At 42.0% G+C, this 110,597-nt stretch overlaps 5 protein-coding genes across 9 annotated transcripts; all 5 read left to right on the top strand.

Moving 5' to 3' along the window:
- Positions 1 to 5,770: 5,770 nt before the first annotated feature.
- On the top strand, positions 5,771 to 10,565 carry LOC145454164 (kazrin-A-like). The gene has a single exon (XM_080332184.1). The coding sequence runs from the start codon at positions 7,246 to 7,248 to the stop codon at positions 9,238 to 9,240; it is 1,995 nt and encodes a 664-aa protein (XP_080188310.1). The 5' UTR covers positions 5,771 to 7,245; the 3' UTR covers positions 9,241 to 10,565.
- Positions 10,566 to 10,710: 145 nt separating this feature from the next.
- LOC145454161 (diacylglycerol kinase delta-like) lies at positions 10,711 to 66,896 on the top strand. Of its 4 annotated transcripts, none has more exons than XM_080332179.1 (30): positions 10,711 to 12,014; positions 12,072 to 12,192; positions 40,441 to 40,491; positions 42,825 to 42,887; positions 42,965 to 43,045; positions 45,316 to 45,420; positions 48,624 to 48,756; positions 49,651 to 49,757; positions 50,899 to 51,024; positions 51,136 to 51,238; positions 52,773 to 52,929; positions 54,129 to 54,237; positions 55,535 to 55,729; positions 56,926 to 57,017; positions 58,076 to 58,268; positions 59,154 to 59,378; positions 59,446 to 59,539; positions 59,816 to 59,996; positions 60,059 to 60,141; positions 60,929 to 60,997; positions 61,226 to 61,334; positions 61,398 to 61,514; positions 62,649 to 63,001; positions 63,108 to 63,214; positions 63,873 to 64,009; positions 64,276 to 64,477; positions 64,950 to 65,069; positions 65,131 to 65,236; positions 65,579 to 65,709; positions 66,209 to 66,896. In XM_080332179.1, exons 1-30 carry the CDS (start codon positions 11,941 to 11,943, stop codon positions 66,296 to 66,298), a joined length of 3,834 nt encoding a protein of 1,277 aa, XP_080188305.1. In that variant the 5' UTR covers positions 10,711 to 11,940; the 3' UTR covers positions 66,299 to 66,896. The 4 variants fall into 4 exon arrangements, with proteins under 4 accessions (XP_080188305.1, XP_080188304.1, XP_080188306.1 ...); XM_080332178.1 differs by having other exon boundaries at positions 65,128 to 65,236; XM_080332180.1 differs by lacking the exons at positions 10,711 to 12,014; positions 12,072 to 12,192 and adding an exon at positions 37,171 to 37,663 and having other exon boundaries at positions 65,128 to 65,236.
- Positions 66,897 to 69,716: 2,820 nt separating this feature from the next.
- Positions 69,717 to 78,539, top strand: LOC145453181 (uncharacterized). Its single transcript, XM_080331159.1, has 8 exons — positions 69,717 to 70,864; positions 70,934 to 71,047; positions 71,622 to 71,738; positions 72,464 to 72,623; positions 72,825 to 72,961; positions 74,029 to 74,176; positions 74,263 to 74,432; positions 76,675 to 78,539. The coding sequence occupies exons 1-8, from the start codon at positions 70,780 to 70,782 to the stop codon at positions 78,237 to 78,239; spliced, it is 2,496 nt and encodes an 831-aa protein (XP_080187285.1). The 5' UTR covers positions 69,717 to 70,779; the 3' UTR covers positions 78,240 to 78,539.
- An 835-nt stretch (positions 78,540 to 79,374) lies between these two features.
- Positions 79,375 to 94,431, top strand: LOC145453180 (uncharacterized). Of its 2 annotated transcripts, XM_080331157.1 has the most exons (15): positions 79,375 to 79,533; positions 81,401 to 81,477; positions 81,544 to 81,674; positions 82,309 to 82,542; positions 82,606 to 82,761; positions 84,196 to 84,322; positions 88,876 to 89,035; positions 89,100 to 89,219; positions 90,084 to 90,200; positions 91,174 to 91,317; positions 91,606 to 91,765; positions 91,838 to 91,986; positions 93,214 to 93,355; positions 93,417 to 93,595; positions 93,797 to 94,431. In XM_080331157.1, the coding sequence occupies exons 1-15, from the start codon at positions 79,461 to 79,463 to the stop codon at positions 94,336 to 94,338; spliced, it is 2,511 nt and encodes an 836-aa protein (XP_080187283.1). In that variant the 5' UTR covers positions 79,375 to 79,460; the 3' UTR covers positions 94,339 to 94,431. The 2 variants fall into 2 exon arrangements, with proteins under 2 accessions (XP_080187283.1, XP_080187284.1); XM_080331158.1 differs by lacking the exons at positions 82,309 to 82,542; positions 82,606 to 82,761.
- A 1,790-nt stretch (positions 94,432 to 96,221) lies between these two features.
- On the top strand, positions 96,222 to 98,444 carry LOC145453182 (uncharacterized). Its single transcript, XM_080331160.1, has 2 exons — positions 96,222 to 97,999; positions 98,263 to 98,444. The coding sequence occupies exons 1-2, from the start codon at positions 97,804 to 97,806 to the stop codon at positions 98,385 to 98,387; spliced, it is 321 nt and encodes a 106-aa protein (XP_080187286.1). The 5' UTR covers positions 96,222 to 97,803; the 3' UTR covers positions 98,388 to 98,444.
- The last annotated feature ends 12,153 nt before the right edge of the window (positions 98,445 to 110,597 follow it).

Below are 110,597 nucleotides of genomic sequence, written 5' to 3'. Positions count from 1 at the left end.
ACAAAATGAACGTCACTTTCAAGCGCATTATTGACGAGCGACAGTTCTTTGGAACCACGTGGCTCGATGTTTCCCACAACTGCGACGGTCGAAGCCGATTTCCCGAAAATCAACTGGGAGAAAGGTCTCTACCGGGCGTCACCCACTGATTTTTATTTGGAGGGCATTCTCCAGGCCAAAGACTTTGTGACGAAAGTATTAGAAAGTTAGATCAAGATCACTGATGATGTCGATGAACATGAATACATGATAATAACATACTTTCGGTGAAGTTTTCTATGTAGTATTAGGTCTAAAAACACTTTCATTTCTTATTTTTGGAGATTCTCCAAAAATAAAATTTGAAAACATCCAAAACTAAGCTATTTTTGTTATTTTTGGAGAAATCCAAAAATAAACAGGCCTGCTCATGACTCGAGTCATCCCAACACTCTTTACTACCCGGGTTGATCAATCAACAGCATATCGTAAATCAAGATTTAAGTACTCGAGTATTTTGCCTTGACGCTAAGATATTCATTCTCATTACATAGATCCCTTGGACGGTAGACCGCGGCCTTCCGAAGGGTTCACAGGTCTCAATTTAGGAATTTACGTAGCGTTACACACTTGTTTTGTCGCTTCAGGCAGACTTATTTCAATACTTGTTGACATTTCTATCTAAAACGTTCATAAAAATCAATATTTTGGTATATGCATAAAATACCGAAAATAGCTTAATTTTGGTATTTTACAATCTTTATTTTTGGAGGTTTTCGCATTTGGTTTCCGAAATTACAAAAATAACACGGCCTGTAAATAGCCGAGGTATCACACTCTCAGTATTTGGAGACACATATTAAATCAATTTTCCTAACTTTTTTAGCGTTCGTACCGTAACCCTTAAGCTGTCATAAAATGTTTCTCGTACATCATATCCAGGATCGAAAGAGCACATTGTCGAGCAGCCCCCCCTCCACGCTGATCTTGGGTCGCCGTAGGGTTTTCAACAGAGCTTGTGCGGATTTCAACGTCAGGTCTAAATGTTTATCACCGCAAATCCCGTTGACAATGCAGTTTACTTGGTCGTGTACCGAAACGTCATAGGTCTTGGTGTGTTCTGGGGCAGAAGTTAAGCCAACGCCGAAATGCCAGAGTGTGATAGTCTGCACCAACAGGGTTCACACCCCTGGACTAAAGAACCCACACGGTCTCAAGCCATCATTCTTTCATAATTGCGATAAAGGCTAGCTAGACTCATTTCAGTAACTCATTTTTTATGTATTATTATATATCAACCCAACTATTAGTTTCAGGGAGGAGATGGCGTACCCACATTGAAAGCATCGCAGTTCTCATGAAAGGCGATCGCGCGAAGCTCGACGAATATTCGAAGAAATAATATTCTACTGTATGTTGATTTGCAAAATATTCTTGGTCATTAAACAGCGTATAATTTCACGCTGCATCTCGTACCCCTGGTGCTTCGTACCCTAAATGGGTTCATGGATCCCTGGTTAAGAACGGCTGGTTTATAAAGAACGTGTAACTAAATATATGCAATAGCAAAATTGCAATATGATCTACTTCAGTAAGGTATTGTTGCAATGAGCAAAAAGTTCTGTGAGAGCAACCAGCAGTCATTCACTGATTGTACATTTTACTGATGTTCCATGGTTACATCACAAATAAATTGACAGCAAACGAAATGATCAATGATCATAGCTTACAAGTTACGTTGTCTAACCATAGTCTTTATACAGGCTAGGGTCATGGTCATATTATAGTAGTACATTAATCGTAAGCAGGGGCGGCCAACCGTGGCCCGCAAGAAGGCTTTGAGTAGCCCGCGAGCTAATTCTCGAGATTAGTTATAATATAAAAATAATAAATCATCCATGTAATTTATTGTGAACTTGCAAGGCCAACCATAACTTTGATTAGCCTGGCCGCGCATTTTGGGGTGTTGATGACTAAAATATCAGTTGCGACCGCAGCCAGGCCAGCCACATTTTCGTAGATCTTCGTACATGACCAATTGACAATTTCGTGGCAGATATATTTGACTTGGTATTTTTGTTAGCACTTCGCGCGATTTATTGTCACTCGATCTCTTTCTTTCAGTATTGATGCCTCCTCCTGAAAATAGAAAATAAAAAAATACGCCCAATTTACAGAATTTGAGTCTGACTATATTCGCCAATCGCAATTATGAGAAAATGTGTTGTCAAACATGCAACTTCGCGACGGTACTCTCGGAAAGATTGTCGGCGATAAAACATTTGCTCAAATTGAATAGACGCATGTTCGCCGAAATCTGCGATATTGAGAAGCCCAAGCACCGAATAATCCTGTCCTTGGCAAATGAGTCCAGCGGTATACAGAGGCGACCCTTGCGGCAGGGCATGAAACGACACGAGTTTTCACGACATAATTTTGATGCGTAATAAGATCTTGTTTTCAACGTTGCCTAATCCGGTTCGCTCCTATCCATTCAATCAGTGGTGGCTTTTGGGGTGGGCGAGGTGGGCGGTCGCCCGGGGGCCCCCTGGTCGAAGGGCCCCCTCTTTGGTCCATGCGCTTTTTTCAGGGATAATAGCGAATACACATGGAAATCCGTGTACCAAACAAGAATATGATTCCGTACAGATGTGTCAATCATCATCAAATCTCTGCATTTGTTAGAAAACTCCCGTATCCCTATAATCAGCACGTCTCTGCATGCGGTAGAATAACTTAGTTTTGATGTAGTCTATCCTCGCACACAAGCAATAATAGATATGGCCGAATCCAGCATCTGGCCAAACCTTGACGCGGTGAAAGATAGCTAATTATAACATATGCGGAAAGGGGGGTCTGGGGGGCTCCGCCCCCCAGAAGTTGCGGTTAGATACTTATAGGGCCCTCCCTGGTAAGTCTCGCCCGGACCCCCCCCGTTCATAGGGCCACCACTGCATTCAAGTGTCCCGCGCAATGATTCGTAAATCTCATGTGGCCCTTTGGCAATAAACGTTGGCCACCTTTGATCTAAAGTGTACCCCCTGTTCTATATAGATTGTACGCATGTGAAGATAAAGGGATGCATTATAAGCGTTTCCATAGTTGCATTTCAAATAAATTCCCGTCAATGCATGCATGTCGGCAATTCGAGGTGATCATGTTCCGTCTGCGCTCCGGCCATTGTAGGCTTAAAGCTCATTCGTTCAAAATAGGATGTTCAGATACTCCGCTATGTCTCCATTGTAATGTCGCCGAAACCGTCGACCATTTTCTACTGAATTGTGCAAGATACGATTTTCAACGGTCCTTTCTCATTGAGTCTTGCCGTAATCATGACATCCCATTCACGACTTATAACCTATTAGTCCAGCCCGAGCTATTAACCCCTGTGGCTGAATTCGTGCTGTCATGTCGTAGAATCCTTTAAGATTTGATTCGTATATAGATTAGGTTGAAATACATTGCAAGGGTACTTATACCAGTAGGTAACTTCAGACCGTGGTGCACCAGACCCTTAAGGGAGATAAGCGCCACTACAACTTTTAACCATATTAATAATAATAATATAGATTGATCAGTAGGGCAAGTTTTTGTTACACTAAAATCGCGAGAAAGTTGCACTTAATTTTCACAAAAGTTGCATTTATAAGTTTTGTTGAATTAGTAGGGCATTAGATACTCGAAATGTTTCGTTGTTTAACCTATGAGTTCCAGCAAAGCTGTCCCATTTGTTACTTTACAATTTCACGGGCATTCTGGCGAGAACGCCAACAATTACATTAAAAGGCATTACATTAAACAATTACATTTAAAGAAAATTACGCAATACGGGAATAATTTCCCCAAAAAGGCAGAGCTATAACCTCCTTCTTTCCCTAAAACAAGTCAAATAACCCACCCCAAACGCCCAATAGGTCTGCAAACTTGACCGAAGGCGTTGCAGAATAACTCACACTTCTGACTTTAACAAAATCAATAGCCTGAAAAAGGTGACCCAGTGAAAATATAATTTTCGGTGGGCTCGCCTTTGCGTTCGTGAAATGTGAAACTATCTCAAATTTTAACTACAGAACTAATAACGCGGTCTATTTAAATATTGTTCGGGTGCGGTCGTGCTTGGCAGGAGTAGTTGAACTTCTTGCTTGCAAGCCATTGTGTCATAGATAGTGAGATGAAGCTAACCCATAATATAGATCTTTGTTATGCAAATCAAAGAGAATAGAACCATACTAGAAATAGTTTATAGCATGTTTTAAAACCACTCCTTTACATTTTGACGCAATATTTGATAAAAGTTGCAGTAAAATTTGTTATGAAAAATAGAGAAAAGTTGCGAAAACTTGCACTATAAAATCCCTTCAAACAGCTTAAAACACCATAGTACATAAATTATGAGTATCTAGGAACCTGTCGGAAGCTATAAAAAAAAGTTGTTAAAGTTGCTAAAACTTGCCCTTGATCACTGTTCACATTGCGCAGATCTCAGCCGCTCACCTTTACCAACCCTATTGTATGATTTGAATTTAACGAATTTAGTTTATGTGTTTATTTTTCTATTCAACAGAAGCAGATTTGAATTGTATCTCACGGTTTTGTAGATGGGTATTGTATTCACTGTATTACATCATAGTTATTTGTTTCAACCTCGAGAGGTTTCGTATTCGATTCCTTGGCGCGAGAGTGTTGTTATGCAGTCAAAAAGGTATTTTATTAGCAGTTTTACAAATACTTGAGTGATAAATATTTGTGTTTCAAACAGCTACCAAAATGTAGTGACTTCGAAAATTCAATTTGATTCAAATTGTGACTTGACTTGACTCGAGTCACCTTCTAAAATCGACTGACTTGACTTGACTCGAAACAATCCACAATGACTCTGGATGACTTGTGACTCGAAATTAGTGACTTGATCCCAACACTGGTGTGCACCGTTCCCAAAATGACTGGACCTCGATCTGACATATCAACCTTGCCTATCAACACATATACGTGATTCATTTTCATCACCCGCCGTTTTACGTTATCCCGAATTTTTTTTCCATCCAATGTGTACGCTTTATATTTACGTATAGCAGGTCCAGGTGAGTGTCTGATTTCAAAGACTACTCGACATCTTCCTATCTTTTCATTGTATCACAGTCTTGTGGTATTTTGAACTGATAAAATTTTAATAATTTAGTAAACCAAGTAAAATATCTAACATCAAAAAAGCAGCATTAAAGGAATTTTCCAATACTAGATTTGAGTCGAGACGACCGATTTCCAATCGTTGGGCAAGGCCGTTCACAATTCCCTTTGTGTGCCTTGGAGTCGACTTTTATCAAAATACACCAACCGAAACTCTGTCAACAAAAGGAGTTCGTGTACCACCTAAAAATAGTACATTGAACGCTCTTTCATTCACAAAATTTCATGCTGGTGACGTCATATTTTGTGATACGATTGTTGATATACAATGTTCTTTCTAATTCTCTACTAGTCGCTGACGATTACCCCTGACGAGTGTCAGCCGAAAATATTCGGGTTCATTTCAGTATGAATATACTATTAAATTGTATATTGAAGTTCTGTACCTCCAAGAAGCTCTACAGTTGTCGTAATTAAATGTTTATGGTTATTTTTTTAAAAGGATCACCGATCTGCAACATTTGTTTTGAGGTTATACCGGTCTGTGGCCCGAAAAAGGTAGAGAACCACTGAATTTTTCAATGTGTGTGTGTACCATTGCGATTTTGAGGTATGTATGATTTCATTCATCCCTGCGTCGCCACCTAAAGGATTGCTGGGATAATTGTCACTGCATTAGAGTGTGTGTTTGTGTAAAGGCAGTGATGTAGTGTTGTCGTCTTAATGGATCAGTTCAGCAGGGCTGATAATTATAACATCTGTCTAATCTATTATAGTTCTTGACAAAAGTTTAAGTTATACTTTTGAACAGGAAGAGAAGAATTGAACCGTTTGAGCTTAGGTTGGGGATATAAAAAGGTTGAGATTTCGCACTTGCGCTCAGTTAAAAACTTCATATGATTGCGATGTAATGAAAAGATACGAAGGAGTCGATACGAATGGGAATTGCCGTAAATCAAGAACCCACCTTGGCCTATCGACTATCGCCTGGCAGGTACAGCAGTCAGAGAGGCTCAAGTTCTCACCCATTGTTCGGATTCTCGATTCAATAATTTAATTTAATATTAATTTGAGAATAACATCTGCAGTGCTATGATCCGGCTGAAATCCACTCCCTGTCAAGACACAATGTGTGTAATGTGGTACAAGAGATGTTTATTAAGTCTGTGAGACAACTAAAGTCTATGTGATACCGTGGTCTCTCTCTACTCAGCACCACTTGCATGTGGTCCTCATCCTCCCTAATCTGTATCTGAAATGAGTCAACAGTGCCGGTTAGCACTACACCAGTTGTCAGTTAGCATGATCAATTAACAATTCAAATAATTCAATCTCATCAACTTTGATTTCTTATTGTCCCAGTAATCTCTGTTCTAGCACTTTTGAATGTGGACTTGGACCCAATTAATGTCTGGTGCATGAATGACCTGGATGTAGCATAGGCCTATGTGCTCTTTGAGTGTGAGAGAAGCCTAGAGTAGGAGTAATGAGTAGCCGGGTGGTTTTTGACTTTTGAGGAATTATCGGTACCGGTAGGCTAGATGGCTGAAAGAGTAGCAAACTAGAGTGCTGTGCTATGTGAATGATAGGAAATTTGGAATGATTCAATACTTTATTGAAGGTTGGTGTTCATTTGGCTGTATCTCTCGAAAGTCACACAATATGGCCAATTTTCATTTCATATCAATGCCGTATTTTTTATCACGTTTATATGACCCTGATACGTAAGGTGATTGCGGAGAGCAAAAAAAAAACAATGCCTAATATCTTGGATGATATGCAGTTACTTTGATTTCATTCGTTAGGTGCTAGAACTTTTGTGAATGTGTTGTAACCTGTTGTGCGATTTTGAATTTATCTCGTTCTAGTCACAGTCTTTTCTAACTAAGAGAAATTGAATGTTTTCATAATAATTCTAATATTTAGTCACAGTATAAAATTATTTGTTTTTCAATTCACTGCGGGTTACGATCTCTCCATGTTTGCATATCTTTTTCAAGTACAAAAGCAACTGCTAAATATTTTGTTTTGTCAAAATCTCACAGGATCTCTATCAATTAATGGTTGAGGTTTGTTTGTTTACATAAATTGGTATATCCGAAAGTTTTCTGTAATACAATGTTATCAATTTGACCAAAGATGGTCGATGACAAGCAACTAGTTTCCAACTCGAACGGAATGAGGTCGAGGCCGTCTATCAAAGAAACCAACGGGCAAGCGAGTCCTGCAAGAGATATGCCGGGTAAGAAGTTATCGGTTTTCAACTCGTGCCGGTATTGCAACGGCCGAGCCATGGAATCACGGGAGCTAAAAAGAATGATAAGCGAAAACGAAAAGCTAAAAAGCGAAAACACTCAGATGAGCAAGGAGATGGAGGCCTTGCGACAATCTGCTGTGTATAAAATCGACTTGGACGAAGCGAAAGACGCGTTACGCGAGATGAAAATCGACCTGAAGATGATACAAGACGAAAAGCTCGACGTGATCGCGCAGCTAGACGAACTGCACCAACTTCTCGACGAGAAGGAGGACGAGTTGAAATTATTCATGCGCGAATTCGAGAGAAAATTGAAGGAACACGACAAGCAAGTGGGTGTTTTGCGGAGAGAAATCGCTCAAATCAGTCAGGAGAAAGACGAAATGTCTCATAAATATGAAGCTGCTCAGGACGTGGTGACGTCGTTACGGCAAAAGACCTCTGCCAAAGACCGGCGTATTCGCGAATTGGAGAGTGAACTGGCGCATACCATGACTTATTTGACTCCTGCTCAAGTCAGCAATCGCAATCGCAGGTCTTGCAACAGTGACGAATTCTCCGCGACGAATCATCGCATCACCTTGACTCCCGTGGATGGAAATATATCGGACAACAGAGATTTGCTATCGTCGCCGACATCTGCAAAGGTTTTCTTGCCTGGCGTGTCGTATCTTTCCTCAACTGAAGACGTGACGTCGATAAAAACACCTCCACCGGATAAGATGGGTAATTCCACCAAGCTGGGGCGTAAGAAAAAACTGGTGTCTCAGCTTTCGGGATCGTTATCGCGCGCTTGGGGTCGCAGTAAAAGCCGTAAAAGCATTGATGCCAGCTGCAACAGCACTGCTACGGAGGTCGTTATTTTATCGATGAGTCGCACTTCGCTATGCGATCGCACTGAAATCGAGAAAAGAGAAATATTAGAGAGCAGCAAGGCCATCCCGATGCATAAATGGAAAGCGGACACTGTCGAAGTATGGCTGGAACTCGTAATGTGCATGTCACAGTATGTGCCTTTTTGCGTGGAAAACATAAAAAGCGGTAAAGTCCTGCTTGGAATGACGGAGGCGGAGTTGGAAGCATGCCTGGGCATTCAAAACGTGATGCATCGCAGAAAATTGATATACGCCATCGAAGAGTATCAAAACCCTGCGGTTACGATCAGCACGGTGTCTGGCGCCGGTCAGCTTGACCACTGGTGGGTGTCCGAGCAGTGGCTGACGGAAATAGGACTGCCTCAATACGCTGACGTGTTTCAGGAGAATCTGATTGACGGACGTACTCTGGATAACTTGTCAAGAAAAGACTTTGAGAGGATTTTATGTATCGAGAATAAAAAGCATCAGGACTCGCTTTTGAGAGGTATCGAACTGCTCGCCATGCTGGGCTTCGACAGGCAGAGGCTCGACGACAGGCGACAGATGTGTAATTCTTGTGATTCGGATTTATTGGTGTGGAGTAACGCGAGGCTTGTGCAATGGGCCAAGTCTGTGGACTTGAAGGAAAACGCGGCGAACTTGCGGGAGTCCGGCATTCACGGCGCGTTGCTAGTTCTGGAGACGTCTCTCGTTTCCGATGACCTCGCAGTGGCTCTCGGCATTCCGTCTTCGAAAACTATTTTGCGCCGGCACTTGGCGACTGAGTTTGACGCTCTGGTTAGACCAGCGCGGGCGTCGTTTGTGGAAGAAAACTCGATGTACAACGGTATGAGCGGGACAAAACGTCGGTCCGGGTCGTTGAGTCACTCTTTTCTACGTGCCACCGGTCAGTCTGGTCGCAAACCGAGGCGTAGCCTTCGTTCCATCAGCAGGACTTTTGGCAAACACCTGGGACGAGATTATCATATTGTCAACGGCACGGAGCACGAATCTAAGTAAGGTTACGTTGAAAATTATGTTTTACGGATTTTATCGCTTCTGTAATAACCCGATCGTTAGTGTCGACTGTACTTTCGTATGAACGTAAAAATCAATCCAGCTTCAATCGAATCCAACCCTACCTATTTTTGTTGTTTCGTTTCATATTCATGAAATAATCCAACACTGTGCACGATTAAGGTTAGTCTTTGTGGCGGTGACCTGTTCGAAACGAATACGACTACTCTTTACCAAAGGTTGAAATGTGACTGGCTGCGTTGCATTTTGCATTTATTATTTTTAGAGCTTCTAAAGATGCTGTGTTCGGTGTAGTGACCAACCTGAGTTTGGTTTTCTTTTGCTCTCGCGAATGCTGTAATATATGTTACTTTGTATGCTGCTTGCATTGAAGAACAGTAATTGAAGTATTGCATAAGTAACTCGTGTGTAAGACGCATCCTTATGGCAGACTTGGATTGAATTTGTCACCAAATCTTCGAAATCAAGTATTTTTGCTCTGTGGTTAGCAGAAAACTGAAATTCGCGGCTCCTATGTATCAGATGCTTCACTTTTAGAAGTGGAGCTTATGTGAGTGGATGCGTCTTGTAGGCGAGTAATTACTGTGCTTACGATCTGTTCGATATAATAGCCGTGCCTGTTCATATGAAATCTTTATATTATTTTATGCTATTACCTGTCAAACTTCTGGAAACCTATTCATATGCGGAGTGCCGGTATTACTCCTAAAACTATTAGAGGATTCTTTACGGACAATAATACGAATTTTATCATGACGCTGGAAGGATACTTTTGTAATTTGTTTTCGACATATATTAGTGAACCTTCTGTCCAACACAGCACATTTGTCTATGATTTATGCATGACTTGCATTGCTTAGTACACCCTTGCTATATAGTAAGTGTGACAGCACCTTCACTGCCATCAGTTATCACCGGCATGTCAATCCTTTCCAACGTTCGAGCCATACCTTGTCTAGTGCCTTGTTGCGACATGCGAAAGTAGCGAACTCACGACTTGTCGACAGATTTTTGGAGTATACATTTTTAGGAGGCGTTATATTTTGCGTTTTTGCTGCTTTCATACGAACATTTTGCCGTTTCCGAGTGCGTTTGAATCATGACGACGTTGTTTTTTCGTGTATATTTCGTTTGTGTCGTGAAATCAGAGCAAATATGTTGACACAAAACCGGCGATTCCAACTACAGTGATTGAATGACTTACAACTCTTGATCATAAGTATATTAAAATACAGTTTCCGTGGGCGTTTTTGGTATTGATGTAAACAATTTTCCATAGGCGTAATATCATTTGCGTTTTTTTTTAGCTTTTCAGATTGTAACACAAGATATGCTATATTTAGGACTAAGCGCTACGACGTAATGGCAATGGATACCGTGCGCCGAAGAAAGAAGATGATTTAATTGCCTTGCTATAAAGCGACGCGCGATATATGTAGTACGGGATTGCTCCCCTGAGAATATTTCGGCGGAACCTACGGATTAAGAGATGTTTATTATCGCGTTGAACATGGCAGGTCTATATATAGCTCGGGACCGCGTCTTTTGTTGCCGGTAGGTCGAGCACAGTGATAGTTATGTGATCAAGTTACAATTATGTTACGATCAGGTTATGCGTGATTACATGGGATTTTACTATTTCGGCCAACTTGACGGAGTTCTAAATTTCATTGACGTATTTTTTACACGACCCGATTCATGTGTGCATGCGTGTTTGAGTCGTGACTGCGTCGAGGCAGGCAGTTTTAGTGCCAGGAATAGAGATTAGATACAATTCTTCCCTAGGGGTTGGATGCATCTGCATTCTGCAACTTAATCTGGACCTGGCAAGATAGCGTTGTCAATGGTTATTGCAATCATACTAAACCCGCCATATCGCGGGGCTGAGTTGAAAGTCCCGGAACTTTCCAATGCCTTCCTAGTTCGGAAGTTTATCCCAAATTGACCCGAGCCGTTTTCGCGTTCCCGGTTTGGTTTAAATTCCGTGCCATGGCGAACTGGAAATGTTGTTTATTGCGCAAACACCTTGATGTCAGTTATGTCAAGAGAACTCGACAACTTTATTAACTCTTTAAACAATATTGATCGATGAGACGTAGTAGAGCACACGTACAAATGTCGTGTAATCGGGTTGATTCTGTTCTAATTTTAGCGCCTGCTCCGAATATTTATTTACAGTTGGCCTTATCCTTACGGTAGCGTGATCGCTATTTTTCTCAATTTCGCGGGCTCGCTTGGTCATCAGAGTGCACTTGTGAGCCACTCGGACTAGCTTCTGTGTTCCGATAATTATATCAAACCACTGGAATGATTGTCCTATGACGCATATGATGTTTATCGGCGCCTTGCATATCGCTGGGAAAGTAATGGGACACTTTTGATACTCGGCCGATACAGGTCGTCGTTGGTGCTCTTATTATCCTGTATTGATTCCGTCGGGTCATCGGAAGAGTGATGCTGCCGCCAGTACCTCGCCCGAAACTGTGATATCTTAAGAGCAACTTGGTTCATAGCGATTTTGGGGCGGTGTCAGGCTATTTCTAACTGAGTTTGCCGTAAAGATGTAGTAGCGTAGACTGGATGCGTTTCTGTGAGGTAACATACTTCGTTTATTAATTAATGTCTTTTTGGTGTTTATATCGGGAATAGTGTGTAGTTCTAAAGTATTTTTTACGCTGGATCATGGATGTAGTCAAACTTGAAAGGAAAGCGATGTTAAGGAAGAAGCAGTTGAACGACGATTCGCAGCAAACTAGGTAATTGTGTGTATTGAAAACGCCTGCGTATTTTATATATCACGACACGCGTCGCAGAATGGCGGCAAATGCTCTTCCTAACCAAGAGCTGGAGGCGGACTCTTCCGACAGCGATTTGGAAGTGGAGCAGCCCGCCGTAATGAGGAAGGTTTCGACGCACAAACAAATTAAAAGCAAGGTAGGTGCTTCTCCGTGTGCACGGTTATTTGGTTACCGCGACTGCCGAACACACTGCGGATTTGCTCTAGTGCCGACACTACTTTTTCAAATCAATTTTCCCACCACCCAGCGCGTTTGAGATTGTTTGCTTGCGATAGCAGAGTTGCATTATCGCTATTTTGTTGTGTACCTTCAGGATTTGTGGCGTCTAACGCCATTTCGTAATCTAGCACCGCATTAACTGCAGCGAACATGAATTTCGCTCTTACGCGACGCGATAATGAACGAACTTCGCAGTGTCAGTGACGTCATAAAATATTTTCGCCCACATCCGTTATTGATTGCGATCCGTCAGGCATTCTTGTTGTAAACCGATATATCGCGTCCCGCGCGTTCGGTTTGCATTATTTTTCTCACTTTAGGCTTACGGAAGTGTTTTTTAAGCGAAATTCCATCCTTTTGACGCTTCAACGAACTTGAAACTGCGTCCGCCTGGTAAAACAAATGTATGACGAATGCCTGACGGGACTCGTACGGTTATGATTTTTAAGATCACTTCTAATTTAAGCCGGGAGAAACGTAACAATTCAGTACTTCACGCTTGTAATCACAATAATTAGTTTTTCCATAATACATGAGTCAATTGCTAATTCTATTCTAGTGCTAGCGTCAACGTACCGCACCAGCGAGAATAGATAACTATGACAACGAAAAATTGTGATACATTGATAAGATTAATCTGGGCTCTAATATTTTCGTTGCTGGCGTACCGTAAGCGGCATTGTTCCGTGCGACTTGTTATATGTAGTGTGATGCCGCAAATATGTAACCATGAGATTGGACTACTGTGCAAGGGGTCGCTCGTGGACTAGTGGCTCTAAATCCGTTTCTTCTGTTAAACTTTGTTATTTAAAGACTTTGCTAGGCCACTTCCAGCCTATTCCTATAATCTTGGTGTGTTATCACGTCCGGGCGATGGATTAAATTCGAATAAATCCACACCGCACAACCCACGTCCCATGTCACCGTCTAATTGTTGCAAGACTGCGGAATTATTCATGGCTTCACATTTTTTCTCGGTTCAGCTTGACCCGTCTCGGGAGTTCGCCGGCTCGGCTTTGAGATTTTTTAAACAATTGAAATCGTGATCCGACCGACCGTGACGCAGCGCAGCACTGCGTTGTTTATACCATAAATGTACCAGTGGAAGTGGGGTGTATAATTTCCCGGTATCACGCGCTTTATCTTTGAAATTGGTTAATGTTGATCTATTGTAGCCTCGGTCTTGCGTCTGAGATGAAACTTGACCAATTTGGCTGTACTACGTCCCGTGTTATTTTCCCAGGGATTATCCGTGCCCCGATAGCGTTTATGCGAAATTTGCCCAAAGTCGCGCGTTTTAAAAACCATCACTAACCCGCCGACAGTTTGTGCAAAATATGCAAGGGTTCAAATTGAGCCTGATCTGGTGGGGATTTTTAAAATACCATCTATTTACGTTGTTAATGGCTTCCGGTGGTTTAGCTTTACTTCTACAGCTGCTATTCGTACCTGGCCGTCAATCAAATATTGTCACGACCGTGCGTGCGAGTCGCTAATTTTTTTTATGATAGCTGCGTTTCGTCTGGGCCAACCGATCAAAATAGTAACTAGTAACGTTTTGGTGATCGGCACTTTAACGTTTCTACCGTGTTGTGTTGAAGAACTGAGTGATTTCTTATGGCCTAGTTGTCCGAATAAGAGTAGTCGGTTGGCACTGGTCACGCGGTGAACATAATTTTCAATGCAATGAGACCAACGTGGCAACGTGCATTGATTCGGGTCCCGTCGGCTTTTGCGATGAAAACCGGATCCTTTTCATATCCGGCTCAGTAAAATCTTGAAATTGCGCTGTAAATGAACCCTGTAATTTCATTTCCTGGTGCGATGTAGTATTAGTACCCCAAGGCTTCAATCATATTCCGACCATGTATTTCGTAAATTCCGCTCCGGCTCCGGCCAAATAGTGCAAAGCCCGAATGATATCTGGCTCCGGGTCGAAGCTCACCAGAAATTTCGTCTCCCAGAGACAGACAGACAGACAGACAGACCGTTCTATCAATGTTGTCGTAATAGCTCATAATAATAATGAAAGAATGGGGAATAGTTGAGTCTACGACCATGAGATATCATTAAGGAAATATAAAGGTCGACTATCAATGATTGTGACCGGTGATTCGTGTCGGGTGATGAGAGCAGACATTTTCGAGAAATGAAAATACACCCCCTTTTCACTAAAGAGTTGTTTTATCAACGAAAAATATAGTATCGATACTTTCTTTCTATCGTTAAGAGCCTTGAAAAACAAAGCTGCGCAAGTGCGACATTTCCGTGAAACAGCGTAGCATTGTCACAAGCGATATGAAAATAGGCCTGTTCGTGACATACCATGACCATTGACCATGTTATTTTGCTGTGGTCTATCGTGCATTAGTTTCTTTGCGGTGTCAAAAAAGGTATTCATTTAACTAATACACAATACAGTCATTCATTCAGCTATGACGTCACCATAGGTGATATTCGAATACTCGACCCGAAAATCGGAATCGAATCACCCTGCCGGGTAATACATTTTGGCAAGCCCTAAATGCATCCCATGTCTCCCCAACCCATACTTGCGTCTGTACCAATCAAAGCGCTGTTTCTCCTTCAAATGTAAAATGATTGGTTGAGACGAAGTATACTGCCGTCAGCTGCCATCGACCAAATACTGCTTCATTTTTTCCGTTGTCACAGAGGCTGTGGTTACCGACCCGGTGATATCGGCCAGCGGCAATTGGTGTCTTTCCGTCGAAAGAGGCCGGGTGTTGATTTCCTGATTCCGCGCGTCTTAGACGGGCCTCGATGTCGTAATCGTAATCAGATCCTCGAATGATCGGCCGGCTCTTACGCTCGCATCGTTTCAAGTGTCTCTCTCAATGCCCGGCTGACAAGGAATATCTAAGCAAAGCGATTTTGTAAATAATTCAGATCCTTTAAGTCGTCGAGTAGTAACTCGATATCGTATCGTGCGCGAGCGAACGAATTCATCAGCAATCGCAGAGGTACATGATGTAATTTCGGTGTACATGGTTACTTTTGTCCACATTTTTTGCAACTTAACATTGAATATAGTGCTGACTGGGGTTCTTTCAACCATTTTTAACGCCGCTTTTTACATTTTTTGGGACTTGCGTGATCGCGTTTTGTGGATTTGTTTGAATTGCATTAATTGGACATACCGCAATAAATTTAAACTTTTTCGGTAAAAAAAATATTTGTTGTATTACATTCTAAGAATAACGAATACATATCTGTTTTTCAATATCTCAGATTTAATCTCATTAATGACTAATATGACGGATGCTGCCGCTTGTCTTCTACGATAAATTTAAATTACGGCTTCGTCTTTGATAGAGCGACGCGCGATTCATCCTTAGCATCCAACGATTGTCCACTCTTTGTCTTGATAGCCCTGGCTCACATAAATATGCAGTCACAATGAATTATAGCAGTCATGGCGCTCCTGACCAAAGTAGGATATGCTTGCGTCAACGAACTCCAAAAAATCACCAATAGTTTTCTAGTTGAGGACTTTTTTCAAATAATTTCATTTTCATTACCTCAATGAGCCCATCCTTTACAACAGGGGTTCTTATACATGGACCCCTTGTTGTCCCGCTGACAAGTTCTAAGGGTTCCATGAAATGACAGTGAAAATCTGTGCGTTCATGTTTGAAGATTAATAATTTTTTCTATATCTAATGAAATTGTCATTCCATATCAAGTAATTTCAAAGAAAAGAAAGTGCTGCAAAGTTCCTTTGTTTAAACTTTCATCACTCACGGAGATGGGATGCTAAAGCCGTAGTGCATTCTATGTAGGAAGGATTTTGCCAATGGAAGTATGAAACCAACAAATTTAAGAGAGCAATTTGAATCAGTCCATTCCACGAATTTATGTCCTACGGACGACGGAAGATCGATTTATGAAAAGTGGCACACCGAAGCATAGTTTCATCACAACGCAAAAATTTATGTCGAAGCATCCTGTAACGTTGCGTACTGCAATTCCAAGTAAAAAAATTACACCCGATCGGAGAAACCGTGATAAAATCGAAGATATCTAGAATCAATTAGTTCACTATTCCCCGAATCTAATAAAACAAATATTTTGATACTAATTCATTTTATTGAATTGCGTTATGTCCGATTAATACAGATAAAATCATTTCTCGGACTATGTCACGAACGTAGACCACGCAAACTTATCAGGGGTCTGCGCTGAAAAAAGTTTCGGAGACACTGCTTTACAGGAATCTCGCCACTGATGGATGACAGTAAACACATCTCTTGATATGGGATGATAAGTTAACTAGATTTGAAGAAAATTTGACCGAGTTTGAAATAACCGTGCTAAGATTTCCATTGGCCTTTTCATGTACCCCATGCAATGTTCCCTGTAAGCTGCGCACGTGCGCAACTTCGCAGTGCTGACGCGGTCTCTGCGCACAGAAAATCTAAGTTGCGCACAAAAAATCCGAAGTGATGACCTTTTTTTTAGTCCTTACGCACTGTTTTACAAGGGTGTGCGCAGTGAGTTGGCGAGTGTGCGCAGACTCGTCCAAAATTAGAGGGAACATTGCCTCCATGTAATCCTGCCCCAACTGCTGTGTGTACTATGAGTGTGTGCACACTGTACACTGTGTACAATGTACGGTATGGCTTCGATGTAGGGATCATATAGTTATTCTGGGTTAGTTGTCCATCCAGATTGGTCGTGGTTTAGATCCGGTTCGGATTTTAGTTTCAATTGCTTACTCAGGCCATGTCATGGTATCCGTATTTTTAATCGAGATGTAAATGAAACAATAATGCGAATGTTGCGGCGGCGTGACGTATGGCGGAAGCCCGCGAGATCAGATCAATTCGTTATAATGAAGCTAATAGTGAGTCGGTATTGTGGTTTGCAAACGTCGAGTTGTGTATTTATCTGGAAGCAGCACGATAGCGAATCGCAAGCCCGTTTCTGTAATTTGCTGGATTTATGCCCGGTTGAAACTGCAAACCAAATCCTTTTCCCTATGCAGGCGCAACTCTATAATGCCGGGTCGGGTTTTCGTCCACGAATTTCACACCTCTGTCACTACACAGGTACACACGCATTCGATCCCAAATATACATAATGTTGGATTGAATATGATATTCAGGCTTAAGATATTATTGGTGGCATTTGCGTGCTTGTTCTCTGGAAATCTTCTCGTGATTGTCATTGTATTTGTTGACATAGCTGGGTACCTTGAGAGTTGCTACTCTGTAGCGTTTAGAGATCTGGACAGCCTTCTTACTTTTAAGAGGTGCGTGTCAGTCATGGCTATTATATTATCGACATCGTAACCCGGAAAAAGTTCGCTCCCATGTCACAACTCTGGCGTGTAGTTGCGGACGTGTGGACTATAAAGATACCTGTCACAAAAACGAACAAAACAACCCATTTTGTTTGCGGAGAGGGGTGATTTTTTAAAACAATGACACGGCGTCACAGATTCATTTTGACGTAAGGGATGCAGATGATGTCACAAGTACAATTCGACAACTACTTAGGGAATAAAGGCTTCCGCCCCTCGCCACGCCACCGCTTATGGCTCCAATTTTCAAGCTCAGGAGCAAATCCATAAGTGCAGTTTGTGTGGCTTTGAGACTGCACGGTATTTCTCGCTAAGCCGGGCAATCAGGCGCGTTTTCCGTTGACAAGTGATCGATGATTAATCGGGCTCGTTTATCTTCTCCACTTCAGCGTGCGCGAGTAATGTCTGAAAACGCGATTTCCCTGTGTGGCCCACAATAATTTGTTTTCGCGCGCGACCACATTTTGCCTCTGCGCAGCGTAAACAGAAACGCGAAAATCTGCAAGTAACAGCGGTTGAACTTGACGCGGTCGAATGCGCTTGGCAATTGCGAGCGAGTGTGAAGACTTGGGCGCGGTTTGAAATGCGTGCGATTGCGTCTTGAAGCGGTGTTGTTTGTTAATCCGTTTTTAAGAATGAACAACTTTAATGGAGGAATGTCTCTCACTTGAAAAGTGAACACGCGATTAATGCTCCCTTTACTCACCCAGTTAATTACCATTATTTCAAGATTAAACGATGAAATGTATCTCACTGCAGCACCTGATTATTCCGACCCTTCCTTACCCCGATTAACCACCATTACTTCGAGCTTAAATGATTAACTATCTCTCACTTGAGCACTCGATTAGTCCAAGCTTTCCTGACCACCATTACTACAAGGTTAAATGTTCAGCGGTGGCTGCTGGAAGACAGGCATAGCTCGCGGACCCACCCGGTTTCGCTGTTGGATTATACATTATGTGTCAATGTGTCATCCTCAGAAATTACACGATTTCTCCACAATGCGCTATGACCATATCTTCTCACTGAGACAGCAGTGAATATAGATTTTAATTCTTGTTTTCACACCTCTTTTAGCCAATATACGCCATTTATTTCGGCTGGCAGCTAGCCGATTGCTGGTGGAGCGCATAAGATTCGATATTTTTTGATTCTTGTGGTAATTGGTAATTACGGCATATACGCCGCCTAATTCACTCCATTTCCAACATTGTGATATTATTAGGATTGCGTCATCTCTTGAGTCGTGATGCGCCGGTATATCTGGCGCTGAAACTCTTCCCTTCAATTTTCAGATGAAAAATATAATCGTTGAGTAAAATATCGCACCTTGTCAATGATTGCTAACTCAGTTAGTCCTAAATCTCACCAGCCAGAATCTCGTGCTGCTTGCATGGTCGATGCATTCGGCAGCGTCCCAATCGAATACACATCGGGATTTGAAATGGAAAATTAATTGTCCACGACGGGATGTTAGGTACATGCCATCTGTCGCCGGTACCGGATCGATCCGCTCGCCATTTGGCACTGGCAATATAGTTGCGTTTGTTGTGATTACACCGGCGGCCAATATTCCTGGGTGTATCCTTACTCTGCGGCGATTATGACGATAAGAGGCACTCTGAACGATAATTATCCCATCGCGGAGCGCGATACCGCGTGATTGAATATCCAGTTTCTCGGTGTGGAGAAAGTCCTGTGAGCGGAGCCTTGTGCGATGTGTGCGGCCTATCGGCTCCCGCGCGGGGCTCGCCCCGTGTAAAAAAGCGAGCGTCGTGTCAAACTGCGGTTGCGGGTTGCCGATTGATTGAAGTTTGATCATTAAGTTTCGTAGACCGTTAATGCGGCTTCTCGCATGGCTGCGGTATTCGTTAATTTTGCGGGGCTGAATGGTCGGTTTGCTCACACCGGCTATAGGCTCGTCGAATACTGGCATTCACTAGCAAAAAGACCGGCATAGCTAGCTGGTAGCTACTGGTTCGGACCGCAATGGTAGCTTGAAGTGGCGAGCTTTCAGACTCTTATTATGTTCTTCCTATTGCTAGGTCGCAATCTATCCGCCCGAATATAGATCAAATATTGAGCCCTTAAATGTGCTGTTGTTTGTACAGATGGACTGGACACTGACCATGACCAGGCATGGCGTAATCTTGTTTTGTAATCGCGATCGATTACGACGATTACACCATTTTCGAGCATTCGTAATTGGTTATTTGCCATATATATAAAAATTGATTACTTTGTAAAATACTTATAGTTTTACAAGTGCAAATGATGTAATCTGAACACGAACAGCGACAAAGTTACAACGTAAAAGCACTGTCTTGAAAATATGTTCTCTGATATTGATAATGCAGTCTCATCTCAGCCCTCATATAGTCTTCGAATATGCTGTGTGTGTACACCAGGGGTCACCAAAGTGGTGCCCGCGTGCACCAGTTAGCCCGCCAGAACCAGGTGAGTAGCCCGCGAGCCTGTTCTAAAAATAGTTCGAATAGAGCATTCACCAATATTCGTCAGTGAGCTTTTAAATATACAGATTGATTGATTTAGCTATTCTTGTTCAAAGCACACTAACATGCAACTTACAAATGACAATACATATATATATATAAACACTTGAAATGATGATATATAATATCCTCAATTAGAATTAGTAATTGACCAACATGTAGTAGAATCATGGATATCGAAGACGTAGGACACGGTCGCATATGACCGAATGCCATCCACGGTCTTCTTAAAATGGGCGTTATGGTAGCTCGAAGTCCAGAACAATGCCAAAGTAGTAAACATCATTACTATTCGGTAGCAGATAGCCGTGACTTACTGGCAGATTTTCAATATCTGCATGCCCATTACATATTCCATCTTTTGACACAGCTTGTTTCTCTTACACTCAACGCAGTTTAGTGTCATGCTTCAAACTTTTTGTAATCGTTGCTGCTGTCCGGTATAATGAAATCTGTCATGTCTGGATGCTGGACAGTTGGAGATTGAAAGTGCAAAATGACCTCCACCTCCAAGCCCACCAGGCTGCAGCAAACATTTGATGCCGTGTTGTCACAGAAAAGTACAGTGGTGTATGAGCAGCAGCTATGAAGGTTGGAAGCGTGTTTGGTCCAACTTATCGTTGTGAATCAGCCTTTTCGGACACGAACTTCATCAAAAACAAACACAGAACACGCCTCACTAATGCACATCTGGAGCACTCACTCCGAGTTGTAGTGTCAAGTTACAACCATACTACAGCGCACTCGTTGATAACATGCAATTCCAGGCTCCCCACTGACCGATATAGAAACAGATAACACGATGTCCACTCTACACTGTACTGTACATTAGCGCTCTTCAAAAATGACTTTTTTTCACAAATCGTACTGGCTACTTCATAAATATGATAGGTTACCTAATTTAAGCCTACACACAAAATTTGGTTCAATTCCAGCCAGTAACCGCTTTGCTACAGGAGAAGAAAGTTTTTATTTATTATATAAAAATAAATAACAAAAAATTTGAAAATTTTCTGTTCACCCCATGAAAGTGTTAGGTTGTCTATAGAAACGATGTTCATCAAATTTTGTTCAGTTCCAACCAGTGGAAGCGGAGTTATTGCCGTCGAAAAATTTGGATTTGAATAAAATTGTTTTTGAATAAAATTGTATTTATGGTGGTGCCCACTATTATAAATAATTAAAGAATTGGTCAACGTAAATACTATTTTATTCATGATCCAATTGGTTGGCATTGAACCAAATTTGGTGTGTAGGCTTTAATTAGGTAACCTAACAATTTCATGAAGTAGCCAGTACGATTTGAGAGCAAAAATTCATTTTTGAAGACCCCTACTGTACATTGTTTACAGTGTACAAGGCCCAAGTGCAAGGAAGCAAAATGAATGTATTCGCGATCACTTTCACGTATAATGGCAGTCCACTAACGCGACGATCTGCTGTGATCGTAATCGACTACAGTAGTAATCAGACGATGTCTGTTTGTGAGGGACAAAGTCGTAGTGACGTAGCAGTTCGTGACGTAACACTGGGTATGGGATAGTGTCGCGACTCGCGATGCGGCGTGTATGAAATAACGTCTGGACGTTTACCGGTTGAAACATGAGGTATATATTGCTACAAGGCGCTGAATGTAAATAACGACGAACATTGAGTCTTGAGTGCATTGCTAACGAGACGAGACAAATTTTTGTATTTTACTATGGTTATCCGTCTTTAGCACTTACTTATTTCACTGTTTGTGTACCGGCACGGTCATTAACCTCCGAGTATCGGGCCGCACCGCGTATGGGGAAACTCCAAGGTCGGTTGGAGGCAAATCCCTCATGTGTATGGTGTGTGCTCATCTGGTAAATGGTTTCCTACACCCTTGGATAGGCTCGGCAACTCGCCGTTAATCCTAAGATTCCTATCCTAACAATGCCGAGTTTTAAATTTATTGGAGTCAGCTGGCTACTCTCGCCTGGGGTGACCTCTGACCTGTTTCGGTCTGTTACTGCGAATTTCAGCGGAACCTCGATTACGATAGTAGAGCCGGACCGATAAGAGTCAATATCACTTTGAATGAAATATCGGTATCGGCCCGTAGATGAAACAAAATATCGGGAATTTTCGTGACGAAACCGAGTCATAGAACTATAATATGCTACTGTTGGACGGGGAAACTTTATATATGTCTTATTTTATAGCTTACCTGTGTTCGGACGCAGCTTTTCTAGTTTATTTCATGCCCTTGTCCAATGGATTGGTGCATAATCCGAGGATTATCAACGAAAAACTGAAATAACTCCGCTTCTACTGGTTGGAATTGACTCAAATTTGTTCTGCATTGTCTTTGAAGACAGCTCGACAATTTGATGGGGTTGGCAGAAAAATTTGAAAAATTTTATTTTTTAGTTTTACCGTATAAATTAAAAATTTCAATTGGATATGCGGAGTCCTACACTTGTTAGAATTGAACCAAATTTGGTGTGCAGCGTTTTTTTTATGGTAACCTGACAATTTAATCAGTGAACGGCTGGAATCCGGAAAAAAAAAGTTATTTTTGAACAGCCCTATTGCCCATGCTTAGCAATGGCTGTAAAGCCGTTCAAGGAAATGCTTTGAAGTTTTGGAAATCGGCCGTGAGCTATATACCATATCTTTTGAATATTGCCCGAATATATCGAGGTTAGTAGTGATGGTCCTAGTTATCGGTTTTTTTCAGTGACGGCTCAAAAATATATATGTAATATGGGCCGGGTTCTGTTCGATGGTGTAAATGTATTGTGTGCTGCCATTTTTCGGTCATAACTGCTGTAAAACGGAGCAAACTCATGTCAAGAATCAAAATCTTGACCTCTGGTTTGAATAAATGTGTGACTTCATTTCATAGCGATCCGCGATGTTCCTCCGGCTTGGGGGCGTAAGCAGGGCGTCCCGCTTGCTTTGAAACTTTATGACGTCACGCAGATAGGATGTGGTGTTTATTGTTCACATGAATGTGCCCGATGAATTTACATATCAAATCATATATAATCCTATTCAGTACTGCATTAGCGTTGGATTGATATCGATTTTGCGCTCTGGAAACAAGCACTAAAGATGTAATCAGTTCCTTTGGCCAGATAGAGAGAGCGCTGTAACCGAAGCGTAGTGACATGTACAAATTAACGTGTCTACTCTACCTACACCAGTGTAAGACACCATTATAAAAAAACAATCATTCGAATTTCCCTCCCGGGTAAGTCCATCAATATCCAATTATGACGATCCATATTTGAGGGAAGAAACATTTCACAAATCATGCAAATTTGAGATACATCATTTCCCATGCAGAAAGACAATTTATATATAGATGAGAATGATGAGTTGGAGTCATTGTCTTGACATTTCTACGCCCAAGTTCACAATGCCACATCTCGCCGATCCGACTTCCTTGTTACGTCACGGTCGTTTTTCCGCCTCTCCCGACAGGAAGCTGGAATAGCCGCGCGTTTATCAACCGCTCGAATTGACGCTCAAACAGACGAAACTAGTAATTTGCCGCTAATCCGCCTTTGTAAACGCGTTGCTCATTGATAGAACCCAAAGCGAAACGGCGTCTTATCGGATATAGACTGGGGAAGTCCTGACAATGTTTCATCCAGCGTCGCGGATTTGGTTCGAAGAACGCGTGCTCATGTCTAAGTAACCGACACCAACTTGTGTAGTTCCGCAATTCTTTGTGCACGCGAGAGTGTCTATTTATAGTTGTTTCGTGGACTTGTTCGTGGCTACTTCCTCGACAATGCCACTTCAGCTCCATTGAAAATATCGCAAATCCTACTTGGTTGCTTCAAGTTGAACTGATACCTTACTGACTCATGCGCGTGGACAGCTGATGCACAAAGATTGCGATGAGATTATAAATTTCCAACATGCCATCGCGTTTTTTTTTATAATACTCTTGCGACCGTAAGAATTTTACTGATGCTGGAACTTAGCCTACTATGTGTCGTACCCAAATCATTAGCCTAGATTCCGGGCATGTTTCCAGCTTGTAAAACGCAGAATAATGGAAATGGCGCAATGGTCATGAATCGTACCGCGAAATGTCTTCTTAAAATATGACTTCGTATCATTATTTCGTTCGTACCAGTATCATACCATCCAATGCATTATTTTGGTTGACCGAGCACATTGGCGACCATCGTGTACGACATGTAGTAGCCAGACTTGGACAACTAGAAAATTTTCAGCTTTTTTGAATTAGATTAGAATTAGAACTAGAGTTACACAGTTTTTTCCAAATTAGATTAGAATTAGAATTAGAGCTACGCAGTTTTTTCCAAATTAGATTAGAATTAGAATTAGAGCTACACAGCTTTTCCAAATTAGATTAGAATTAGAATTAGACCTAAACATTTTTTCAAATTAGATTAGAATTAGAATTACTAAATTCGCAAGAACTTGGAAATTGAACGAAATTGTGAATGGGAAATGAATACAGCAACAATCAGTTCATATCAAAGGACAATGCATTCCCATAACCACAAAAATGGTTACCGTCTGTACAGTGTACACTAATCTTGGCTCGTTTTTTACTATACCAGGGGTCACCGCAATCGCGGCCGGCGATCTGATTTGATATTTTGGAAAAGCGCGAAATAAAGCATTTTGAAATGCTAACATTTATTTCAGTTATAAATTATTGTTGTTGTTTCAAACTAAGCTATTCGCCTGTGCACAACAACACTGTTCCACACTAGCTCGAACGGCTTCTGCGATGGCAACAGCATTCCATCGGTGGAGAGTCAGCTGTATCACTAAGCATATTGCCCTGACGTGCCATGGCTGGCCCAGCCACTGCCAAGACAGAGACGATTAGAAAACGGTATAGGACTTCCCCACAAGATCAATCTTGCACAAGATAGTCTTTCAGCCAGTAAGATGTCTCGCTAGGATAGCCCCAACATCGAAAGCGTTGTCGGGTATCGTGTACAGCTCATATAGTTCAAAATAAAATGTCGTTTATGATCATGATATTTCTTGTTGTATTGTACTACTTTAATAAAATATTACTTCTTTTGTGGTAACCATGAGCACCGCCCATGTCAGTCAGAACGACGTTGTACTAACGTAAGTTTTAAAAGCTAGAATGTTGCTCGCAGACTACAAGCTACTATGTTAGCAAGCTGTTATTCATCACAATAACTTCTATGACTGAACTTGCACGGTCTAAGTAAGGCGATGGCGGCTTGTCGCTGGATTTCCCTACGCGAGAGGGGTATTTTTGTTAACTCGCTGCAGAATGCCTCGGATAAAGAGGCATTTTCAGGTAAACAATAAAGTAGATAAGAACTAAAATTAGAGCATAGGGTCACATCACAACTTAGATTAGAATTAGAATTAGAGCATAATAACATTTCGCAAATTAGATTAGAATTAGAATTAGAGCATGGAAACATTTCACAAATTAGATTAGAATTAGATTACTGGCATTTCGCTCTAATTTAGTGAAATTAGACAACTAGAATTATCTAGTTGTCCAAGTCTGGTAGTAGCAGAACGGAACGAATTTCCGAATGGGTATTGATGTTCTTAGTATATCAACCAAACGCATCTAGTGTCTTAATTACGTTTTATAGCATAGTAATCTTCTACAGACGTGTCCTGGCGAAACGTGATTACTTCTATATGCAGAATCCTTCGCTGGCGCGCGATTTTGCGCTGGAAACGATTAGCGGCTATTAGCAACATTTCAATGAAATAAATTGGCTTACGTCACGTCATAACGAAGTGCCGCAATGACAGACGTTACATTGCGACGCGTAAATGGATTAACGAGCTATCTGCCACAAGCGCAACGGATCTTTCATGACATTTTATGGCATTAAGTTGTTTTCTGTCTTGCATTTTACATAAAGAACGGCAAGTCACCGTGTGACGTTGACACCGTGTTTTTGCCGATTCGGCAGCATGCCTCATTACTTAAAACAATGATAGTAAATCTATGGTGGCAAATACACATTGTTTTAACGGCTTCCATAGGCCCAGCGTTTCGCCGAATTCCCATAGCGGACGCGACCGTTGGTGTTAGAATTAATAAGAATTCTGACCCAATCATAGCAAACTTCCCGAATCCTCAAGCATTGGGGTCTTCAGACAAAAATAAAATGCAAATTTGACGCCGGGGGAAGTCAATTTAAGCATCATAATTTGACTGAATGGTACAAAACTGCAATTTCCGACAAACGTCAGGAGCTGGCGCAGTAAAAATCTCCAACAGTATTTCTACGTTGCAATGCCCTGCGTATCGAAAAATCTTCTTTGACATGCGTTTTGTGTTTATTAACCAGGCTGCGCACCCTTTTTGTAAATTGATTGGCATGGTCTCCGCTTGCTTGTAAAATCGGTTGCGTGAATTCCGAGTGAGCCAGAGCATGTTTTTTCAGAGTACTTGCACATTTTACACTTTTGCTGTCGCAAATTTAGCTAGAAGTTTTGAGATTGTTTTGTATCACTTTGTGACTGAAATAACTGTGATGCGCGGGCGGAACAGTCCCGTACCGTGGCGGTAGAATGTATTTTCGAGAATTGAACTTTTAGCGGAGTCATCAATCATTCTACGTTGTCGCGACGATACGTTCGGCAATTTCGAAAATAACAACTAAATGTATGAGACACCTCTACCAAATCTCATTTTCCAAAATACCTGTACTGGAGTACTTTACAGTGTTTGCCTATACGTGTAATAGTGTCGGAATGTATTGAAAATCGTTACTCCTGTATGTCACCGGGAAGAAATCTACGTAGGACGAACTTAAACGAATATAGACATTTAAACACCATCAATAAAAACAACAGCAATGAACGTCCGTCTGACTCGCGTGGCATTACACGGCGCGCGCATGCAGTAACCGCGCATGCGCCTCACCGATTAGATCGTGCCGCGCGTCAGGTGATAAGACATCCGTCGCGCGCGGCTTACGAAATTCGTGACTTGGACGCTTCCGCGTTTCCGCCGAAACCAATCTTGCTGTATCGATTAGGGCCCATCTAGCCGCAACGGATCTTTCAATTGCTAGTGGGAATTTCCTTACGTTTGTGGATCTGCTACGTCACGACGAGGTCGATGACGCGTAATGCAATCTGAGATACGTGAGCTGATAATTTGGATGTTGCTAGTAAGTCATGCATGTGATCGGACTTTGCCCTGGAATGCCGGGAACAGACTTGTATAATCTAACAATCTTGTTACTTGACTGTCAATAAAGTACTGTTTGTTGAGTCGTTCTAGTTCTAATTCCAGTTGCCCACTGAAAAAAGTAGATACCGAACAACTTGTGATGGCAGTGTTCTGTGATGTGATGTTTTTGCAACCATTGCTGCCTCTGAGCCATCACCACTCACAGTTTCGCCCAGGAGATGGATTTTGTAGGTCGACCCCTCTCGTTAGTTTTAGTTCTAGTTGCGCGGTTTGGAAATCCAGCAGTCTGTAAGTACAAGCGTACCTTCGGCCACCGCGGACCCCACCATAATAAACACACTCATTTCGACCGTGATGGATGAAATCGTGAATTGTTCCCTGTATGTCTCGTGATTGTGTATTTGCACAAGATGCTTATACCGCACTCAGTACGCAGTATACATATTGTCATATACATACGGTATCAAGCCATTAGAAAATAATTGTGGGGCACCGGTATCAAGTGCGATTTGGCTCCCGTGTTTGCGTTGCGCAAGTTTTGTCAATACAACATCTCGGCTTACGTGATGTATCCGCCGTACGCGCCGATAGCTCCGTATCTCAAAACTCGCGTCCCGAACTCTAAGGTCACCTTGCAAGAGTGTTGCGGCGCGCGTTTTATGATTCGCTAACTGCGGCGCTATCTCTTGATAAACTGCGATATCGACGTGTTCAATCGGCCCGCAACATGGCGGCGAGAGGTTTGGTGTTGATTTATCGCGCGGCTTTCAAACACGGGGGCGATAATTTGCCAGCGCCATGCCGCGGAGTGTGTGCTTTTGGCGGGGCTTACCGACCGCCAGCTGTTTTCAGACCTCTGAGGTAGCCGGGAACGTGGTATTTTTGTGTAACGGTGTGGTTTACGTATCTAGCATCTACTTACTCAATAAGGTACTTGCCTTTAGTATGGTAAATTGTGATTCTAGGAGGTCATTTGGGCGTCCTCGGAGTACATTTTACTTTTATTGAAAAAAAAAAGTACAAATCCTCCTAAAAGGGGACACATGGTAGTCTATTTATGCTGTTTTTGGGCGGATTTTGTAGGTGAAGGGATCACCTTTGGGTCTGAGTGAGCATATTTTAGAATAGGGTAAGTCATGTCCGGTATTCACTTCGTGTCCTGTCCAAATCCTAGCCCATTTCCGATGATGACGGATATTCTTCAAAAATTCGCATGAGAATTATTGTCTATATCCGAATCCAGATTGGAAAAATCCGTATATCCAAATCTATGCCAATCTGCTACGTAGTAAGCTCAAATGTTAGTTAAGTTAGTTAGTTCCTAGTGGCACATGGCCGACATGGGTAAAATGTTACAGCGCAGTCAATGACTACTGTCCCCCCTTCAAGTTCTTTTTGTGGATTGTGCGAAAACTATACATAATCCCCGGACACGGGTGAGATCGCATGGTTTTAATATTGACTTGTGAGTAGGGCTGGGCACAATGATTCGAGTACTCGAATCTGAATCGAGTATTAATTTCAATGATTCGAGTCGAGTAGTAAAAGACGATTTTATCGAGTACTGAAATTATACGCTCCTCGCAACTGAAAGCTAGTTTACTAACGAGAAGTATAGTTTGGATATTATTTTCCACTAAGGAATCCTTGAAACCATGATCGGTCGTGTCGCGGCATACGAGACATAGTACAAAGCTACGAACGCTACTGGAAATAACACATTTCCGAAGTCATGATCATCCCACAACATTGTCAAGAAGTTCAATGAAATCGGTATGGTCGAAAAAATACCAAAGTGACGGATGTGACGGACAACAGGCATTTTATCCTTTGTGGTGGCGTAAAAGGTACATATTTGAATTTTGACATGGTACATTCTGTTGTGACGTCATAATGAGTGATACTCGAATACTCGACTCGACTCGAAGAGATAATCCGTGATTCAGAATCGAATCACTCAGGTACTCGATTTTGCCCAGCCCTACTTGTGAGCAATGAGGGCTTGCCTGCGAACATCGCAAGCAAAAATTCTCACAACACCACCTTCTGGCTAGACCCACTTCTGCTATTTCAATCGCTAGTTGTCGCAAGGGAACTGTGATTCGAAATGGTTCCCAATCATGTTTCATACTTTGGAGTTTTAGATATTCCCGATGCTTTATGCTTCGAATCGGGCATGTCGAATCAAATCGACAGTAAAAAGCACTTTGTGCGTAGGCTACATGGCAATTTGTCATCGGGCAAATGCGGCTTTGACTGACAGCTCTCCCAACAACAGCGTACTTGCGTTAGCGTACTTGTGAAGGGCGATCTCGCGCTTAAAGAACCATTGCTTCAACAACCTTCATACTTCTTTTCTCTTCCGTAAAAGCTTCAAAAATCCACAATACCAAGATTGGCGACCTTTAACCCTTGTAAAATCGGATTACACCAGTGCAATCGGTCAACTTCATCTGGCCATATCTCTTCTTGTCTACGTCCTGGAGGCTTCATTTTTGTTTGTAAGGAAAGCTAGCAATCTTCTGATTCTTATGATACCTAATTCGAAGAAATAAGGCATGACAATTTTCGAGTGCCGACGGTCTTACGCGAGGAGTTCGGCCGAAAATACGTATGGCTAAAAAAGTGGTTATCACCCAAGATTTCCAGATATTTTCCGAGTGGGAAATATAGTCAGAAATTCTGCCAGAACATCAGAAGTAGACTTGTACGGTATTCTGTGTAATTTTTCGCCGTTTCAAACATCAAACCATGTTGTGGGATGTATTCTGAGGGGGTTTGAGAATTGTGATCACGCTTCGGTGATTTTCAAGAACATAGTCATGTTAAAAGTCAAGTTTGTGACCGAATATGAGTCATAAACTGGTTTACTATGCCTGCAAATGGTTGGATACGACAGGAGGAAGTATACCACGTTGTTTCATGCCTTTAACTGAACGGCAGGGATCCGATTCGGTATTGATCTTGAACTTGACCATTACGACTACACCCACATGTAAATTTTTATGTATTTTTGATTTTTCGATATCTGGCCATGGTTGGCGGCTTGTTCGAAACCAGGCAACGGTGGCTACGCACTGATGCATCATTTTTGACTCTCTAACGCTATTCTGGGGGTCAGTCTCGAAATATGAAAGAAAGAAAGATTTTTTTTTTAAAGTTTGTTTATTTAGTCTTATAAAAAACCCTAGACATGTCTTGGGGTGTCGATAGAGGGCGGAAACGGTAGAAGGCTATACCCCGCCCGCTTTTAAATTGGAACATCTCAGATTCAAGTCTCGGCGAGGTCATGGTATGAATTTGAAAGTGATGGTCAGTTCTGCCAAAATCTTGAGATTTTGAAAGGGTTATTCCTTGGAATCGGGGTAGTCTGCTCAGTGTTCACATTAACTACGTTTTTATAAAAGTTTCAATGTGCTTACACCTTTTTATGGTTTCATTGAGCAATAGATCTAACTTCTCATAATCTCGCTCTGTGTGAAGCGCTTTGAATTTCGTTTGGATCGTCTTAAGTTCCTCTGTAAATATCGGTCAATAACAATGTCCACAATTGCGGATTCGATTCGGTCTAAGGGAGTTCTGCACCATCTAATTCGAATCAGACGTGATTCGATTTCACCCATCCCTCGATGAGACCCCAGCGTTGCACGCCAATTGAAATATCGATATCATATCCCAGGCGTGACATATGTCGATTTGATAAATTGGTCAACAGTTTAAAATACCAACCCATACGAATATCGATCGGATATTTGCAATAAAACCGTGTTGTTCGTTTGTACACACATATATGACCGTTGTAAGCGGTTCATGGACTGTGTAACCGAGTGTATTCTTTCCATTTCCGAAAGGTCTATTTTTAGAAATCGGTCGTTAAATATCCTGTTTACTGCGTCATATCTCGCTCGTCACATCCTAGATACACAACTCCAAGTTGTTTTTGACTAACGCGCTACTGGTCGATAATAGTGCCTGGTCGTTACATATACAATCTTGAAGAGATGACGACCTCGGATACGACAGGCGATTAAGCGTTTAGCGCCTTTAAGGAAATGGTAATGGGAGGGTAGCGGAGTTCAGGGCAAAGTTCAAACGAGCTGTTCGTGCGTTTGAGGAGTAACTTGGGAATCTCTCGTATCATACAACCTTTACAAACAGGCGGCATGTTTGCGTATTTCGGGCTGGACAATATCGAGTATCTGACTGAATCGTTTACAGAATTAAGCTTTGAGTCAAGTCGAGCATTCGAGTATTCCGTATGACGTCATATCGTCGCTGTGAAATCAAAGTAGCGTATGTCCATTTTAGACATAGTGAGAAATTCAACTTCATGCAAAGCTTTCATTTTCTTTCGGCCATTATTATATTGGCCATCGGTTTACTTTGAAACAATGTAACAAACAAACATATCTTGGGCGGAAAAAATATGAACATTTCACAAAAACCAGATGTTCTATCAATTTGAAAAATGGATCTCGAAATTTGAAAGGACGGACATAAGCTGCTTCGATTTCACCGCGACGATATATACCAGTGGTTCTCAACCGGGGGTCCGTGAAGCATTTTCAGGGGGTCCGCGAAGCCTCTAAGTTTGCAACATGATTGATTACTTAATTTTTTAAGCTACGAAGTTCATGAGGCAGATTGGCTTCGTAACTGCTAAACCTTCAGGACTTACATAAACGGAATGGTCGTCTGAAATGAAATATCCACGCTAGTGGTTCTTAACCGGGGGTCCGCGAGACCTCTAAATTTGCAAAATGACTTATTACCAATTTGTAACTTTTTTAAAATTAGGGAAATGACGGGACAATTTCGCTTCAAAACTACTAAGGCTTCAGGAGTCACATCAATAGAATGACACTATATGATATGAATAATCCGACCATGCAAACCAACTTTTATTACCAATAGCATAGGCCTACTTATACAAGCATATTGTAGTTTAGAGATGTTTTGTTTAGGTTTGGTGAAAATTATTTTTTCCTAAAAAGGGGTTAAATCCACATCATGTTATCCATTTTCTCCTATGTTATAGCCTACATATGTGGCAGTCCTGCTCTACAATACTGCTCCTTATATCAGTTGTATAATAATTGCGTCGTGGTTTCACTTACTTTTTTGTATCCAGCCGCTTCGGCGTTAGGACACTTGATAAAGTCTCTCCAGCAGTTGCTGAATCGTGTGTGATTAACTCAGGTATTTTACACATATAACCACTATATATTCCAGAATATCTTGAAAATGAGCTGCAGACAGAAGCGACTAGTCTGGACGTGATAACTTTATTGAAATCTATTTCTCAATTTGGGTGTCAAATAATATGTTTCGATGACACACGAAGGTGTCGTCGGAAGAGTCAGGTGGCAATGTTACATTCGCCTCCACCTTTACCATTTTGGAAATGGATTTTCGGCACTTGTTCATATCACATCGAAATGCGTGAATTTTCAAGACACGACCACATAATTTAAGAAATGCAGCTGCAGAATACACTTCGGAATAATAATATTCCAGCCAATTTGTACATATAGTATGATTTTATTGTCAGGAACGGTCATTATGTGGCTGTTTATCACAAGCCTATAGTTGATATATGCAAATGACAGATGCCGGTGGCAAGAGAATTGGGCTAAATTTGAACTAAAACTTGAGGGGGTCCGCGGGGTCCGTGACGGTCCAAAAGGGGTCCGCGAAGACAAAAAGGTTGAGAACCACTGATATATACTATATAGTAAGAAGGAAGTGCGCGGTTCAAATTTGTACCTTTCACACAATCAGAATGCAAATAATGCCAGTTAAGCGTACCAGAATCGATATTTTCATATTCGTTAACCATACGTATGACTCAAGCACTTCGTTACTATGTCACCGCACAAAATTGTTGCTTCGATGAACAGTTGATCAGAACATACTTCGTGTCGAACATGTCCGATGTTGCGCTAAGGCTAATCGAGGTTTCCGGTCTGCCGTAATGGGAAGGAATTAACCAAACGATGTGTCCCTATCAAAAATGATTCTACGTCATGTGCAGTGAGTAGGGCTGGGCATAATGATTCGAGTACTCGAATCTGAATCGAGTATTAATTGTGATGATTCGAGTCCGAGTAGTAAAAGACGATTTTTTCGAGTACTGGAATTATACGCTCCTCGCCACTGGAAGTTAATTTATCAACGAGAATTATAGTTTCGACAGTAATTTTCGCAGTTGAAGGCTTGAAACCTTGATTGGCCGTATCGTAGCATACAAAACATATAGTACAAAGCTACGAAGTTGCTGGAACTAGCAGATTTCCAAAGTCAGGATCGTCCCGCAACATTGTCACCAAGTGCAATAAAATCGGTATGGTCGAAAAAATACCAAAATATCTTTTATGTGATGGATAACAGGCATTACATTCTTCGTGGTGAAATAAAAGATACATATTTAAACCTTCACACATCACGCTCTGTTATGACGTCATAATTAGTGATACTCGATTACTCGACTCGAAGCATATTGCGTGATTCAGAATCGATTCACTCAGGTACTCGATTTTGCCCAGCCCTAGCAGTGAACCACGGTCGTTTCTCGTGTTTAATTCCCGAGGCTATAGTGACATCGGAGACACTGTCCCGGAGAAGGATTCTTGGAAAAATCTCCTCAAAAAACGTGCCAAAATTACGAATTTGGGGAAATATTACAGCGATTATTACCGCCTGGCACAATTTTGCATAGCTCCATGCTGTTTCATGTTTCGCTGCGCGTAAAATTAGCTTCGCGTTGGTTCACCTGTGGGCGGTGGCGCAGGTTGTAGGCCTACTCTACAGGCGGATTGACTTAATTGAGTTTAGCACTTTACGTGTCGTAGCCGTCGTAATCACTCGACAGTCGACACTCTATTGAAATCGATGGCTTGTCGATATGTTGCGTATTTCACATGAGTCCGTACTGTAAGCAGAGAGTCGGCTAATAATGGTGATACGTCACGATCGATTTGACTCACTCCCGCGGGGTACTGATATAGACGCGTTGCCTACAATCTATCAGCGGCCATTAAGATTTCTTGTGCTATATCCAGTGACTTGCATCGCTAACCAACATACTGCAGCACGAATGGCAATGTGTTGGGTTAAGGTATTCAATCTTCAAAGATATATTGACTTTACAAGCGTCATTGACGTCACAGCGCCTGCAATCTTTATTTTGAGGGGTCGAGAATGCCGCAGACCAGGACATGGCCTACTAAAATGGCCAGGATAAGTCGGAATTGAAAGTTAACCTGACTACTAGTCGGCAGTAGGCTGGGACGATTCGAGTACTTTAATCCGAATCCGAGTATCAATTGTCGTAGCTCAGCACCGATTTAAACATATCCCACAAAGCCACTAATATTCATGGAACCGCTCAAATAGTGATCCACACTCACAATCGTCACAACGCGCCACGAAAAAGTTTTGGTCCAGAAATACGAAAATATTTTGTATGGCGTGCAACTGGCATCATTTTTCTAATCGCCGAAAAAATATATGATTAAACCTTTTCGAGTCATAACTGTTATGGCGTCAGGATAGGCTGTACTCGACTCATAAAGTCACTCGGTTTTACCCGGGAACCCGCTAAACGGGACTTTGGTTCGGACAAGTAGACGAATCCATCTCTCGAATTCGACTCGGATTCGAACCACGTGATTCGATTTTCAAAGTATTAAATCCGCTCGCCCGCTCTTGCATCACAAACGCAACGCTCCGGCGATTTTTGATTCCCCTCACAAATCCAACAGCTCCGAAGTTATTTAATGGTCTTTTGCGATGCGGTATCAATTTTTGATAAGCCTTCTCGCATTTGCGCGGATCCCCGTAAAGATTTCCGCCCGGGTTCGAGGCGGCCTTGCGAATATACTTCGCGGAAATGAATTATGCATGCGATGTCAACAACGTGTTGTCGGATGAGCGGGGGATATTAAGAAAGCGCGGGGTGCAACGGGAGATCTCGTTCACCGCCCTGTGATTGAAGACATACACATGTGGTCAAAGTAGTTAGAGCCGCTACTCATTTACGATCGTTACTTTTAATGCAGTGTGCACTGGCACATAGCATTGCGATCCCTATCCCGGGATTAATCCCATTGATATCCCGGGATTTGTAAACAGCATCTATCAAGGCTTACGTAGCGCCATATCTCATATTTTGGTACTAAAGCGGTGTCACAAACTCGGCTGTTTGTCTAAAATAGTGGTCTCAAACACGCGGCTCGCGTCGGCATTTTGCATTTTCAAGTAGGCTATTCGACAATATTTAACTGGAGAATATGTTATTTCACATGTCATAAGTCCGCTAGCTGCGGAAATCATAACGCCACAGCTTTTACGCTGACATGGTGCATTTGTCGTCTCGCGTGGTGTCTAACTGTCAATAACTCATTATTTCGCTAAATTATGCCAAGCACAACAATATTTTTAATAAAATATTTAAAAACATGACTTTTCCGTGGCCAACGTGAACATTATGATAGTGAATCACATTTTCGCAATGTGTATGGAATGCCAGTCTGCAAGGTCCGTCAAATAAGGCCTGCTTGGAAATGCATATTATATCCCTATTTGATGCGGCGGCCCGCCGCGTCATCAGTAACTACGAAATTGGCCCGCGAGCAAATTTGAGTTTGAGACCCCTCGTGTAAACCATGATACTCTTAATGCTCTCATGTTTTTGTGTCAATATGACAAGGAATGAATGTTGTTTGTGTAGTTTGTGAGAGTATTTTACTACTTTTTAATCCCGGGATTTCAAATTTGATCCCGAAGACCCAACCCTAGTGGCACATCCTCATTTCTACTTGAAGGCCGGACTATCCATTCGTTGTCTCTCACGTTTAATGCTGGAAGTTCTTTGGGAGAGGCACTATTGAACATCCCCCCACCTAGGCTGCAGGTGCGAGTTCAACTTCACTTCGATAACTCACGGTCGCCTCATTTTGAGAACCCGCTGCGGAATTTTTCGCAACGATGAACATGTATTCAAAATGATTGTTACGTAAAGGAAAATTTGCATAAGGTGCTGTTACAAAACATGCGTTTGTTCGCGCTGGGCGGATTTAATGCGTTTGAAATTCATTGGTTAATTCCACAGTTGACCCCTGCGTATTTTCCCGTACCTATGCCGTTGTTTTGGCGGGTTCGTTCCGTTGACTCTTTTACGGAATTTTTCAAGTCATTTTCATTCGAGCGTGCTCCAATCTTTGATGTTATTCTTCGCTTCACCGATTATAACGTCATGGCGCACACACACATTATAATTACAGTAGTGTAAAGCGGTGGACGTGTGGCGCTTGGTGGCGTCATTTTCGCCACCCGTGTGACATAAAAATCGACATTGAAATTACCGGCAATATTCCTCTCGTCCCAGCTACGGCAAACAGAGATGGCGCTATTTTCGAAATTACACCGTCTCTTATGGCGTCTCCTAGTTGCCGTGACAATTTCGCTCAGGGAGGTGATTCAATTTATATATATCCAAATACTAGTTTCTTCTTTTGATGTACAAAGTTTTTCTGAAGTCTTCACCCGTTGCTGACGATTTCCTGTGACGAGTGTCAACCGAAAATATTCGAAAATGTTGATATAATCGAGTCGAATCTTAGAGTTTAAAATCTTGGGCATTTTCGTGACGTCACAACATGGTATTTTGGAGTCATAACCATAATCTGCGATTGCTTGACTGGGCTCAATGTATTTCTCATAGATTACAGGAGCCCCGGGGCAGCATTTCTAGTAGCAGTTGGTGTAAAGCTGATCAAATATATGCTCTGTGCACTAAGCTAGACACCGTAATTTTTGAATAAGACCGAATATATCAGGGCTATTGGTGAAGGTGCCAGGACGCTAGGTATTAGTTTTATCGGTATTGGCTCAAAAATCCGATATGCGTCGAGCAGTGAGCTCTACTTGATATATTCAATTGCTCCGTGGGATGTATGTCAGCGACTCAGCCTCAGAATAGGTTGTATTTCGTCTGTATTGTCTTGTGTGTAAGATCCGCAAATTTACACGGGCCGCCCGTGACTGACGTACGTCATCCGGCTTACGTCACGATCTCGGCCGAATAGGTTATGATCGTCCATTGTTCGGCGAAGGGGGCCATTGTCTCGCGCTAGCGGCGGCTGGTGGCTTTTTTGTCCCGCACAATGCCGGTTTTTCCTCCACGAATTTGCCCTTCTCGGCCGAAAACCATTCACGGTACGCGGACCGGAACATGCTCGAGTCCAGAACTAGATATTTAGCCATTTCGTCGGTTCGTAACCGATCGCTGTGAAAGTCAAGCGTGGTGTTTCTGAACGGAATATTTCGCCGGGGTGCCGGGAATAACAGTCGTCGACTTGGTATGGAGTCTGGCGAGGTATGTGGGGGTTTTGTGTTTGGACGCGGGCCGCGGTTGTTTACAGAATGATGAATGTGTGCTGGCACGCGATTGAAATTTGCGTGGAAAATATGTGACTTAAAGGTATTCGATAGTGTTTTTCTCGATCTCTTTGTTTGGACTTGGGTTTAGTGAACGCATTACTTATCGTGTGCCTAATGTTTCGTAGGCTTCAGTAACTGATCGTTTCGATCGCGCTGGTACCTGTCATTGTGGCGTCATACTGTATAGTATAGGGGTAGCATTGCTAAATCGTACCTTTTCGTGCCATTGAAAAATAATTTGCGCTACGCAATACTTGATCGCAAACTAATTTCGTATTTGACAAAGCCAGCGTTGGGTGTCAATAGCCAAATTCGAAGAGTTTTTTCGAGATCGTCGTGTGTCGTGTCCACGTGTAGGTGTTTCTGCATTATCGTTAAATGTCGTGATAGCGTAGTGGTATAATCCACAGCTGAAAAACCAATGGGTCCGACCGAGGTCGACTCCAGAATTCCTACCTAAGTGTTGGAGGTTTATATAGGATCCGCCTCGCCATCTCATCCGTGTAAGCGGTGTCTTATAAAAGCCTAGGAGTGGGCCGTACTACAAGTCGGCAACTACGGAATAAAGAAAATGAAGAAAATTGGCCTGGTGTAAATGACCAGCATAGCAGTCGATAAACACCGTGAATACCCAAAACAAACAAACATTATCGTTAGGGCTGGACTAAATCAAGTACCGCCCGTACCGGTACTGGGTAATTCGACTCCTAGTACAGTCCAGAATTCCAGTATCCTCAATTATGATGTAATAACAATAATTATGCCTTGCAAAAGTGTCAATATGTATATTTTCACAAGGAAATGCCACACGCCGTATAAGATAGACTTCCATATTTCCGAATCATGACAATTTCGCCGCGCTTTGTGATTGTTGTGCGGGTCATTCTAGGGATGGGCAACATCGAGTACCTGACTGATTCGCCTCTTAATGAAAAATAAGTATCATAATCACAATTCTCGTTGATAAATTAACCTTCAGTGGCAAGGAGTGTATAATTTCAGCACTCGAAAATATCGCCTTTTACTACTCGACTCGAATCATTAAAATTATTTCTCGAATCAGATTAGAGTATTCGAATCATTGTGATACTAATCGGATACCTGATTAGTAACACTGGTATCCGTGGCCTCCCCGCTTGGCGCTCAGCATTACCGGGATAGCATGGAGGGGTGGTGCACGACTAGGAAAGCCTTACAATGTCCAATGTCGAGCGGTCTATGCATATGCATTATGTACAGATCGTTTGTATGTATATCACGAGTCGGTATTTATGCCTCAAAACATCAAGGACAAAAATATACTACGTCCTATTCCTATTCCCGCAATGACATCACCATAACAAGGCGTAATTGGCACTGGCACTTGAACTTTGAGCAGGATTTGCAATAGTGTACGTCGATGCCGCGTTACGCGAATCCGAAAAGGATTGCTTTGTCGGTTGCGGAACGCCAAAAAAAATCTAGTGAACGCAAAAGGAAATACCCTCGCCGGCCAGTTATCGCTTGTCGCTCGCCGCTATACCACGTCCCGTGTCATTAGAGTTTGCCGCTAATCCCGGCGAGACCCTTCATTACGGTAATTCCAGGTTTATTGATTCAACTACTGCTGCAGCTGCTCTGAGAACTTGGCTTTCTCACACTGTGCGATGGCGGCGTATTATCGTAGCGGGGGAACTTGACTTGTGCTCTGCGGTGATAGTAGGCTTTTTCCTCCTGTAAATTGAGCGAAATCGCCGAATAGCGACGATGTCGACGGCCTCGAAACGCGTTGCAGGACAAAACTCTCCGCGAATAACGCGCGGGTGATAAGTAGGATGGTTCAAAATATGGATGACTTGGACGCTTCAAATATGTACCTATCGAGCGACGATAATAAAAACAATGCCATGTTTGCAGTGTGCACCGCATTTGAGATAATGGTATTGTAAGACGACCTTTGTCCTATTTTGTAACTGTGGGCCGATCACCAACTCGTAAAACTGTCGTTTACACTGACACGCGTTGCTTGGACGCGACTAATCTAGGTTGCGCAGTAGTAAAAAGTGTAAAAACTTCTCGTTGGCAATATTGCTCTCAGTGGCGTCGCATAACTTTAGCACTCAAAATATCGTATCCCACTATTCGACTGAAATCATTACAATGGATACTCAATTGAACGGCTTCTTGGAGTTGCAGAATTTCAATATGCAATTTAATTGTATCTTCACATTGAAATAAAGCCGAATATTTTCGGGTGACACTCGTCAGGGGCAATCGTCAGCAACTAGTAGAGAATTGGAAGAACATTGTATATCAGCAATACTCGAATTAACGTGCCCACTGCCCAGCCTATACTGATGACCGCCGACTTACGTAACGGTTGTAAATTACTAACCCTTCTCCATTTCCCACGGCGTAAACCGTATATCCCACCCGTTCGTCGAGTCCCAGGGGTATTTCTCGGCGCGGATTATTAGCTTGTCGAAGATGCGCCGGCCCTGGTCACGTGACGGCGCTCATAAACGCGACGCGCGGCTATAAATATGACACATTCTCGCGTCGACAATGATAGCGCCGGATGTGTCGGAGTCCGACCTCTCTCTGTTGGTGAATGAGTGTCAATTGCTTTTCCGCTCGCGTTTTAATGTGCGCCTCTGCTAGAGAGGCTGGTTCTTGCAAGCGCGGTTTGGCGTGTGAGGTGTTTTGCTAATGGAGAATCCCGCTGTTGCACAGGTCAGCGTGAAAGAAGGATATCTGCTGCTGCTTGTCTCCTCTTCGTTTCAGGTGAGTCTAATTCACGATTGTGGTGATATGTCGGTTCGATTTTTGCATGCTATCTTCCGCATGTATTGATTAGTTATTGCAATGAAAATAATGCTAGTTCCACACCGCGTAAAGATAATTTGGTACATTTTCGACCGTAGCTATTGCATTGTACTTTTCGGCAATGTCGCGGAGTCGATCGCGACTTCCAAGAAATGTAATTTATACCAGCGCGCGTAGTTTTGTACTATATGTTTTTCATTGAGGTTTCAAAACTTCCGCGTCGGGAAGAAGGCTTAGAAACTAGCATTCTCGTTGGTAGTAATGTTGCACTTTTAAATTTCAAATTTAAGTTGAAATTTTTGTACTTAAAAAATTGTATCACACCAGCCGACTCGAATCATTGTGCTCAGTCCTACTTGCTATGTTGCTATATTGACGTTGAACTTTCCGCCGGGCGAAATAGTGAGACCCCGGCTGCCGTGATTGGGTGTTGTTTAGGGTTATGATTGCGGTTGAATTGCTGCATGTTCAATTGTTGAAATTTATTTGTATTTGCCGTGTTTATCATGCTTTTACGCCACTTTTCTTGTAATGGAATTGAGCTGGAACTGAAACTGAATTGCACTGTATATACATGGTCGGAGAACGTGTATAATATGCGAAGTTTTGCTTTTACGCCTATTTTAATGCGTGGAACCGAGTTATTATGGATAGATATATACCAGGGGCGTTGCGGGTTCCATTTATGTTGGTTTGTTTGTTTTGAGATATTCATTGTGTTTGTCGACGACTATGGTCATTTACACCGGGCCAATTTTCTTCATTTTTATTCCGTAGCTGCCGACTTGTAGCACGGCCCACTTCTTGGCTTTTATAAAACACCGGTTGCACTTGCACGGATTAGATGGCGAGGAAGAGCCTAGATAAACCTCCAACACTTTTGGTTAGGAATTCCGGAGTCGACCTCGGTCGGACTAGAACCCGAAACCCGTTGGTGTCGCAGCTGTGGATTATACCACTACGCTATCTCTTCCATTTAGCGCTTTCCTGGAGTGGTACGCTAAGACAGAACCCACTCCGCACCTGGTATATGTCGCCATAAGCATGCATTTCACTCGTTTTCGCTCATTGGAATTGAGATATCAAAATTTTGTATCAGAAATCGGTGTTTTCCGGCATTTTCCGACAGAATGAATAGTCGATGGGGCTGAAGAAATGTATGTTTGTCGACGGCGCCATTGTCTAATACGGCGTTAGCTAAAACCAAACTCGGCGGTCTAATCCTTTGAATTGTGGAAGTTGTAATGCTCAATCGTTCTCTGCCACGTAAATTTTCTTACGACTGTTGAAATACGTTAATGTTAAGATTTATGCGGAGCTCGGGACACGATAACGAGCGTTTGAGAATGGATTTTTGGGTTCCCTTCTTACCTCTGTCTCCATATCTCGCGGGGAATAGAGGGTGTATTCCCATCATTAAGTGTAAAACAGCGGAATACCATGTCTACTAGAATAATTGCTGGTCTTATATCTTTTCTATGGTAATGTGCCGTAACAACCTAATGGCCGTTATGCGGTGCTGTCCGATGCTGCAGGTATTATAGTGTAGCCTGTGTCGGTATCTTTGCCGATCTACAAATATGTCCCGTTCATTCCCACACGCGTATTTCACCTGTTACCTATAAGCAGCGTTTTCAGTGTCATTAGAATGCATCAGCGGGACGCACGTCTTGATGTTTCAATAATTTTCGCTCAATATATATTTTTTAATAATCTTCCGTTTAGATGTCCGCATACATGCCAAGTCCTCTTTCAGTATAGTGTGGTAATTTCACAAGCGCTCCGTATGGCGCGAATCAGACTTGGATAACCGTTTAATTATTTAATTAGAGCGAAATGTCTAATTCGAATCTCACCTGTCAAGTTTTTCTATGCTCTAATTTTAATTCTAATTTAATTTCGTTTTTCCTGGAAATGCTACGGGAACACTGTATGTATATAGTGATTTTATTCAATTTCCAAGTTTTTGCGAATTCACTAATTCTAATTCTAATCTAATTTGGAAAACGTTGAAATTTTTTGGTGCGTAGACGCTGCAATATGCAAATAAACGCGCAAATCACCAACATCACAGCGGAATACGCGATAATAATTCAAGCCTCCGGTTCTGGCCTATATGTTTTCTGCTCTCGACGCGAATTTGAACGTGTATTTCGTACCCTAGAAAGGCTCTGGAATTTCCGTTATCTACGCTGCTATGTCGTGGGAAATGGTGTCTGTCCCCGAATATAAAATACACATGTCCATCGCGAGACCGCTATCGCCGTGTGTAAACTCCGCGTGCCTTTCAGAAATGGCGGCAACATTACTTCAAGCTGCGGCCCCGGAGACTGTTCTACGCCAAGACGAAAGACGTACGTCGGCAGTATAGGCCTGCGTTTGGCTCTTTGCGCGCCGCACTTTGATTGATCGCGGTGACGCTGTGTTTCAGGCGGACATATTCGAAGAAGTGACGCTGACAGAATGCAGCGTGGCGGAAAGAAGCACCAAGAATGTGAACTGCAGCTTTTCGGTAAGCCGAAGCGTAGATTCGGGCTTTTGGTGGATTTGGGATGTGTACAATGTACGGCTGTTGCGCTTGCGCAGAGGTCTGGTCGAGACAGCGTTTGTTGACGTAGATTCTTTTTCCTTTGCAGTCTGCAGGGTAAAGGTTAGGCTGGTGTTGATGACTGCGATGGAATCTTGCTAAAATCCGACTCAGGCTATTCTGTACGAATTTACATATAGGAAGAGGCAGTCAGTAACGAATTTCTCAATTACTACTTGATTCTTCACAGTTTTCAGTATTTTAAGCAAAACTATAGGAACACCTAATTGTTTTGCATTATTATAAATCTCTACAGCTACTTGTACTCCAGTAGAAATTTGCGACGTTATTTCGGCTTCTGCTTGAGCACTAACAATGACTACATTGATCACTTCTACGATAGCTCTTGGGTGTTTTCTATGTTGTGTCGACATTATGATTTGTATACTTCACAGAATGCAAGGGTAATAAAGATATGAGTGGATGTACTTCATATTTAAATGTCTCGATTGGGTTCTCGATAGGCAGCCAAAATTACTACTACCCTCTCGGGCGCGTAACTCGCACAAAGTCTTAGAACATCGTTACATACAGCAGAGCTATCTATTGCGCGGCCTATAGGGAGAAGACAGACGCTTCCGGTTGTTAATTGTCGATATGTGACGTCATATTTGCTGTGTAGCTGCTGCGAGAGTTGGTTGCTGCGTAATTGCGCGGCCACTGACTTGGCGTATAGTAGACAGAGGTTATATACTTCCAGGAAGTACTTCTACTTTTTAGTTACACTATTTACTCTAATGGTTATGCTTTTAAGCTACTGTAGTTCCAAATCGAACAATGTCAAGGCAAAATAATTACTCTTAGTTATAGGGCGTAAATCATAAAGATAGCTGATCCGGGAGAATGCTAATTCACGTGATTAATAACTGCTAATTGGAACGCATTTTAGGCGGAGATGATAAAGTTAGCTGGTCCGGAAGAATGCTAATCGTGTGATTATAAACTGCTAATCGCGACGCATGAAGTTGGAAAAGGTTACGTGCGATGATTACTCGGAGGTGTCCCGAGTTTTCAATTACGTGGTGTTGTCGATTGCGTCATACTGCGAAAACGCGGTTTTGGCTGTCAGTTGTCAATCTGTTGAATGAAACTGCAGGCTGCTGATAAAGATGCTGCGACTATAATACGTAGAATTATCGCTAGGGCAAGTTTTTGTTGCAGTCTAATCCGTGGAAAGTTGCACTTATTTTTCACAAAAGTTCAGTAAAAATTGCATTTATTTTTCACAAACGTTACACTTACACTACAAAGTTCCTTGAAATTATGAGGGTATGAGATACTCGAATCGTTCCGTATCCAAGGCACTGCAGCAAAACTCAATGTTGGCGACTTAAACAAAATCAAATATAGCCTGAAAAAATTGATCCAATTAAAATATAATTTTCGGCGGTCTAGGATGAATGTACGTCAAATCAAAATTCCAGAAAGTTGCATGAAAAATAAAACGGAGAAAATTTGCAAAAACTTGCGGTATAAGATTCCTTCGAACAGATTAAAACACCATACTGCATAACTTATGAGTATTTAGGAAGCTGCAAAAGCTGCAAAAACTTGCCCTAATTATCATCATCGCGAGATAGAAGTCGTGCGTAATCAGTAATGTACCGCGAAGAAACGGGTTATAGAATATTGATAGATATATCGCTCTGCAATGGTGGGTACATATAGTTCGTTGATTGTCTCATTATTTAGTGAAGCCGATACCCAGGAAACAATCGTCACGGTCATTATCGGGAATGTTTGCGCGTAGGAATGTTATACGCAGGCTACGCAGTTTTTATAGATAGCTATTACGATTTGTTAATTCATGAGATTAAAACTAACTTTATACGCTGCGATCAACCGGTTTCCGTAATCCTGGGTTGTTAAAGCCTGATACACACCATAATCGACTTTATCGACAATCCAACTTTATGATCTCCGCCCAAAGTTGAAGGTAGTTTTAAACTATGTTTTCATCCGCTTTGTTGGAAATAGCCCCCGTGTCCTGGTGGCTGAATTTATTTTCGAAAAATACATCTACCTGTAGTGTCAGTGATTCAATTGAATTAGTTTTTGCATTATTTGGAAATTGGTACTCCTTTTTTACTTGAGTACCTCTGATATTAGGTGTAAACATTAGCTTGCTTCAGAATTGGTATCGTACTTGTCGAACAACTGTTTACGAAATTTCAAATTTCGCGCGCTTTTCCCAGATCATCACTCCTTTCGAAAGTTTGATATTGTGCGCCGAGTCGCGTCGCGAGATGGACGAATGGATCAGCGCGATCAGGGCGGTGCAGTCCGGTGAATTCTACGAGGTGAGTTTGCTTGTGTACTTGGTTTTCGTGTCGCGTTGTGTTCCGCGCCGAATTTCCGATTTTTTTCCGCGCTGCACTCGTAGCGTGATAATTCGGTTCCGGATTTGACTGTCGACTCCGATTTGAAATCCTTCATCCAAACCGAATTCTCTGTCCTGTAGTGACGCGTATTTCTTTTAATGTCCCGTGAAAATGCAAGAACTGGAAGTTTATTGTCGAAAACCTAAAAAGAAGTCTGCACTATGGCGCCCCGTGTGGATCGGTTGTTTATTACTTATTATGTACTTGTTGCAATTGCGGTGTCATACGTCTCGGTCGCTATACAACGCACAAGAATAGCACTGGCCGTGAATCTGTTCAAATAAATGCTCTAAAGTTTTGGAAATGCACGCTAAGCTAGATGTCACATCTTTTGAATGTCGGTGTATTGGCTGAAAATTCCGATATCGACAGTTGCATGTGCGACGTGCGTGTAATGTGAGTAATCACGTGACTCTTCGCTTGTGCGCGCGCGTGATATGGATAATGAAAATACTCGTGGTGCAACACGGGCGGATTGGTTACGCAGGCGGTACACGCAGTCCGTGTTGTATTTTATGATGGTTTGTATACAACGTGTTGTTCTCGGAATTTCCTGAAACTTCAGCGCAGATCCACACGCTAGTTTGGAGCGTTCAGCATAAAACGAATGGCTTTTTTCTCTCGGCCTATCACGCATGTCTGTTAGTGATGTTTTCGCGTATCGCCCCGCCTTGTACTGGTAGAAATTTCAATTCTACTTTGGTATCAACCGTGAATATACTTTGACCGTGATTCATACAACTGCAACTGATAATCTACTGAATGCGCTGAATAATATCCGCAGTTTCCGACTTCGGTTAAGTCACGTGACCGTGCCGTTCATGATCAACTCGCAAAAAGAGCGGGAACTCTAGAAACATTTCGCTCCGAAATCGAACGCATTCAATCGTACGGATTTCTGCGGTGCAAACGCCTCTTCCACACTGATAAGTCAACCTTAACGGACAGGTAGTCACCGTCTGTCTGTAAGTGTGAGTTGCCTCGGACTTTAACACTCGCTCTACCTTCTGTAATGACTTTCGATAGTCATATCCGATTCACCGCCTGTTTGTTTGTGCTGCGGAATGCACTGCGCAGAGTCGTTAACGGTATTGCAAACATCGTAACGTGTTAGTGATGCAGCGTTTGTCAGTGTTTTCGTTTCTTTGAGCGCGTTCGCGCTGTTGCAAAAGTTAAGTTTCGCAGATTTCATGTCGACCAACGCGAAATGGTTCTCGCATACAGTGCGACGGGCGAGGTGCAGTCGTCCCGGATGTTAGTCCATTCTGACGTAACACTCGTCGGTGTTGTCACTTCCTCTCGCCAGATGTTGATCGTTTCGCATTGTTGGTAGCTTAGTCGAGATGTTGCGGTCCGTTATGACAGCCGGAGACAGGTCTGCATAGCGTGAATAACCGGGCTGACTGATTTATTATCCGTAACGAGCCTCTGGTTTTGTCGTAGTGTGCGCACTGTGCAGTCAGTGTGATCCGCAAAGCGTTCCGCGGATGGCGTTGTGTATCTGAATTCTGTCGAAGTAGATTGATCACCAGTATCGCGAGTACAATTCGAGGTGTTTATAATGCGTTTTCTTTCCTAGTGATGTACGGATAGGTGACATTGGTAAGATAAGTGTATCGCTGACATCGATATCTTATTAAAGTTGATGTATGACAGCTTAACCGCGAGTTGCCTACTACAGAGCAGAGTCAGAGTCACTTTAGTAGAAGTAGAAGTAAATTTCTACTTAGCACAAGTTGAAAGCAGTGATTTCCGAGTTGGTAAAACGCGAGTATTATAGGCCTAGTCTGTTAGGTAGAAGTTGGAATAGTTAAGAGTCATGTCCACGTGAGTAAGTACTACAGAGAGGCTCGTAGAGTAGACTAAGCGTAGTGTGGAGCTTAGGTTGATTTGATTATAGAGTTAATGTAGTCTTGCGATGCAAGATATTCCTTCCGATTGCGCTACCGTAAAATCCGACCAGACAAACACGCAGCCGGGATTCGTCATAATTTCAGTCAGGAAATGCATGTTACTAGAAACGAACGCTTGTCGCGGTGTTAATTCCGCCGTCAGTCGGCGCTAAGCGTGAAAAATGACCCGCTCCGGTTAACGTTATGTGCTGAGGATAACTTTGGATTTCGATGAAGTCCGCGTACATCGCGTAAGCTAGTCTCGTTCATTGACGCTAATCTGCGACGACACTTATTGATTGCACACTGTCAGTGGAAGAGTACTGCTACGGTCAGCGTATTTGCGACTCTGATGTCGGGCTTGTGATGCGGGAACGGCCACGCGTTACGCGGGTTTATCGCTTTTGTTTGCCTTGCGAAAAACGACCTGCTGCGTTTGTGCCTCGCCGAGCGACTTGCGGTTTTATAGCATTAGGAACAAATATTTAATCCATTCGAAGACTTCGTTGCTTTACAGCGTTTTGCGACTTAAATTGTCTGTGTAGTAAACGCGAGTGCAGATTCGCATGCGCTTTTCGGCGGGCTACCTTCTTGCCACGTAACGCCGAATTGTCGATTATGTTGATGGTATTTTTGGTAACGATTATGTCATCAAAGAACCTCTGGTTTATCTGGCTCCTATGTCAAAATTCGTGCCTTGTCCGTTCTGGTTGTGGCCGGGAACTCGGCGATTAATATTGATCGAAGGTGGCTCGGGTTGTTAACAGTGCGATTTAGGTGATGTGGACTCGTGAATGTTATATTTGTTGATTAGCCCTGTTCAATTAAACTGTACCTTGTGCGGATAAACCCCCGTTGGTTAATTCAAGATTATTCTATTCATATGTCAAATCAGCTTTAATGCAGCCGTCGGACTTGGTGTTGTTGCGTTGATTAAGTCGTCCGTTTTAATGAATTCCCGCCGATAATATCAATAGCCTTGTTAGAGTAGATTAGGCCTTTATGTCATGCGATCCCGTCCATTGGCTTGTATTCATGTTTTTTTAATCACGCTGCGTTAGAGAGAATGAAGATCCCAATCAATCAGGTACAGCGCGTGCTGTATGGTTGCAAATTATGGTTACCCGCGTTTTCATTGTTGCCGCTTTCTGTTCTGTTGCATTTTTCATGCTAGTTACGGCGGATATGATGCTAGTAGAGCGTTTGACGGTTTGATATCGTTCGCGACAGCCTCAACAGTTTTTTATGGAGAACTTTTCCGGCGGACACAACTGGTACACTTGCACCCATGCGAGACCCACCTACTGCAATGTCTGTAGAGAGGTGCTTTCGGGAGTTATGAACCACGGTCTGTCATGCGAAGGTATGTGATGCACTTTGTATTACGAGATCGATTCGAATATATTGCTAAAAGCCCTTATGAATGCAGAAATATATATCTTGTTGCATGGTAAATCACTATTGAGACCACAAATATGTCGGGCTGACTGCAAGTATGGAAGCCTGTATGTTGAACACCTGCATTTTTGAGATTGGGACACTTTGCCTGTAATCATTGATGAGGATCCCTAAGCTATTTGTTCCTCCGGACGTGACTGGGTGATCTGGTTATAGGTTGAGTCATGTTATCAGATTTTGTTGTTGTGGATTGCCATGCCAAACGAAATCATGCGACAGTGGATTCTAGTTTGTGTGTCATGCAGCTGGACTCATTGTTAATCTATCAGAGTTATAGGAAACACTTGCATCAGCTTCGTAAATTGTGCTGGCTAATTTCTCTTTTCGAGGCAAACAATCTTTCATAATTGTTTTATAATGTGCTGTGTCAGTGTCACAATCGCAGGTATGACGTGGGTTATTTTTGGCGATACTTTTGAAAGTTTTGTTTCGTTGTGGTGTGACAGCGAATTTCCTGTTCTGGTTTGCTATATTGCAAATTTGTCTAGGCCCAAATTTATGGTCTTGTTCTATCCCTATCTCTATTGTGAATTGACCTGAATTTGGTAAACTAACGGCCCAACTGTTTGAAATACACATGGTCATGTTTAGTAAGATATTATTATGTCGCTCATCAATGTGTGATAATTGGATGGCAGTGCTCTGGTTTTTGTAAATAGCCTCCAGTCTGTCCATGGATCCCTGGATGCTGCTGATAAATGTAAACTCTACCAGTGACTGTTTTGTAGCGCGGCGTGAACCTCGTATTTTTCATGATGTTATTACCCGCCTACAGTGTGACACAAATTACTTTGAACAGTGTGTAAGTTCAAGGCTCACAAGCGTTGTGCGGCGAAGGCCACGAAACAGTGCAAATGGGCGATACTTTCTACGGTCGGAAAGCAGATTATCGAAAATGAGGACGGGGTATGTCGACCAGTAGCGTTGCGAATTACGATGTAGAGTGTGATCGGAGATTTTGTTGATATAATTCAGTTGGATTTTCTGGCAAGTGCATATGTTGTTTGTTATTTGATGTCATATATTGTTACATGTATGCCAAAAAAACTTCAGCGCCGGTGACATAAAAGTCCAGAATAGGGTGTTTGCAAGTAATCAACTGCAAATGCAAGTGTTTGAGCGACATTGCATTCAAATAAACCGTAGATTTACATTCTAGTTGCTATTATTTGGCAAATTATATGCTTTTTGATCTATTACCCTGGACCGCTGGGAAAATGAGGTGCTGCAATATACCAATTTTAGATGAGTAGGTCCAAATTGTAGAAGGCATTGCATTTTTGTTCGTCGGATAAGATTGGTTTGGCTGAGATAGATGGACTGGTAGAAGAAAGTCATTCCATGACTGATACAGTAATTGGAGACTATGATCTGAATTTTGAAGTGATTTGTAATCTAGTACTTGTGGTACTGCTAGTCCTAATAAACCCCAGTCTGATTTTGGGTCACTATATGAATAGTAAAGCCTGACAGAATTCTATACTGGCTACAAGCGCAATACTACCCTTGCTATGCCTTGGTATTGCTATCATCATTGATGAAATTAATTATTTCCCGAGATGTGTTCTAATGGACTTATCTCTGAAATGCAAACATGCTGTCTTGTTTCAACTATGGTATTTTATGTAGCCCATCATTGAGAGTCAGTACACCATGTTACTGCATACCTCTAGGAAAATATTGCATGCTGCCAACTTTGCTTTCGTAAATACTGTGTTCTCACAATGTTCATAGGCCCTAATCCTAATCAATCATGATTTGAATATTTTGACTTCAGTAAGCCTGAGGTAGATATACTGCATTTTGTACTGCTTTGGTAGGCTTTATGCACTTCACTGATTGTGAATTATCATCCACTCATGTTGCACTGTCTGATATACGTAAACAATTGCATGACGAATACGTTTGAATTTTTACCTGTAAAATATTGAATCTGCATTTTTCAAGCAATTGTTTGCTGTGGTGTGTGAAGCAAATCCCGAAGACATCTCAATTAGAATTTACTGATTTAAAGTTATATTTTAAACATCTAGATATTGCCTTTTAGCTCTTCATTCCCCATCAGTGGATGGAGGGCAATCTCCCAGTAAGCGCCAAGTGCGTTGTATGTGACAAGACCTGCGGTAGCGTATTACGATTGCAGGATTGGCGATGCTTATGGTGCAGAGCTATGGTGAGTTTATTGCTTGTAGCTATTTCTGAGGCACAGCCGAGTTAATTTCTAGTGCTCATGTTATAGATCTGTCGCTTGATATTTTGTGGTTTTCACCTTGCAATTTTTCAGGTCCACACAAATTGCAGGTCGCATCTTCCACAAATATGCAGCCTGGGACAATGTAAGATGTCTATTTTATCTCCTACTGCACTCAACTCCATGGATTCCCACGGTAAAGACAATCCATTTCTTGTCTAGAATAACTTTGACATATAACTGGTACGGACTTGGGTTACATTAATATTGTATTTAGTGACCTAATTGTGTGGTCAGTCATTTGTAATTTTATCCTGAGCTTGAGATTTGTCTTCCTATAGGGAATGACACGTACAATACTACCTTAAATTTGCTAATTTACTCTGTCTATGGTATGGTACTGTAATCCAGGCTATTCTTATAAGCATCAGAAATAATATTTTAAGGAACATTGGTATGTCTTCTTTCATTATGTGCATGCTTAACTAATGACCCGTACTGGACTTGATGACACTTTCAAAATGCAATGTGTAATGCTTTAGGTTAGCTCAGATCAGTCGATAAGGTGGCATGGCTGTTGCTTGTCAACAAGTCTGCGAGTGTTTGTACAGTATGTGTTTACTTTACTATTTTGATATCTTCCGCCTGAGTTTTATTTTGTTGGGAAGACGTTCTAGAAGCAAGATATTGTCACAGGATTTATTTTGAAATACTGACCCGATTTCAAACATATTTCGATACATTTACGATATGCTAAAAATAGATCTGGTTACATATCTTGCATCTGGAGTTACAGATGGTATATTGATTTGACTTTTGTTGGTGTGGACAACTGTAAAAATATTCACTCTGTGTTGTTACTGTAGGGATTTCCTAGAGGGATTAACTTCCATCGTTAGTGAGGTCCTGTCTTTCAGCAAAGCCCTCCATTAAGACAGGTTGAAGGATCATTATCGATGTCAATTCTCTGTTTTGAGCTTATTACGTTAACAATGGTTTGTAAATATCATACCGCTATGGTTATGCTGCGACTTGTCCGATGTATTTGTTTGGTCTTAAAGACGCAGTGGTGAAGATAGGTTCAATACCTATATTCTGTGAAACACATAATAAACTATAGAATGGATTATCTCCAATTCATGAAAATACAACATTTTTTCACAATTACACATGCTCATTGCCCAAATCCTACTCAAATATACATGCTTACGTAGTTCAAACAAGTCATAAATGACTAACTATCTATCACTGACGTCAGAAATCTTTTAATACTCCTGTCGGATTCCACTAGAAGCTATCAAAATCTTTTTTGCCATTCTCGTAAATGCACATATGTGTAAATGTGCTGACAATCTGTCTTGCTGTGACCTTTATTGATGAAGCTTGCATTTTTATTTGGCAGATACTGATATAATAGTTGCCTTTGCCAACATTAAATCAACCAACTGATATATAACAACTGAGCTGTTGTAGTGCAAATATAATGGAACAGAATGCATATAGAGAATACATAGTCTGTTTGCAAGTGTATATTTTCTGTCAATGCTCTCAGTGTGGCTTGACCACTATTTGCACTGCGATCTTGAAGAGACAAAAATGTCTAATTATGCGCTGAAAGCCCCATCAATAGTTCACGTGTGTTGCAAATGCAATCTCATGTTTCACTATGTTATATTATTGTCACGTTATCTTAGACCGTTGTTTTATCTATATTTAATATTCTTCGTCAGGATACTGGGAGGCTACAGGCGAGCTATCCAGCCCTTTGCTGGTGTTCGTAAATTCGAAGAGCGGTGATAACCAGGGTGTTAAATTCTATAGGAGGTTCCGTCAGTATCTCAATCCCGCACAAGTATTCGATTTGATGTGCACGGGGCCGCAAGCAGGGTAAATAGTTTTAGTTTTTCCTATTTGAATTTTGTAGTATTAATATTTAATGGTCACGCTCACCCATGGAATAACCATATTTTATGCGCATTACAACAATTACCAAGATATATTGAATTATTCATTGTTCGGAAACAAGATTCTATTTTAGTCTGAGGCGTTTGAATAATTGTATGCGCTGCGTCAATAGCACTCCTAATTCGGCTGCTAGCGTGTTTATGCAACAGTGTACATTTCATTTGGTCTAAAAGGTTGCAATGTCCCGCATAGTATGTGTGATGATTTCATTTACTGCATATTTCTAGTGGTTGCGTTCTCAAGTCAATGCAAAGTTAATGATGTGGCTCACTTGATTCATTTGCCTTGGTATTAACTTGAGTTATGTATGATCATAAGGCACTGAACGTCCTTGGAGGATTGTACCAAGAGCTTATACCCTTCACTAAATATATCCTGAATTTGATGACTCAAACCAGTGCTATTAAATTCCGGTTACTAAAAATATTGAGGGCTTGTATTAATATTAATAAGAGTAATCCATGGTGCCATGATCGGAATTGATTGCACATAATGTGATGTGTTGTTGAAAATTGATTGAAAATCACTATTTGGTTGTATAATAAAAGCTCAATAATCAGGCTATTAAAGTCTGGATTTCAATACTATTGGGATTTGATGACAAAAACCATGTCTGGGAATTCATTGAAACATCACTGCCTCGGCTCTTGCTATGAAATGCTCAGTAATTACACCTTCTCTGAGTGTCTCGTTGCTTTTGTTTGTAGATCACATTCACTTGAAAATTTTTTGAGTGGTGCATTTTTATTGCAACTGTTTGCTAGGGAACAGTATTTATGATCAAATCATGTTAGGTAGCAGGCATTCTAAGGATTGATATGTGATATCTGTCATGCTAACATTGAAATTGTCACAATTAGGCCAGTGTAGCATAATTGTGGACCGTTGACAGGGACGTGTGTCCAATTTGGTGTTTCGGACTTGTACTGTAGGCTACTGGTGTAACAGCAATTGTACATAAACAATTCTACTGCGGTAGAGCGCTGTTATGAGACTGGTTTGGATTGCATGTTGCAAAAAATCTCAAATCGTCTTAAATTCATATCGAATGCCGTGGGTCTCCTGGTTTTGTTCTCAATATACAGAAAATAATATTTTTAAAGATTTTGTTCCCTTGCCAGGTTGAGAATGTTTCAAACGTTGCATTCGTTTCGTATTTTGGTCTGTGGCGGCGACGGGTCGATTGGCTGGGTCCTTTCGGAGATGGACAAAATGGATTTGCATAAAAAGGTGAGCGTTGTTGCCATAGAATTGGGGCAGAGGTGAGACGAAGCTTTTTGCAAACTGTGTCATGGTTAGGTTCTTATACCGCAATAAATTATTGCCAAAATATTTGTTGCGCGAATTTCCATGTCGATTTTATCCTCTTCCACTGGTTACTCGAGGCTTTATCTTATAATAAACTACTGACTATTGGTAGTTTTGATTTCATAAAGTGAAAAATTGCAACAAGCAACTAGTGAAAATGCCATGACAATTGGTCGATGCAGACCCTGTGTTGTATGCGGTAATGCGGGTTACAGATTGTGATATATTTTCTAAAACTGCACATATTTTTATCATCACTAGGTCATGAGCATTGATTCCCAATCCCGGCTCTCAGAGCTGCTTGCGGCTCCAAGGTAGCCTTCTTTTGGCTCTGATTGACCTCTAAATATATCACAAAAATATAACAAGACGACAGTTGTGAGTTGTTGTTTGTTTCTATGAATAGTTACATTCAATTTCTGTATATGAATGCTAATATGAGGGATAATAATTATGTCTAAAGCCGCCCAAAGCCGCTTCTGAAAACCGGGAAAGAAGAGCTCTTGCAGACTACCGTCCAAGTCCAATATTACTCAGCGTATAATCCTCCGCAAACTTGTGCATTAAGCGCCGGAATGTATAAAGAGTTATCCCATAACGACATAATAGTATGTTATAGTAATGATATGCATTTTCAGTTTATTTCAATGTATAGCAATCGCCAATCTGCGTCTATCAATGCTAAATAACAGATATGGAATCTGTAGAAGTTTATGTGCATGCTTTTGAATTATCTTGATGGTGAGATCCAGAGATAGTATAGCTACCTTTAAATTATCGTTATACGTAGCCTGCTCGAGTGTTTTCATGCGGCTCCATACGTGCTCTGAAGTTTGAAATGCGGCTCCGACATCTAAAAAGGTCGGGAACCACTGGTCATGTTACAAAATTTCTTATGCTTCTTACTAGGATAGGCCTACTATTCAGACGTTTTGTTTTCTACTTGATGCAGTAATGGCTTGTATTGAAATCTCTACTTCAACCTGTGCTTGAGTAGAAATAGCTGGTATTCCTCCCTTGGTGATGAAGATGCATCTTGCCGTTTCGAAACTTCTTCAGATTCTTTGCTCGGATACTTTTTTCCGTTTTCTACTAAAATTAGTTGTAGCCCGTGTTGACAATGTCCACGTCAAACTGTGATTGAGTAAAAAATTTCCGATATTCCTTCTATTTACGTACCGACAAACTGTTAGACTACGTAATTCGTTTCCTTTTCTAGGCCCAAGTCGGTGTTTTGCCTCTGGGCACTGGAAATGACCTAGCCCAAGTGATGGGCTGGGGCAATGTTTGTGACGACGACACGCAAGTCCCAGTCATTTTGGAGCGATATGAGCGAGCCAGCGCCAAGCTCCTCGACAGATGGAGCATAATGACCTACGAGAGAAGTATCGAGACGGATATGACGCAGCAAAAGGTGTGAGAGTGTACAGATCGAATGATTGCGTTTCTTCTTAGTCTGTTCAAATTCTCCCGTTTGGTCTCGATTAGCTAATTCCCGACTCGAAGCTTGCCTAGGAGCTAAAATATAGGACAGGAAATTTTCGAAGATTTTTGACCACTTGAATTTAAAAAAATTTCAGCGCCTATAGGCTGCTGCACACTGGCTTTGCGACACGACTAAAACAGGTAATTCCCGATTATGTCGCGCTCACGATCGCGGTAGTTACGTTCTGCTGCACACTGGGACACCGAGTCGTAACGTAAGCCTATCTGTTCTGTACCAGCTTAATGATTTCGTAACAGTATAGGTTCTTGGTGTTAATATTGAAGAACACATCAAGATACTTCCTACACATATGTGTTTTCTATGTGTACTGACAGCATTTTGCTGATGCTCCGAATTTTGATAAGGGATACACCATAATGTCACCAAGATATTCTCAAATTCGAAAACTCAGTTCCTTATTTCAGCTCAAGACGCAGATGCACGATATACAAAGAAAATAAACAAGAAAGTGTCTAATCGTTGAAACGCCCTGACATAGTCCATCAATCAGATATCATCTTTATGATATATAGGCCTACCGGTACTTTTGTAATGTGAAACATGTCAGTGGCATTGGCGGGCTAGCGGTCATGTAGGCCTACTCTGTTATTCATCTTGTATTGTGAACATATAGTAATTTAATTATCAAATATATCTTCATTTCGTTCATCCATCTTCAAGTTATCAACTTGAGGTTGAATCTTTCTTTTTCTGGGCTTGTTGGATATCATACGGCGCCCTGAGTCAATCCCAAGATAAATTACGCATATGGTACAGTGGTACACGAGAATGTTAAATTAGGAAGTTGAACGATTGAAAAAGATTGGAACAGCACCGCCGAAATAAGAGCGCGTACTTATTTTCGACTGCGACTGAGCCCGCAACTCGCGACAAAGTCGGAATTTTTCAACTTTGTCGGCGAGTTGCGCAGCCCGCTCGCCGACGCTTTGTTGCGGAGTTTGGCGACGCGGTGTGCATGGTTTTGTCACAGACAGGCGCGATTCTCTCGTTTTGTCGTGTCGCGAGGGCCAGTGTGCAGCAGCCTTATATCAGCGGTGACTACAAGTTGTCTAGTTCCGTTGATTTTATCCGTGCCCGAAGTGATGTCTGATGTGTGCTTGCAGGGTCCGATATCGGAATATGAGAACGCGGTTTCGCTTCATCTTTCGACCATACTGAATTCCAATCGAAGCGCTGAAGTGGTGAAGTCTGCGGCGTAAGTGACGTTACAATTCTTCCGACATGTTGCACTCATTAATCGAAATCACTCGCCATGTTTGCTGTGCAAGACATTGTTTTTCCTTGACAAACTCATCTGTTGTGCGCGACTGCGCGAATCCTAATTGATGTCCCGCAATGTCGTAAAACAGCTTTATGTGATGTATAAGAATTCTATATTCATGGATTCCCGTGTTTCAGCATGCCATAATGTTCATGGTTAAAATTGTTTTGGGGGGTGCATTGATGTGAATATACATCATCAGGCTACTTTTAAGTATTGCTGAGCTCTTGCAAAGTTTTTGCCTTTAAGAAGTGCAGATCATAGTCGTTCAGGCCTGTCTTGGGATGAGGTTCTTTCCCGCCCACTGTTTCCATACATCAAATACTTCACATGGATTGCGCATGATACATTCTATCATTTCTACGTAATCTTACAATACAGCACGAGGCCAGGGTCATCAAGCTGTGATTTGTGTTGTTACTAAATAGCTTCAACAATCGGTGAATATTCTGACAATCTTTCAAATACCATGAACATCCCAATTTTTCAACCACTGGACCTCTGTGCAATAAAATGTTGAGCAAAAATATGCTTTACTGAGAGAAATGAACTGCGCCTTGTGAATAACATGATTACACTGTATACAAGCATTTCTCCCTTGGGTTTATGAATAGCCTAATCACGAAGCTGTGACTAAAAGGGTAGCTAATGGAATCTAAAAAGCAGATCTCCTCCTTATCCTGTTTATTACATTTTCACCATGCTCTTGGATCTGGCAGTATTCAATATACTTGTATACAGTAACGAAGAATGTGTTTATGGTATTGCATTTACTCTCTGCCAGTTGTTTCGCTTACAATCATTGGCAGCGAATCCCTAGTTGTGTATTGCTGACATTTAATTCTCATGAGAGTAAGTCAAAATATCAGAAGTGAATACATGGCTTAATATTATCAAAATACTTGATTTTTCCTTGAGATAATACTAAATACTGCCACCATCGCATTTCCTAGATTGTTCTGTTTGAGTATAATGGTTCGATATTTCTTCAGTGTTCTCTGTCAGACGGTAAAAGACTTGACCCTGAGCGTGGGCGGTGGAGAAACCAAAAAGACGGAACGTTGCCAGACTCTGAAAGAGAAACTGAGCTCGCTTTTAGAGAGTCTGGAGTACGAATCGGAAGCCGCCGAGCAGCTTCCCGCAGAAGAAAACGCAGAGCGTTGGGAAAACACTTTTCCTACGAAAGTATGTGACATGTGGCTTGTTTTTCAAGAATTGAAATTCAGCATCTAATGTGTGGATTCAATGTTGCTCGCCGGATTTAAGGCCATCGAAGCAAAACACTTGCGCTCAAATTAAATTTGACTTATCTTGGGAATTGCTACTTCTACTTGTAATTGAGTAGAAGTTTACAATGAAATCGAGTCTTTTTAACTAATTACTCGAACACCTTTCCGACCTTGAAATTCTATTTTCAATTGAAATAATTTTGAAGTGTCTCGCAAATTGCTCATTCTATTTGTACTTTTGTAGAGATTTACAATCAAGTTTCTTTTTGAAACTATTTTCTCCAGTAGTATCCAAGGGCTGTAACCAAGTCACACGCCTCCGATTCGCGGGTCAATCTCAGTTATATATTTTTGACTCGAGTCCGAGTCCAAGTCATTGTGATGACTGCTCAGTTTCCACTTAAAGTCTTCTTAAACCCACTTTTTATAACTTTGTTTGGTGATATCGAATGGTTTGCATTGATAATATACTCACTTTTAGCAGTTTCTGGTCGCATTTTCAAGTACCAGTACCAATAGACAAAATCCCAATAGTGTGGTTACTTTACTATTCTTCTGAATTTCAATGAAATGTCGGTCTTTGCCGTCTGAGTCTCGAGTCATATGACTTGGTTCGAGCCATGCGCAATGACTCGAGTCATTTCCGTATTTTGAGAAAATGACTCGAGTCAAGTCGAGTCACCAGAAAATCATGTTTCGAGTTATTACAACCCTGCTCGTATGTCACCACTAGGTAGTAATCTATCACCAAAGTAATTTTATTGTGATTCTAAATCGCTACTTGACTACTAACGTAAACAACTTGACTGCTTCTTACGAGGATACCCGTTGCCGTTTTTAGCAGCGGGCCCGGAAAAAATCCCGTCCCAAGCCGCAGCGCAGCGTCTCGGTGCTGGAAGACGTGGACGAAAACCAGGACCGGGGCATGACCAGGACTTACGCCAGCTGCGACAATCTCCTCTCGCCCGAGGCGTCCAGCGCCATACGCGAAATCAATGACAATCTGGCGTCCGAGTTTCGGCTAGGCGCGGCCGAGAGCCCCAAGAAAAGCCGCGACAAGACTCAGGTATGCAATGCCGCCATTGTTATAATGTGTTTCCTTGTGGGTTAACCGGCCGTTTGTTGCGTTTTAGGATCGGAGCGTTTTTCAGCGTCGGAAAAATCTGTGGTTGAGGGCGGACAGTTTGAAGAAAGCGGTGCGGAAAATTATTGAAGAGACAGAGAAAGGTGAGTGTCGCGCATTTGGCTTTGTGTGTGTGCGTTAGGTTTATTATTATTTGAAGAGCTTCTTGGAGGTACAGAACATCAATATACAATTGAATAGTATATTCAATTCATATTGAGATGAACCCGGATATTTTCGGCTGACACTCGTCAGGAGTAATCGTCAGCAGCAAGTAGAGAATCGGAAAGAACATTGTATATCAACAATCGTATTACAAAATGATACTGGAATACTGGAAGATACTGGAAAACAATAACAAACCCGTTTTTGTTGCACAGTCATTGACGAGCAAAACGAACAGACCCTGCGAAACAAACTCGACACGCAATCAGACGAAGACGACGCCCCGGCCAAAGTCCCGGTGTCTTTCACCGATTCCAACGAGAGCTCGACGTTGCCCACGTCAGAGTCGGCGTCAGGCAAGTCGTCGATAAAATCCAACACATTGGACACTGTCAGGTACAGGGAAACTATCATCATGTCGCCCCCAACCGGATCTAATATTGATTTTTGTCGTGCAGCCAAAGATCGTCCGTGGACGCTGCCACCCTTTCCCCGCCAGTCGAGGAATTTCCGAAACTGTCGCCCAAGATGAAGGCCAAGGGTGAGTCGAATACCGACGTATAAATTAGGCTACATGAAACAATAACTTTGTATCGTTGATTGATTTGCGAGAAGCTTTTCTGCTGACTCTCGTCAGTAGCGAATCTCGGTGTTACCCTGCGAGTTAAATTGGAAATGTAGGAAATATTTTGTCAATCAGCAATATAAAGTTATTGCTTTGTGTAATTATGAAGTCTTAGTGTTTCATTTTCAATATTTGTATCTTGGCAATGTTTACGACAATAGCTGCTACAGTGTTAGTGATGTCATATTCATGGAAAGAGTATTCGAAACCTTAACTATAGAATTTTTTCGGGATGGATAGATATTGTGACGCAGCACCGACGTTTGCAGTAGTAGAACAACAGTCTCATCGCAATGTTGTGATTTGTTGCTTAGCAGCTTGTGTTTCATTCCAATATTCTCAATCAATTGTTTGTTTGATTGAGTGTGTCGTATTTGAGCAGTAATCTGCTGTTTTTCTTGGAAGGACCAATAAAACTATTAAGAATCAGCGAGGATGAATGATTGCATTTACTTGGCCAGTATGATTGTATTATTATGCTGACAGTTACTGATAAATCTTTGATTTTTGCTCTCACACGCTCAATTCTAGAATACCATTCTATCAGTATTTCCCTCCTTGAAGATCAAGTGTAGTCTGTGTACCACCCTTTTATTGCCAGTGTTTAAAAAGCGCTTCAATTTTTCTGGCTATCATGATGTGCGCATTTGTAACTGTTGAAATGACCGCAGGCATGGGGTGACGCAATTCGCATGCTTTTTAGGGTTGAACGCCAGCTCGAAACAAGACAACAGCCGTTGCTCTATCAGCGAGGAAAGGGGATGCTCGCACGGTAGGAACCGATGAAATGTGCTCTTATCATCGAGTCTGTGGTTTTGACAGGACACTGTCTTGCTGCAATTTCAATAGAACCATGCAGAGCATATGTGATCGGAAAGACAGCAACATACTTCTCATTATTAAATTCTTGTATTGCATACCTGTGTCGTAATTACATTTTGCGCCGATTTTGATTATTATTGAAAGTTTAAGGTCACACAATGTTATTCTCTATTGACAGTGAACCCCGATTTCACGATCCGAAAAGGTCTGATCGGTCGGGTGATACTGGCAAACACGGACGCGTTGTGTGCGGCAGCCACGCCGCTCATGAGCTTCAATAGTCCTATGTGAGTGCTGAAAAGCGATTTTGGTTGTTTCGCGTGCTGTCAAAAATCGGTATTCTGTTGCAGAGTGGACGCGCTGTTCTCGGAAAAGTGTGTGATGAACAATTATTTCGGGATTGGATTGGACGCGAAAATCGCGTTGGACTTTCACAGGAAACGGGAAGAACACCCCAAGAAATGCAGGTTTGCTTCAGAACTCGCTAAGTTACGCATGACGCAAGCCTTTCAGTTGCTCGATTAGCAGATTTTGCGTAATTGGTGATATTATGATCGATGTGTGTTCTGGTTGTGACTTTGCCATCTTATTTCCCCTGTTGTTTGATGCGAAGATCTGAGTTTATAGTCATTCTGTCATTTTCGAATATGATGCCGACTAAAGAAAAAATATCAGAATACCGACGGGGTTGCTGGTCATGGCACCGACAACTCCCAGTTTCCTGTGCTAGCAGTCTCAAATTAGTTATTCTATTCTTCTTGGTGTTATGAATGTACAAGTGAAAAGTTTTTGAAGCGTTCCGACGTTTGAGTAATGCTATTCTGGTACGCGAAACTGGGAAATGAGTGGTACGGTTCGGTGTGACGCACGTGTTTTCTTGTCGATAACTAGCGGCGTCTTCCAGCATTGCTAATCCAGAACGATCTGTTTTGCTGGAACAAAGCGAAACAATTTCAATCGTAGAACAATAATAGCAAATTTGCGCGTGACTTTCTATGCAACAAGCTAGAGGTGTCGAAGAGAGTATGTTGCTTTTCAAAATTGCTGGAGTCGACTGGCGTTATTCGCTGGAATTGTAACTTTGAAAGTTATCTCGAGCCTTGCCCGTTTGTGTTGTCACGCTCGTTGTTGGATAGGATTGTTGAAGTTTTTAGACCGTGCACTCCAACAACGATTTCTCTGCTTGTATTTAACTGTAAATTCTATATCTTACCACCGAGGGGACAGTGTAAGTGAGGAGTGTGCAACACCAAATTTACGACCCAAGAAGAAGTGCCAAATTTTTAACATAATGACTCGCCGATTGAGCTTGTAGTCTGTTACTATTGAACTAAGCACTAAACACTAAGATACGCATATGATGACTTTCCCCATGAATATTTTTTACATATTATTTTAAACATGATCAGAAATATGTGATTTACCTATGTGTAATAATAATTTCAAAGTGTCGTTTTATATTGAGCTCTAATGATGTGTTTTACATCACCCCTATCAATTCTCAACAAAATAATGGGACTGCTCTCCGCAAGAAATTTATTATATCAGCCCTCGTCAAAAAGGTCGCACAACCCTAGTCCAATCTCTTTATTTGATTACAGCCGAACAAAAAACATGGTTTGGTACGGCATGCTGGCCACCCGGGAATTTGCGCTGAAAACCTACAAGAACCTGGAGCAGAGGATACGGCTGGAATGTGACGGCCAGCACATACCGTTACCTCGACTTCAAGGCATCGTCGTGCTGAACATCCCCTCTTTCATGGGCGGCTCAAACTTTTGGGGCGGCCGGACCGGGAACAACACGTTCATGGCGCCGTCCTACAACGACAGGGTGCTGGAGGTGGTGGCGGTGTACGGCACCATGCAGCTGGGGATGGCCATGGTGGTCCCGGAAGGCGTGCTGCAGAGTCACAGGATAGCACAATGCAGATCGATCAAAATCACGATTTTAGGTGGGGTGGCAGACAAATACCTTTGATATCTGAAATACAGTGCCTGACTGTTTGTGAGATGTGAGGGTATCCCGTGCGTCGACTCACAATCTGTTGTTGATTTCAGGTGACGAGGGTGTGCCGCTTCAAGTGGATGGCGAGGCGTGGCTGCAGCCTCCCGGTGTGATCAAAATCGAACACAAGAACCGGGCGCAGATGCTGTCTAGGGACAGGGTGAGTTTGTTGCGACGGACGTGATTTCGGGTCGACCCTCTGTATTGCTATGGTTTTGTTGTGCCTGGGCTGGATAGTGATTGTGGCAGAGATGCTAATTGCATACTTTCAAGAGTGAAATTGCGATGGATACCGTTGAACAAACCTTGGTACCGCGGTAACCAAATGTCTTTCCAAGAATTGCACTCATTTGCGGCGTAGCCGCCTCCGATTTACTGGCCAAAGTATGTGACCCATTGACCAAATCTACTTGGTGAAACTTCTTAAGCGATTCATTCTCAGACCTTCGTTATCTACTCCCACTTGAAGCAGCAATCATAAGTGGTCATATCGATACATGACTAGAAGTAGAAGTAATATCATAAATTTCTACTCAAGTACTAGCAACAATTTCGAAACAAGTAATTGAGACCCAGTTTAGGCTAAAGAACTAAAACTATCAAGTAAATGTGAAAGTATAATATCATAACGGCTGACATAAGTAATCCAAATAGGCAAATCCTACTTGAGTACCTTGTAAAAGTAGAAGTACTTCGTTATTGACCGTCCCTGTTCGTAAATAACTGTAGAATACAGATCAAATTCCAGTGCTGACGCTTATTACTTTGACCGCCTCGTAGTAGTTGAGCAATGTGTCAGTTTTAAAATATATTTTCAGCACTTCGAGGAAACGTTGAAGTCGTGGGAGGACAAGCAGAGATTTCTCGACCGCCATTTGTCCATCGAATATTTGAACGAGACGGAATTGGAGGCGGTCGGCGAGTTGGCGGAAAGCGTCAACGAATTGGCGGAGAAGTGAGTGTCGTCTCGTGCGGTTGTGGGTCGCGGATGATCGCACGCCCATTTTGCTGATTGTTGTTCTCTACAGATCCACAGATATTGTTAGGTTACGTAGCGACATGCCGTACGTTTTGCTAAAAATGTGTGGAATTTCAAATTGGAATAACCGTTTCGGCTAACTCGACAATTTCTGGGAGCCTGTAGTAAAATTTTTCTTTTCGAGAGACTTAATGCTCAATTGCTGACGTACGCATTGTGTTTAAACCTCGTTTATCTCGTAGAATAAAATCGGCGACGGAAGAATCCGATTCTTACCCGGACGGACTGCTTTCGTCAGTGACGGCCGTACGTCGCATCAGCCAGAAGATGAGCCCGGCCGTGCGCGCTACGGACATGATATCGAGGAGCCATGTGTCCGACCTGGTGGGCGCCATCGCCGATTTGTCGTCGATGATGGCCAAAATGATCGATTCCAGCGCAGAGGTGGGTGTCGCAGCTCTGCTAGATCACTTGTAGCTTCATGAAACTACTGAGGCCTGGCATAATCAGAGCTGGTCGGGTACAAAAAACTTTTTTGTTTATTTTGCATACTTTCCATACTTATTCAAGTAATTCTGATTTTTTACTACCTCTATTTCACCCTTTTTTGTGACTTGCGCAGTTTGTAAAGTTGAAGTATTGTGTTTTATTTGTCGTGACTCAGAATCCTATCCATGGATATAAAGTGTGGTCGGCACTACTTCACATTTAGATATTTTATGCACAACTAGAACACTCATCTGTATTACTTTGAAATTTCTGCAATTCCACAGTACTGCCAGAAACTAGGTGCTTTCATTTCTTGTCGCACATGAAATTGTGGAATATTTCCAGCATTCTTTAGCAGGCCATGCTTTGCCTTGCCACGTGGAACCTTATCAGCGTCCCAGACACAAATAGATTCCTCGTGTTTCAGGAGCAGAGCGGCTTGTCGCGTAAGATCGAAGAGTGGCTGAACGGCTTGGAAACCGCCATGAAAAGGGTCGCCGAAATCAAGTGGCTGTCGTCCATGATGTGCCAAGCGCCGGTCGAAGAGGTATGATGCTTTTGATAGCGCCAGAGCCGACAGAATTAGAAACACTTTGATGTTATAGCAGCCGGTCAACGTCTCCACGGCTACGACGACGCACAAAACTAAATTCCGTCCATTTTCACGGAAAAACCACAAAAAGGAACAGAAAGCAATCAACATGGACTACAATGGTAAAAGTTTGAGATTATTATTGCCAGACAAAATCGGCTGCCCGTGCGATTCGATTTCGAGTCTAGTGTTCCAGTACCATATTATGACGTGATAGCGGTGTTATTGATGCGCTCCGGTACAAGTAGAAGTAGTGATCTCCGAGTAGGTGGAGTAAGTAAAAAGTAGGTGGCTAAAGGGCTCTATGCCTAGTTTTGCAGGAAAAAAATGAAAACTGGAATAGAAGCAGTGCAAAATCATAACCGCTCGAGAAAGCAGTGCGAGTACACAAAAACGTACTTGAATCTTTCCAAAAAAGTAGCGATTCGAATCTGCGGATTTTCATTTGATCGTTGCTTTCGCAGTGAACAACTGGAGTGTGAACGACGTGGGCCAGTGGTTGGAATGCGTACAGCTCGGCGAATACAAGGACATCTTCTCCACTCACGAAATTCGCGGCGAGGAACTGCTGAAGCTCGAGTCGAACGATTTGAAAGTGAGTGCCCGCAGCTTGAACTCGATGGCTGATTAGCGGCTCGTAACTGTAATGTAGGCTACCTCTTTGTCCTTGAATAATCGTCTGGGGGTGATAAACTGAGAAATCTTGCTATACATTCGTTGCTGTGCGTTTTATTCAACTCAAGACTTGTGTGTGTCAAGAGTATCAAGCATATTAACATTAGGGATCCTGAACGGACCTGTTTCGTGTGAACACAATGCCAATTTAAAGCTACATCTGACTGCATTAATGTATGTGCAATTTTTGCGAGTGTACGCACATAGCTATGTAAAGATTATGTCAGGTAGAAATTTACGACATTCTTGTTCTGAGGTATCAACGATGATCAATTTGACCTCAGTTCCCCGTTTTCCGCCGGACATGGGTATCTTCAGTGAGAATTTATGGCGTTGAGAGCACTGGCCCTAGTTTTGACTTGCCCTAAAAAGCAGTACAATTTAAGACGTTATTTCTGACTACTTGACTGCCTCCGCAGGGCATGGGCGTCTCGAAAGTGGGCCACATCAAGAGGATACAGTCCGGCGTCAAGGAGCTGCAGAAAGCCATGAATCGCTTCACGAGATAACGCTGAATTGACGGGATGGCGAAGAGATGGTGAATTGACGGAAGAGGGAGCGACAGCGCTCGCGATGCCTGGAGTAGGTCCGATCCTGCGAAATTCCAAAGTATATGCCCGCATCCGAGGGCACACATCTTGTCACTGTAGCGACAATTGCGCGACGAGATTATCAGCATTCCTTCTATCACTTCATTTGCTTGAAGGCAAGGCAGACTTACCCGTATGATCATCTCGATACCACGAGCTTGTGTTGCGGTATTGCGCAAATCTGCTGGTCCAGGAATGTTTAAAGTATTGGTTTTATGTATATAATGTAGAGAAGGATGATCTATATTGCTAATTAGTCTTGGCAATTTTACCAGTGAAGCTCAAAGTACACGCATGGGAAGCGATGGTGCTACAACGTACCGTAAGGTTGTTGGAATTGTTCGATGCGCCGCTCATGGCGAAGACCGGCACTGTGACGCATAGCTTGCAGTCTATATTTTATTGCATGAGAACGCATCTCGTTTGGATACTGTTATGATTTTCTTCATTTCTGATTATTTATTATTATCTATCGAATGTTTACTGTGTCGGAAATACATCGCGCGTCGAAAATTCAGGCGAACCCTTTACGTCGTGAGTTCGGTAGGCAAGAAAGCGAGCTATAGTCTATTCTACGTCGTTAGATACGCATAAGAAAAGCTGGCTGGAGCAAGTAGTTCACTACCGACTGCACAGCGCACAATCGAGGTGGTATGTCGTCTTTTCCACCACGTTTCTATCCATGACCTAGTACTAGTTCAGCCCTGGTTACATTACATACATGATCTCTAGCCACTGTTTCCTACGTCGTAAACAGATATACACCGAATCGAGGTTGTCTTTTGAGTTCCAAGGTCGAGACTAACTCTCTGAGAACAGCGCCTGATACACATCTTTAACTTCCGACATGGAGAATAGGACGTGTTATATTTCTGTCATTGATGGGTTTTGCGGCATCGGCACGCAATGTGTGCATAATGCATATGCAAACCATGAGAGCATATGCCACTGGACAAGGAAGGTGCAGAAATAGCCTTGTCAGGCGTTCCAAGTCTTGGCACCGCCCCTCCATGCTATCCGGAGGGGCCTCGCGCCAAACGGTGAACCCACGGATGCCAGTACTAATGATGAGGCCTTTGGTCTGACCCGGCCAGGGATTGAACAGTCGTCCAACCGATCAAGAACGCTTACGTTTCACCATTACGCTATCTTGTCAGGCAGGGTAGACGTCCGAAACATGCTCGGGGATACCAGACAGACCATAACCAATTGCGATACCGTAGCTCAGGGGCGGGCAACTTCTCCAGTCGGCGGGCCGGATATAGGAAAATTAAGTACTCGGCGGACCGGATTGCTGAATCGATAGATTATTGGCCCATTTTATCCACATATACAAGGAATAAATCGTATTTAATGAATGTTTTTTACCGACAGCATTGTCACTTCAAAGCCATTTCTCGCCGATAATGACGAAGACAATGTGGATTTGAGAATAGCATTGTCATACAGGCGCCGCCATGTGTGCTGCTCTCTGATCAATAAACGGACGGTGCAATTATAGAGTATGAGTCATACTCTATAGTGCAATAGTGGCGAGATAGCGTAGTGGTATAATCCATAGCTTCAACACCAATGGGTGTCACAATACCAAACTCCAGTAAAATTTAACATTCCAGGCTGATTTTGGGGGGTTCCAGGACCACGATCAGATTAAAATTTACATTTCCGCAATCAGTACCGCGGTAGCTTTCGATTGATACCCGTTTTATCAAATTTCGCGCTCGGTAAGCCGGTCAAAAGTTACCGTGAAATTGCCTTTGGCCAAATTGAAAATGTGACGTACACCAATTTCACTGAGCCGTGAGATTTGCTTGTGCCCACACCATATAGGACACTACGGTGCACTCCTTGATTAAGATTTCAAGGCATTCGATAAGCCCGGTAGCCCTTGTTGAACTGTGTGGCCTATAATTAATCTCGATATTGAATTTATGTGGCCCGCGTCCTCTATACGAAATTTTAAAAGTGACCCGCGATCCATTTTGAGTTGGCGACCCCTGGCATAAGCGGTGCCTTACAAAAGCTTGTAAGTGTGCCGTACAACAAGTCGGCGGTTACGGAATCAAAAATAAGAAATAGCAGTCTGGTGTGAACGACCATTGCAGTCGACAAACACCATGATTACCACTGACAACATTAGGGTTGAGTACATCGTAAATGCCGATAATGCAAGTCTTCTAGCCTCGACGAACTTGCGCGTAAGCTCCACCCTCGCACGCTGCGCATACACGTATATTAAAACATACAGTCACTGAAGTTTGACATAGCCAGCAAGTAGTGCGGAATCTCGGCTGACTGGGGGCGCGGACCACATTAACATGTAAGACGGAAAACTGTCCGCGGGGCGGACAAAATCCCTTCGCGGGCCGTATGTTGCCCACCCCTGCGGCGTAGCTCTACCCATAGAGCTACGACGGCTTGACTGTATGCGGTCTCCGCGCAAGTAGCGGCAATGACTGGGAGAATTCCAGATCGACCACCAAAGCCGTGTCGACGCCCGCCCAGCCTCCGAGCACTGGCGTACTCGGGTCGATGAACTCTCACGTGATTTAGGTGATCCAAAGTCACGGACTCTTTAGCGAATCCCACAATTCAGCGTCGCAAGCGATATGAAAGGCATTAACGTTTGGTTGATTTTCACACTTGTGATCCATAAAGTTGTGGTGCAACGTGCAAACATTCGGCGATATTTCGCAGTTATATGTATTCGCAAACGAACTTTGGAAAGTGAAAATAGGTTTGAAATAGCAGATTATTCAGTAGTCTTGATATTTTGATCAAAATTCATGAACTTGATAGCAAGATAGAAGCATGAGCTGAGCGCATAATCGTTGGCTTTAACATATTCATGCGATCAAGATACACATTCAAGACACGATGCGATGTCACGAACAGATAGAAGAATGTCGAAACCACCAATTACGGTCTCCTAATCCAACATCTACCTCGTCCTGTTCGATCTTGATCTCTCGGCTTTCTTCCTTTCTTTAGTGAAGACTCACTGAACCAGATTACCACACCAAAGTCAGTGGGATATGAGAATTAATTTTTACTGATCTTGACATACCTTGGAAGTCCACATTTGCTGAATAGAATAGACCAAATGAGGTCGCGCGGGGAGCTTTTTAGTTAGACGTTATAGGGGTGCGACCATCCAGATACACGCCTATTTGTATTGTGTTATTTGAGCACTAGGACTAGGCTACATAAAAAGTTGCTAATTCTATGAATGAGAGTGTGGCTGTGGCCTACTAAGATCACATTTTCAATTAGTGCTGTAATTTGCATACAACGGTTTAGCATCGCCGTCTCCGCTTCTCTGAATGACTTTCGGTTCACTCTTCATGAAATCTGAGTGTGCAGGTGCAGGTGTGCTTTTGTACTTTCTTGGATTTCGGCGTCGATGGCGACTAGAGCGAAACGCAACATTGCCGTCGGATCGTTAAATTGTGGTTGAACGGGGCGGTTCGACATTTGCTGTTTCGAAAGATTATATATTCACGTTGGTATTTCTTAAATCCCTGCTTTTGATCGATATGTACTGATTATTGAACGTATTTGTTTCGTTCACTCGCTATTGATGCGTTTGACATTCCTGCTTTAAACGACGTTTAAATCGTTCCTGGCGTAGCCGGGGGTGTCGTCCCAATTGTTACTGATGTGGAATCCCTGACAGCGTTCTCTTCTCCATGATACTGAACTTATCGGTATCAATCTTTCAAACGATATTAAAGCTGTAAATATAGGCTATACGCATTACACAATTACATACGTCTGTCTCCGCAATAAATGCAGGTTTGTATGCATATGGTCTGGTCATATTCCAAGGATATTTGTTGCATAATTTGACTGACGCCCTTCGTACACACATTTCGTGATTACCGGTATTACAAGAACAATCTTGAAATTCCTTATCATCCGCATAAACGATAAACCGTCATCCACAAAAACGATAAATTAACTGATTATTATTCGCCAGAGGCTAGAACTTAGTAAAGTCTATTTCAGTTCCATCCCTTATCTATAATAATTTATTTATTAACACTGAAGGCACCATATATCTCTATTCGAATGCGTTACATACATGCAGTTGCTGTTTCTAATACTGAGTTGTATAGTATTGCGTAATGTCAATATCAATCAGCAATCGTTTAGTCATTGAAACTACGACAGGGCCAGTTGGAGGTCATAATATGATTAAATTAAACTAGACGATGCTTTACCTTGGAATGAATTTACGCAATTTTGCTATCGTAACACGATGTTTACTATACCAAATACATTTTGATGCATATAAAGACTCATAACAATAGATGAATATTATATAGACGCAGGACCAGTGGTTCGTGACAGCTGGAGGATAGGCGCTTTTTCATCACCGGTCTGAAAGTGCATGCATAATGCGTCCACCAGAGATATTACTTTGTAGCATCAGTCTGGTTTACTTACCATTCACATCACAGCAGCAACAAGCGGTGCTAACTGGTAAGTGATGTCGCACATTCCAGGGTATTTTACTCAACTGATGAGCTACCCTACATTTCTCAATTACAGACTTCTTAAACGATGATTATATCATGGTACATGACAAGGTTAGAAAATTGGGAGTACAAGTAGGGTTGCAAGAAAGCGCAGATGGAGTGACCACGAATGTTTTGACCGGTCAAAGTGAGTAGGAGGTTTTCCGTGCTGATGAGCCTGTCGTCAATTAAGTTGGGCCTTGCATTCGTCTATATGTGGGTCGCGGTGCATAATTACTATGTTGGGTTACCAACAACACTACAGTTTATCACCACGCCTTCGTAATTTAATGACAACGTTCTAACCAGAGGTGGTCAAAGTAATCGGCGTTGCCACTCAAATAGGAGTAGAAGTCACGACGTCATCTCCTTGTCAATTACAAAGTAGCGGCATCGATTTCCAAGACATGTCAAAACTGCTTCAAGTGGTAGTATAAAATTAAAGGTCCGACAAGTGCTGAGGTAGATAGTTACAGAAAGTAGATTTGGTCGGGAGATGGTATACCTTCAGCATTTACACGGTAGTCACTACTTTTCAAGTTGCAAGATGTTTGGTTTTTCGAAAAGGTACTAATGACGCTACGAATTTGTGCTATCTTGAAAGTAAATACTCCGTTGCTGAACTGTTACCTCTGCATATGGCTATTCCGCATCTCTGCAAATATCACCCCTTCCCTCACTCTGAGGTTACTATTTCCTTCATTTTATGACTGCAACGAAAGTTTACGAAGACGCAGAGGCGATGTGTTTGCATCCGGCCACTGGTCAGATGGCATACCAAAGCTCAAAGACGAACTCAATAATTTATGGACTCAATAGTGTGCCATTTGAAGAAAAGGGTAAGACATAAATGACTTCAAGTTTTTCCACATCATATTGTTGCAGTTCTCGACATTGAGACTTACGTCAGGGCCTCATACTATGGGCCTACGCGAAGTACTACATGTTATATTATACGGTCCTATTGAATATTTAACTCGGAGACTTAACGTATAGGCGATGATTTGTGATGAAATTTATAATGTAATTACGTGTCGGCCTCGGCGGTGGATATCGCTTAGTTGAAAAATAACATCATTGTCGTCTAATTAATTATATAAAAAATGTAATCTAATCGTTTGTCGATTAATTCGTTACTGCACGATGCCGTATATACTCGACATCCTCGCGAAGTGGCTGCGGAGAGAATGTCGATAGCGAACATAATATGGGCACTGGGTCTAGGGGGCATATACGGTGCCAAAAAGTTTGTTGTGGTGTATACTGTTACTAGCTCACTATTTAAGAAGTAAAACCATCCGTACCAACAAATTGCTGCCTAACAAAATTCGAGGATAACGACAGAAGATATGTTCAGCGAGTCTAACGATGCTCGTTTCGAAGGGGGAACTTATAGCGAACGTATTTTACAATATCGTTGCACGCTCATCGCGGAAAACATTGAACATTACACTGTACATTCTTTTGATTTGTGGTATGGACAAGTGAAAGTTTCGGACATAATTGTTTTAACGGATAAATTTGAAACTTATACTCATCGCTTATTGAAACATGATTGTCATAGTCACGCATATGGAGATTGATCCGTGCGGGGGAAACTTATTCTGGAATACCGACACCGGTTTATATAAATGGGACATGAAAGGAAGGTCGTATCAAACGCTTCTTTCGGCTCCAACTCAACAGAGCAAAATATTCAGCATTACCTTGGATTTCAAACGCAGGTAAGAGTCCGATATGAAATTGAATTTATACTTCGTTTGTAAGCAGAATTATTTACATTCTGCGTTCGAAACGGTAATTATTATTTTATTACTGCAAATTTCGACAAGCACAAAAGCTAATTGATGGACAGCTCGGACCCATTTTGTCATAAGAGACTATAATGTTTTGTTATATCATTTGAGAATATCCTTCCGTCGCAGCCAGGTTTACTGGACGCAGACAAATGCATCTAGTTCTCAAAAGGGAGAGGTATGGCGAATGCACTCGGACGGGTCGAGCATGCAGATGGTATTAGAGACGAAAACAACACTTTATGCACTTGCGGTGGATTACGAAAGTAATAATTCTTCAGATCTACGTCATATACGCTCTCTACAGCAGGGGTGTGCAACCTAAAGCCCACATATGCAGCCCCATTTGTGCAGTCCGCTATCCAATTTAGCTGATGGACTGGTATATGTTAGCTAAGTTAGTTAACTAGAACGGAACGAAAAGATTAATAACTAAAATATGTATATATAGGTCTACTAACTTTGAACATGAACGTTTCTGAAGAAATATATTCGATGACCTGGAATCTTTTCCCATTTCGCGCGTATGAACTCCAATTATGAATTATTGTTATGTATATAGTCCGATATCCCAGCTTACTGTCTCGTCATCGTGAGATGATGGGCCGTGCTACTACTATACTAGAAAGTATGCGCAGCCAGCGGTATCAACCCGTTATCTATAACTGGCCCGCTCTCAGAAACGTTGCACATCTCTGGTCTACAGCAGGCGCGGGCACGCTTTGGTATATTCGCGGTCGCATTTCGAATACTATTGCAGCGTACGGTCGCCATCCATTGAACCACTGTAAAGGCGGCCACTGAACGCATCCAAATCATATATCAGGGAGCCTTATATCTATGTATATGACTACCGAAGATTTGGCAACCCGGACATCTCTTGTCGTCTCTCAGCTGGTTTCTTGTGAATATCTTAGCATATTTGCATATAGTATAGAACGGAAATAGGGCTGCGACCACCACGTGGCGCCGAATCAATTCACTTTGTTGATAAGAGACTCTGAACGTCGTATAAACACTGCGAACAGCCCAATATTCCATTCATAAATACTGAAGGCAATCGTGGCTAAGGCGCACATATATTCACAATACTACAGGTATCTAATTAACGGCTGAAACGTACTGCAATCAGAATCTTGCGTGTGAAATTTTCGCAAGGAATGATGAAACTCAACTGCGGTTTCGTTGTTTTTCCGTATCCCAGCTTGGCCGCCAACTAGGGTAAATTTGAATTACAGAATTTTATTTCGCGGCCGCAGGTTGAGCACTCCTGCACGACAGTGGACAGTCTATGCTGTTTGGCTTGTTGGGATTTGATCGCTTTTCTATTCAGTGTACATGTTGAACGTTATGAGCGAGACCGGTAGAATGCTGTACATGATGCCCTTGGATTTGATGGAAACTTTGACGAATCACGCTCCTCCAGTCCATCTCGATTACGAAACTAACCCGGAGTTCAAAACTGGAACAATCATATCTGAGTAAGAAGAACATAACATGCATGAACAAATTTAAATGCTCAGGTCGGAAAACTCACTACTATTTTCAATCGATCCAAATTAAACAGCATACTGTCCTATCATGGGCGCATCTATTATGTGGATCCCGAAAGTGGTAGAATTCTGCGATTCGATCTGGTGCTTGGTGTGAGCTCTACGGAGCAGTATGGGCAAGTCAGCATTTCTAGAAGAAATTCTATGAGTTTCTACAGTTCACGGCATTATGACAGGAACATTGGTAAGCACAATCGTATCATATTTAGATACCTATATTATTATAGACCGCGGTATGATATTAATTACTATAATCCAGTTGACCGGATTCGAAAGTTTAAATAGGTGTCATAAATAGACCAACTAATATTCAGCCGTTGCACGTTATTGCAATTTCATGCGTACAGCTTTTGAATAACATAATATTAAAGACGCTACCAGCAGACGTTCCACTGACTTTCTGGCACGTATAGGCTAAAATACAATGTATTTAGAATACAACTGTTAGATGTTTCCGGTTTGGTTCCGGGAAAGTGGACTGCGTGAAGCAACCAAGTGTAGGGAATTCTTTTCATTGCAGGGAAAGGTACTGCGTTTTCCCTTCACGGGTACACCGTATATACTGTCACAAGGTACCCATTAGCGTAGAAAAGATGTTCTCAACATTTCCAAGTTTGAATCGCAAAAAAATTGGAATATGATTTCTTATATGCACGTCTCAACATATGAAGTTACCTGACTTTCATCTCCATCAATAAACTACTTGGGTGGACATTTGTATCCAGTGTTGGGATCAAGTCACTACCTTCGAGTCACGAGTCATTTCGAGTCATTGCACATTTTGACTCGAGTCAAGTCAAGTCAATCGATTTTCGAAAGTGACTCGAGTCAAGTCAAGTCACTCGATTTTTGGAGTTGACTCGAGTCAAGTCGAGTCAAGTCAAGTCAAGTCACGAGTCAAGTCACAATTCAAGTCAAGTTGGCTTTTCGAAGTATGAGGCATGATTTTGTCATTTCAGTTTGCTGGCTGTCTGAAATACATATTGAGTGGTCATTGATTCTAAACCAATAAACGAATATAGAGTTATATATACACGAAAGAAGACGCTGTATCGCTCACATATACCTAGAACTGCTAAACTACGTAAGTAATTGCATAGCCTCAGTTTATAGTTACCAGCCAAAATAGAGAATAGAGAAACGAATTGATAAGATGCACTTTACAAACATTCGAGCCTGCGCCAATGGTTGATTACTATATAAACTATATTCGAATTCAATTTCAATCAACCAAGAGGTTTGGTTAAGGTAAGAACAGAAAACAGAAATATACATTTTACTATTAAATTACTTTACTATACTAGTTTACGACATCGTAAGCTATAAGCTTCGATCACTTCGTTTGCAGTTAATTTATTTGAGAAAGAACAATGAAGGCACAGTGAAACGCAAGATCGTTGATTGATTAGTCGATTTCGCGGGTTACACGAGCGTTTCGCGAGCAATACGGCCATGTGCAAGATACAATGATTTTTATCGACACCGATTACTTGATGACTTGAAATTGACTCGTGAATTTTGCTCCGAGTCATGAGTCAATCCACATTTTTGATACGCCGAGTCAAGTCAAGTCAAGTCATTTTAGTAAATTGACTCGAGTCAAGTCAAGTCATACGAAAAAGGTGACTCGAGTCTGACTCGAGTCAAGTCATGACTCGAGTCATCCCAACACTGATATCTACCTCATAGTGCGGATCATGGACCGGAGCCGGATTGGATATCCGGCCGGATTTTTACAATTTTGACCGGACCGGATCGGAGCCGGATCAGTACTTTTTCTGTTACGGCCGGAGCCGGATCACTACTTTTTTGATCCGGCCAGAATCTTTATGGATAAGCATGACTTTTATAACTATATAACTACCAACGAACCACACGTAAATCACCACCAAGCCAGTGTGAACATAAACGAGGCATATTTATCAATTCACGGAACCTCCGTACCGAGTAGGGCCGGATTTCTGGCCTGACTTTTTCATTTTTGGCCGGAACCGGATTGGAGCCGGATCAGTACTTTTCCTGATGCGGCCGGAGCCGGACCAGAGAATTTGTCGATCCGCTCCGCACTACTACCTCATAGCGATAATCACGAACTTTTACGTAATTGCAGCTTTGATAGTTGAGGCTAAATTCTCTTTGCCAATATTGAGACTATACCTTAGGTTGGGCAGAGGACACGCAGCCCACACAGTCTACAGAATGTTGTTAAGCATACTTTGTCCTCTTAGCAGCTACATTATATTGCTATTTAGATTTTAATACTGCATGACAAGATATACATACATACACACACTGTATAGTTATTGCACTAATATTATGGGAATATGAAGTGTTGAAATTAAAATGTCCTATCGAAGATAGCATAACGTAATCGATCTACTATATTTTCGATTCATCGTAAATCGTTCATACATATGTAATTGCAGTGAGCATAAGGAGATGTGGAATGCCATCCAGTCAGTTCCTCCGCCAGCAGAATCCAATCACGCCAATAGAACAGTCTACGGCTTCGGCACCACATCTTTCTCATGAGATGTCTACCAAACGTGCACCCGTGTTCGATAGCGATACCGATTCCTTCAGGGCGGAACAGGGCATGCTTTTTGGATCATTGCGTTTACAAACTACTCCGTCACCAGTCCGCGGGAATGAAATCTCCTCCGAAAGCATTTTGCCAACTTACGATAGCGATTTGACTGAAACTAATCTACCGATCCAAACCACAGCGCAGTCGATATACAACCAAGATTCAACAGACGTAAAGATCTATAACAACGATACAACCGCAAATGGCGTATCACAAACAATCGGCTACAGTTCTACCAGATCACCTGGCGAAACACCCGATCGGCGGTATGCAGTATCTTCGGAGAAGAATTCGCTCAAAGCAGAACACAATGATACTGTGGTGACAGATTCGATAAGCGTGACAACAACAGCTCGTCTGAACTCCAATGGATTACTAAATACCGCAACAACGAATCGATTTGACGAAATCTCTTCAGAAAGTATGTGGCTTGAAACGCATGTCACCGACGATACCGTAGAAGAGTCGACACAACCAGACGACATCGGCCCTGTTTCCTTAGTAACAACTGAAGCACCTAATAGATTGGATGGAATATCTTCAGAAAGCATGTGGTTTCTTGGCACGGATGTCAACGGCAATTCCGTTGAAGATTCTACACAACCAGACGACTTCGGCTCCGTTTTATTGTCAACTACTGAAGCACCTAACAGATTGGATGAAATATCTTCAGAGAGCACGTGGTACATTGGAACGGATGTCAACCACAATACCGTTGAAAACTCGACACAATCACATGACTCCATCCCTGCTTCATTTGTAACTACTGAAGCACCTAATCGATCGGAGGAAATATCTTCAGAAACCATGTGGTTGGCGACGGATGTCACCGATAATATAGTGGAAGAATCGGTAGAACTAGAGGAATTCAACCCTAATTCATTAGAAACTACTGAAGCACCCAATCGATTCGATGAAATATCTTCAGAAAGCATGTGGTTGACGACGAATGTCACCGATAATATAGTGGAGGAGTCAATAGAACTAGTGGAATTCAACCCTAGTTCATTGGAAACTACTGAAGCACCCAATCGCTTAGACGAAATATCTTCAGAAAGTATGTGGCCAGCGACGACGGTAGTCACATTTCAGACCAAGCCGCTCAATTCAGACGAGATAAACGGTAGCATATCCACAAAACAAACCTCAGATGCCAAACATATACAGTCAACAACATCAATATCCCCAGAATCCAGCAGCGGCGCTGATCTGGTGACCAAGTCGCCGGCGCACGACACCAGTAAAGCACCACAGTCCCGTGACACGTCGTCGCATAATTTGGATCTGGATCATCCGTGTTTTTTGATTCTCTCGACGTCAGGAAAAGAGAAGCGATTAATCGAGGAAGCTTTTCGAAACTGTCTCGCTGTAGCCATGTACTTCCCGTCAAAGGATCTCGAGTGACGACGATTCTCAACCTATCACTTTTGGTGGTTTGAATCGACACTACTATTGTTCAGTGTATGAGGCGTAGGCTAGCAGATGTCGAAAGCATTACCCTTATTATGGATTTTGTGTTTTGGGACAGAGCTATTGGCATAACATACTGTTCGTCGCTAGTCGAAAAAATATATATATATATTTATATATTTACACATAAACAAATACAGCGAGAGTTAATTTATCCTAATTGGAAATACTGGCCGGTGTTCAGCTTTGAATGTTATATATACCTGGTATCATTAATAAAATGCCGTGCACTTATTTTGGGATAGTGTTTTGTGTGGATACAGCTACGGTGTTTGACCAACCTATCCTAGAGTAGTGATGCTACTAGTATTGACGGTGAGCAATATACTAGACGGCGTTATCGCAACCATTGCGCGTGGTTTACCACTCGAAGTCCTGAAAATCTTGAAATTTCGATCGAAGAGATTTGCTTCCATAAACTTGACGCCATGCCTCGAGCATCGAATTGAGCGTATACTGCCGACAAACGCTATTCGCTGAGTTGATCGCTTGCAATAAAAGGCGTGTGATATTCATAGTCTATTATAGACGAATATCCGCAGCTGGATATATTCGTATTTATGCAAATCAATAAATATTTAAATTCGACTGACATGCAACGCTCTACACGTCAAAGTGTGAGGATTTACATTAACAGTTTGGTACATCGTTGGCTCTGATGCGACAAAATATATCAGAACCAACATTCCTCGTTGCGTATTGCTTTGACATATATTACTGAGAATAATTGTAAGATCATATCTCAAGGCGGAAAATTTTAGATAACGTTTGAATTATTAACTCAAAGCCTAGCGTTTCATGCAGAAATTACGTTGTCTCGTTGAATGTCCTTGCCAAATGGTTATTTATATCAATTGTCATTTGTCAGAGTTACGTAACTGGGCAATGTCTTTTGAGGTCTGAACGCAGCATGGTTTACTACAACCCTCAGCTTGAAAGCCTACGTCTTCGATGCGGACAAATGAAATTCATTTGGTCTATGTCGCAAACGCAGCGAGCGTAAGAATTGAATAGAATCGATGGCTTTTGCATACTTTCAATCTTTCATTTGCGGCGTCTACGAAAACTCTATCCCGAGGTCATATGTTGAATATTCCCAGTTCAGTGGTTGATATCATATAGTCGCTGCTGAATGCCAACAACAAGGTGCGAAGAATGAAGGAAGTATGGTGCATCGTTCTGCTGATGCTTTGTCTCGCGGAATCTTTACATGGACTTCAAATCAGCGGTAGGTTCAGGATTCATCGACCACTAAGCATAGTATTAAACAGTGTACTTGTTGCTATTACAGCTAATCTGATAGCAATGTATACATATAGAACCCTATATACGGGTAGCCTACGGGTTCATGCGAAGGATATCGCAATAGTTCAAGAATCTACCAGTCATCATGCTTCTTAGTAGAGCTGTGACAGCGATTTCTGCCTCCGAGCCAAGCTTGCCCAACATTGGGGAATGTTTTTCAGTTTTTGACGTCACCGTGATCTGCAAATGAACACGGAAAGCAGTTTTTGCTGAAAGTTTCTGCCGACGCGAACTTGATTTTTGACTATGCCGCTGTTCTGGGAACGCTTACACCTAAATAGCTAAGATGTATGGTATACTATAACATAGGGTTTAAATATTTTGGAAATCTGAAACAAAGTCACTTTTTCAAAATATTCAGACTTACTGGAGTAAAATCCGGAAAAATGCTGGTAAATTTTTCCCAACTTTGTGGTTGGCTGACTAAAAAATAGGTCAGTCCAGAGATAAACACTTTTGTTGACTTCTCCATTGGTTGACTAAAAAAAGGACAACTTTCCGGCTCAACTCCCGAAATAACCACCGGAATGTTACTAGAGTACTGATGTCCTATATCTCAGTCGAATTATAACCTATATTTAACCAAAAGAGGACAAATTCTGAAAAAAGAGGACATTTGGGCGACCTTCGAGGACACTTTTAAAAAAAGTAAAAAAAAGGACAAATCCTCTTAAAAGAGGACGTGTGGTAATCCTACTATAGCATAGCATCCAATTGATGACCGGCAAAATGGAATCGGGCCCAGTTCGTATATCAGCGCCTATTATATTTACGTCCAAATCGAATTTAATATGCTTTGTATAACCAAAAAACATCGTATTAACGGTACTGCAAAATATCTTTGTTTAATGTACATTGCCCATGCTGCACGGCACACGCTCACTTGCATGCGACATCGCTGCCAAGGGGATGTCTGAACGTGTCATTTACTTGTGCAACTTAATTGAGAGCGTCAGAGGTAGCTGTCAATCAAAACCCCAGCAATCCGATGATTCCCGTATAGCTTCCCTTCGATATGTGGATCGAGTATGAATTCTAATGATGCGAGTCAAGTTGTAATCGATGATTTTTGCGAGTACTACAACTATACTCTTCTTGCCTTTAAATTTAGCAATTAGAATGGTAGTTTCGGTACTGTGGAATACTGTAAAGATCGATTGCGCGTATCGTGGCATACGAAATATGTAGTGCAAAGCTGTGCTTGTGCACATTAGTGGAAATGACATTTCTGTGAAGTCTTAATCAACCGATATCATTGTCACAAAGTGCAATTAAATAGGTATGGTCAACAAAATGATAAATAAATAATCTTTAATGAGGTGTAGAAACCGGCATGATATTTTTAAGGTCGCAAAAAGAGGGTACATATTTGAACTTTCAAAAACAATCACCTTGACGATCACTAACTGACTCGACTCGAGTCCTAATCCCTGATTATGAAGCGAATCCCTCACTAAACTTATAATCAGGGTAATTGATATGCGTAGAGATCATTACAGGGCGAATCCAATTGAGAAGTAAAAGTGTATACTCACGTATTTAGGGCTACCAATGTGTATATCGGAATATGATTTTGAGCCAAAGCTTTGATCGTACTCAGGGCCACGATAAACATGGAATGCGTACAAATACCGATTACGGGAAAAAGACGGTCAAGTTATAACCATTACGTCGTCGTCAGATCGATGTATACGTATGTGACAGTGTGACACGTTGCTTCATAGTTTTCTGCATGCGAACTAGAATCCACCAATGAAGCAATGAATCGCACTATATTATACGTATTACAGGTCGTTTGCAAGCAGATACAGTCATTGTGAACATGTACGACGAAGTAGAAAGACGTAGTTACTTGAAGCTTATTCGGGTAACACCACTTACTGCCTAATTATCAACGTAGTAGCTTTGACCCGCAGTATAATGTTCCATTCAGCCTGGAGATGATTTTGAACAAATTCGACAAAGCTACAATATAACCGACTGGATATCGGGCGATAACGGCGCTGCGTTTTGGGGCATGACTGCAAACTATATGGCGCAAAAAGTATTTTGGAACGAGTTCGAGTACGTAAGAAGTACCTTAGCGACAGTTTTGGGCTATACAGGAGCAGGCAAAATTTCGTATGTAGAGCGACGAAGTCAAAATATCGACGTCTCCCGTGCCGGCGAACATTTTTGCGTGTTGGGTTTTATATTGGTAACTATATTTAGAGAGAGACTTTATGTAAAACACTAGGACTAGGAATATAATTCATGCACAAAAATACATGCTCACACAATAGAGTGGATCTAAGTGCAGACCACGTATATATTGACATCTCTCTCTCGAGAGAGAGAGAGAGAGAGAGAGAGAGAGAGAGAGAGAGAGCTGAATGTCCCCGGCAAGGCTGTCAAATATCCAATGCATGTTTCCCGCCATACGCGTGGGTAAAAACTTTTTGAATATCAAGGTTTTGACCGCCGAAGAATGTGTTACCGCTTGTACAGTAGCATCACTGTCCAAATGTAACCTACATGGAACGAAGTAGTCACGGGGTCTAATGTTACTCTTATTGCCCACAACTTTAGATTTTGAAGTGTGACATTATTATTTTTATCAAGCCAAAACGAATAAGATTGTTGCCGAATATTTAGTATACCCCCTTCCTCCCCAAATTTTCGCCTTGTGTGCACGAATGTATGGATTCATAACTTCCAGGCGCGAAACGCTGTACGAATATGATGCCAAATCTGGAGGTACCAAAGCTGTAGCGAAGTACGTGACTTCAGGATTAGAAAATCTCGCGTACGACGAAGTGACCAATGTGTTGTACTGGACCGACACAAGACTAAACGCCATATTCGCCATGGACAGAACATACCGATATGTCACACGCGTGAAACAGGCTGGACTCTTGAAACCGCACGCGTTGGCGATACACAGCACTAAACGGTAAACCAAACATCTATTTATATATTTAAATGATGATATAGTTCTCGGTTCATTGTGTCGCAGGAGACTGATCTTTTCGAAACACTTTTTGACTCTACAAACCCTCCACCTGTCGCAGATCGTCAAATGCGATCTTGACGGCAAACGAGAAAAGGTTGTGTTGGCTTTTCCTGAAGTTGTCGCTGTTTCTGGAATTACAGTAGACTATCAAGGGGATCGGTGAGTGTCTCTGCAGTACGCAGGAATTTCGGGTAGTTACCCTACAAGTATTGTGCACTAGGAATGTTGGTCTAATCCTGCAGCGGGGAGCCTGCAACCATAGTTTGTTTCATGGCCCGCGACACAATTTCGTCATAACATAAACATATCGCGTTTGAATCAACTTTCTCACGTAACGAATTCTACCTGGTGATTTATAATCAATTTATCGTTCAAGTATATGGCGGCAAACCAAGCAGCACATTCAAATTAACACATTCGACCGCATGCTATATTGGCGACGCCATATACAGTAGGGGTCTTCATAAATGACTTTTTTTCTCAAATTGTACTGGCTACTTGATAAAATTGTTAGGTTATCTAATTTAAGCCTACACACCAAATTTGGTTCAATTCCAGCCAGTAGCCGCATTGCTACAGGAGAACAAAGTTTCTATTTATTATATAAAAATAAATTAACAAAAATTTCAAATTTTTCTGTTCACCCCATGATAGTGTTAGGTTGTCTATAGAAACGATGCTCAGCAAATTTGGTTTAATTCCAACAAGTGGAAGCGGAGTTATTGCCGTCGATAAATTTGGATTATCAATAAAATAGTATTTACGGTGACAAATGTTGTAATTATTCATTATAGGTGCGCCCACCGAAAATACTATTTTATTCAAATCCGATGCCTAAACATCTACAGCACGACTAAAAATGGTCATCATATCATTCAGGTGGCCAGCGCAACGGTTCGTAAACCACATGTGGCCCTTTGGTCAAACGTTGGCTGTCCCTGCGCTAAAGACTAACTGATGAAAATGTTGGAAATAGAAAACAGCAACATGTTCATGTTCAATTAGAGCAGTGTTTCTTAACCTTGTTGCCAGCGCCCCCAAGAAGAGATTTGGATTTTGTCGTCTCTGCCCCATTCATCGTCCGAAATTCAAGGATTTACATTATGTCAAGTATAGCATTAATCAATTTCAACTCGAGCATGGCAGAACATCTAAACAACAGTAATATCACGTCCTACGTTCAGACCTTTATGAAAATTCATCGCGAAATTAATTGGGCCCCATCAATTAAGCTATATGGAAATCATTCAGTATTTCCAAAACAATGTTGGGCACTCCGTCACGGTAATCCACAACTGCAACACCAATGCGTTGCGGGTTCGAGTACGACCGCGGTCGACTCCAGAATTCCTACCTATGTGTTGGTGGTTTGTCTAGGCTCCTCCTCGCCAACTCATCCGTGTAAGCGGTGTCTTATAAAACCCTAGAAGTGGACCGTGCTACAAGTCGGCAGCTACGGAATAAAGATGAAGAAAATTGGTCTGAATAGAATCACCACGAATACCTTAAAACAAACAATGTTCACAACCTGGAGATATGAGCCATCGAACATTTCTACAGCTTTCATTTATTACAAAATTTGATCTCTTGCAGACTGATGTGGGTGGATCGAAGTTTGGACGATGAGGGTGTTGTCCAATCCAGCGACATGAATGGGCGGTCTCGTGAAATATTGTATTCATCAAAGTCGAGCATATTTTCCGGCATTTCACGTTATCAGGTGACGGCTACTATACCGAGACAATGCATGATTTTAACATGAGCACTGAGCAGATGCGACTCGCGATTGCGTGTACAGAAGGTGCATCACAATCCACTATTCGCGATACTTACATAAATTTCATTCATTTGATAAACTACAAGACATCCCTTGCTCAAGTTCTGCTCGGATTACATCAATATTTTCTGTCCGATTTCGTCTATATAGCGCCATCTAACGGATAATCGAGACGAACGTTCAGTCACTCAATCGTCGTTTATTCCAGCGCTAAATCGATCTCAGGTCCGTAGACCGGTGCCGGGCTTCGTTAACTTTCCGGACGGTCCACCAATATATTTCAATGCCATTATATTCCCTTGAAGTCTGGTGTTAAATTCGTTCATGTGTTCGAAGAGATCAAATTTAAAACGCCAGATCAGAAAGCCATTCGCAATTTCTGGGTTGAAGATGTTCTGTATCTTCCCATTTCATCTCCAAAACCAGCGATGGTAACAGCTAGTAGTGGGGGATTGCTGCAAACTGTGGCCTCGGGCCTTATTCTATTGTATGACTGGAAACTGCTAGCGGGCCGCTCGAAATCCCGTCGCGGATCGGTGTTCCGGCCCGCGGGCCGTATGTTGCCCGTCCCTGTATTAAGATCACGTACCGTTGTCAGACTCCTGTCATGGAATCAGGGCCGTAACAGCACTTCGTCAGCCCCCCCCCCAAAACGTTGGTCTCGGGCCCCCCATAGGGTGGTAAACCTAACTTCTGGGGGGCTTCGCCCCCAAGACCCCCTTCCGACTATACGCTGTTTGTTCATTGGTTGTCCGTTTAGCGAGTCTGTTTTACTTGCCTAATCGCGCGAAGCGCGAGAAAATTTTGTAATTCACGACTGAAATACGTCAATATGACGCTGTTTATACATGGGGTGTCCGTTTAGTGAGTCAGCTTTGCTTGCTTAATCACGCGAAGCGCGAGAAATTTCTATAATTCATGACTGAATCTGTCAATATGGTCGGTATTACTTATATATTGCTATCAATTTTTATCCTCTCTCTGCTCCCGTAATCTGATTTACCGGTAGAGCTGAGTAAAGTGTACTTGAAAAGGTAGGACCCCTCAATAATAATTGAACATCTCCGGGCATAGGCGCCGACTTACGAGGTTACGAGGTGGCGCAGCCACCTCGTGACCATATTTACGAGGTGGCGGCCACCTCGTACAAAATGCTCAAACGCCCAAGTGATTTGTGACCTAGTAATCAGGCGAATTAATGCGACCTCGTTAGAGACGTCTTCGATTTCGATACGCGCCTGTGCCATGCTTGTAGCCACGGTGGTTTCGGGGGTCGAGCTTCCCTATTTGAAACGCGAAACCCCGTCATTTTGAAATGATTATTCCAACTCTAATAACCAGTTGCAATTCAATAATTGTGTTATCAGTGTTCCGCGCGGCTGATTAGCGAGAAACGTGTTGCCAATTAGCGAGAAGAATCTGTTATGATCTCCCGTTGAGATGGTCACGAAATTAGGTCATTCATTCCCGTGCGCGTGACAATCGTCGCTAGCCTGATTTATCGCGTCTCGAACAAGCATGGTTCCGCAGGCTGGAACAATAGCATCTGCGGTAGGCCCAGTTCACACTATATCATCGCTTGCCTGCGCAAGCGCAATCACATCTGCATTGGCGGCTTCGGCCTGGTGTGCACGATATCATCGCTGGTCTACACAATACCATCGTCAATAGGCCTGGTGTGAAAGATATCATTTGTTTGTTTGTTTTGGGGTATTCATGGTGTTTGTCGACTACTATGGTCATTTACACCAGACCGATATTCTTCTTATTTTCCGTAACTGCCAACTTATAGCACGGCCCACCTCTAGGCTTTTTGTAAGACACCGCTGACGCGGATGAGGTGGCGAGGAGGAGCCTAGGTAAACCTCCAACACTTAGGTATCGAAATTCGGAAGTCGACCTCGGTCGGACTCGAACTCGTACCCATTGGTGTTGCAGCCGCAGAATACTGCGCTATCTCGCCACCCAAAGATATCATTGCTAAGCGCGCGTACTTAATTGTTCGACGCATTGATAAGCGCACGATATCATCGGTTGACCTACAAGATCGCATCTGCGATAGGCCTAATACGAAAGATATATCAATAGATCATCGCTAGCCTGACTCCATCGCTAGCCTAACTATCGCGTCTCGGGCCTAGCATGGTTTGGCTTCTATCTCTCGATGGCTTGGACACCATGCCGTTGATTGTATGCTGATTAGCGATTGTGATTAAAGAGTGACATCGCGAAACTGAAATACATCGAATGTCCGAAAACATGTGCGATGCGTGCGTAATATATTTCCGCTAATACTTAAACATAAATATCAGAATATGTGTATCAACTTGACTTATAAAAGAGGACAGGTTTGAAGCACGGGAACTCGGCGTCAATATGGCACATATTCCCTAAAAACTCGGACATTTCGACTTGCGCAAATAGTCGACGAGGCTGCGTAAGACGCGTTGATGAGCGCGTATTTAATTGCTCGACGCTTTGATAAGCGCGGGTATTTAATTGTTGACGACAGATCAGGGAGTCGCTAATTAACAGCACTTCCGGACTCGTGGACAAGCTTATCAAACGCGTATAATCGCGAACACGAGGAGATTGTATAATGTATATTCGTCATTTACGCATGTACTTAACCCTAATGAATTGACGCTATATTAGTAAATTCGCAAAACATCGAAACCCCGCCCTTTTATTTTAAAACCCCTTCCTTATTTTTCGGCTGGCTACGCGCCTGGCTTCAATACCGATATAATGAGAAAACAATTGTCGCGACGAAAGCTACTCAATATGGTGTCAGACTCAAAACCCATTCGTGGCGATACTGATTAGAATACACGCTTTCTCGTTTGTCATTATCCATATTTGAATTAGAAGGAAATTTGTGCAGCCGTCAACACGTAATTCAATTGGTATGTGTTGGCGGCTGTCGGCATGCAAATTGAATTTACGAATTGACCGATGTACTCCCGAAATGCTTTTCGAACTTAAATCGGCAAATGCACCAATGCCGCCCAAATCGCTCTTTTAATCTTCAAATAATTGCCACGATGCGAGTTGGTCAACGCGAAGCAAGCCAAGAAACCGCAAGATACAATTACTGATTGGGTACGCGCTTTCGCGTTTGTAATCATCATTATTGTCTGTTTGATATATTCGACAGTTGTCGCGTGTTACTTGGCAGGCCAGTGCGTAGACGGCGCGTTGCGCTGAATAACATTGATGCAATTCCAGATTCTCAGTGACGTAAATTCTGATTTTTGTTTGATGCAATCCGTGGGACGGACTGGCAGCGCTGGCCGCAGTTACACTTTCGAATGATCATACCGTTTTAAGATTCCATTTACTAACTCGACTGCATGGTTTGATATTAATGAGTGCAGGGCCGGTATTACACGAATGGTTTAACACTGCACGTACACCAGCGGCATGTAGTAAAGTGCGTTTTAGTGCAACGATGACGTCATCGATATTGAACAATTATGATGTCACAAGACTTCGCCACCTCGTAAAAAAATAAAAGTCGGCGCCTATGTCTCCGGGTGTATACCCGTTGGCAGGAACGAAACAACACTTCGTCAGGCCCCTAAAAAACTTGAGTCTTGGGCTCACATAGGGTGATAAACCGACCCCCCAATCACGTTGTTCGCGTTTGTCACGTAATTACAGTTGTACATTTCAGTTAGCCAGCGCCACGCGCGAAAATTTTTGATAATTGATGATAAAATCGGTCAATAAGATCGGGAATTGCATATATATTGCTATCAATTTCTTGTCCTCTCTACTCACGAAATCAGATTTACAGGTAGAGCTGAGTGAGATGTCTTTGAAACTGTAGAGCCCGTAAATAATAATTAAACATCTTCTGACGCTGCGGGATGGTATCTGTCCTATGAGGTTCAGATTACCAAGACAGGAACATTCGACGCCAGTCATTTAGGCGACTATGGACAAATAAACCTATATGTATTTCGTAGCCTATAGCCTATATAACGAAGTTTTCGGTCACCATAAGGGCAGTCCTTTTGTTCCAAGGTTTCTCGCTGCCGATCGTTCTGGCACACTTCTTGGAGTCGCGTGTTACATGGCCTAAAACTGTATATGTCTTGGTGCGTCGCGGCGCGGTAATGGCCAACGCCGATATGCCCATTTCTATAAATCTTGTGTATTTTTCACTGGAGTAAGAGTACCCAATAATCATAACATTTGGCAACTTGAAATCGCGCGCTTCGCGAAAAATTTGTGAAAATGTTGCATAAAGTTTCAAAAAATACTCTATAATTTATGCTAATTCACCAAAAATTTTGGGGCCCCCTTCGAGCTCGCCCCCCCCCAATTGGGGGGTTTGGGGTGCGGCAGTTACGGCCCTGCATGGAATACGACATATGATATCAGTAAAGATGTGAAATATTTACGCTACATACTCTCGGACCCGTCAATTATAAATAAATGCTCTGACAAATTCAGTGATAACCTGCTAACCGATATCCTTCATGTTCCAGGACGTATTCATCGTAACGGACGCTCAGAAGCGAGCGAAATCACTCTACAAGCTACATATTGACGGAAGCCAATCAAAAAAACTTACCAGCTCCGTCAACTCAGAATTGCAGCCTCGAGACGTCGCAAGTTATTATCAAGACGAAAGAAACGCCAGCTCAAGTAAGGCACGCGTTATGCTCGAACATACTTCATTTCTAATCCTTCTAATTTGCATTTCATTTAGTTCCTAACGAGTGCGTGAAAAAGAATTGTAAACACATTTGCCTGGCTTCCTCCAGAGGAAGAAGCACCTGTAGCTGTCACATTGGGTATCGTCTTGTCAAGAACAGGAGATGTGTCACAGGTAGCCATGTACTAGATTGCCGAATTTCACCCACGACACATCCACTACACTACATCATTCTGGGTTCAGTCGCGGATGAAATCGTGCAATATCATAATCACAGTAAACCAATGGTATACTGTTAAGAGTAACATAGGAAAAGAAAGCTTATATATACAATGAAATTGTCAGAGCCGTGTACTGCACACTGTACCGTTACGTACCAAATTATCACTTTGCTACCGTAACCATCAACTTTACGAGTTGACGAACTATATCGCTTCGAAGTATCAAGTTATTAACAAATATTTTCCCCATAGTTTGCCTCCTGTCTTTGATGACTTTTTAACACCTGCTAAAATATCCACTCCCATTACACAAGATCCTCGTCAAAGGGAAACATCTAAGCTACTTACCCCCACCCAATGGCAACCTAACTAAGAGATCTGTCGACTACTCGGGACCTATCATCTGGAATGCATTACCTCGACATATCCGTGAATTGCCTTACAATACATTCGAAGAAGACCTACTTAATCACCTCTTGTCGTTATACACTAACACTGTTTCCCTACCTCGCCCAGACATTGCTTCATTGATCATTTGCTACCATATTTTGATTTTTCGTTTTATTTTCCGCGTTCAACTAACATTTTTTAAAGTCAGACTGTAGAGTCAAGTGTACCTGTCAGATGCGGGTGATTAGACTAGTTGACCCCCAATCATTCCTATCAATGCCGACTACTGCGCATGCATATTTTCTGTACCACCATCATTGCCGTTTGTTGGTAGGTATTTTGGTTGGATGAAAATAAAGACACTCTCTCTCCTTCTCTCTGCACACTTCCATAGTGACCATATGACTATATATAACTTACCATACAGAACGGATGAAAGAAGACTATTTCATAGTCCTTGACAAGGGAAAAGGGCGTTTGTATCAAGTCAGCTTGTCGGATGACGGCAAGAAAAAGGTGTCAATGAAGGCCTATCCGACACAAGGTATGAATTGACCTTCCTCCAACTAACACATAGATCAGAACAGAAACCGACAAGCAGAGAGAAGGGTTGGACTTCACGCCAAATCCGCGGAAATCTGTGAACGGGTACTTATCATGTGCATTGGATAAAAGCATATGTCTACGTATAATTAACACATATGTAGACGGCGAAAAGTGGTAGCGACGGCGCAGTTGCATTTTAGCCATCAATATCGACGTTTCCAAATCGGTGGGGTCCCACATTGTCTCACATTTAACTGCAAGTGCCGAACAGCCATTTTGTGACCAATCACTCCGGATTGGTGACGTCATAGACACACGAGAACGCATTTTATTGAATAATGCCGAGTCATGCAGTGAATTTAGTCGCGAAATGGTGCTAATATTCAAGTGCAACGGTAGCAAGAGCATTTATCAGCGCATAGAAATACGCTTTCTACCAAATACGCAATTTTTTTGAATTCGATATTTGTGTACTCGTTACCAGTCCGTTCGGCGGCTATTAAGTTTAATGGAATAGAGAACGCTCCCCTGCAAACGAATCGAATTAATTTATAATCTGTGCCCCTGAGAATCACGGGTTGCATTGCAACAATATTTGACAAATCATGATGCATTTACGTAATCGAACGCAGTGCACTGCAATGCATTGAAAAGAATTAATACTAATTACGGTACTAATCTGAAAGTGCGCATCAGTAATTCGTCTGGTATGCGAACACAATGGGTCCTTGAGTGGCATTGAGCTTACTGATTACAACGGCCTTTAAGGCTGCATTATTGTATTTCCCGATTATCATTCGCAAATCATTATTGCGGTAACGATTAAAGCGCAGGGATGGATGATAATTCACAATCATACGCAATAGCACGGAAAGGCTCGTCTTTTTCATTCAGCTTGTTCACCGATGTTCTTATGTACGGTTTTGCAGAATGTTTATGCAGAATGCTTGACCGCTGTCTCTCTGTCTTAGGGACGACTCCTGCAGATATCACCGCGTTTGCAATAGATGAATTTAGCGGAGACGTTTTGTATTATGATGCGAGAAATGGTGCTTTTACGGTGTGGAACAAGATACAGGTTCCGTTCGTCGTCGACGCCGACGGCGGCAACGGAGGTAACAAAGCTTTATCTATTTGGAACCAGCATATCCACAGCATGCTGATATGCCAGCAATAAAGAGATGTGTTGACAGATCTTGAACTTCGTCACCGCCTTGACAGGTTATTATTTTAAATGGGGTAATTGAAATCCATATTGTCCTTATCATTAACTAAATCTGCCGCCAGAAGAAATTTGAATGTTAGCATTTGCAACTACAGGCACATCTGCCCACTATACTGTACGTACCATAGCATTCGGCTATGGAACTCGTTATAAACTTCATGTTTTCCGTGAACTGTAGTTGAATACATGCAAGTGGATCCTTGCAAAAAGGTACTCTATTGGAACTCCGAATCCGCAATATACAAGTGGCAAATTACCAAGGAGTCTCCCTCAGTAGTATACAAGAGAGACAGAGGGAGTATAAGAATACGCCGATTCGCACTTGAATCGAACACAAGGTAAGCGAAAATGTCGGTTTGGTCATGTTATACTTATTGTTGAAACAAAATGTCGCTTCATCGATTATCTAGAACTGTCTATTGGACGCAATACGACGAACTCCTGGACACTGGCATAGTCATGCAATTGGATTACAAAAACAACGAATTGAAAGAACTTTACCGCACTCCACAAGAGCTTCACGCAATTGCTATAGACTATGACTATACCAAAGAGCTCAGTAAGTTGCTAGAACGGGGTGATTTGTGTCTTCGAACGACTCGAACGGCTACGAACCGAACATATTACAATCTTGACATTTGCATGTTATGGAGGCGGTCTACTTTGAATAACAAGTATACGCTTCTTCCTCTGTTCACAGCCACGTAGGTTTTGAAAATATACACGTACGTAATCCAAATAATTCTCCCCAATATACTGCACTTTTCAGTGACCAATGAAATAAAAGTTCATGTTGCAGACTTCCAAACATATAGTCATTATAGTCATGCGAAATGGGTCACAGAATTCTTCACACTGCTCGCGTCGACCGTGAATAACACTAACCATATTCGCAGCAGCCGAGTAACGTCACAAACTACGGCCCGCGGGCCGAATGATGTCCGCAACACCGTTTTGTGCTGCCCCGAAACCGTCAACAGAAATATTGATGAAATGCGTACTAAAAATCTAAATATATTAAGTGTTGTACTTGGAAAAACTGATTCATGCGCGTGTTAAGTAGATTCGCCCTCGATATGCGTAGAAGTATTTTATAATTATATTATCAATTTATTGTAGAAACGCACTTGAAGGTAACATGGTTATGATGCATCAGCGCATCTATGAACAGATCGTTGCCCACAGATTGAAATCCCCATCCTGTTGCAAGAATCGGCACAAGGGACATTCATCGCTAATTTTGACAAATTGGTGACGTGGACAAGCAGCTTATGAGATCTTGTCAATATTTCTGACGCGTTTATTTAGACCGTTTTCAATATACATTTATATAATCTCCATATTTCCTCGGTCACTATATAATTGAATAAAAATATTGCGTTGTGGCTATTAATCTCTATTTACTATGGTGCGGCCCGCGAATGAATTCAGATGTTGAATGCGCCCAGCGATCCAAAAAGTTTGCCCTCCCCTGGCTCAATATCACAAGCAATGCAAATTAACTTTTCATGGTACGCCATAATCGAGAAATATCATCAGTTCCTTAGAGTGATGGACCAAAAATTCGATTGCGTCACGCTTTAAGTCCTGTCATCATTCGGTATAACCGAGATTCTGTATTAGTGATCGTTATCCAGTTCAAACATCGGGTTTTAAATGCAGTTGGCTCGCATGCCTTTCATGTCTGTGGCCAGGAATAGACTCCAGTGCGTAACATAAACCGATGTCCGATGTTACCAAATAACTAGATGGATAAAACATGAAATAAATATAACTGACATTTCAGCGAACACGTTAACCGTAGCCACAAAGTCGTCTGGTGTAATCACAACTCTCGAGTTGGAAGCCATGCCGTCGGACTCAAAAGATATCGTCAAATACAGCGAGGATTTGACGAAATACGTTGATCACATTACTTCAATACAAGAGTGAGCTTTGCAGCTAATAAAAGCGCATAGTTACAAACGATCCGCAAACCACTGTATTCAGCTTGGCCTTCGCAAAGGGACTGATGTTCATCGTGGATCGCCGTTGGCCTTCTCTGCTTCGGTTAAAATGGAAATTCGGCAAGTCAGGCCTACGTTATGTCAAGAAGTATGGCAGGGATATGTTTTTCCATCCAACAATGATATCGTATTATGGTCGTCCAAAGTCGTCATTCGACCAAGGTATTTATCGTTTCTCCATTTTAATTCTATTCGCCCGTTGTGGCAATTTTGGAATAAAACTGAAGGACGCAAATACAATACCTGCCTTCATCTTTCTAACCATCTGATACGAAAGCCGGTGAGTTACAAAGAGAAGCATTCCGTCAAACCGATTCGTCGTAAACCTAGCTGAAAGTCTACGCTATACAATTTATCTTTCAGGTAATCGAAAGTGTCGACCAACACCGTCGCAGTCTCCAACGAGCCCCGTCACAAATCCCACGCAGCCAATCAGTACTTCGACACGGCCCGGGCTAAGTGTTGGACCAATAACAACCTCAGCTGAGCCCAGCAGCACGAAAGCTGCATTGACTGAAACCAAAACTATAAGAACTGAAATAGCTTCTACGGAAACGTCTCGCTCAACCAATCCTCCGCCCACAGCACCAATTATTCCAGCTTCTGCGACAACGACGCCGCTACCAACTGCACCAACAACTACAGCAGTTCTATTCACTCCGCCAATTACGCCGCTGCCAACTGCACCAACAACGACAGCAGTTCTATTCACTCCGCCAATTACGCCGCTGCCAACTGCACCCAGAACTGTCGCCCGACTGACAACGCCACGTACTACCAAAATCACACAACCTATTACGTCACAAAACGCGCCCATTGACCCCTGCCAGCTAATCTTCCAGATTCCCGGTACTATTGAAGAGAAGCAGAACGCTTTTCGACTGTGCAAATTGTTTGCTCGGTAGAGTAACTAACCGGGTGATGATTAAACTTAGCCTTGAGCGCTGATACATTCGGGTGATCTATTACCATGTAAATAAATGGGTGGTGCTAGTGAATGAGGATGAGGATATATACAGAAGTGAAATTCCAATACATGCGGACGGTGGGTTGGTCGCGATCTCATCCATTTCGGATTTTAATGAGGATGTGGATTCATACGTTGCGATTTAGCGATTACAATTATTACTTTCGAATCCGATTATTCTGTCGACCACTGACCAGAACTGAGATCTCCACGATTCCAGAAGAAACGTGACCCCATAGCAACTATGTAGAACTCAATCAAATTATTTTATCCGTCCAGTTATCACCTGAAGTTGAGGAATTTGTAATACATATCATGTATTAAGTCAATCTAAAATAAGTGGCTATTAAAATATTTTACTCCGGCACAGTGTCGGAATCAAGCAATAGTAGTCATAAGTCAACTATGGAGTCATCACACATTTTGATTCGAGTTAAGTCAAGCCACTTCGAAACAAATCGAATGAAGTCAACCAAATTTTCAAAGTGACTCCAATCAAGTCAAGTCATTTCAAATTCTCTGATTTCCAGTAAAATTCTAGTCACCAACTACTTTCAGTTTGTGCGGTTTGATTAAGTTACTGGATGCAGATGCGGATGCAGATGGACATTGGACATGCAATTCATGTTAGCTACACCTCGCCACAGTTGTCAAACTATAGGTTCAATTTCATTTCTAAACTAAGACGATATGAATCATGGGTTATTTATGTAAGTCGCGTAGAATACTACCCACTCCATACTAAATACTATGGTAATACAATTGTAAATAATGAAGGAGACGTTTATTGACTGAAATGCTGTATAAAGGCTGCAGGCAGTGCCGAACTCGTATGTGTAGAGTAGAAATAATGTTTGACCGTGTAGGCTAGGGTTGTTCAGAATTGACCGACTTTCAAAAAGTCTAGGTTTTCAGTCCGTTTCCCATGCCTTATACCTTAAAAACAAATTCTGGCTACTTTTTTTTGTAATTCATCCCCTGCATCCGTGTGCACATTGCCGTTTTTTCATGCACCCAAAAAATTCTTCGGAATTAGGGGATTCCCCCGTTGTGAGTGACTCGACAGGAATTGCAGGTGCTCTCATTGACGTGAAGCGTATGTGCTAGCGTTGTTGACGCGCTAGGCACGCCAGTGAAATGGGAATCATTGATTAGTCTGGTGTTTTGCTGCTTTGTTGTTGAAGAACTGTGTTTACGATTGAGGTGCAGGACTTGCCCCGTGGCTTTTTGACTCACGCTGTTAGCGAGTCTAGCGCAGGATTAGTGATTATAGTATTGTAACAGTATTGTATTATTCGATCTAATGGACCTGATACTCTTTCCTGTCTACTGGAATAGAGAACAAAGCTTGTAAATGTCTTTTCCAGTGACTGTGCAAAACAGCCAATCGGTTGCTCAGATTTTTATGTTAGTTCCTAAGAAAGCAATGTACTGGTAGAAGTATTTCCAATTTAGGAATATTTATCTTCCAGAATCAATAACTTGATCTAATCCGGCTATTATTGCACAAGTTGTGCAGTACGGTATGTGTTTGACCTGAGAGAACTGAAATGTTTCCAACTAATCTTTGTTGCTTGATTGAGTTGATGTATATTTATTTTTCTAGGATTGGCTCTAGTGCGAAATGTCTGAAAAAAAATTCTCATCTAGTGCAATAGTATCAAAGAAAACTAGAAGATCACGGTCGCAGACACAACGTTTCGTAGTTGGGCCATCTGAGGAAACATTACGGGATCAAAGCTGCCTACTGTTAGGAAAGTTATGCAGTATGTGTTACACCTAAGAGAGCATTCATATCCGAAAAATGAACCAGTAAAAGTTACATATCCTGGACGTAGGAGATGAAGTAATACGTTTTTGGTTCCTGGCTGCCACAAAGACCATCACGCAAGTCAATGCCATTGAAAGATTAGAGACAGTGTGAAAACAGAAAACAAATGGCTGTCACTAAAGGAATCTGCAGGCCAGCAATATGTATCAAGAAAACAAAGCGACTTTGAAGCCAAGCCGAGTAAGCTATAGGCATAGGAGCCCCTGACGCGATGGCGACAATTGAAGCAAGTACACTTCTTTCCCGCGAATACATAACATTTTATCAGGATCAAAGGGGTCCGTGATTAGCAACGATTGGTGGCAAAGATACCGTGTTGAAAGTGAAAATCATGTAACAAAAAAGACGTACCATGAGTGTGAGAGAGTGCACCAGAATCAAGTAGCGAAGGTGAATTTACAGAGAGCTCATCTATGTCTTCGCAGATAGCTGACACTTCCCACAGCAGTGATTTTGAAGTGGCACAGACGACATCTGGTCATTCCTTTAAATTTGTGACTCTAAAAGCGCCTGTAAGCCTATACAACGACAAAGACCTATGCCAGGTTTTTGATCGCTTGAAAGTCAGCGATAATGCTGCTACCATGATAACTGCAGCACTGATTAAAGCTTGCGATGGTGACTCTAATGACTTTCACCTTTCAAGATCTGGAACCTATCGACGACGCATTGCAAATCGTTTTAAAATTTCTGAGTCTATTTTTGAAAAAATAGCAAACGATCCACCAAAGCACATTGCATTGCACTGGGATGCAAAGCTGACTAAAAGTCGTTTCGGAGGGAAATTTGAGGCCTTGGCAGTGCTGGCATAGAGTCTGCGTATTCCAACGCATTTGAGAAAGGCAAACTTCTTGGCAATCGAACTCTGGAGAGTGCTACAGGAAAAGCACAGGCTGATCTGTCATTTGAACTGCTGGAACTTTATAATTTAACAAATAATGTCAGAGCTCTTGTGTTTGACACAACACCCTCAAACAATGGAAAAAATAAAGGTGCGGTTCTGTTACTTGAAGAATTGATAAACAGGAAAGTTTTCTACTTTCTACTTCTGCGTGTCGCCATCATATTCATGAACTAGTCATCCGGGGAGGTCTGGAAGTGAAGTGTGTTTGGATCTGCGACCACAGGCCCTGAAAACACAGATTTTAATACCTTCCAAGAAGTGGAAAGATATTGATCAATTAAGAAGCTCTAAAACACTTCAGTTTGATGAATGCAGCTGGTTGGCGATCAAAGCTGATGAAGCTAAGCAAGAAATAATTCCAATGATGAAGCCATATAATGGAAAGCAGAAAGAAGTCTTGATAAGAAATGACTACAGAGAATGTGCAACAGGCACCTTGGCGATTGTAGCTGCCCAATATATTGATAATCGTTTTCGCAAGCCTGGTGCTACTAATAGCACTGGATGGATGAATCAAGTGCTGTACTGTCAAAAATGTTCATGTGGAGAGAGCAAATGGGCTATTCTGAAGAGTTCATTAGAAAGTTGCCCTGTTTTATGTCCCAGCTTGGTTGAAAACTAGTAATGCATGTGAAGCACAGTATATTGATCTCAAATTCCTTCATGGCATGACAGACTTTTCATTGTGCGATTTCACAGTTGCTGATGCGGCATATAAAAAGATGCGAGAACATCATTGGCATCTCACCGAGGAAACGGTGGTATCAACAATGTTCTCGGCTAAACCAAAGATTCCTGACAAAGTGAAGGAAGCGATGGCTGCTAAATTGCTGCAAATGCCAATCCTTGAACAATTTCGCAGAGGTAGGCTATACCTCTGAGTCTAATCTCCGACTCTGTCTCTGAGTCAATGAGTATGGTTGCTTACATTGAACCGGAATCATGGTTTCTATTCAATGCTATACATGTCAAACATGATTGGTTTAGTCTTCCAGTTTCGGAATGGCATCCGCATACTGATTCGCATTTCGCGACTGCTCAAGAATTTGTGAGTAGCGTTGAAATAGTTAACGGCGCAGCAGAGCGTTTGGTGAAATTGAATACCGACTTTGATGCTTTCAAAACAGATGACAAAGAACAGCGAGCGAGCCTCTTACAAGCCGTGGAAGATCACGAAACAGATATGCCGATTTCTCTAAAGCAACCATTTCATCCGGACCTGATTCAAGTAGTAGGCTATTTACCAAGTTGATCTGTTTCTTTGCCTTTTTGTTTCGTTTCCTTTGAACAATGTGATGTTTATAATGTGGCTGTGAGTGAATGATACATTTACAGTTGTATTCTTGCACGTGGTGATCGCGGCAATTGATGAACAATCTCGGGTAGGGTTGAGGAGTGTAGGACAGGTGATCCAACAAAATGACTATCAGTCTTAGGCAGTTTTGAGGAGTTCTAAGGCACTGTGGTACATGAAAATGGTGTTCTGAACTGACAATACTTTCTATAGTGAGGTTATGTAGCACTCCAACCGCAATAGCTACATAAAACCAGCTTATATATGACGTTTTACTAGCCTAGTCCGAATAGCGACACTCAAATTTTAGGGGAATCCCCTATTTTTAGCCGATATTCTTCCAGCTCAATGTGCACACGGATGCAAGGGATGAATTACGAAAAAAAGTACCTAGAATATGTTTTTATGGTATAAGGCATGGGAATCGGACTGAAAACCACGACATTTTGAAAGTCGGTCAATTCTGAGCAACCCTAGTGTAGGCCAGCGGTTCCCAACGTGGGCGATATCGCCCCCCAGGGGGCGATTTGTCGGTCCAGGGGGGCGAAAATAGCCAAGGGGGCGATAGGGGGGCGAAAACGGACGAAGGGGGCGATGGCGCGTTGAAATGGCTACATTGGCGTCCATGACCGTAACTGCAACAATTTTTTCGTGAATTAACATTAATTATAGAGTATTATTTTAAAAATTTAGGCAACTTTTTAAAAAAATTTCGCGCTGTGCGCCATTGCGTGGTCGCATATTCCTTGCTTATTGGATACCCTTCGTCCAAGAAATAATACGCATGAGGTATAGAAATGGGCATCTCGGCGTCAGCCATTATCACACCACGACGGACCAAGACATATGAAGTTTCAGGCCATGTAACATGCGACTCCGAGAAGTGTGCCAGAACGAGAAAACCTTGGCGGAAAAGGACTGCCTTTATGCTGACCGACTTCGATATATATACGATATACATATATATTTAATTGTCCATAGGCGCCTAAATGGCTGGCGCCAAATGTTCCTGTCCTGTCCAATCAGAACCCTACAAAAAATGCCATCTCGCAGAGAAAAATTAATTGCCAGTGCAGAAATACCAATTTGAAATCGTGTGCGTCTTTTAGTTTAGTACGTATGGGCGATTTGAATATCTTTTGGCATAGCAGACAGGCCACGAACTGTCATTACGTAGCGAAGTCATTATACCCACGGGTCCGCCCGAATATGTTCAATTATTATTTACGGGCCCTACATTTTCCAAGACACGTCACTCAGCTTTACCGGTAAATCTGAATACATGAGCAGAGAGAGGATAAAAAATTGACAGCAATATTTATGCAATTCCCGATCATATTGACCGATTCAATCATGAATAATAGAAATTTTTCGCGCTTCGCGCGAATGAAGCTGGCTAACTAAAGAGTCCAGCAATTTGTGCTGAGAAGTAGCGGTAAAGAGGTATCGGGGGAGTTGGGTCTGAGGGGTGCAGAAGTTTGCTTTATCGCCCTATGGAGGGGGTCAAGACCAACGTATTGGGGGTGGGGGGGGGCTGACGAAGTGCTGTTACGGTCCTTTGGGAATCAAGTCGGAGAAATGACCTTTTTTGTTAGTCAACTCACCAAAATTTAGCTGGAAAAGGGTAATTTCGAGGTCGAGCCGAAAAGTTGACCTTTTTTCTTAGTCAACCCGCCGGTGATTTCAGTCTGTATGCCCATTTTTGTGTTTCCAATATTTGGGGGGCGATGATCGGTGTGGAGTTTGAAAAGGGGGCGATGAGTCGAAAAAGGTTGGGAACCACTGCTCTATACGAACGTACGAGATGAAGAAGCCGGGTGATACCTGGCTGACATAGCTCTCGGTACAATTCTTCCCGATTACACGTGGAAATGGACGAAAAATGCGCTCGCGTCTGGGCGTCAGGAGCCATTCAAATTTCAGAGAAATATAAGTCATTTTTGTGTTACTAATTGCTTGAATTAATCATATCGTGATCGATATCACAATTTCCTCTCCCGCGCTTAATATCACCATTCTCCGCTCTAAATGGCTCTGGCGTTACTATAATAGCGTGCATGCCAAAGTCGACAGGCCGATGAAGCCAAATCCACCTCGCCCTGACACTAGCAATGAGCAAGTCACAGCCAATATAATAGATCTGGCTCACGCTCGCGACTGACAGAGCATCACCAAGCGGTTTATCTCTATAGGCACTAGCAAACCAGCAACGACCTATGTCACCTATCAGCGTCCAGTTACAACAAAGCGCGGCCAAATATCAGATACGGGTCCTTCTTTACAGAATATACATCATGCTTTAGTTAATTCATATTTGACGAATTTGTATTTGCAGTTAAGCGGACTAGCAATTCAAAATTTAGAAAAAATATCAAACTTTTCAATTTTTTTTTCTTGGCTTGAATTATCGACATATTACCTATACTCTTACTTCATGGCCTTATCTTACCCAAAACATGACTAATAACTTCATAATTTCGATTTTCATCGGCACCGGTTTAGTATCTTTTATTACTGGTAAAATGTCTATTAATGTTTTTCTCCATTATAAAATTTGGTAAAATTTTGTTGAACAGCTTCACGGTAAATCAAAAATTAGTATGACATATATGTCGTATAGTATTCACTGAGTTTTTTTTGAAAAGCTAACATAGAGACCTGTGTTATGCTAAGAGACGTTTGGCCTAGTTCTACCTTGCTCTGAATTACAGAGCTTCACAGCAAACTTTTTGAAAAAATGACCTGAAATTTGAAATTCCAAAATTCAAAAATGGAATTTCTCCTAGAGGGGTTGCACATATTCCTTCAAATTTTAGCATAACACAGCACTGTCCTAGTACTTCCAAAACAAGGCGTTAGATTGAAAAAAGGGCTTCACAATATTGAGATTTTGCATTCCCCGTGTCGGTGCATTTTTCTCCTTCAAATCCACAATCTGCAGGGTAGGACTAAACTTTTTGTTTTTTCGTTTATAGCATAGCGACATCTAGCGACTGTGAAAATTTCATGGTGATTGGGGTAGCCATCTGAGAGTTAGGTTTTTGACTTGCTAGTCCCCTTAAAGCAGTGATTCCATGCGTATTAACCTACGACCCGTGTTAGACAACAATACGTTTTATTGATCAGGGCCTCTTCACCTTCGTAAAGAGCTAACCAAGTGCTGAATATCAGCTGTCGACATTGAAATCGTGCGACCCGCCGTGTCTATTAAGTTCAAAAAGTGGCTCGCTACCCATTTTCAGTTGGCGACCTCTGTCTGAATCACACGTACAATTACTTTACGTATAGTAGGATTTTACCGTACAATTAAATCAATAAAATATTGTATACTTAGCTGGGTCATATCATAGTCAGAATTCTCGAAATTTCAAGATGCTATTTGCTCAAAATACACGAATCATTTAATGCAAACAATGCGCTTGTTGCTTCGATACCCGTATCTCACCACGTCACAATGTTTGATATTGCAATAGGGCGGAATAGGCATCACGTTATATCAATTTATAGATGCATTATATCTTGGCTCTTGTTACCGCTGAAAATCCAGCACCGTATAAGATATAGGATCTTACACGGCACAAGAACCGGAAGATCTTCGCAGCCTACAGATCGACATTGGCACTGGTCCTTAACACAAAGCGAATTAAGTAATTGAGGTTCGTACTTCGTAGTACATTAACGTTATACAGTAAGACCCGAAGAAAGATCAGGAATTATTCCAGTTGATTTAATTGTTGTAATTTAGTGAACATCCCATAGAGGTAAGTTAATTTGATAAAATACACAAAGCACAATATATTGTGTGTTCTGCATGAACGGTAACCTGTTAATTTTTATCGTCAGTAGTGACTAACGATCAGTAGAATCCTACGTTTTCACCTCATCCCACAAGAATTTATGAAATAATATTATAAGCATGTTTTAAAGCACTGCACACGGAAAACCAATTGAATAAGCACTACGAATTACTGAAAGTCGGTTTTTTATGAACAACTCCTGCATGCGTAAATTGCATCACATGAAACATATTTTCGCATATTATGTACTATCATTGTACGCTGTTCCCCGCAAGCAGTGAAGCATAATATTATGGGATGGGCATAGTCGCGTGATTCAATTGTACCGTCGTCACGCGGGCGTTACAAATTTAGGGCTGAGTTCAGTGGAATCAGACTTTAATAATCTGCATGCCATTCGAATGCCCTGTTTATCCCCTTTACTCTGAGAGTATGTTAAACAGTTGTAGACTTTGACCATCGTCAATTTGTTATAAGGTTTGTCGTTCCCGTTCTTTCCCGAGACCAGAGTACAGCGCTGCGGTTGGTGGTGGGTGGTTCAGATAGTCTGCGCCAATAATACTGAAACGAGGAACAAAAACGCCAACTGTTAGTCAGAAGCTTTCATATGGATATGGAGGATTGCTGGGAGTTCCACACTTACAGTGACTGCCGGTTTAACGACAGATGTAAAAGAACGCACGATATAGGGCATAGGTGCGAGCAATCTTTTCATGTGGTAAAGATTTGTTCTGTTGAATCGCGTTATGGGGGTTACGAAATAAAGGTGGTTGATAGAACGGGCGTAAACAAAACATATTACGTCCCGCGAGGCGAATATTGGTTGCGAAATGTAACACGGGGAAACTTAGTTTTCATGCAGAAATCATCCGCAATAAACCGTAGAACCTGTACGAACTACGGCAAAATCTGCGCATTTGTTCACAGAAGTCAGGACATTGACGAAACCCTCATTCCCCTGGAAGAAGATTTGAGGTATGGCTTCACTTTCGTGGACAAACCCCGTCATCAGAGAAAAATTGTCCATGCTTATTCAACGAATGTTTGCGCGGATCATCAGGATTGTAAACGCTTCGGGGTTCACATTCGCGCGACCGCAGTAGGATATCATTGCAAAAAATTGGACAGGAATTTCGTACCATTTTATAAGACGCACCCACGAGATCAAGCGGATGGATTTACGGCCGATTCCATTCAGTTAGCTCTGTCTGTGTATTGTCATTCTGCTTCTGGTCACATCGAGCCACCCGTCCTCACTGCATTGTTTATTCATTCAGAACGCTTCTTAAATTCCAATGATCAAGATATATGTCGAGAGTATGTGGAAGATATGTGGACACTGTTCGCGAAAGATTCTTTTATCGACGATGTATCTTCTACTGTTTCCGGGTTAATATTAGTGAACTCTCCAAGCAGTTGGAGATTAAAACTGATAGCACGAAATTCCCTGGAATTCTTCAATCAACAGATAACTTTGTATTTGCGGTCAAAGGTGGGGAAATTCGTGGTAGCAAAACATGTCCGTCCCGAATTCGGGTTACCGGGCGGAGAAATAGTGATACCGGATGAATTAATCGACAATATTGAATTTGCTTGGAACTCCCCCAGGTCTTCAATTCACAAAAGAGAAGATGCTCTTTTATATCTGCTTGGTTCAGCAAAGCTGACAGATAAAGAATTCTGGAGAGGATATGAAGATTGGTATACATTTGTTGCGACACACTGCAACGAATTGACAGATACTCATATCGTAATAACAACATCTCCAATTGGCCAAACCTCAGACTATGTGAATCAACAGATATTATTGGCATTTATGATATCGCCATCCATTTCTTTGTATTCAGAAAATGAAATGAAAGGACTCATCATGCGAAGATACGAGACACCAATTATGCAGAAGGCAGTGTTAAGAAAAATACGGAAAGACCACGTACATCTAGAGTTCATGGGCGTTCATGGTCGTGCACGTGGCAAACGAGTCGTATCTATCAAAGATCTTTTCGGTGGTGAATTGTCGGAAATCCCCACATCGAGTTATAGCGCTGAAGACAATGAGGATAGCGATGAAAATGATTTGTCAATCGTGTCATATGTAATGCAAAATCAGACATGCGGGGAATATTGCAATACAAAACTTGTGGTCATGCAAGGAGAGAAACTAGCGACATTGGCAGGTACTATAAAGAAACACGGAATTGATAGTTCCAAAGCAACCGATAGCATTCATGAAATTATTGATGCCAAGACCATCGATGACACACCTTACGCGGCGATAAAAGGTGGCGGTACCAAAGTGACACTTCGGCGCGGCACTGAACTGCAACTTCAACTCGCAATCAAGTCAGAGCTTGACGAAATTGAGCGTGATATAAGCTTACGACTTCTGAGAATCGGAAAAAACTGTCATGGATGCTTGGCTCACCTTAACGAACCAGGAAAAGCATATTTGAGAAGTAATAGAAGAGATATTAAAGATCTCTTATCCCCAGATCTTGTTGTTAAAACTGTTGCAAATATCCGAAAGAATCTCACGAAAACGTCCATATTTAAGGAAAAAATGATAATCTGGGATGACCATTACTTTTCTGGGGGTAGATTCGTCTCTGATGAAGGTGATGATGTAAAGCAATCCAACCTGCTTTGCGTACGAAGAGAAATATTGTCAAGTAATGCGTCGGAGATATCATTTGTTTGGACTTGTCACGCAGTCGTATCGAAGGTGTCGGATGGCGAAGTGACATTCCTGGTTTGCAGTCTTTACCAGGAACACACTCCAGACATTATTTTCACCGACGATATTGGGTTCATTGTCGAAGTCATCGGTGTCGACGGCGTAAGCTCAGCTCAATGCAGCACTGAACGTAGTGAGAATAAGATGTGCTGTGATTTATGATTTATTTCAGGAAACTGAAAATTTAGAACGATGCCATTTACGGATATTTAAATGGTGTCAAACGCGTTACATTGGAATTTAGCACGTAGCCTACCTCGAATTGAAAATTGCGAAGTGTCAAATCCTTCATACGATCTCACTTTTATACCAAGCTACAGATGTACAAGTACATACATCATAACATCCGAAATCAGATTACATATAACAAAACGCACGTCGCTGTATATTAGCTTACAAACACTTATCAAAGTAATTTAATGAATAATATCACAACGATGAATATGCATTTTCATATATCCCTCGAGATTGTTTATTTCCTATTTCATATGGGATACTATGATACTACATGATATATTTACGTTTAAATATCTAACTTCTGCTTAATTGTCGAAGCAATGATATTTTAGAATTATTCTTATGGTATTCCTTTCATCGATACTGCGAGCCTGTATCGACAACCTAAATGAGGGGTCAGCTACCTTTCGTATGCAGTAAGGCTGTTCAGATTTGAAAAATTGTCAGGAAACTTTGGCCATTGTGATCCAAATGATGGTTCAGTACACAAAAACACTTTTATGAGCAATTTTGGTCATATGCATCGTGATCTTCCTTTTCGTCAAAGCCACCAAAGATCAGGGGCCAATTCTCCTGATTATTAGGGATTATTAGGGATTCCCCAGACTGTTTACCAAGCTCATATTCCAAAGCAGTGCTCTGCGGGGATGATTGTACCTTTAGTGGAGTTTGCAATTTAAAACGATCGTCTATAAGTGAGAAATATCAAGATAATATATCTTTATTGACAATTGTATTGAACTACATATGCTAGTGCGGCCTTCTGGTACATGTGTCGTAATCTGTAGGCCTACTGCTACAACTAGTCAGGCTACATGAATGAAACAAATGCATGCATTTCCAGGTTGTTTTTACTTCGTGAATGTTAGTGAAAGAGCTATTAGGTAGAAATGTAATGTGCAATGCCAGTGTCTCTGCCCCAATTTCAGTTCATTTGTAAAATACTGAGTTATCGAATTTGATGAAGGACCGGCATGTAGTTGAAGAATGTCTGGAACACAGCCGAGAAGGGTTGCACCTGTCCCGCAAAGAACATATACTCAATATTCCAGTTCACTCACTGCCAGAAGACGACCAAAACGCAGGGCTTTCTATTTCAAACAGTCTAAGACAGTGGCTCCCAACGTGGGCGAAAATGACGAAGGGGGCGACAGGGGGGAGAAAATGGACAAAGGGGTCGACGGGGGGCGAAAATAGCGAAGGGGGCGATAGGAGGGCGATGACGCGTCAAAACGGCTGACCTTTTTTTTTTTTTTTAGTCAACCCACGGAAATTTAGTTACAAAAGGGTGTCAAATTGGACATCGAGCCGAAAATTTGACCTTTTTTTTTAGTCAACCCGCCGGTGATTACAGTTTGTATGCCCAATTTTCGATACACAAAATTTGGGGGGCGATGATGGGTGATAACCTTGAAAAGGGGGCGATGGGTCGAAAAAGGTTGGGAACCACTGGTGTAGGCTAAGTTTGTTATCCTCAAATGTCGCCAAAAGGGATAAAAAGGACCAACTTTAGTTCTCAGTGAAGCGAAATATTTTAATTAACATCCATTCGACTATAAATCTTGAATATTAGTGCATTTGGGTTTGTCTCCAAAATTCACGCAGGCCTCCCAAAACAGCTCATGTGAATCGTTATTCCAACAGTGTCGTCCATTATTCATCATCATCATCTTCAGTTTATTATTATTGCTAATGCTATAACCTATTTATTTGCAATCCTACATAGGTATGTGTGGCAAGGGTTTCATTTAAAACAAGCGGTGTTTTCACACACGTTGTTTAAAACATTGAAATGTCTTTTTTATGTTTTAAACAAATGCAATTCAAAAAACAGTTTTTTTCAAAAGTTGTGTAATTGAACTGTCGTATAATTGAATTGTATATTGAAGTTCTGAACCTCCAACATGGTATATAATATTTTCATTTTCAACTTTAAATACTATCGAAAAAATATGCAGTTTGAACCTTCGGACGACGTGCACTAGAAATGGTCTACGTTAACGATATGGAATGATTGGAACCCGCTACAGCGTTGTCGGATCCGCAGTTATGACACGCAGGTTATATATCACTTGAACAGAATAGTTGTCTGATGATGATAACCGTAGGCCGCAGGACGATGTAGTACTGGTCAAATATATTCTTTGGTCCATTCAAGATAGGGGTGGGGAACTATTTTAGTCAAAGGTGCCAATTGTAATTCCCAAGGAGCCATAAAGCAATGTAAATCAACTGTGACATCACAATTAAAGATCTGTAACTTCATGGTCTCACAAAATAGGAGTTTACTGCATGGGATTCGTCGTGCGCTCCATGTTAAATGTGTTTGTTGGACACTCTCTTGACAATGTGCGCTTGGAAAGACTAGCATTCTTGGTTAATAAATTGAGTCCAATTATTGCCGGGGAAGAATCTGGAAAACACAATGTTGATGGCTGGCAACTTTTCATCGACTATATTCGAACAGAAGTTCAAAAGCTGTATTGCTGCACGATAAAATTATAACATCGTCAATTCATATAGCACATTGTGTTCACTTGACATAACCTTTTGAGAGCATCGAACTCCTTTTGGAAGCTATTCAGTATGGATGGTGTGAGCCCCCTAAAAGTTCAGGTTCGTGTGAGCGAGGACTTTGTTGAAAGGTTCTGTGTGAACGCGAACGTGAACCTATGACGTCACGTAGCGTCAAATTTCTAATTCTGACCCGACATGTCAGTGACTTGATATATTATAGCCTATACACGATACCTAGCGATGACTCAGGCCACAATATACCACTATCCTGAAGTACATGCTGACTTTTTAAACGTCACCAAATGTATCAACTGTAGCAATCAAATGCTATATTATTCCCATAAAATCAATATCTTTCCGTCGCTTTGCCAACAATTTGACGAGGACTTGCAACGGAATATAAGCTTACGTCTTAACAGTCTAGGCCAGATCGGACAATGTATTCGGCGTCTGACTATTTGCTATACATTGATATTGAGCAAAGTGTAAAACGGGTTTCTATACTTGCTACCGATATTACCCCATAAACAAGTTATGCAGTATAGCAAGCACCTCAATCGCACGGATTTGGTTTTTTATGATACATAACACATGAATAGTTTTTACATTAGACAACGATGTATTCAAAATATGGTAACCCTATAGTACAGTGGTCGGGAACCTGTTTTGTCCGAAGAGCCATATTGGACCTATTTTTTCCATTTTAACTCTCAAAGAGCCATACATGCCAATCAGCTGCTACGTCACAATTGAAAATTCGTGACGTCATGGTGGCACTAATTCGAACTCACCACATGGGATTCGTCGACTGCGCCACATTTTCTCAGTAAAAACTGGTATTTTTACTGTTCGAAAATAAAGATCGAAATAAGAGGTATAGGGCACAGACGGGCCAAGCCTCACTAATGATGACGTAATCCATCGTAAATAACTTGGATTTTAATATAACTGATATCAATCGAATGTAACTGTCACACTGATTCTGAAAATCTAAATACTGATCGACTTCTGAATTCTCAAAGTATTCGACAATAACATAACATTGCGCTGCTCGGCGTCCACGCATCGCTGGTATACTACAGAGCTACTTAACAATCAAGAACGTGGATAGCTATGGCGTTGCTCGTAATTTGAGTTTTAATTCTGAATGTCACGTCCACGGCAGTTCATTTCGCGCCGTAGACAAGGAAGACAATGTGTGTATGAAAACTGCGTTGTGATATGGGCGTTGCCATTAGGAATGATGTGAACGTGAGGTTCACGTTCACATCATTCACACGTGAACCTCAGAAATTGAGAGGTTCACGTTCACAAACGAACCTTGCACTGTGAACCTTTTTCATATATTACAATTTTCACGTAATTATAACAGCTTTGGTTGAAATTTACTGCATTTCAACTGCGGGTCACTCTATGCATGGCGCTGGCAGCATAACAAAATAAACACTAGACGAGCATACACCTTCACAATTTCAAAAATTTTATCTGCTTTGTTACAGAAGTTTGCTCGAAATATCCAGCTTTCTGTTTGCGAATATCTAGTGATTCTCTGCTGTGAGCTTGACCCGCAATCGCACCACCTCAAGAGCGATATACGCTACATATAGTCAGCGAATGATGCTTATTTACCAATCAATGAAATTGATATCGTTGTCTGATGTCCATGTCCATCTCGATTTCATATGTTTATTGTATCATAAAAACCAAATCCGCGCGATCGCGTCGTTGGATACTGTTGTATAACTTGTTAATATGGTAAAACCAGTTTGACACTCTGCTAGACCGGCCTAGACCGCCAAGGCGTAAGCTTATATTCCCTTGCAAGTCCTCGTCGAAATAGTTGGCGAAGCGACGGAAGATATTGATTTTATGGAATTATCATATCATTTGATTGCTTTATTGATACATTTGGCGACGTTTAAAAAGTCAGTATGTACTTCAGCATAGTGGATTATATATCCCGAGTCGTCGCTAGGTATCGTGTACCTACCTGTACATTAATATATATCACTTCACTGAAATCTACGGTTGGAATTAGCAATGTGACGTCACGTGACGTCATGAGGTTCACGTTCGCGTTCACACAGAGCCTTTCGAAAAGGTTCGCACTCACGCGAACCTGAACCTTTCAGAGGTTCACACCATCCCTAGTTGTCATATCTGATTTGCTCTTTGATTAATCTAGCGCAGTGGTTCCCAACCTTTTTCGGTGGCAGGGCCAAATTTAGAATTTCAGAGTACGGCCGGGGCCGCACGAATACCAGGGCAATGAAAGGAACCCAAAATAGTCACCAAAATATGAAAATTGACATTGTTCCGATCATTCGCTTGACGCCATTGGCCATTGTGTTGCCGCGCTCCCGTTGTTCAGAACAATCAACCTTTGCTGGTTATTTCGGAGTAGTTTTATTGCTCTGGCGAGATTTCAATTCGTATTTTTGGAATGAGTGCGACACTTGCTTTCGATAAACACCGACATATCAAATTATTCGGACGCTTGGGTCGCGAGCTATAGGACTACCAATTATGCTGCTTTTTGCCGGCTAAGCAGTACACATCTCGGCGTATTCAATCGTGAGTCACTTGTTGCACATCTATCTGTAAATTAGTTATCAATGCCCAGGGCCGTAACAGCACTTCGTCAGCCCCCCCCCCAACAAAAAAACGCTTCTCTTGGGCCCCCCATAGGGTGATAAACCGAACTTCGAAGGCCCCCGACCCCTCAGGCTAGATGGCTGTTTACCGCTATTTATCATCTAAATCGGCCGTCCGTTTTAGGCATCTTCCCCGACAAATCGCGCGAATCGCGAAAAATTTCTATAATTCATGATTGAATCGATATAATCGGGAATTGCATATATATTGGTATCAATTTTTATCCTC

The sequence above is a fragment of the Botryllus schlosseri genome, chromosome 13, assembly GCF_051294905.1.
Source record: "Botryllus schlosseri isolate E-star chromosome 13, Bs_hap1, whole genome shotgun sequence".
NCBI lineage: Eukaryota > Metazoa > Chordata > Ascidiacea > Stolidobranchia > Styelidae > Botryllus > Botryllus schlosseri.
Note: the sequence above shows the minus strand (reverse complement) of the source record. Positions and strands in the feature narration are given on the sequence as shown.

What these genes read in the sequence shown, in the direction of transcription:
- LOC145454164 (XM_080332184.1), top strand. Translation starts at nt 7,246, where the DNA reads ATGGTCGATGACAAGCAACTAGTTTCCAACTCGAACGGAATGAGGTCG.
- LOC145453181 (XM_080331159.1), top strand. Translation starts at nt 70,780, where the DNA reads ATGCGTCCACCAGAGATATTACTTTGTAGCATCAGTCTGGTTTACTTA. An exon ending in GCAACAAGCGGTGCTAACTG is followed by an intron (nt 70,865 to 70,933) that starts GTAAGTGATGTC and finishes TCTCAATTACAG; the next exon opens with ACTTCTTAAACGATGATTAT. An exon ending in ACCTTGGATTTCAAACGCAG is followed by an intron (nt 72,624 to 72,824) that starts GTAAGAGTCCGA and finishes CTTCCGTCGCAG; the next exon opens with CCAGGTTTACTGGACGCAGA.
- LOC145454161 (XM_080332178.1), top strand. Translation starts at nt 11,941, where the DNA reads ATGGATGTAGTCAAACTTGAAAGGAAAGCGATGTTAAGGAAGAAGCAG. An exon ending in GAAGTGGTGAAGTCTGCGGC is followed by an intron (nt 57,018 to 58,075) that starts GTAAGTGACGTT and finishes ATATTTCTTCAG; the next exon opens with TGTTCTCTGTCAGACGGTAA. An exon ending in GATCAAAATCACGATTTTAG is followed by an intron (nt 63,002 to 63,107) that starts GTGGGGTGGCAG and finishes TGTTGATTTCAG; the next exon opens with GTGACGAGGGTGTGCCGCTT.
- LOC145453182 (XM_080331160.1), top strand. Translation starts at nt 97,804, where the DNA reads ATGACAGACTTTTCATTGTGCGATTTCACAGTTGCTGATGCGGCATAT. An exon ending in CCTTGAACAATTTCGCAGAG is followed by an intron (nt 98,000 to 98,262) that starts GTAGGCTATACC and finishes CTTTCAAAACAG; the next exon opens with ATGACAAAGAACAGCGAGCG.
- LOC145453180 (XM_080331157.1), top strand. Translation starts at nt 79,461, where the DNA reads ATGAAGGAAGTATGGTGCATCGTTCTGCTGATGCTTTGTCTCGCGGAA. An exon ending in GTTACTTGAAGCTTATTCGG is followed by an intron (nt 81,478 to 81,543) that starts GTAACACCACTT and finishes TGTTCCATTCAG; the next exon opens with CCTGGAGATGATTTTGAACA. An exon ending in CACATTACTTCAATACAAGA is followed by an intron (nt 93,356 to 93,416) that starts GTGAGCTTTGCA and finishes CACTGTATTCAG; the next exon opens with CTTGGCCTTCGCAAAGGGAC.